At 41.9% G+C, this 141552-nt stretch overlaps 10 protein-coding genes across 30 annotated transcripts; 4 read left to right on the top strand and 6 right to left on the bottom strand.

Moving 5' to 3' along the window:
• The first annotated feature begins 25341 nt into the window (after window positions 1-25341).
• Window positions 25342-32346, top strand: foxo4 (forkhead box O4). The gene is made up of 3 exons (XM_028960023.1): window positions 25342-27027; window positions 27174-28577; window positions 29802-32346. Exons 1-2 carry the CDS (start codon window positions 26596-26598, stop codon window positions 28554-28556), a joined length of 1815 nt encoding a protein of 604 aa, XP_028815856.1. The 5' UTR covers window positions 25342-26595; the 3' UTR covers window positions 28557-28577; window positions 29802-32346.
• A 1724-nt stretch (window positions 32347-34070) lies between these two features.
• Window positions 34071-47159, bottom strand: sesn4 (sestrin 4). 5 transcript variants are annotated; one of them, XR_003743052.1, is made up of 10 exons: window positions 46929-47159; window positions 41864-42061; window positions 41509-41691; window positions 41173-41418; window positions 40982-41093; window positions 40729-40856; window positions 38398-38564; window positions 35822-35966; window positions 35557-35749; window positions 34071-35188 (listed from the first exon to the last, which is right to left on the bottom strand). XR_003743052.1 is itself a non-coding variant. In XM_028960680.1 (9 exons), exons 1-9 carry the CDS (start codon window positions 46992-46994, stop codon window positions 35660-35662), a joined length of 1335 nt encoding a protein of 444 aa, XP_028816513.1. In that variant the 5' UTR covers window positions 46995-47159; the 3' UTR covers window positions 34071-35659. The 5 variants fall into 5 exon arrangements, 4 of the variants coding, with proteins under 4 accessions (XP_028816513.1, XP_028816514.1, XP_028816517.1 ...); XM_028960680.1 differs by having other exon boundaries at window positions 34071-35749; XM_028960681.1 differs by having other exon boundaries at window positions 34071-35749; window positions 41864-42055.
• A 7026-nt stretch (window positions 47160-54185) lies between these two features.
• On the bottom strand, window positions 54186-56632 carry LOC114768306 (UDP-N-acetylglucosamine transferase subunit ALG13 homolog). 2 transcript variants are annotated; one of them, XM_028960512.1, is made up of 4 exons: window positions 56409-56632; window positions 55948-56110; window positions 55719-55857; window positions 54186-55634 (listed from the first exon to the last, which is right to left on the bottom strand). In XM_028960512.1, exons 1-4 carry the CDS (start codon window positions 56490-56492, stop codon window positions 55523-55525), a joined length of 498 nt encoding a protein of 165 aa, XP_028816345.1. In that variant the 5' UTR covers window positions 56493-56632; the 3' UTR covers window positions 54186-55522. The 2 variants fall into 2 exon arrangements, with proteins under 2 accessions (XP_028816345.1, XP_028816346.1); XM_028960513.1 differs by having other exon boundaries at window positions 55723-55857.
• A 3637-nt stretch (window positions 56633-60269) lies between these two features.
• rap2c (RAP2C, member of RAS oncogene family) lies at window positions 60270-63163 on the bottom strand. The gene is made up of 3 exons (XM_028959909.1): window positions 62479-63163; window positions 61502-61811; window positions 60270-60994 (listed from the first exon to the last, which is right to left on the bottom strand). Exons 1-2 carry the CDS (start codon window positions 62749-62751, stop codon window positions 61533-61535), a joined length of 552 nt encoding a protein of 183 aa, XP_028815742.1. The 5' UTR covers window positions 62752-63163; the 3' UTR covers window positions 60270-60994; window positions 61502-61532.
• Window positions 63164-66975: 3812 nt separating this feature from the next.
• Window positions 66976-90599, top strand: map7d3 (MAP7 domain containing 3). 14 transcript variants are annotated; one of them, XM_028959688.1, is made up of 21 exons: window positions 66976-67057; window positions 75482-75595; window positions 76111-76191; window positions 76507-76670; window positions 77115-77223; window positions 77760-77846; window positions 78533-78631; window positions 79052-79147; window positions 79812-79913; window positions 81998-82123; window positions 83063-83211; window positions 84137-84261; window positions 84415-84647; window positions 84768-84897; window positions 85642-85822; window positions 86075-86179; window positions 86291-86344; window positions 86451-86523; window positions 87393-87528; window positions 87627-87904; window positions 88505-90599. In XM_028959688.1, exons 1-21 carry the CDS (start codon window positions 67012-67014, stop codon window positions 88510-88512), a joined length of 2496 nt encoding a protein of 831 aa, XP_028815521.1. In that variant the 5' UTR covers window positions 66976-67011; the 3' UTR covers window positions 88513-90599. The 14 variants fall into 14 exon arrangements, 13 of the variants coding, with proteins under 13 accessions (XP_028815521.1, XP_028815522.1, XP_028815520.1 ...); XM_028959689.1 differs by having other exon boundaries at window positions 78530-78631; window positions 83087-83211; XM_028959687.1 differs by having other exon boundaries at window positions 78530-78631.
• Window positions 90600-90662: 63 nt separating this feature from the next.
• Window positions 90663-98231, bottom strand: fhl1a (four and a half LIM domains 1a). Of its 3 annotated transcripts, XM_028959703.1 has the most exons (7): window positions 98128-98178; window positions 95372-95440; window positions 92732-92913; window positions 92246-92423; window positions 91834-92003; window positions 91303-91489; window positions 90663-91166 (listed from the first exon to the last, which is right to left on the bottom strand). In XM_028959703.1, the coding sequence occupies exons 3-7, from the start codon at window positions 92885-92887 to the stop codon at window positions 91003-91005; spliced, it is 855 nt and encodes a 284-aa protein (XP_028815536.1). In that variant the 5' UTR covers window positions 92888-92913; window positions 95372-95440; window positions 98128-98178; the 3' UTR covers window positions 90663-91002. The 3 variants fall into 3 exon arrangements, with proteins under 3 accessions (XP_028815536.1, XP_028815535.1, XP_028815534.1); XM_028959702.1 differs by lacking the exon at window positions 95372-95440 and having other exon boundaries at window positions 98128-98231; XM_028959701.1 differs by lacking the exons at window positions 95372-95440; window positions 98128-98178 and adding an exon at window positions 94949-95291.
• A 1720-nt stretch (window positions 98232-99951) lies between these two features.
• On the bottom strand, window positions 99952-111769 carry slc9a6a (solute carrier family 9 member A6a). Its single transcript, XM_028960341.1, has 16 exons — window positions 111369-111769; window positions 110705-110904; window positions 110146-110223; window positions 109051-109127; window positions 108863-108975; window positions 108522-108627; window positions 106686-106827; window positions 105900-106005; window positions 105529-105617; window positions 105244-105357; window positions 105021-105132; window positions 104453-104606; window positions 103281-103317; window positions 103106-103188; window positions 102581-102686; window positions 99952-102409 (listed from the first exon to the last, which is right to left on the bottom strand). The coding sequence occupies exons 1-16, from the start codon at window positions 111622-111624 to the stop codon at window positions 102137-102139; spliced, it is 2046 nt and encodes a 681-aa protein (XP_028816174.1). The 5' UTR covers window positions 111625-111769; the 3' UTR covers window positions 99952-102136.
• A 380-nt stretch (window positions 111770-112149) lies between these two features.
• On the top strand, window positions 112150-114636 carry mmgt1 (membrane magnesium transporter 1). Its single transcript, XM_028960511.1, has 4 exons — window positions 112150-112277; window positions 112895-112947; window positions 113027-113130; window positions 113263-114636. The coding sequence occupies exons 1-4, from the start codon at window positions 112199-112201 to the stop codon at window positions 113420-113422; spliced, it is 396 nt and encodes a 131-aa protein (XP_028816344.1). The 5' UTR covers window positions 112150-112198; the 3' UTR covers window positions 113423-114636.
• A 4491-nt stretch (window positions 114637-119127) lies between these two features.
• rufy1 (RUN and FYVE domain containing 1) lies at window positions 119128-127461 on the bottom strand. The gene is made up of 16 exons (XM_028960735.1): window positions 127107-127461; window positions 126819-126992; window positions 126618-126735; window positions 126095-126196; window positions 125832-125955; window positions 125233-125294; window positions 124978-125113; window positions 124771-124872; window positions 124287-124403; window positions 124026-124193; window positions 122945-123042; window positions 122746-122865; window positions 122289-122418; window positions 121103-121197; window positions 120892-121018; window positions 119128-120551 (listed from the first exon to the last, which is right to left on the bottom strand). The coding sequence occupies exons 1-16, from the start codon at window positions 127414-127416 to the stop codon at window positions 120408-120410; spliced, it is 2127 nt and encodes a 708-aa protein (XP_028816568.1). The 5' UTR covers window positions 127417-127461; the 3' UTR covers window positions 119128-120407.
• A 1002-nt stretch (window positions 127462-128463) lies between these two features.
• Window positions 128464-130999, top strand: hbegfa (heparin-binding EGF-like growth factor a). The gene is made up of 6 exons (XM_028960558.1): window positions 128464-128713; window positions 129053-129268; window positions 129374-129560; window positions 129862-130023; window positions 130111-130195; window positions 130279-130999. Exons 1-5 carry the CDS (start codon window positions 128671-128673, stop codon window positions 130181-130183), a joined length of 681 nt encoding a protein of 226 aa, XP_028816391.1. The 5' UTR covers window positions 128464-128670; the 3' UTR covers window positions 130184-130195; window positions 130279-130999.
• Window positions 131000-141552: the final 10553 nt, after the last annotated feature.

The raw sequence follows: 141552 nt of genomic DNA, 5'->3' as shown, positions 1-141552 counted from the left end.
AAGGCTCGTGGTCAGGGACAGGCAAAGGTTGTGGTCGTGGATTCTAGTCAGCTGGGCGTGGGAAAATAAGGCTAGCGTCTCTGGGAATAAATTCAACTCAAAGAGCGGGCAGCGTCTCCTCGGGGTTACCTGATTTTTATACTCTGTGCTGCCCGCTCTCATCTCTTGTGGGCTGGAGGTGTATTGGCTGTGACAGAGCCCCCCCTCCTAGGCCCAGCTCCTGAAGGGCCCGGCAAATCAGGGTGGTGGTCATGGAAATCCAGGAGAAGGGCCGGATCCAGGATATCCCGCCGGAGAACCCAGGACCGAGCCAACGTCTGCTGAATGTTGGCCAGGGTGCGCTGATGTCCAGGGTGTCCGGCCAATGGAGTGTCATGCCCCCATTGTAGGACGCGTGGTCAGACAGGGGGTGACACGTACGGGAGGTTGGGAGGCGTGGTCCGAGGTGGGGGGTGGTGTGTGTGATCTGCAATCACCTCTTGCATGAGGGTCCAGCGTACGGGGGCCAGTAGGAATGGCTGGGAGAGGATAGGGGAGGACGGATTGTCCTCAGCCTCTGGGGTGTACCGGCAGGACAGGGCATCAGCCTTCGCATTTTTGGTGTAGGATACGGTGAATTCGAACCGTGTGAAGAACAAAGCCCACCGTGCTTGCCGTGGGTTAAGGCGTTGGGCATTTTGGAGGTACGCCCCCTCCAGCCAATGGCGTCACTCCTCCAGGGCCAATTTGATGGCCAGGAGTTCCCTGTTCCTGACATCATAGTTCCGCTCAGGCGGGTTTAGTCTTCGGGAGAAGAAGGCACATGGGTGCAATTTGTGGTCCAGGAGGTTGCGTTGTGATAGTACCGCCCCCACGCCTAGACTAGATGCGTCGACTTCAACGACGAATGGGAGTTGGGGATCTGGGTGGAATAAGATGGGGGCCGTGATGAATAGCTGTTTGAGTTTGCTGAATGCCTGTTGAACTTGGGGGTTCCAGTGGAGTCGGGTTGGTTGGTCTTTAAGGAGGGAGGTCATGGGTTGTGCCACCTTGCTGAAGTTGTGGATGAAGCGACGGTAAAAGTTGGTGAATCCGAGGAAATGCTGTAGCGGACGAATGGTGGTGGGTACAGGCCAGTCCGTGACTGTGGTTGTCTTGATGGGATCCATGGCAATTCCTTGGGGGCTGATCTGGAACCCCAGGAAGGAGATTTCAGCAGTGTGAAAAGTACTCTTTTCCAATTTAACAAAGAGACGGTTTTGTAGAAGGGGCTGGAGGACCTTTCTGACGTGGGAGATGTGGGTCGAGAGGTTGGGTGAGTAGATTAGAATGTCATCTAGGTAGACAAACACAAATTGGTCCAACATGTCTCTAAGGACATCATTGACGAGCGCCTGGAAGGCGGCTGGGCTGTTCGAGAGACCAAAGGGCATTACCAAATACTCGTAGTGTCCGGATGGCGTGATAAAACCCGTCTTCCACTCGTCCCCTTCCCGGATCCGAACGAGGTGGTATGCGTTTTGGAGGTCCAGCTTGGTAAAGACTGTGGCCCCTGCCAGGAGTTCAAAGGCGGTGTTCAGAAGTGGGAGGGGGTACCGGTTCTTTTTGGTTATCGCGTTCAGCTTCCAATAATCAATGCACGACTGCAGTCCCCCGTCCTTCTTACCCACAAAAAAGAATGGGGCAGCAGCTGGAGAGGTGGAAGGACAGATTATGCCGCTAGCCAGGGATGCCGTGATGTACTCGTCCATCGCCTTTCGCTCCGGAAGCGAGAGCGAGTACAGCCGGCCTCGTGGTGGTAAGGCGCCGGGGTGCAGGTCAATCGGCAGATCATAAGGCCTATGGGGAGGCAGCTCTGCTGCCTTGTCCTTGTCAAAGACCGCGGCAAGGTCATGGTAACAGTCAGGGACCCCCAGTAAGGAGGAGGTGGCGTCATGTGGAGATTGAGGTGTGGTCTCGGGCAGCTTCTGGGTCACATCGTCTCTAAGGGGTGGGGTTTCAGCTAATGGGCGTGGTTTGCAGTCTTGGACCGGGGTTTTGGTCCTAGCATGGCTTGGGTTGAGGGGCATGGCCGAGTCTCACCGTTGCTACGTGTGTGGGTCCAGAGCGGTTCGGGGTCGTGGCCTGTCGGGGTTGGGGGTGGATGCATTGGCGTCCCCATTATTTGATGGTGCCTGTGGTCCAGTCAATGTGGGGCTCGTGGGTGGTCAGCCATGGGTATCCTAACACAATTGGGTCATGGGGGGTCGTGGTTAAGTAGAAGGTCATGGTTTCCACATGATTGGGCTCAAGGCTGATTAGTATGGGTTTGGTTTGGAAAAGGACTCTCCCTGAGCCCAACGGGCTGCCATCCAGTCCCATAACCGCACGGGGAGGATCACACCGGGAGACGGGGAGCTGGAGTCGGGTGGCCAGATCGACGTTGATCAAGTTCATGGCCGCTCCAGAGTCCACCAGTGCTCGCCCCTGATGTTGGCCGGGTCTGGATTTCTTCCAGCAGACGATGATGGGAAGTGAGCAGCGGGTGGTGGCTCTGGAAAGTGCCTTGGTCCTCGCCAGGGGGCTCCGGAACTCAGGGAAGCGTGGGTTTTTTCCAGATGGGTGCGGTTTGATTCGGCGGTTGGGACAGATGGCTCTGAGGTGGTTCGGTTCTCCACAGTAATAGCAGCGTCTCTGCTCTTCTCGTCGCTTTCGTTCCTGGGGAGTGCGTGGGGGTCGGGCTCGGCTCATTTGCATGGGTTCGTCGGATCCACAGGGGGGCACAGTGGAAAGGGGCGTGGCTACGCCGTCCTTGGTGGCGCTCAGTGTGACATCTGTCTATGGACGTGGCCAGCATGATTATACTGTCCAGCGTGGTTTTCCAATCGTGATTTACCATGTCGTCTTTCACCGCCTCCCGGAGGCCTTGGTAGAACCCACTGTCGCTCGCCAGGGTTCGGAATTCAATTGCGTAATCGCTCAGGCTCAGATTTTTTCTGGTGTAGCGAAATGAGCTGCAAAGACGACTCGCACCGCCCAGTCTCTCCCTGAAACACCGGCACTGCGTGATAAATCCGTGACACCTCTTGGAATCAACGTCATAAAGTGGCGAGGGGGGCCAATCCCGCCAGGGTGGACATACGTGACTCTGGAGTGGAGACTGCAGGACCGGGATAGCTGGGCTGGGACTGTAGCGAGTGGACATGTGCCGAAAGGTCAGCGAGAGCAGAGCTGATCTGGAGAAGTGCGCGTTGTTGCTGGAGCTGCGTGTCTTGGTGATCCTGGATTGCAATGTGCTGCAGCTGTAGGAACGCGGTCAGCTGACCAAGCGTCTCTTGCATGGTGGCCATGCCTGCTGCGTCAGGAGATGGGCCACTCTTACTGTCACTGCTGGAGTTCGGGGATGCATTTGCAGGCATGCTTGGAGTTGGGACAGGAGTGTAGCCGTGGACGCGCCGCAGCACGGCGTGGAGGGAACTAGGGCTTCGTGGGGGGTAGTGGGGAGATCGTCTTGTCAAAAGGGGCAGGCAAACTCAGTGTCAATGGCAGGCGAAGGTCATGGTGTCGATGTAGAATCCGTCAGGAGATCATTGTAACAAAGGGGGCAGGCAAGGCTCGTGGTCAGGGACAGGCAAAGGTCGTGAATTCTAGTCAGCTGGGCGTGGGAAAATAAGGCTAGCGTCTCTGGGAATAAATTCAACTCGAAGAGTGGCCAGCGTCTCCTCGGGGTTACCTGAATTTTAGATTCTGCACTGCCCGCTCTCGTTTCCGCTTCCGGGTCGGGTGCGCTCTGGTGGGCTGGAGGTGTATTGGCTGTGACAGGAAACCTTTTGGCTGAACTGGATCAGAAGATGTCGAGCCTCCCAAACCATAGAGTCAACCTGGATGTGTGAACTAACTGAACTCTAGAGAAATACGGTTGGATGTTTATTTTCCTTATTCACGTATTGAAGATTTTGAGTTTTGAACTGACTGTTTTCATTTGGCTGACTGACTGAACATTGTGGAGAACACACACATCTTTATTGACCCATTTACCCTGTGTTGTTGAACTTGTGAAATATAAATTTGGTTTTGAATGTGTATTGGTTACATACTGGGAATCATTTGGACTGAATTAGAGCTAAACTACAGTGGAGGAAATCATTATTTGACCCCTCACTGATTTTGTAAGTTTGTCCAATGACAAAGAAATGAAAAGTCTGAGAACAGTATCATTTTAATGGTAGGTTTATTTTAACAGTGACAGATAGCACATCAAAAGGAAAATTGAAAAAATAACTTTAAATAAAAGATAGAGACTGATTTGCATTTCATTGAGTGAAATAAGTATTTGAACCCTCTAACAAAAAAGACTTAACACTTAGTGGCAAAACCCTTGTTTGCAGGCACAGAGGTCAAACGTTTGTTGTAGTTGATGACAAAGTTTGCGCACATTTTAGGAGGAATTTTGGTCCACTCCTCTTTGCAGATCATCTCTAAATCACTAAGGTTTCGAGGCTGCCTCTGTGCAACTTTGAGATTCAGCTCCCTCCATAGGTTTTCTATTGGATTAAGGTCAGGAGACTGACTACGCCACTCCATGACCTTAATGTGCTTCTTCTTGAGCCACTCCTTTGTTGCCTTTGTTGTATGTTTTGGGTCATTGTCGTGCTGGAACACCCATCCACGACCCATTTTCAATTTCCTGGCAGAGGGGAAAAGGTTGTTGCTCAGGATTTTACGATACATGGCTCCGTCCATTTTCCCGTTGATGCGGTGAAGTTGTCCTGTGCCCTCAGCAGAAAAACACCCCCAAAGCAAAATGTTTCCACCTCCATGCTTGACAGTGTTTTGGGGGTCATAGGCAGCATTTTTCTTCCTCCAAACACGGCGAGTTGAGTTAATGCCAAAGAGCTCAATTTTGGTCTCATCTGACCACAGCACCTTCTCCCAGTCACTCTCTGAATCATTCAGGTGTTCATTGGCAAACTTCAGACGGGCCTGCACATGTGCCTTCTTGAGCAGGGGGACCTTGTGAGGATTGCAGGATTTTAATCCATTGCGGTGTAATGTGTATCCAATGGTTTTCTTGGTGACTGTGGTCCCAGCTATTTTGAGGTCATTAACTAACTCCCATGTAGTTCTAGGATGATTTCTCACCTTTCTCAGAATCATTGAGACCCCACGAGGTGAGATTTTGCGTGGAGCCCCAGACTGAGGTCGATTGATGGTCATTTTGTGCTCCTTCCATTTTGGAACAATTGCAGCAACAGTTGTCACCTTCTCTTCCAGCTTCTTGCTAATGGTTTTGTATCCCATTCCAGCCTTGTGCAGGTCTACAATTTTGTCTCTGACATCCTTGGACAGCTCTTTGGTCTTTCCCATGTTGGAGAGTTTGGAGTCTGCCTGATTGAGACGACCTGTGGACAGGTGTCTTTTATACAGGTGACTAGTTAAGACAGGCGTCATTAATGAGGGTGACTAATTGAGTAGGAGTGTCTAACCACTCTGTGAGAGCCAGAACTCTTAATGGTTGGTAGCAGTTCAAATACTTATTTCACTCAATGAAATACAAATCAGTCTCTATCTTTTATTTAAAGTTATTTTTTCAATTTTCCTTTTGATGTGCTATCTGTCACTGTTAAAATAAATCTACCATTAAAATAATACTGTTCTGAGACTTTTAATTTCTTCGTCATTGGACAAACTTACAAAATCAGCGAGGGGTCAAATAATTATTTCCTCCACTGTATATAAATAGAGCAAATAATTAAAGAGGTGATTAGCACGTAAAATCAGCAATCAATATTAGTGACAATTAAGGGAACTGAATTTCAATTTTTTTGTTTCTTAATTGTGTTATTTTTTTGCTCTCTGATTAATCAAATCATTAAATTTCTTAGAAGCTTTGTTTGTACTGCTGTTTCATACTGCTCTTCCTCCTGAACCTAGATATTGCTACATGTGCGCCTGCCGTGGATGAAAGTGAGAGTTAGGGCCACCCAGGTGTTACATCTGCATTGCCATGAGACCATCCTAAAAAAAGTCCCTAACATGGGGTCTCTTATTAGAGTGGCAGGTCCACAGGGTACCAGAGTCCACAGCCTAAGGGTGGAAAAAGATTTGTACCAACTTATGCCATTCCTTTGGCACAGTTGTCTTTAGTTTTGCAGTTGTGTTGCTTCACCATCTGTCTGCCCTTGCACTCCTCAGGGATGTGTCTTCTTCCCACTGTTTTCCAGGTCTGGCTATAGAAATGGCTAAACAGTTGGGCCAGAGGGACTTGGTGCGCAATACAAAAAACAGTGATCAACATTATTACCATTGACTGCTTGTTTTATAAATCATCCACCTGCTGATTGTGTGTAGTGTGTAGTTCAATAGCACTATAAAAGAATTACACGGATACAGGAGACAATATGAATCTTTGTTGAAGATGAGGTAAATCACGCTAGATGCCGCATGTAATGCATATAAGCAGGAGGTGATACAAGCTTTTTTTATTGCAACATTTAGACACAACATAAGCAACCATTCCAAAATCAAAGACCCCAGGGAGTTGAACCCATCTTGATTCTGAAGGTCAGGCATGCCACAAATGTAGCCTTTTGGAGAAAAAGAAAACATTGGAAGGAGTACTAATTACATATTACTTCTCCTAGAAAGTAATCAATTTACTTTAATTATTACATAGTACTTAGCTACTTTATTACTTAGTTTGCATTAAAAAGTGAATACATTATAAAGCTATAGACTTTTCATTCTAATAATGCATATTTACAATATATAAAAAAAAAAAATGAAACTGTCTTTATGTCTGAGCCAGGAATAGCAATAGCAGATGCATTATAATGCTACTGGTCCATTTGAAGCTCCATGAAGCTTTAATCGTTACATGCTGGGTCGTCTTGTCAGAAGCTTATTGCCAGGAATCAGGATCCCTCTGGTGGTCTCATCATTGGACTCTGGAGGTGGTCTGGGCACTTGATTCAGTGCCTCGGAGAGAACAAACAGAAACAGCATCTGAGAGTGGCATTGTACAACTGGTCCTAAAATATGTGCCTAACTAAGGTGAATTCAACACTGTCCAGGCTAGACTAGGTGACAGTGTATTAAAGTGGACTAATAATTGATAGGGCTGCAACAACGAATCGATTGAATTGATTAAAATCCATTACTAAAAGAGTTGGCAATGAATTTCCTAATCGATTCGTTATGTCGCGCGACGTGGAGACTATCATTAAAAAAAAAAATACTTTATTTGAGCGTGGAGCGGAGTGAACACACTCGGTCTCTCTCGCGCACAGATGCTAGCAGAGTTTCTCATAGACAGCGCGGAGCAAAAAAAAACAAAAAAAAAACAAGCGGAGGTAGAGGACAGATACATGGCGGAGGCAGAGAAATCTGCGCGAAAATATGCAAAAGTGACATGGCACGGCACGGGAGCACCACGGCAATGATCCTGCACCTGAAACCTGTGTTTGATTAGGAGGAAGAAGGGAGTTCAGCAGCAGGGGAGGTCTCTACAGAATCCTACTTAAGTTCCGTTTTGAAGTGAGGAACATAATGTCCCTGGTGCTGGTGTTTAACTCGCCGCAGAGGAGAACTAGACGGGGACTTACAGCGCCACCTACAGGTGTGGAGGGGGGATGAAACAGCGTTCGGACTGTTCTCTGAGTCTCCGCGTGGACGGAGACGCAGTGGGTAACACACTCGCCTTTTGTGTCCCTGAGCAAGACACTTAACCCTAAGTTGCTCCAGGGGGACTGACCCTGTAAGTACTGATTGTTGCTCTGGATAAGGGCGTCTGGTAAATGCTGTAAATGGAAATGTCGGAAGGGACGACATTTTAGTGGACCTGAGTGCACGTATGTGAATGTGTGTTTTGAGTTCTGGCAATCGCCACAAGCCTGCGGGTTTGTTTACGTTCTTCATTTAAGTTAAATCGTTTTCGGCCACCGCGCCATTCTTTATTTGTGTTTAGTGTTTGTTTAATAATAAAAACCCTGTTCCCAGCATGTCAGACCTCTGCGCTTCCTTCCCCCGTAAGTCCGTAGTCGTGACAGAATGTCGTCCCTCCACCCAAAAGCGCAGAGCTAAAAAGAAGCAGAGAAGAAGAAGCGCCGCCCATCTGGTGGAGCGTTTTTTCCCTGATAAGCCATGGTATGCGCCGACCACAGCGGCGTTCCTCCAGCGAGGAGGTGGGCAGGCTCCAGCCAGGGTGGACAACCCTCGTAGTCACCGGTGGGAGGACACGGATGACGAAAGCGGCAATGACGTTGATTTTCTTTGGGCGGTCAGTGCCGGGATGGCTCCGCCCATTGCGAGCATCCGAGATCGTCGAGACATCCGTGATGACCCACGTGACTTCCGGGGGTATGCCTGGAAGTCACGTGGGTCATCACGGATGTCTCGACGATCCGATCCCCCACCCTCCATGCCTGGAGCGCAGCCCTCTGGCAGCAGGGAGAGACCGACAGGAGTTTTCGGAACTTCCAGCAGAGACTGAGGGCGAAGTTTGATCGGCCAGAGCCTGAGCCAGGGATCGAACTCTGCCCCTCCACCACATCCAGCGCCAGTCAGGATCCGGGGAAGAAGACCCAGCACTGGTGGGCGACGAGAAGGTCGCGTCTCCTAAGATCCTGGCTGTGCCCCCTGAGGAGGTCCCGGAGAGCCCAGAGAGGGAGCCAGATGAACCTCTATTCTGTTTTGTCTCTGTCTGTGTGTGTGTGTGTGTGTGTGTGTGCGTGGCATTAGTGTCCGTATGTCACCCCCACTTCCCCTCTTTGTGTCCACCAGATGGCGACCCAGCAGCGGAGCTGAACCCCAGGGAGGGAGTTCCCAACCTGACTGCACCGGACCAAGGCGAGGTGGACGAGTCCCATGGTAAAACCTAAGTCCAGCCAGGGGAGGTGCTCCCCCAAAGAATTTTTTGGGGGGGATTCAGTTTGGGTTGGGGGCTCCTCCTGAGGAGAGGGTAGGTGGGGAAGCGACAGAGCTGGATCCTCCGGTACGCCTCCAGAGGGGTGGAGCGCCATAGAGCCCCCTGGTAGGCATGAGGACCCAGCTGGGACAGGCAGGAAGAGGGCCACCTCCCCAGAGGCTCTGGGGCCACCTCCCTGCACGGTGCAGGGAAATACACAAGAGATGTCAAGACACATACCCGGATGGATCGGCCCTGATTTTTCTGTGCAGGTCCGAAGGTCCGGGGCAGCCATGCGAGACCACGCCGGGGAGCCAGGCCGAGGCTCCGGAGCCGCCATGCGGGACCACGCCGGGGAGCCAGAAGTGCAGTTGACGGGGATGGCAGTGGTCATGCTGGGTGGCTGAACTTCGATTGGCCGTGATTATGGCCGACTGCGCTTTGGGCCAGGCAGATCGTCAGTCACGGATCAGTTGACGCACCAACGGAACCCCACCTGTGGGCACCTGGCTGGTGAAGATGGCTGGTTGGTAGCAGGCCGTAGCAGGCCTTAAAAGGGCTGCTGATGGCAATCAATACCTGGAGATTGTTGGCCAGTTTCGGCCACAGGAGGTAACATGGCCATGTGCGCTGGTGGTTGGCTGTGAAGCACTACCGGTATTGCTCCAGCTGTTGGTTGGCTCTCTCCACCTGGCCATTGGTTTGGGGGTGGTAGCTAGACTGCAGGTAGAACCGCCTTCCGAGACAAATTGGGTCCTCGTCAACAACAATGTCCTGGGGAACCCATGAAGATGGACAACGTGTTGGAGGACCAGGTCAGCAGTTGTGGTAGAGGATGGGAGGCCAGGCCGGGAGACCGCCTTTGAGAATCAATCCACTATGGTCAGGATGGCCCTCTGCTTCAGGAAGACTGGCGACTAAATCTAGGGCAAGGTGGGAACAGGGGTGTCTGGGAACCGGGAGAGAACAGAGTGGACTGACAGCAGTGTAGTAGAGTTTTTGGCCTGGGCTCCAACAAAAGTCATATGATATGGTGGCAGGATGGGTGTGGGTTCAGGTGGTTGGAGGTCAGGGGTGTGTTTGCATGAAAGGCCATTGTTGTTTTGGCTGTCTTTGGTGTTTTGGCTGCTGGGTTGGTAAGAGAGGATGAAATGTAACTGTTAAAAGAAGATGGCTCACCTCACCAGTCCTACCCTGTATCACTTCTGCATCCGAGTAAAGAAGCAGCACAGATGCAGTTTCTGGTACGGACCACATTGGGACAGGACTGAACCAGCACCCAAATCTGATGTGCCCACTTCCACTACATTTTTTAGTTCCTCTGCCACAAACTGCTCCATGGCAATCTGCTCTGCTTTGGACAGGGAATAAAGGTGTCCTCTGGGTGGTGTCGTTCCAGGAAGCAGATTGATGGCCATTTCACCTGGTTGATGTGGGGGTAATTGTGCAGCCTTGAATGGACTGAAGACCATGGCCAGGTTGTAGTATCAGGTGGGTATGGTGTTGAGGGCTGGGAGTGTTATGGCGGGCATGGATGTCGAAGCCTGGTAGGCTCTAGCTGGAGGCACCAATGATGGCAATCAGCTCCCCATTCCAGTTCCAAGTCTGACGACCAGGATAGATGGGGCTCGTGGATGGCCTGGCACACACCACCCCTCTGCTACGTTCCCTCCACTGGCTCCCAGGAGCTGCATGCATTAGATTCAAAATACTGATGCTGGCCTACAAAGCCAAACATAGTGTAGCACCACCCTACCTCACAGCCCATATTATACCTCGGACTGCACCTCGTATACTCCAAACCTCCAGTACTGCTCACCTGGTCCCTCCATCTCTGAAGGTAAAAGGAAGACACTCATCTAGACTCTTCTCTGTCTTGGCCCCTTGGTGGTGGAAAGAACTTCCCCTTGAGGTCAGAACAGCACAGTCACTGAGCACTTTCAAAAGGCAACTCAAAACCTTCCTCTTTAGAGAATATTTAGATTAACTTGTGACATTCTTGTTGTCTTACTTATGCATAGAAATGACAACAGAGCGAATAAAAAGATTGTATTCATAGTTGGGGGTCCTAGTGAACCTGTCACATGATTCCATGACTGGCATGACTGGGAGCAACACGGAAACGAGGTAATGTGACTCCTATAAATTGGCAAGATGGCCACTGCCATCCTCTCAGTCATTGATTGGCACATGTCAACGAGACTCTGCTCCACTCCTTCATCTCAAAGTAAAACCATTCCTGACCTTATCCTATCCTCTCTTCTGAACTCCTTCCTCTTGTCCTGCCCCGTACTAAATTGTACTTTAACGCAAACGACAACATCCATGTGGTGTTGCGGCTAAAGCCGGTTCGCGTTCGCATAGTAAGTCGGAGGCAACTTACCTGCCTCCTTGCATCACACCGCACCGGGGTTCCTTGTCTCCTCCTACACACGATCTGGTTCCGTGGACCGTGACAGAACCAGAATTGATCCCTTCTTTGATGCACGTTGCACGTTGTGAAGCACGTTGTTAGTCGCTCTGGAAATGTAAATGTAGTTGAGGGGTAGTGGCTGGGTTGCAACTTGAAGATGAGAGAGTGATTAATATCACTAGCTGCTCCCCTCTGTGCAACTCCAACGCTCCAGGAGAGCCAAGCTGGGATCTAGAACTATCATGTAAATGCTGCTGCAAGTGAGTAGCCTCCTGCGACAGACAATCAATGATTACTGTGGCTTACTGTGAAACCTGATCACACAAAGCCATGAGCTCCACAAGCTTAATGTGTGGCTCAGTCATTCTGTCAATAACACAAGGCAAGACAGTACAGTGACCACCTGTACGTTGTAATTCAATGACTGAGCAAACTGGAAGCAGCCATCTTGTTTTTTTAAAAGACCTTGCACTGTCATTTCCACATAATCCCTGCTGTCTTCCAAACCTTCTAGTCCCTGTGTCACCACTTCACAACTGCACCCATTCTTCAACACCCAGACACTGCACTCCATTCATCATAGAAGTGGATGCATCAAACGTTGGCACTGGTGCCGTCCTGTCTCAATGTGGTCCTGACCAGAAGCTGCACCTGTGCTGCTGCTTCTAAGCTCACTCTGACGTAGCAGCGATACTGTGTGGGGGACCGTGAGCTGTTAGCAGTCAAGTGGGCACTGGTTTGAAAGCTGCGATACCCCCTTTTTGGTGTGGACTGACCACCAAAATCTCATCTCGGGGAAGTCAAGGGGAGGCGGTGTGTGCTTGATTGGTAATAACAGCTGGTGCAACAGCGCAAGCGTTGTTCCTCTCACGCACTCCTGCACACACAACCTGGAACAATTGACCATCAAATGTCATCCTTTTTGCATTAGTAGTTTTCTTGAAATGGATTCTACAGATTGGGAAGAAAGCCTTGTTGCCGGATTTTTTCCCTTTAACCACCTGAAAACACTTGTCACACCCTGAATATACATTATAGTCTGTTTAATGAAAGCGCTAGCTGGAATCGCAAATAAAGGAAGAGACCATGTGCTTAAATTTCCTGCCATTAAAAACACCCTTTTGCCTGCTTAAACCACAAAAGATGCCAACAACAAATGGAGACTTGGTTTAATCACATTTAAGGCATGCAAGAATAGGCCAAAATTCAAGTTTGGAACTCTTAAAATAATCCCATCTATATTAAACTGCAAAGTAAGAGTAGTCAGAGACACTGGTAAAGACAAACATGCCAGTCGTGAATGTATTCCTATGTATGATATGTATGAATGTATGATAGTTCTCGGTCCCTTCAGTTTAATGGTAGACACAAGTTCTTGTGTTCCAAGTCCTTCCATCTTTTTGGAAATGTCTTCAAGATAGACAACAATTCATGTAGCATTCAGTCAACATTGAGAAGGCCAGAATTGTTGGTCAAATGATGATTTATTGAAGCCGTCCGTGTCATCAACCAACGTAAGAGGTAATCAAGAGCAGTTACCAATAATTACATTAGTATATTTCCCTTAGCATAACTAATCACGCCTTTTCTCATAAACATTTCAAGTTGCTCAAATATACTTTAGTCATAGTTACAAACCTTGTTCCCTTATCAACTGATGCTAGACTTGTTGCTTTTAACTCTTTCGGCTGTCCTTTTCTCTGTGTTGCCATTAAGTTTTTCCTGCTTTACTTCGCACCTTCTGTCTTACGTCAAGCTCAGTTCTGTTACTGTAGTTCAGCTCACAAAAGGGTTATCAAAATAAGAGCAGGTAACATTATATTAATGTAAATCTTACTTTGTTGGTCTTTACAATGCAGACAGTGAAACAAGAGACACAGAATACAATGTTTCCCAATATTCACCATTAAACCCGGCTTTCGTGATTTCAGGTGATTGCGTCCTTCATTCCTCGTCCTCCTCTCCGTACACCCGCCTCGTCATGCCCGCATGGTCGTGACACTTTTATTATTTCAAGTCATCATTCATCCGTTTAAATATGCTCAGCTTCTTATCTTTTAACTTTACTAATGGTTTTGCCAAGCCAACATAAAGTTCGTACATTAAACACCCCTTTCTAGTTCCAAGTTTCCTTGAACTTATATTTATGCAAGAAAATTGTTATTTTTTATTGAAATTCTGAAGTGTCAAACGTGTTTTGCATGTGGTTTTCCAACGCAGAGGCTGTCATTCTGTAGGTATAAAAACTGGTATTGTCAGTAAGTCATTCCAAGTTCCTCATTCAAACAGCCATAAACACACGGCGTCACTTAATGGACGAGCAGGATCACCTGGCCATGGTACGCCTTCGGGTTGGTGGCAGGTAGTGAGATGTTGCTCATGAACTTGGTGTGTCTCAAAGTGTCATCAGCAGACTTGCATCAAGATGCAGATATACTGACAGAGTTCATGACAGACCCAGGAGTGGAGCCCCATGAGTGACATACTGCAATGATAACCTATGTACTCAGACATTGTTATACAACTGTGACACAGCTGTAGGCCAGTTTATGAGATGCAAAGGGTACTAGAGTTTCCAGACAAACCATTCGCAACTGACTCCACCGCTTGAGGCTTGGCTTGAGTGCCAAGCATCAAGAGGCTAGTAAGGCGCATGAAAGGGCTACTACCACCCCCACGTCGCTGTCAAGCTGTCATTTGGGGCTATCCCTGTTATTGTCTAACTTTTTGTGGAAATAAATATTAAACTAATGAAAATGGTGTTTCTTCTCATACATTATTAGTAATATCAGAGGGAACTTTTACTTATTTCAGAGCAAATAGGAAAACCACTCTTGTAAATAACAATATCTTATTGTGAGAAGTGTATTTCACCATAAGCAACATTGATTTCACTTGCATTTCCAAATATTGTCACTGGGTGGGAGTAGACGATATGGTTTGTTCAGTTGTATTGCTTTAAAAAAGCTTGTTTCTTTGGTAGATTTTGAAGCACAAATATTCAAATGGAAATTCATTTGGCAAATGGCAATATAATATTCAATCAGACCATGCAATCGGCAATTCAATATTCAATCTGAGCATGTAATTTGATTACATTTTGCAACTGGCAACTAAATGTGCTGATGCAATCCTTAGTTCATTTCAAAGTATTTTGAATAAAAAATATAATAACGGAATTTCATTCCGTTTTTCCATGGGTTTTGTGTACATTCATTCAAATGGCAAATCATTTTGCAATTGGCAATTCAATGTGCAATGTGTTGATGCAATCCTTTATTAATTACACATTTTTAAATAATAAATACAATAACAAATCACTGAATTGCAATTCGTTTTGCAACTCGTTTTGCAAACTGTCAGACGGCTCATCAAGGCGGGACTTCACAACATCACAACATTTCATTAGAGCAGTGACACAGTGACACCTTTCTGAAAGTTGACTTCAACAGCTCTCTTCAAGTGATTGTAAATATCTGTTAAGTTTAATATCTGTCAAGTGGATCCCAATTCAGAATTGTCACAATTGCATCTGTGTTGAGGTTACTAAAATTGGGCTACTAAAATTGGGCTACTAAACTGGGCGACCGTGGGAGAAGAGCCTTAGTCAGAGAGGTGACCAAGAACCCGATGGTCAATCTGTCAGAGCTTCAGAGTGGACAAAGGAGAAACTTCTAGAAGGATAACCTTGTCTGCAGAAATCCACCAATTAGGCCTATATGGTAGAGTGGCCAGACGGAAGCCACTACCTAGTAAAAGGCACATGGCAGCCGTCTATGAACCTAAATCAGGTTCAAATCCCACCTACTACCAAGAGCAAGACACTTAACCCTAAGTTGCTCCAGGGGGACTGTCCCTTTAAATACTGATTGTAAGTCGCTCTGGATAAGAGCGTCTGATAAATTCAGCTGCAGGTACTGGGAGACTAGCCAGGATAGAGGGAAAGATGACTACAGCAATGCACAGAGACATCATTGATGAAAACATGCTGCAGTTCATCTTTCAGCTGGACAACGACCCTAAGCACACAGCAAAGATATAAAAGGAGTGACTTTAGGACAATTCCGAATGTCCTTGAGTGACCAGCCAGAGCTCACACTTGAATCTGATTTAACATCTCTGGAGATCTTAAAATGGCTGTGCACCGATGCTCCCATCCTTCAAATGTGCTGCAAATAAGGCCAAACTGGCCAAAGATAGGTGTGCCAGGCTTGTAGCATCATATTTAAAAAGACTTGAGGCTGTAATTGCTGGCAAAGGTACATCAAAAAAGTATTGAGCAAAGACTAATGTGCTTTCTCAGTTTTTTTTATTATTTTAATAAATTTGCCAAAACCTGAAGTAAACTTTTTTTCACATTGTCATTATAGGGTGTTGTTTGTAGGATCTGAGGAATTCCATAAGAATTCTGAGGAAAAATGCATTTCATCAATTATGGAATAAGGCTGTAACAAATATGAAAAAACTGATGCACTAGGAATACTTTCCAGATGCACTGTATAGGCTATTCAGAAAATGATCGTCAGAACGTTTCCCAACCAGAAGCCGTGGGTGGATAAATCCATCCACGACGCTCTGAAATCTCGCACCGCGACCTATAACGCAGGGCTCACTTCCGGGGACATGGAACCATACAAGGCTGCGTCATACAGCGTCAGGAAAGCGGTGAAGGAGGCGAAGCAGTCGAACAGAGTGACTCTAGGAGCCTGTGGCGGGGACTACGGACAATAACGGACTATAAAGCACCAACATCCGGTACGACGAACGCGGACGTGTCTCTGGCAGACGAGCTAAATACGTTTTATGCTCGCTTCGAGGCTGCAGCTAAAGGCGCTAGCGATGCTACGGCTAGCGGCTCCAACAGCTGCAGACGGGAGGACACTTCCAGCACCGAGAACGCGTTCGTCATCACCGAGCATGATGTGAGGAGAGCCTTCAAGAGAGTGAACACCAGGAAGGCAGCAGGACCAGACGGCATCTCGGGGAGAATCCTCAGAGCCTGCGCGGACCAGCTAGCACCTGTGTTTACAGAGATATTCAACCTCTCTCTATCTCAGTCGGTGATCCCCACATGCTTCAAGGAGTCCATCATTGTTCCGGTCCCCAAGAAAACCCATCCTGCCTCCCTCAACGACTACCGCCCTGTAGCCCTCACCTCAGTAGTGATGAAGATCTTTGAACGGCTGGTCAGAGACTTCATCATTTCTTCACTACCAGATACACTCGACCCACTACAGTTTGCATACCGTCCCAACCGGTCCACGGATGATGCCATATCACATCTCCATACTGCACTCACCCACCTGGACACTCGGAAGGGAAATTATGTTAAAATGCTCTTCATTGACTACAGTTCAGCATTTAACACAATAATCCCTTCCACATTCACCACCAAGCTGGAGCACCTGGGACTCAGCTCATCTCATAAAAGAGAAAAGAAGCAGACCGCGTGTCGAGAGTCCGCGTGGTTATTCGCAAATAGCATAACATTACATTAACATAACATTTGGCGACGAGGATGGAGTTTTTTCTACCTCCTCCACCTCCTTTTCTTGCTTTGCCCGGCGAGCCGCCGGTGCCCTGGGACCGCAGGTTTGAATCCTTTTCGACATATCTCATGGCCGTCGGCCTCGCGGATTCTCCAGACCAGCGTATGCGAGCCTTGCTGCTCCATAACCTGGGCACGGAAGGGCAGCGGATCTTCAGGACCCTGGGAGCCGACACAACGTACGCGGACGGCGTCGCAAAATTGGCCGCGCATTTCGCCGCCCCACAGAGCGTTATCCTGCGCCGCATAGTTTTTCGCCAGAGGAGGCAGCAACCGGGCGAGTCGGTTCATCATTACGTGACGGACCTGCGGGGGCTGGCGAGTTTCTGTAAGTTCGGAACAATGGAAGACGAGTTCATTCGGGATCAATTGGCAGAGCATACAAACAATCCCAGAATCCGCGAAAAGTTAATTATGTCCTCGGACGACCTCACGCTCGCCAAAGCTGTGGAACTGGCTTTTCAGATGGAGTCAGCAGCCGAATTAGCATCTCGCCTGGCGCCGGTACCCTCTCTTCAGCCCGCAGTGCCCACACTTACTGTCCAGCCGCCTGCGCTCCGGGACCACGGCCTCCCCGTAAACTATGCTGCTCGCCGCGGCGCGTCCACCCGCCGCCCGTGTGGAAACTGTGGATCCTCCACGCATAACACCAGGGCGCCTAACTGCCCGGCTAATGGCCAAACCTGCTCACAATGCAGGAAACGTAACCATTTCGCTCGTGTTTGCCGTTCAGCCGCATCCGGCCGCCCTCAGAGGCCATCTTCTCCAGCGCCACCTACTACTATTCACTCTGTTACTGCAGCATCTCCCCCATTTAACACGTGTGTGGTGCGGCTGGACGGTGTTCCACTGCCACTGCTGCTGGATACAGGGGCTTCACGCTCCTTGCTGAACCTGTCCACTGTCAAGCAGTTTTTTTCCCATCATACCCTCCTCCCTGACTGTGAGCTCCTGAGTGGGTATGGGAATTCCAAAATAGACATAGTAGGCACAGTTTCCCTACCACTTCAGTATCAGAGTGTAACTTTACCATCTTTTACTTTTCACGTCTCGCGCCACGGGGCTAACCTAATGGGTCTGGACTTCAGCAGTCTGGGCTTTTCACTGCTGGATGTGGATGGTGCCACCATTCTCACGGTGGGCTCACCCTGGCAGCAACGCTGGCCCTCTCTGTTCACTGGCCTGGGCTGCCTCACCGCATTTAACCACCAGCCCTTGCTCAAACCAGACGTGCGACCGGTCATTCAGCCATTGCGCCGCCTTCCTCTGGCTCTTCGTGATGAAGTCACTGCGGAACTCAACAACCTGCTCGAGCTGGGCATAATTGAGCGGATTGATGCTTCACCCTGGGTCTCCAACCTGGTGCTGGCACGGAAGAAGTCCGGGACTCTCCGGCCGTGCGTGGATCTAAGGTCGGTCAACACAGCTGTTGTCCCTGACAAGTACCCGCTGCCTACCGTGGAGGAGCTGGCGGCTAAATTCCATGGTTCTACTGTCTTCTCCAAACTAGACCTTCGACAGGGTTATCTCCAAGTTCCGCTGCATCCCGAGAGCCGCAACCTGACCGCTTTTGTCACACACATGGGCATCTTCCGCTATACTAGGATGCCTTTCGGTCTCAGCTCTGCCCCTAGCTGCTTCCAGAAAATCATGTCCACCATCTTTGCTGCAGTTTCGGGGGTAGTGATTTATCTGGATGACATTGTGGTGCATGGTCCAACCCTCGCATCACATGATGAGCACCTGGACCGCGTCTTCAAGATCCTGGCAGGTCACAATCTTACGCTGAATGGGGACAAATGTGTCTTCACTGTGCCAGCGGTCGATTTTGTGGGCTTTCGCCTGTCTGGAGAGGGCATCACACCCTTAAATTCTAACGTGGAGGCTGTTCTACGTCTCCCTGAGCCCTCCAGCCCAGCCCAGCTCGCATCCTTTCTTGGAATGACCGCATACTACTTGCGTTTTCTCCCTCAATACTCTGCCACTACAGCCCCTTTGCGTGCGCTTCTGAAAACCGGAGCCCCATGGGCCTGGTCCTCAGCCTGTTCCTCAGCCATCCGTCAGCTAAAGGCCCAGCTTACCTCACCACCGGTGCTTGCTCACTTTGACCTGTCATGCCCTACTTTTCTGACCTGTGATGCGTCTGGTGTAGTGCTAGGTGCCGTCCTTTCTCAGTGCCAACATGGTTCTGAGCGCCCCATTGCATTTGCCTCCCGGTCTCTGACTCCGGCCGAGCAGAAGTATTCAGTTGGGGAGCGGGAGGCACTGGCCTGTGTCTGGGCGTGTGAGCGGTGGCATATATACTTGTATGGCCAACATTTCACCCTCCGCACGGACCATCAGGCCCTAACGACCCTACTCTCATCTTCAGGCACGGGGCACAGACTGCTCCGGCTCCACCGCTGGTCGGAGAGGCTCCTCCAATATAATTTCACTCCGCTGTTTACCCCCAGCCGGGACAATGTTGTGGCAGACCTCCTTTCCAGGGCCACTCCAGACACTCCCCCAGGCCCAGCCACGGATACACTGGAGCCAGAGCTTATCCACATGCTTCATGGGCCACTCCGGGAGGTTGTGTCTCTACAGGACCTCCAACTGGCTTCAGCGCAAGACTCAGTGCTATCGCAGCTTTGCACTTGCATTCGAGAGGGGTGGCCACGCACAGTGCCCAAGGATCTGGTGCCATTTCATCGGGTTAAAGATGAGCTGTCCTGTTGGAATGAGGTCTGTGTGGCGCGGGGACTCAGGGCCGTCATCCCTGGCAGCCTACAACCTCGCATCCTGGCCATGGCTCATGACGGACACCTAGGCATTGTAAAAGTCAAGCAGCGCTGCCATGACAGGGTGTGGTGGCCTGGGATCGACAGGGATATTGAATTTGCGGTGAAGGACTGCTCAGCCTGTCTCGTCAGAGGAAAAACGGGCCCTCCCACACCTCCGCCACTGCAACCTGTGCAGTGGCCAGCCGGGCCATGGCAGCACGTTCAGCTGGATATCTGTGGGCCATTTCAGGGGGTCCCATATCATCAGCGTTTTCTAGTGGTTGCCTATGACCTGTACTCAAAATGGCCCGAGATCTCCTCCACAGGCTCGGTCACGTCCCAGGCGGCCATGGAGTTCCTCGACTGTCTGTTCTCAAGGTGGGGCCTTCCCAACACCATTACAACAGACAATGGGCCTCAGTTCACCTCCATGGATTTTCAGACATTCCTCCAGGACAGGGGAATTCGACACACACGCACCGCTTTCTACCACCCAGAGGCTAACGGTGGCGTGGAAAGGTTTAACCAGACCTTGAAGAACGGTGTTCGGGCTCACCTGGCCGATGGCTTGGCCTTTTCCTCAGCCCTGCAGCGCACCCTGCTTCATTACAGATCATCTCTCCATTCCACCACTGGCGTCTCCCCAGCCCTCCTCATGCTGGGTAGGGAGCTGCAGCTTCCATTTGACCGGCTGCGGCCACAGCCTCCTCCGCTTACTGCAGCAGCCCTGCGTCACAGGGTTTCGGCTTCTCAGCGCCGGATGAAGCAGTCCTTTGATCGCCGACGGAAGGTGACACCTTCCTGTCTGGCAGTCCATGATTGGGTCAGGGTTCGTCGGCCTCACCGGGACAACAAGCTCCTTTCCTTTTGGTCTGAACCAGTGCAGATTACGGGGCGGCTGGGCTTGGCCACTTTCCGCCTGGCTGATGGTACGAAGTGGCATGCGAGCCGGCTAAAGAAGGTGTCACCGCCCACCCCCGTAGACCCTTACTCCATGGCTAGTGACTTGGACCTAGTGGAGGACCTACCCAATGATACACGGAACTGTCCAGTGGAGGCTGGAGGCCGGGCGAGCGCAGCTTCACCACGCCCTGTTCGTGTCCGCTGTAGACCGGCTTACCTCAAGGACTATGTGACTGAATAGCACACCACGTAGTTAGGGCATAGCCTGTCACGTGGCAGAATAACCCACATGGCTATGCTGGCGTTCCGGGTAGTCGACCCCGGTCGCCTAGTTATATTGTGTTATTGCCATTCCTCCTGGGGAAGGGGGAATGTTACATATGCACATGGGCAGTGTGCGTTTTGTGTGTGTTCCAGGTTTTGGGTGTTGCTGTAAGGGATTCTGGGTATACGGAAATAAAAGAGAAAAGAAGCAGACCGCGTGTCGAGAGTCCGCGTGGTTATTCGCAAATAGCATAACATTACATTAACATAACAGACATGTCTCAGCCTCCATCACTCTCAGCACTGGAGCCCCCCAGGGCTGTGTTTTGAGCCCCCTGCTGTACTCCCTGTACACCCATGACTGTACAGCCACTACTAGCTCAACCACCATCATCAAGTTTGCTGACGACACTGTCGTGGTGGGCCTGATCTCTGACAACAATGAGACGGCCTACCTGGAGGAGGTTGGAAATCTGGCGAACTGGTGCCAGAGGAACAATCTCCACCTGAACGTCAGCAAGACAAAGGAGTTAATAGTGGACTTCAGTACAAAGCAGGAGAGGACCTACCAGACCCCTGTCATCAACAGGAGCCCAGTGGAGAGAGTGGACAGCTTCCGTTACCTCTGTGTTAACATCACGCAGGACCTGTCATGGTCCTGTCACATCAAGACCGTGGTGAAAAAGGCCCACAGGGTGGTAGTAGCCTAGTGGGTAACACACTCGCCTATGAACTAGAAGACCCAGGTTCAAGTCCTGCTTACTACCATTGTGTCCCTGAGCAAGACACCTAACCCTAAGTTGCTCCAGGGGGACTGTCCCAGTAACTACTGATTGTAAGTCGCTCTGGATAAGGGCGTCTAATAAATACTGTAAATGTAAATGTAAATGTAAATGCCCGGCAGCGTCTCTACCACCTCAGACGCCTGAGAGACTTCAGACTGCCCTCCAAGGTGCTCAGGAACTTCTACTCCTGCACCATAGAGAGCATCCTGACGGGAAATATCTCAACCTGGTTCGGGAACAGCACCATGAAGGACAGGCGAGCCCTACAGAGGGTGGTTCGATCAGCCGAACGAATCATCCGTACCAAGCTCCCTGACCTTCAATCTATCTACAGCAAACGGTGCTGCACCAGGGCCAGGAAGATAGTGAAGGACCTCACCCACCCCAACAATGGACTCTTCTCTCTGCTGCGATCAGGGAAGCGCTTTCACTCCCTGAAGTCCAACACAGAGAGAATGAGGAGGAGCTTCTTCCCGCAGGCTGTCCAAGCTCTCAACAACAGTACATAGAACTCATGCACTTTCACCTCCAATGACTCCGGACTCTTTTGCACAAAACCACTTTGCACAAAATGACACTGCGCTTTTTAGGTCCTTACTGCTCTTTCTTTATGGCTCTTTCTTCTTTCTTTAAACATTGTAAAAACTGTAACTCATTTGCACACCTTCACCCTACCAGTTACACATATTTTATGTTAAAGACATAAAAGTGTAATACTTGGTTATGTTTGCAATATTTGCATATTGGTTCACTGTTTACTTGCAACATTTGCAATACTGTGGTCTGTAGCAGTTGCAGAAAGCATTTCACTGCACATCATACCGTGTATGACTGTGTATGTGACAAATAAAATTTGAATTTGAATTCCATCTTTTCATGCTGCAGTCTGTAGGGGGCAGTGGTGGCCTATTAGGGGGCAGTGGTGGCCTAGCGGTTAAGGAAGCGGCCCCGTAATCAGAAGGTCGTCGGTTTGAATCCTGATCCGCCAAGGTGCCACTGAGCAAAGCACTGTCCCCAAACACTGCTCCCCGGGCACCTGTCATGGCTGCCCACTGCTCACTAAGGGTGATAGGTTAAATGCAGAGGACACATTTCACTGTGTACACCGTGCTGCGCTGCTGTGTATCACACTGACAATCACTTCACTTTAAAAGTTTAGGCTACGGACACTCAGCATTGAAAAACTGATGCAAATTATCTGGGCAACATTCTCCAACAGCAGTGAAGTGATGCCCTGAGCATCAACAACCTTTTCGAAAGATTTCATTCTAAGTAGCAGAATAACTCGAAGAATGTCAGGATACCTTTTCATTGATTGCTTTGCTATGTTGCATTTTGCCCAGATACAATACTGCTATTTTCTTTTTTTTTTTATTGTCATGGTGAGGCGCTACCGTCCACAATCTGAGAAATATGCTGCAAAACACACATTTTTGTGTATTTTGTATGAAAAGTAGTAAAATTACATATTTAAAAAAATTACAAATTACTCACAAAAACAACTTTACATTAATAAAAAAACTAAATTACAGTAACATGAGAAAATGTAATTTGTTACTTTCCAACTCTGGAATTGTTATTCTATTTTTTATTCAAAATACTTTGAAGTGAACTTAGTATAACATTAGCACTTTGCACATTGAATTGCCAATTGCAAAATGTGATATCAAATTACATTCTCAGATTGACTAAAGAGTTGACAATTGCATGCTCTGATTGAATATTGCATTGTCAATTGCCAAATGAAATCACAGGCGCAGTATCTGTATCTGTGCTGAGGTTACCAAAATTATATTTGTAAACATTAAATGTATAAAATCCCAATAACACACCCAACAGGATAATCAAAACTCTTTATAATCCTGTGTTCTATATAGACTAGAGCTTTAAATCTTGGCCCAAGCCAGATCAGTTCATACTCAATTTCTATCATTTTAATCAGGCTCAAGCCTGGTCAGTCAACAAACATAAACATCCAGTCTATAGCACTTGTAGGAGGAGACGCAGACATGGGGTGTGGGGGAGAAGGATCAAGCCCACTCCAGCTGAGGTGAAGATCACCGCATGGTCTTAATATGGTGGCAGTTCTATGGCACAGTGGCAAGCATGTAGGCAGTGCCACCGCAGGGGGAAAACAATGGCGAGGCATAGTCAAGTAGTGAGAGTTCGGCAGTGAGAGTCAAGTTTGTAAAAGGGAACTCGTACCTAGTTTTTTTAGCAATAGAAGTAGAAAGTAGCACTGTCATGTATACATCGGCAGGTGCCACCAGGATGGCCAATATTTTTATGCTGGTCCTCCTCTGTGGCTGTGAGGGATTTGAAAATGGATGCTGAGATTTACATTTTTTTAAATGTGCACCTTTTACTCTTAATCCATTACTTCCAAAAAAAAAACAGGCTTTTAAAAAGGTGTACATTAAAAGGGCTTGTTGGGTCATGGCCTTATGGAAATTGTGCACTAAAACACTGACTGTGTGACTGTCATTTATTTAAATGTGCCGCACAGTATAACAGTCAAGTCAGGCTGGGCCATGCCTAACCTTTTAGGGACAATTACAGCTCTAATATAGACTCTATATAGCATGCAATGTAAAACAATGAGAAAATACCTTGACATACATGTAAACTAGTGTATTGTAAACAGATGACGCAATGCAGTGCTGACATTGAATTGTCTCAACTTTACTTAGAATTATATTAAAAATGCACCTCCACAGATGTTGGATGTTAATATTTAATAGTGCCGTAGTTCTCTAGACTGTTATTTTTTGTGGTTTCTGTCTTGTCTAGCTGTCAATAGTATTAGGTATTTTATTCTATGTGAGTGTAATAAGAATATTAAACTTGATATAAGCAGTTGTATATGACACCCTACTTCTAGATTTTAATTTATTTTAATGTTAACACATTTGTTTCAGAAATTTACATTGTTTTACAGTTTTCTGAAGGACCTTACCGCATAAAGGTTCTGCCTAGAAATGCTACCTACCCCATTTGCTTCGAAATACAGAACAAAGTGAGTCAATCCAAACCATTTAATCTACGTTCCAATACACTGCTACCGAATTCTGGACTTCCATTGGTTTGTGAACGTTGCCTGTGTGTAAAGACAATGATCCTGTCTTTCTTGTATGACGATTGCATCATGCCACGAGTTGCCCCCGCCTCCCACCGTTCACCATTTTCAGGAGTTGTGTGCGTTCATGATGCATTTTGGGAATTGTAGTTTACAGACATAACGTACTGTACTGCATTGGGACTATTATATGCATTATCTAATTGTGAACTAAAGTTGATTTTTAAAAATATAATAAACACGTTATACGCATAATAAACGTTTTGTGACATTTAAAAAATGCTAATCCACGAGATGACCCGTGGATTTAGCCGTAAATCCTTAGCAAGACTGGCGTCTCCTGAAACATACCAGTCAAATGTTAAATTGAGGCTAACAGGAACACCGAAATAGCCGACCGTATCTAATTTAGCCATTTAGACAATTATTTGTTGTGCAAACAGTCCCATAATTATCCGTATACAGTACGTGGTACATTCATCACCGTCTCTATTGTCCGACAAATAAAGCTGTTCCTGGTGTATGTGAACTGAAATGCGTGAGCTGTGGCGTTAGGAAGATTTTATTCGTAGTTCTCTCGCACTGTACGATGTGTGCTGCGGAGCATTTAACTGAACACTTCTTGAAAAACATGACTGAACTTCATCTTTCAGGTGGCCAACACGTCCTCCTTCTCAGCGTGGTTGAGGAGACTGCTCGCGACTTCATTTCCCAGCAGCCCCCTGTGCGCATGCGCGCAGCATGTTGTCTGGCGGTGGTAAACAGACGTCAGAAGGGAGTCTTCGCCTCGAGTCAAAACAAAAACAAAAAGATCTATGCTGAATGATTGTTTGAGCGCTCGCAACTTCGAAAAATGTAACTACAATATCAAGTGGAATCTAATATTTTTGGTTTGTTTTGATGTGGATTTCAACTCTTAGGATCCAGCTAGTCGGCTACAGTTTTCAGATGATAAAACTACGTTTTGAGTTTTGAACAAACGATCCGGGAAGAAGAGGAGGCTTACGTTCACCATACACACCCGGCCCGCGGATTGTTTTGAGGAGAAGCGGCCCCGCTTGGATTCTGGAGGAGTGATTAAACCCCGAAATCCCGGAGTGGCGGCGCCCAGAAGCACAGGCAGCGTGCGCTTCAGCGTCTCGAGGAACATGGCAGACGGCGTGGAGGAACGCTCACACCTGGTCTCTCTCGTATTCGGACTTAGTGTATTTTACTCACGAAATCAGCCTTTCTGTTTAACTTTTGTTTAACACTATCCGTCAATCCGTATTAAACGGTACACGCGCAATCAACTTTCCCACGTGAAAATAATTTGAGACACGTGTTATGTGGTGACTGAGTTTTTCATCGACACATGTGACCGCATACTTTTTTATTCAATAAATTGACAGGCAGCCTTGAACTGGAGAATATAATCGGTATTTCAAGTGGACATCGTTGTTTACAACGTGAATCTCTAAATTGTTCTAGAAAAACGAATGCAAATTAGGAAGACTCACTAGATTTATTACCCTGAAAGCACACACTTACTGTTCATAATATTTAGTTCTCATGTGATTGCAGCTGTAGACTCCGCCAGAGCTTTACCTGTAGTGGCTACTCCACTTGTTGTGATGCTTTAGGTCGTGTGATTTTCCTTTGTTCTTTTTATTGTAAACAAAGGGTTTTTTTTTACCCTCTATGCAAATTGGAAGGTTTATGATAGTTACTATTAAGGAGATTATTTTGTCCCTCTAGTCCCCAATCTGAGGATTATCTGACGCTATATTGGTGTATCCAGATTATTTCAGATCCTGTCCATCACACGCTGCTGCCTGCTGCCCTAATAGCGGCTGGGTGTGATCCGGCAATTTTTCCCCCAAACCTAGTGAATCGTATTCAAGTACTATTTTTCCATAAACAGAAATTCCACATAGTATTAATTTAATGAGTACTTGATTGACCTTCTTTCAATCGTAACCTGTCGGAACCTATTGCGATCATGGAGGAAGACAACGTACCCCCCATTGACCCAGATTTCCAGCCGCAGACCAGACCCAGGTCGTGTACTTGGCCACTGCCGAGACCAGACATTTCAGCTGTCAAACCGGAGGGGGCAGACGGAGCCGAGTCAACCGCTGGGACCCCGCCTGCTGAGGAAGATAAGCAGGACCGCCATCCAATCACGCCTGAGCCAGAGAAAGCGCTCATTGCTGAGGGCGGGGTCGCAGCAGGAGTGGGCGGGGCCACGCCCAGAAAAGGGTCGTCTCGACGCAACGCCTGGGGCAACCAGTCCTACGCCGATCTAATCAGTCAAGCCATAGAAAATTCTCCAGAAAAGCGTTTGACTTTAGCACAGATCTATGACTGGATGGTGAAGACTGTTCCATACTTTAAGGATAAAGGAGATAGTAACAGTTCCGCTGGGTGGAAGGTACATTCTTCATAATTCTTTGCCGTAGTACCGAATACTTTATTATTTTAGAAATTGAAAATTGGAGATTATATCTAATCTAATACTTTTTTAAATGTTCAGTTTTATAATACATTTTAATCAAATGCTTTTTAATACAATTTCAGAATTCAATTCGCCACAACTTGTCATTGCACAATAAATTCCTTCGAGTTCACAATGAATCAACAGGCAAGAGCTCCTGGTGGATGCTGAATCCTGAAGGAGGCAAAACCGGAAAGGCCCCCCGGAGGCGTGCGGCATCTATGGACAACAGCAGCAAGTTGCTGAAGAGCAGAATGCGGGCAAAGCAGACCAAAAAGCAGGCAGGAGCCACTGGACTGGGTGGAACTGGCTCTGCTCTGCAGGGTGAGGGTGGCACTGTGTCGGGCGAGGCTGACAGCCCAGGTTCTTCACAGCAGTTCTCCAAGTGGGGAGTGAATAACAGCAGCCCATCATCACGTGGCAGCCTAGATGACCCTGACATGTGGACCAGCTTTCGTCCACGAACAAGCTCCAATGCCAGCACAGTGAGCAGCCGTCTCTCACCTATTGCTCCAGGACAGGAGGAGGATGACATCCTCCCTGAAGATGGGCTCTTGGGGGGCTACTCAACTGGCAGCCTCCCCCACACCCTCACAGAGACTCTCATGGAGGAGCTGGACCTGATTGATGGCTTAACGCTGATAACGGGGCCACCGGGAGCAGCAAGTCCCAGCACAGCGCCTCAGGGTCCCCCAACACCTCTGCCTTCAGCTTCAACATTGCTGCCCCGTGGTACAGGGTTTTCTTACAGGCAGCTGCAGCCAGTGAAACCCCCTTCGAGCACCTCTCAACCCCTGCAAGCTTCAGCTCAACCCAGCACCAGTCCCCCCAGCTTTGGAAACTCGCTCTTTAACCCACTCCCTGCTTCACACGCTGGGACTCACTTCAGTACACACGTGCCTTCGAGTTTGGAGGCTCTGCTAACTTCTGACTCTCCTCCTCCCAATGATGTCATGATGACCCAGGTGGATCCTCTCATGCCCAGCCAGGGAGGGACAGGAATTTTGGGACTCAGCCATGCCAAGCCTAGTCAGCTGATGCTTATGCAGCCACAGCCTCTACCCCAGCCACAGCCCCACCATCACACACAGATGGGCTTAGGCATGCTCCTGTCAGCGGTGAGTCTTGATCCACCTCAGCTCACTAGCGTGAAGAACCCACATCAGGTTACAGGTGGGGGTCTTGTCCAAGGAGCAGGTGCTATTCCATTAGCAGGTCTTCAGACAATGGGCCAGTTTGGATCCCCTGCCTGCATCATGCCCTCCCAGGACCGCCTGCCCACAGACATCGACCTTGACATGTTCACAGAGAACCTGGATTGTGACGTTGACTACATTATCAACAGCGACCTGATGGACGGAGATGGTATTGATTTCAACTTTGACCCCATACTGCCAGGTGGACAGGGCTACCCTGGTCCAGCCACCACTCAGAGTACGAGTTCTCACAGCTGGGTTCCAAGCTAACGGTCCAGCCCCTGCAGCCAGGTACAGATTTATTCCAGAATTTTTTTCCACTCTTTACTCCAACCCCTACTTACTATCAGGTGATCATTAGCTCCCTCTTGATGGCTGTAATGAAAAATTCAAGGCTCAAATTTAGTGTTATTATAACACAAATTATATAACACTAGTACACAGTAACACTGAGCACTAGTACAACTGTGCCATGCAGAAGTAACACCTTTTATGTATTGAATGGGTTTATTTAATTTGTGTGTTTGTAAATTGCCTGTATATATATTTTTATTTCAGACAATTCCATTCTATTCTTTGGGCTACATTTGCCAAATGGTACAAGTTGTTTCCAGCCCAGGGTCCTGGGGAGTTATGATATTTTAAACCTTTTAATCATCAGTGTTAAGTTTCCATAAGTTATATGAGTATTCATCTTTACACTAATCCTGAAATGGTAGTTACAATGTACAGTTATAATCAAAGGGGCAGTGGTGGCCTAGCGGTTATGGAAGCGGCCCCGTAATCAGAAGGTTGCCGGTTCGAATCCCGATCTGCCAAGGTGCCACTGAGGTGCCACTGAGCAAAGCACTGTCCCTACACACTTCTCCCCGGGCACCTGTCATGGCTGCCCATTGCACACTCAGGGTGATGGGTTAAATGCAGAGGACAAATTTCACTGTGTGCTGTGCTGCTGTGTATCACATGTGACATTCACTTCACTTCAAAGTTTTACATGTACCCATCATGGCCATGAATGTCATCTTGGGCTTTCTGTGATTATTTATTATTATTATTATTGTTTTTTGTTTTTTTTTTTCCTTTGGCAATCGTAATTTTTTATTTGTTGCTTTGGTAATTGTACAACCAACGTACAACCAAGTGGTCAAACCCAGAATTATTACAAAAGCATACCGTTGAGTAAAATGTTTTAGAGAGAAACATGGCCAAGTTCAACAAGTTTTTGTTTTTAACATCATTAAAGTGTTGTGCAATCATTCCACACCAGAAAAGGTGCAGTTTAAAGAAAATCACTGAAAGTCACAAATTCATGCCCATGATGAGTGGCTGTAAACATACTGTTTTTAATTTCTAGTTATATGAAAAAATATGCATTTCGATGTCTGTGGTAAATTTTGAGTATTATTCTTATTCTGCACTAATGTCTTAGTGCAACATTGGAGGCCATAAGGCATTTTTGTTCAGACTGGATGAAGTCATATTTTCTGATGTCTTACTCTGATTCTTCACTTGCAGGATAGGATGCTCCACCACACTACCAGGAAAACACTTTTTTTTCGCGTCACCTCCACATCACTGAACCTTTAAATCTTTTTTTTTAAATATCCAGACTGAAACATTTTATAGCTAATTTCATAGTTTTGCTGATCGAATATATTTTTTGAAAAAACGAAAGTAAATACATAAACAAATATCTTTCCTCACTGATATCAAGTGCCAATGTAACCTACGAAGGCCAGTGGGACAAAGTCAAAATAATTTTAAACTCAAATGTTTTTTGAATAGCTTTTAGTGAAAATAGGCTGTGTTTTGTGATTTCTTAGGAGGAAAAATTAAGCACTAATTAATGAACTATTAATCAAGTTTATTATGAACATAGTTTCTTATAAACTTTACTATACTAATACCAAAGTAGAATTGAGACATACTACTTCTCCTAATCCTGATGCATGGAATTCTGGGCCAGCGCTGTGAGTGGACTGACCTGGACTTTTTGGACCGGGCCCAGTTTTTCCAAGCATCTCAGTCAGAGTGTGCAGCGACTGAAACATTATTCAGTTATGCAGTTCTTGTGATTGTTCATGACCTCAATGGACCTCAGTGGACCTCTGACCAAAGTGGACTTTGGACAGAGGGCATTCCAAGGCATTTCCCGCTTCTTTCCCAACTAGTGGTTGGTTGGTGTAGTGTTAATTCTGAAGCCCCACCCCCACACACAGTTCTTCCTGAGCTCATTACTGGGGTGCTGCTCACAGCAGATGGAAAGATCATTAATATTATTTTGATAATATTTTATCCTAAGTACTTAAAGGCTGAAAAAGCAGTGAAATCATTTCAGCTAAAGAAAAAGGTTTGAAAATATCCTTTTTTGGCTTGAAGATGGAAAAATCTTGAAGGAAAATGATCTAATTTAATACAAATATCTAAAATATGCTTGGTGTGTCCCTCTAACGTCTGTTTCTTTTTTGTTTTGTGGCATAACTGCAAAGTGTAATCATTTTTTTATTGAATAGTACTAGGGTTCTTTTATCAGCTTGAAGAGAAAAAAGCATATTGTTTTAATACCCAATTTAGAAAATTGCAAAAGACTACCATTTTAAATATATCCATACTAATAAGTATACAGTTAATAAAACGGATAAATTAACTAATTTCTCATTTGTAACGGTCATTTTCTATATACTCTTATTTTGTAAAATAAATGCAGGTAGATTTTATACATAACCAAAGGAACACTATAAACTGCATGTCATATTGGGAGGTGCTTTGGAGGTCTTTCACCGCATGACTATGCAGAAGTCCCTGCTCTTTACATTTGAAAAAGGTTGTGAATGAAGGGCTCAGTGAAAACACACTGTGACAATGGAACTCATCTCAAGTCAAAATCAGATGATTAACACTCAGGGTTATTAAAATATTAGTAATGAAAAGAGACTTCCAGAAGGAAGTAAAATGATCAGATAATCATGTAGCAGCCATGATTAATTTTGTGTTGCTTGGATGTATTTGTAGTTTAAGTTAGTCAGCCCACCTAGTGAAATCCTAATAATATATGGACATTGTTTTTGTGTGAGATACCTATCCCAAGTTGCTTTAATATTTTGGAGTATTTGAATCATGTCATGCTATACAACTGCCAATGAACACAATTACACTACAAAGCAAGCTGTACTCAACATTGTCTTTTTTTATAACTCTTGTTTTGTTTTAGGATGTATTGATTATGAATATATTTTAAACATTGTTTCTTATACAGAAATAGATTTCACCAAGAATATAAAATTAATTTAGACTGTCAATTGTGAACATTTACAGTAAAAAAAAAAAAAAAAAAAACTTTATGCTTGTTGTATTTTGAACCCTCCTCCCTCGTTGGTGCTAGACAATGAAAGAAGGCGATCAGTGGATGAGTTTTAAATGCCTTCAGTCGTACATATGCATCCTTAGAGTTTTGGTAAACTTTTATTTTTGATGCCCATACTGTTAAATGGATTATAAACAAAACAGTGATTGCAGAGGGGTTTTGGGATATTTGTGCAGAACAGCATTTTTCTGTCTCTGTACTATGTGCTGCATGATCAGGTTACATTTCATGGGCAGTCTTCTGCTCGTTTCACATGTGCATGTGTTTGTGTTTGTGTGTGTGTGTGAGGCTCCAGACTTTCTGTGTGACAGAGGCCTATGCCTTCCACCCACTGCAGGAGTTTTCACCTCTACCACTCCTTATGCTTTAACATGATGGCCCTTGTTATCATCAAGATCCTTTCATTTCTTGTTTTCATGGTTTCAAACTGTAGTAGTGACTGTTGTTTTTTTTTGCTTTGGAATGTGGACTAGATTGACTTGTTTTGTTGTGCTTTTTTGGAAATGAGGGGAGGGATGTTGAAGTGTGCATAGCCAATATCTCTACTTGATTACATTAATTTACGTTTGATAGTTTTTTCCCTCTTGTATCATGTTTCTTTTGCTTCTCATTCTCACTTTACACCATTTACAGTTAGCCAGATATAACTGTGACAGCAGTCCCATGAGGACAGAAATAAACTTCATCTAAAACTCAGCACTTCTGCATTGTGTGCCATTTATTTAGTTTTCTAAAGTAGAGCAGATTTGTATACTGCACAATTTTAATATAATATATAAAGATATTTAATATAATGGTATAAAGACGGAAGAATAAAGAACTCGTACACTGAGTAGTCTTGAGTATTAATAAATTAACAAATGCATCATTGTAGTACTAGGCCAGGGGTTACCTTGCGGAAAGGTAATTGGCCTCATCAGAAGGTTGCAGTTCAAATCCCAAATCACCAAGGTTTCATCCTGACACACTGCATACTAAGGGTGCGGGGTTAAAAGTAGAAAATACATGTTGTTGTGTGAGCCATGTGCTGTGCTGCACTGTATCACAATGACAATCACTTAAATTAAATCATATAGTTGTATCGATCAGTTAGCTGGGTGAATTTAAGGTACCAGTAATAATACTCCTAAACTCTTACTGGACAGTAATAGCTGATGTTATTCCTGCTACGTCCGGGGAAAAAACATCGCTTTTATAATTTTTATGACAAAAACATACCAAGTAAGTCTGCATCAGTGTCAGCCTTTTAAATATCTTAACCTGTTCAAGGGGGGAAGAGACAAATCTGTTGAAAACTGGGTTAGTGTCGTGTGATAGTGCTCCTCCAAAACTACTCACCAATACCAATACCAGGAGAATTGTGATGTATCAGCCCATAAAACATTTACACAGCTCCACAGTCCAGTGAGTGTGCTTTTCATCTGACAATGGCATTGGACTTGGTGACATAAAGCTTTTGTGCAGCTGCTTGGACAGAGATACCCACTCCATAAAGATCCAATGGAATTTTAGAACTCTTCAGCTATGGAATCAGCAGAGGATTGTTGATTTTTTTTTATGCACCATGGACTATGGCTGCACAATTATGGCCAAAATGATAATCCTGATAATTTTTTTTTCAATATTGTGTTCATGATTATTAATCAGATTTTTTATTATTTTAGGTAAAAATAATTTTGTTTGTTTACTTTCTATTTTAAACAAACAGTAAGTAAATAAGAGTTTCAGATTTTTTTTATGTAAAAACAGCATGTCAACATTGTCTGAGATGACCGAAGAAATGACTGAAGGCAGGTACTAACTGATTTATATTTAATTAATATTTATATTTAATTTTGAAAATATGCTTATTTGGAAATATCCAGCAGGGCTGAATTTTCTTATGATGAACTTTGAGCTCTTCGGAACGGCTCGTTTTGTTTCACAAATCTTATTAAGTGCTGTGTCCCAGTAATTTTATCTGTGTATTGGGAAAGTACAGGTAACAAATTCAGCATAGAGTAGCTGTTGCATCGTTTGTTTCTAAGCCTGTTTTATAACAGGATCAGTAGGCAGACAGACTGCACTCATGCAGGTTTACACAACATGGACCAAAAGTGGATTCAAGAGCACCTTACCTGGCTAAATATGGAGACTTAGACTTAAAATCATGCTTATATAACACATATATAAATTCCCATTCACTACTGATTCTTTTACATGATCTGCAATAATGTATATCATGAATGTACAATGAATGTGTAAAACCGAATTACTCACTTTAGCACTGTCATGACAGGAGGGGTTGATGTCTGAAAATGTGGGGTGTTGATGTGGGGTGTGCACATTTTATTCACTCTGCTCAGTTCATAAATCTACGATACCAATTCCAACATGTAGGCACATACAAAGCTAGGGGTGGGGTGGACAGACAGTCACTATAAGATGAGAACATAATCTTTATAGAAAAAATAAGCTTCACATTTTCTCCTTTTTCCAACAAAAGTTTGACTTTTTTTAACAGACCATTTATTTACATGGTAAATAACATTAAACAACTTGGCTCAGTCCATGATCCAACGATTCTTCAGTTCCTGTATTAGGGGCAATGTCCTGCCTTTCTCTCGTGAGAAAGCAGGAGGACAATGTAGATGAGAAAAAGAGGAGGAAAAAAAAAAAAAAACATTACCCAGTTCATAGTTGTGACCTTTGTGATCATTAGGGCACATAAGCAAAGCTTCTCCACAAGCAGTACACCCTCTTTAACCCTCCAAGTTGCTGCTGCATGATGTTTGCAGCCCTTGGGACAGGTCAGACATTCAGTAACTGACCCCTGGCCTTGTGTATGGGCACATCAGCATACACTGTGGTGGTGTCACCATTCATCTATGTGATGGAGATGGACAATATGTGGTCACATCAAAATAGATGTAGCAGCAGAAACCCCTAAACACAACGCATAAGGACAATAAGAAACAAACCAAACAAAGTGTACCATTCCTTTAAACATGCAGTACCACTACCAATAGAATTGTACTGTTGATTCTATGGCTCGTTTTCACATTACCATTGCTGCATACATGTAAACAGATGAGTTCCAGTTGAGCTCACCCACTAAACCATTATTTACCCCTAAACACAGATAGATAAACTCCTTCATTTCCCAATTTAGAAAGGGGAAGAATCAGGCAGTCTAGAGCATTTCAAACATGTAACAGATTCCTTAACATAAAACCCATTAAAAATGTTCAGAGCAGTAACAGATTCATCCTGTATTATTCAGAGTGCTCATCTTTGCTGTGTACATTTTGGGCCAGGCCTGGGAAACAGAAAAGTGCGTGTTTTGTCCCAGACTCCACTCCTCTATAGGTACACTGTTATGGCTTTGTTTTTGGCTTGTTCTACACGCATGATTATCACATTTACCAGGCCTCACCCTTTACGTTGTTCTTCATTTCCTCAGTCACTGTGCTGACATCAGCAGCTCCAACATCAGTAGGCACGTTAAAATTGGAACGTGTGCCCAGGTCAATAAAGTGAAATGAAGTTCAGAATGATTCTGAAAATGTATCAGAATAAGTTGTCAGAGAGAACCTTTATAAAGTCCTCCATATTTAAAAAGTGCTACTGAAAAGGAACTGTGTCTCTAACAGTCCTTATAAAACAAAAAAAAAAAAAAACAAGAAAGCTATGTTGGACACACATTTGTGATTTTCAAAAAGGAAACAAAAGGGAAAGGGGGTGTGCTTACAGTGTCCAAAACCAGCAGTCAGCACTTAACACTCTCAATCAAACAAACAATGTTGCCATACTGGCAAAAACACAAAACCTTAAAAACAATAATAAATTGCACAAAACCACAAGGGCAAGACATAGGAAAAAGATGTGGAAAAAAACAGATTTCTTCATACAAGTCTGCGAACCCACCCAGTGATGTGCAATGAGAAAGAAGTCTGTCACCTCTCTCTCCTCCCCAACTATGAATGCATGTCATGTGTGCCACCTCTTCTGAGCAGGGTGTGCTGGTGTCCTAGGCTATCATGTACTGGGTTATGGCCCTCAGGGCATAGAGAAGCTCTGCTTGCAGACGAGCCTCCATCACCAACAAATTCACATGGACCTGCAACAGGGACAGAATGATCAACATTGTAACAAACACTTCCCTGCTGATCCTACATATTGAAGCGCTCACCTTCTCTGTAGGCTTCAGGGACACCCAGGACAGGGGGCACTGAGGGGTCTTTGTGGCATCAGGAAAGCAGGCAACAGTCTTTATGTAGAGTTTTAGGCCTTTCTCCAGGAGCTGGTTCACCTCGCCGTAGTCATAGTCATCATATCTGCAAGGGCACACGCACTCTTCCATTATAATAACTGCTATTGTGAGATGTATAGTGTGTGTGTCTCTCTCTGTGTGTGTGTGTGTGTGTGTGTGTGTCTCTCTCTGTGTGTGTGTGTGTGTGTGTGTGTGTCTCTCTGTGTGTGTGTGTCTCTCTCTGTGTGTGTGTGTGTCTCTCTCTGTGTGTGTGTGTGTGTGTCTCTCTCTCTGTGTGTGTGTGTGTGTGTGTCTCTCTCTCTGTGTGTGTGTGTGTGTGTGTCTCTCTCTCTGTGTGTGTGTGTGTGTGTGTCTCTCTCTCTGTGTGTGTGTGTGTGTGTCTCTCTCTCTGTGTGTGTGTGTGTGTGTCTCTCTCTCTGTGTGTGTGTGTGTGTGTCTCTCTCTCTGTGTGTGTGTGTGTGTCTCTCTCTCTGTGTGTGTGTGTCTCTCTCTCTGTGTGTGTGTGTGTGTCTCTCTCTCTGTGTGTGTGTGTCTCTCTCTGTGTGTGTGTGTGTAAACCAGGGCTGTCAAAATTAATAGTCAATAAAGTGCAACTTTTTTTGGATGCACACATGCATTCTTTCATTGTGTCCCTTTGCACGGCCTGTAGTTATCCTAGTTTGGTGTATCAGAAAGCTACCCCAGAGTCTTTTAATTGGAAACTTCAGATTCAAAGCAATGGTGGGCTACATGATTACATGAGCTTGTGAAGACAATCTATGCGTTGATGATTTGGCAAAGCAGAGAGATCGTAGTATCGTCTATACAGTCCCTGACAAATGTCTAGTCACTTATCTATTTTGTAGAAACACCTGCTATTAACCTGACTTTTAATTAATCAATTGGAATTAGAAATAACTCATATGAAAAGCCTACCAAATTATGTTTAATGCATTGAAATGAATTAGTTTCACTGAAACTCCACATGTGTTCATTCATAGTTTTGATGCCTTCAGTGAGAATCTACCAATGTAAATGGTCATGAAAATAAAGAAAACACATTGAATTAGGAGGTGTGTCCAAACTTTTGGCCTGTATTGTATGTCTTTGCAAAAATTGACTTTGAATATTAGGCCCTTATCCAGAACGACTTACAATCAGTAGATACAGGGACAGTCCCCCCCTGGAGCAACTTAGGGTTAAGTGTCTTGCTCAGGGACACAATGGTAGTAAGTGGGGTTTGAACCCGGGTCTTGTGGTTCATAGGAGAGTGTGTTACCCACTAGGCTAATACCACCCTGTATCAGAATACTTTTTGAGAGTTTCATTTTGCACTGAAACATTATTACAAAAGCTTTTGGGGGAAAAAAAAAATAAAAATCTTGATTAGAAATATTTCAGTGGCACTTCAGTAGCTGTTGTACACAAGCGACAAGACTTTTGTCAGGGACTGTATAGACTACACTATCTATCTATTGCGGTTCTATGCACTTTCTAAGTTTTCTTTTCTGAAGCCAAATCGCACTATTTCTTAGTCCACTTAATGCCCACCTTATAGAAACAACCAACCAACCAACCAACCAAAGTGAACTACGCCACGCCAAAGTCATGCGTACAGGTACAGGGTCACAGCGCGTAAAGTCTGACCTCGCATGGACCCCCGGAAACAATCTGGATGCTTGGATGAATCATAAGAGTTGCTATTTTTATTATTTACCAAGTCCAAAGTATTGCTTGAAACTAGCTTGTTCTAGTCAGTATTTTGTTCTGAAGTAACATTCTTAGCTTTAAATATTGTAAATTGATTAAAATATGTTAAGAAAATGTTCTTTAGGATTATATTTTTCAAAGGAAAATAGATTGATTGTACTGTTCAGTAATTCGCAAAATATTTTTAAAATCTATAGTTCCAAATCAATGTAAAAATCAGGAAAAAAATCAGGAGTAGGATAAAAAAATTGTGATAGGATTTTTTTTCCATATCGCCCACCCCTAATTCAAAGCACTGGCTGGTTCAGTCAAGAAAACTAAAGTAATTTGTACGTCCTGTTAACATGAACTAAGCAATCACCGGACTACATTGAGTTAAATATATCACTTTCTAGCCAAGTACACATCTGATGCAGACAGCACTCCTCCACCTCTCCAAACACAGACCACACTGGATTTTCCATGGGGAAAATGGATAACTCTACAATCAGAAGCAACAGATAAATGCGTAGCTACAGCTTGCAGACCACTTTACATTTATCATTTTAATTCTGGATTCCAATGTTTCATTCATATTTTATTACAAATTTTGTTTACGTTTTTTTTTTCATTAAAATTTTAAAACTGACATTATTGAGTGTCATAATTTTCACATGTTAAAAATATTTGTCTACTCCTATGTTGATAAGAGTATTAAAAGCAGTATGTTTAGGACAGGCGCTATTACACAGGTTAACTGTGTCAAACATTAGATTAACCATGATTAAATATTTTAACCCACTGACAGCCCTAGTAGAAACACATACCTAATACCATAAATGCAGTGTATGTAGTTCCATATGGCCCTCTTGAGGTCAGGTCCGTGGGGGGAGGGTAGTGCTGCAACACTCCGAAAGCGTTCATCCAGCAGGTGGCCGATGTCAGAGTAGAGCCGGTTGACCAGTGAGAAGCCATGGTCCTCCCATGAGTAGTCCTATTTAAAATAAAAGACCATGATACCCATTAACATGCTATGGAATTTTATGCCAATAACATGAAGGTCTGAATGAAAACTGAAACCTCTTCTACTTGCTTGATCACCAGGTTCTAGTAGACCACAATAAGAATCTAGTGTACTTGGATTTTGTCTCTTACAGTGGGTATGGAAAGCATTCAAATTTTCACTCTTTGTTATATTGCAGCCATTTGCTAAAATCATTTAAGCTAATTGTTTATGTACATACAGTAAATGTACTCACAGCACCCCAAAATGACAGGAAAACACAGTTTTGTAGACTGAACTGAAATATCACAGTATATGCCCAGTATTTAGTAGAAGCGCCCTTTTGATCTAATATAGACAAGAGTCCTTTTGGGAAAGATGCAACAGAGACGCTCAATTGGGTTTAAGACAGGGCTTTGGCTGGGCCATTCAAGAACAGTCACAGAGTTGTTGTGAAGCCACTCCTTTATTTTAGGCAAACCTTCGGCCCAGTCTGAGGTCCAGAGCACTCTGGAGAAGGTTTTCGTTCATGATATCCCTGTACAATCATCTTTCCCTTCATTGTAACTAGTCACCCTGTCCCTGCAATAACAAAACACATCCCATAGCATGATGCTGCCACCATGCTTCACTGTTGGGACTGTACTGGACAGATAATGAGCAGTGCCTGATTCGTTCCACACATACCACTTAGAATTAAGACCAAAAAGTCCTATCCTGGTCTCATTAGACCAGAGAATCTTATTTCTCTTATTTGGGAGTCCTTCAAGTGTTTTTAGCAAACTCCATGCAAACTTTCTTGCACTAAGGAGAGGCTTCCGTCTGACACCTCTGCCATAAGGCCCAGACTGGTGGTCTGCAGTGATGTTGAATTTCTACAACTTTCTCCCATCTCCTGACTGCATCTCTGGAGTTCAGCCACATTGATCTTCTCTCACAAAGGCTCTTCTCCCCAGATTTGGCTGGATGGCCAGCTCCAGGAAGGGTTCTGGTCATCCCAAACGTCTTCCATTTAACAATTATGGAGGCCATAACTGAACTGAAATGTTTTTGTAACATTGGCCAGATCTGTGCCTTGCCACAAATCGGTCTTTGAGCTCCTAGTTCCTTTTACCTCATGATTCTCATTTGCTCTGACATGCATTGTGAGCTGTAAGATCTTATATAGACAGGTGTGTGGCTTTCCTAATCAAGTCCAATCAGTATAATATAAAGCTGGACTCAAATACATTCCATACCCACTGTACATATTCAGTGAAGTTCTGCTTAAAAGTCATCCCTCTAGGGCCAGGGATCATTCTTATTGCCCTGAACTCCTTCTGTCCTTATTGACATTTCAGATCTTTGCAACATTTCATCTGCTACCTTTAATTTAGTTTAATATATGTAGCATATTTGTTGAAACCGGCTTTAACACTACAATTCGAGGTATGCTGTTTCTTATATTAATGAATAAAATAAACTCATTAACAGTGTAATCATCATTTTCAGTTATAACACCTACCAGTATTGTTCAGTTTAGCACTTTTGAAATTAAAATACCATAAGAAGGCTAACACAGACCCTGATCTGGAGTCCAACTTTCCTTTCTACATTTCTGTTAGCATATCTAACATTCCTTTCCAATACTAAAATTAATTGCTTTAAATCACTCCTAAATTAAGTTTACGATCACTTGACATTCTTAATATTCTACATTTTTTCCCCTAAAATTTCACATCAAACTGAACAATTTTACAGGTGGAACCCCTCACGTTCACAGACTATGTAAGCCATGGTTACTAGAAAACAGTCACCTGTTACAACCACATAATTTTAGTATTTAGTCCTGATTTCATTAGATCCTGTTCTATATTACATAATATTCTACTATTACATTGTTAAATGTATTAGGTTAATATTCAACATTGTAGACCTGCTGTTGTGCATAATATTATTTACTCTTAAGACAGGCATACACCCAGACCAGTCCCGCATAGAATGGTCCAACCCTAGTGAGTACAATTTTGTGGAACACTGTCCTTTGTGACCTGTGAGTGTTTGTTGAGGTCTGCACCAAGAGATCAGGTATATTATTATTACATTTTATCTCTAGAATCCTGTGGGAGTGCAATATTAGTTGGAGAAAAAGATCATGCCTCTGACACACACTCACTTGAACCCTGAATACTTGGAAATGGTCTTCCTCCCATCTAGCAAATTCCTGGTAACCAAAGTCTGGGTCTGTGAGAAAGCGGGAGGGGTCTGCAAAACAGGGCAACTGCTCCTCTTCCTCCTCTAAATCTGGATGGGGTAAAAGATATGAAACTATAACTACAGACTGGCGTGGAATTTTAAGATATGATTACTGACTACTCCACTGCAGTCGCTGTGCATACGAAGCAGCCCAAAAGCACAGGGTGTGTTACCGGTGTGCAGTGATGTCTGTGAGTGTAGGAGCCTGTCTCTGTTCCCCCTGTCTTCTTGTGGTCTTGGGACTCGCTCTCTAAGGAAGGACAGGTCACTGCTGGAGTCCAGTGACTGTGGAGAAGAAGAGGATGAGTGCAGGACATGGCTAAAAGGTAAACTCATTTCACACTAATCTTCACTACCCACTTACCCGTCGCCGTGGCCTCCTCTCTGAAGGCGTGTTTGGTGTTATGGGCACTGTGGTGTTGCCGTTGGCAGCGTCACACAGGCAGTAGCCAGGAGGTGTGCCATGGGGGATTCGGGAATAGGGGGGAGGATCAGAATCAGCACCTGATCCAAATACAAAACTGCAAAGTGAGTGGCAGTGAGCCAACAGTACCACAGCCTGTACCAGCTCAGCTAGAGACCAGCACTGCTCCCCAGTCTTCAGCAGGGCCTGCAAACACACACACACACACACACAAACACAAAGGTTGGTATCCAGCAAAGGAAGGATCTGATGTCAGGACAAGATGAAGAGCCAAACCTGTATGTGAGAGCATGCAGTGAGCCAGGGCTGGTGGGCCAGCACTTTGTTGATATGGTCGAGGTGACGCAGTCTCTGGGGTGCTGCCTCTAATCCCTGCAGCCATTGTGGGTCCCCTCCCACCCTCACATACTGCGCAGAGTGCAACGACACCAAATACCCACAGTGGTGACGAGCAGCAGCCTGAGAAGATGAAGAAGATAATAAACATTTTATGCAGTGTGATTGATCTTTTGCTGTTAAATGTTGCCTTTTTACATTTTCTTCTCTCTGTGTAAATTCCATTTATATATGTGTGTGTGTGTGTGTGTGTGTGTGTGTGTGTGTGTGTGTGTGTGTGTGCTCATGCACTCACCATAATAGCAATGTAGTGGCGGTAGTGCAAGGGTAGGGGCCCGTCCATATACAGGATATAGTGCTGTGTGCGGAGGAAGCTCTCCAGGTACTGCGGGTGGGAGGCCATCTGCTGGGACACGGAGTCCAGGCGCCCCCTGCTGACCAGAGCCTTCATGCAAAGTAGCGAAGCTCGGTCCTTCTCCAAGTTCATCTTTACCTGCAGACAGAGAAGTTGTTCAGTCAAAAACTCATTCTCCACATATTAAAGGTTGTTTGAACATATTTGGTTCAGTTTAGCCAGCTGTTTTGTACATCTTAACTTAAAATATTTGTTTAGTGATCTAAAACATTAGTAATCCCCGTTAATCCATTTAACAAATATTTTAAAGCCAAGACAACTGACATGGATGCATGCTTTTATGGTCGAGAACAGACTTCTGTAACATACTGCTGATTGGAGGCCTTGCACCACCACATTAGTCCCAGACTTGGCCTGATTTGTGGCATCTGAACGCTATTGTGATTCTCACCGACTGTGGTGTATTGCAGACATCCAAAGTCTTGGTATTGACAATGCAGACAAATCATTTGACCCCAATTGAAGAAGCAATGTTAAAGCAGCACATCAGATCTGGGTTGTTGAATGTATGTGGATCCTGAGTGAAATAAAAGGAACTGTGTACAGTGGACAAGGCTTTCTGGTATGTGAAACGAGAGATGACAGCAGAGTTGCTGAAATGCTGCTCACAGACACTGCAGTCAACTCAAAACTCAACCATTTTTTAATCTAAAAAAATGGCCAAAACCAATACAAGTGTGATTGTTTCAAGTGTGAAAATAGCTAAAGCCACTCTTGTCTGTCTACACTACAGGAGGAGGAAGAGAAGCAGCAGCAGCAGGTTTAAAAATAAGTGTGGAGCAGCTGGGACAGCAGTTTGGTAGATCTGAGGTAAACAGAGCTGCTGGTACAGCCAGTCAGGTGTAAACCAACAGATCAAGATTCATTTACAAAACATTTTACAAAAACATTTGCAAAAATAATGAATCCTAAAATCTGCAATTATTTCATGCATAAGCAGCCCTTGATTATTGACTGAAGATTCACATGAAATTTTTAAAAGAAGTTCCTGCAAGTGTGGCAAAAACAGTCGATACTGGCAGTTGCTTCTAGTAGAAAATCTAAATAACTATGAATCTACACAGAGACAGTATTTTTTATCCACACTGGAAACAGTGTTCATGTGGACTGATCTGCTCATTCAATCCTGAGAGGAATCCTCAGAAAACAAAAAATGACATAACTCTATTAACATCTCACTCCTGGAGCCACACTGCGCCATGGGTTTTCCAGTGCAATGACAGCAGAATGGCCAAAATTTAAAGCAATTTAAACACAGCCACATATGGAATCTATATTAAGAAGGGTGGGGAGGTACGAACTACTGTGCTCACAATCCATTCTCCTCCATGTGTTGCTGGTAAATATATCAGATATCACTTGCCCTCCAGTTCCCCTCCCACACACACACACACACACACACACACACACACACACAGTGAATAAACAAACTAACTAGAAAAGCACAGCTCACCACTTAACACTGAAAGTCTCTGACTTTCCTTCCATCCCCCCCCCTTGTCTATAAGGTTTGTAAATACATACTGTTTGTGATTTCCTCTTGTTGTTACAGTTTCCAGTTGAAGGTTACTAACCAGTCATGCTCTCATTACGCACTGGACAGATCCGCCAAGGTGCCACTGAGCAAAGCACCGTCCCCGCACACCTCCCCAGGCACCTTTCATGGCTGCCCACTGAGTGATGGGTTAAAAGCAGAAGACATATTTTGTAGTGTGCACATGTGTTGTGCTGCAGTGTATCACAATGACAATCACTTCACTTTCACTGGGTCACGTACATTTATCACACTGCAGGATTCATGAAGGCTTTCATTGTCCAGATGTGACCACTGTCGCTTAAACTATTAATTTGAAAATTCAAATACATTTACGGCATTTATCAGACGCCCTTATCCAGAGCGACTTACAATCAGTAGTTACAGGGACAGTCTCCCTGGAGCAACTTAGGGTTAAGTGTCTTATTCAGGGACACAATGGTAGTAAGTGGGATTTGAACCTGGGTCTTCTGGTTCATAGGTGAGTGTGTTACCCACTAGGCTACTACCACCCACAAATAATATCCATGTCATCTGATAGTCTCGTTGATGCAGGTCTCTCATTCATTTCACATGTAGATAATGTCACTAGGATAGCATTTTCACCTTAGAAATATTGCAAAAATAAGAAACATCATCTCAATGCACAAAAGTTATTCCAAGCCTTTATTTAATCAAAGTTCTATTACTGCAAAGCACTACTGTCTGGATGCTCTATTAGGTGCATGAGTAAACTCCAGCTTTTCAGAATGCTGCAGCCAGAGTTCTAACTAAAACTAAGAAAATTTGACCATATCACCCCAGTCTTAAAAAAAAAATCACTGCACTGGCTACACATCAAATTTAGGGTTGACAAAATCCTACTTTTGACCTATAAAGCTCTAAATGGTCTCCCTCCACAGAACCTGAGTGAACTTTTAGTTAAGTACATAACAGTGTTTAAATCTAAACTGAAATCACATCTGTTTTCTCTGGCCTTCTGTTAAAAGTTCCAGACACAGTGTCAGTTATTAAGTCCACTATCTCACAGTCCCCCTGTTAAGCACAGGCAGGGTTAAATTCACCTTAGTTAGGCTGTTCTAGTTAGGGTACCGGGCCACAGTTGCACAAATATACCACTATAAACACATATTTCAGTATCAGTCGTACAATGCAATGGTCTGCCGCTGCTTCTGTTTGTTTTCTCAGAGAAAGTGAATCAAGTGCACAGACTACTGGCAGACTCCATCTAAGAGACAAGTAGATAAATCCTGGTTCCTGACAACTGCTAAACGAGGACTTGGCATGAAACGAACCAGAGGGTCACCACAGCCACCACCACCATAACAACTAAAGCTTCAGGGATTTTCAAATGGAATAGAAGCATCATAATGGATTTTTCTCTTATTGGACAATCATAAACCCTGCACTGACACCACTTGCAGGCTCACTCTATACTGGAAGGGGCTCCCTCTCTGTATCACTCCTTCCCAAGGTTTCTTCCTTTTTTGTCTCTCCTAGAGTTGTTTTGTGTGGAGTTTTTCATTTGTGCGCAGAAGGGTCAAGTGTGGGGTGTGTTAACTGTAGGGCCTGTCAAAGCCCATTGAGACATATTGTATGTGATTTTGGGCTATATAAGGAATACATGTTGTTGTCTGTGAAGTGAATCAGAAGAAACCCACTGCCATGAACTTGTAGACATTGTGTTAAGACTGAAACAGAAACTAATGCAAACAAGGACATTTAACATTTGAATATTCCACCTCAACTGGATACCAGAACATGCTCTTGAGATTTGAATGCATTTGGTTGCCACTTGGCTGGTGCTTTGAATAAAATCACCTTTAGTCAGCAGATGCAGCCTGGAGGCCTTTTCTGATTCACAGTGTTTCACTTCACATGCCAAACAACTATTTTTAATATGATCTTAAGCATTTGTTGCAATCAAACATTATTTTTTTGCTTCGTAAGCCTTTTATTACTATACTAATTGTATATGCTGTGGGTGATTGTTATATACATAAAGCATATGCTGAAGCAACCATCCAAGCACCAGACCAAGGATGAAAAGGAAAATATGATTACATCAGGACACTTTCCTCCACATTTCTGCGGTTTGTTCTGGTGCTCCTTGTGCTTTAGTTGGTGGACATGGGTCAGCATGAACACCCTGAACGGTTTGCGACGTACTTGACAACCAGGCAGCACTGGCCACTCATATACCATGTCATGAACATCAGTGCATTATCAATACAGGTCTGGAGCACTGCAAACCATAAACTACCAAGCTGTCTGACAAAACCTCTCAGATCCTAAAGATTTTATGCTTCAAACACATCAACTTCAAGGACAAAATGGTTAATTGCAGCCTAATATATTCTACCCATTGCCACATCAATGATAATCAATGGCATTCGCCTCACCTCATAATGTTATGGATGATCAGTGGATAAGTTATGCATTTATACACACACATCCACAATGTTATTTAAAGTGTAAGAGGACCCAGAAAGCAAACATGAAAACAGCTCCGCATTCCTCTATTGTTCTTCCTCAGACGCAGCGCAGTAAACAAGTTCCTCCAGACACAGCGACCCCAGGCGGTGCGAGAAGGAGACGCAGCCGAGACGCGAGAAAAACAACTTTGATTGGCAGAGTAGCCTACATCACATTCACAAAGACACAAATCCCCCACGGAGAGAGAGACGCACAGACGTAATGCGCTCCAGATACATGCACATACATTGTCGACAGGTCCGATCGGCCGAGAAAAGTGACAACGATGAGTGTCAAGACACCGGAAATTTCCACTTGAAACTACTGCCTGTGTCCCGAGTAGCAACACGGACTCACAATGAGCCAACTGTTCTCTCTTTTACAGGTAATCCGTAAAATCCCACACGTAAACACGCAAAATCACGCAGCAAACGAGCAGATGCACAACGAATTGCGCATTACGATTCAGTTCTGCAAGACCATATCCCTGGTACGCTTCACCCAATCCACCATATATTTTATCTCCCATGAGTTGGGATGAGCTGAAATGTGTGCGTTTCTGTGTAACCTAGCGAGTCAATGCCCAGTGTGTGAAAAGGGAAATGGAGTCTGAAAAGCTTGGAGTCTCGATAAAACTGATTCAGTACAATATACCACAAAACGAGTGGAACTAAAGACAACAACTCGGCCATGCAGAGAGCATCTGTTCACCGCCTCAACTCTCGTGCAAGGCCGGTTTTATGTCGCGGGAGCCGTTATTTCAGCGCGCATCAACTCCAGCTGCTTTGAGTACTGCTGTAGGAACAAAAGGAACTCTCCTCGGAGCAATCATCGGACCACTGCACGAGGTTGTTGCGTTTTCTCCGTGTCCGGACCGAGCACAACAGCCTTGGGTATTGGCTGCTTATCTTTTAAGCCATGTAATGCTCATTTTACCTGGGTCTGAACTCGCTGGCTATGTGTTCCGAGGTGATAATCCATGTTTGTCGCGCAGATGATCATCTTCTTCCTCGTTGGTGCTTGTATGTGGCCACTCGCGGTGAACTTTGCAGTTAAACTCCCATCATGAAACGGACAAAGCGGCGCCAGCACCTATTGCTCCTGCAACGGTGGTGGTGATGATGATGCCTCCGCCGTGAACTCACGTCCGGACATTCAGCTGTTGAGGGGAGTGTCCACACATATAGACTGACAGCGCCGCTGACGTCATGGCCAATCAGCGTGAGGCATTGTGGAGAAGGCGGGGCGTGAGTAGACCAATCGAATGAGAAGTAGTTTTTTTTTTGTTTTTTTTGCTGCATCTACGCTTTTTTTGGTGGAAAAGTACCTGTCAGTTATCCAGCACACCCTCCCCTGCAACCAATAGCAACGCCGCTAATTCCCAGCTGTTCAGAGTGTCTGTTGGCTTCCTGTTCCCTGTTCACAATTGAAAAATGTAAAACATATATAACATAACAATTTTTACTGTATTTCTCAAGGTGTAATATATATATATGTATACATACACACACACACACAGTACAGGCCAAAGGTTTGGACACACCTTGTCATTCAATGTGTTTTCTTTGTTTTAATGACCATTTACATTGGTAGATTCTCACTGAAGGAATCAAAACTATGAATGAACGCGTGTGGAGTTATGTACTTAACAAAAAAAAAAAAAAAAAAAAAAAGGTGAAATAAGAGAAAACATGTTTTATATTCTAGTTTCCTCAAAATAGCCACACTTTGCACACTCTGGGCATTCTCAATCAGCTTCAAGAGGTAGTCACCTGAAATGGTTTTCCAACAGTCTTGAAGGAGTTCCCAGAGGTGTTTAGCACTTGTTGGCCTCTTTGCCTTCACTCTGCAGTCCAGCTCACCCCAAACCATCTCGATTCGGTTCAGGTCTGGTGACCAGGTCATCTGCAGCAGCACTCCATCACTTTCCTTCTAGGTCAAATAGCCCTTACACAGCCTGGAGGTGTGTTTGGGGTCATTGTCCTGTTGGGAAATAAAATGACCATCCAACTAAATGCAAACAGGATGGGATGGCATGTCGCTTCAGGATGCTGTGGTAGTCATGCTGGTTCAGTGTGTCTTCAATTTTGACTAAATCCCCAACAGTGTCACCAGCACCCCCACACCATCACACCTCCTCCTCGATGCTTCACAGTGGGAACCAGGCATGTGGAATCAATCCGTTCACCTTTTCTGCATCTCACAAAGACACGGCAGTTGGAACCAAAGATCTTGGCCCAAACAAATCTCTTCTGCTTGTTGCCTCTCTTTAGCAGTGGTTTCCTGGCAGCTATTTGACCAGGAAGGCCTGATTCCCGCAGTCTGGTCTCTGATCTTAGCTGCTGATAACTTGCAATCTCTGAGGTTGATGACACAGATGAACTTGTCTTCAGAAGCAGAGATTACTCTTTGTCTTCCTTTCCTGGGTCGGTCCTCATGAGTGCCAGTTTCGTTGTAGCGCTTGATTTACAACTCCACTTGAGGACACAAGTGGAGTTCTTTAGTTAGCTTATTGGTTCTTGCCATAATATGAATTTTAACAGTTGTCCAATAGGGCTATCGACTGTGTAGTAAGCTGACCTCTGCACAACACAAGTGATGATCCCAACCCCATTGATAAAGCAAGAAATTCCACTAATTAACCCTGATAAGGCACACCTGTGAAGTGAAAACAATTTCAGGTGACTACCTCTTTAAGCTCATCGAGAGAATGCCAAGAGTGTGCACAGCAGTAATCAGAGCAAAGCTTGGCTATTGTGAAGAAACTAGAATATAAAACATGTTTTCAGTTATTTCACCTTTTTGTGTTAAGTACATAACTCCACATGTGTTCATCCATAGTTTTGATGCCTTCAGTGAGAATCTACCAATGTAAATGGTCATTAAAATAAAGAAAAAGAAAATTGAATGAGAAGGTGTGTCCAAACTTTTGGCCTGTACTGTACATTGGTACAAAGTGCTTCAAATTTTTTAGTGGGAAAGTGGTGGTCTAGCATTAAAGAAGCGGCCCGTAATCAGAAGGTTGCAGGTTCGAATCCTGGTTCGTCAAGGTGCCACTGAGGTGCCACTCACTGAGTGGGCGCCTGTCATGGTTGCCCACTGCTCAGCAAGGGTGATTAAAAGCAGAGGATATATTTGTTTGTGTGCACCGTGTGCTGTGCTTCAGTGTTACACAATGACAATCACTTCACTTCAAGCTCCAAACTTATGGATGTAGGTACTCACACAAGCTCAGAAGAATCGCGAGTAAAGAGGTGAAGAATGAGGGACCAGATTGGCCAAGCCAGACAACAAGCCGCTCCTGACGCTCATTACACTTGTACAGGATCCGACCACACCAACTTCAGCAACAAGGATAGGGTTTGATCCATCAGATGTTTCTGGCGTCTCCTGATCCACCAGGTTGAGTAGTTCCTGTTTAATTCTACTGCTCAACTATTTCCTCTGGGATAGTCAGTACCTTCCCATTATTCCCTCAGAACATTCTGGTTAACACAATCACATTCTGAGGCACCAAACAGTTTGGCAACACAAAATTTGTTATGCAAATAACAAATAATTTTAATGGTCACAACTCAGTCAAGCCCTAAAATATGTAAATACACTGCTCAAAAATATAAATAAAGGGGATATTTAAACAACCCAATGTAACTCAAAGTCAATCACACTTTTGTGAAATCAAACTGTCCACATAGAAAGCAATAGATATTGGCAATCAATTTCACATGATGTTGGACAACAGTTGGACATTAGCAAGACTTCCCCAATTTGCAAGACATCCCCAATAAAGGAGTGGTTTTGCAGGTGGTGACCACAGACCACTTCTAGGTTCCTATGCTTTCTGGCTGATGTTTTAAATTCTAGCGGTGCTTTCACTGTGGTAGTAGCATAAGATGGAGTCTACAACCCACCCAAGTAGCTAAGGTATTGCACATCAATTGCAAGCTGTGGCAAGAAGGTTTGCTTTGTCTGTCAACATAGTGTCCAGAGCATGGCAGTGCTAACAGGAGACGTGAAGCGGGCCATAGGAGGGCAACAAACCAGCAGCAGGACCATTACCTCCGTCTTTTTGTAAGGAAAACAGGAGGGGCACTACCAGAGCCATGGAAAATGTGCATGTGGCTGCTCTGACAGAAACAATCTCCATGAGGTTGTATGAGTGCCTGACATCAACAGGTGGGGTTTGTGCTTATAGCCCAACAGTGTGCAGAATATTTGGCATTTGCCAGAGAACATCAAGATTGGCAGATCTACCACTGGTGCCCTGTGCTCTTCACAGATGAAAGCAGGTTCATATTGAGCACCTGTGACAGATGTGACAGAGCCTGGAGTGTGGAGAATGTTCTGCTGCCTGCAACATCCTCCAGCATGACTAGTTTGACAGTGGGTCAGTAATGGGTGGGGTGGCATTTCTTTAAGGGGCTCCACAGAAAAGTGAATGTGAAGTGATTGTCATTGTGAAACAAAGCACAGCACACGATGCACACAACGAAATGTGTAATCTGATTTGAACCCATCACCTTTGGTGAGCAGTGGGCAGCCATGACAGGCACCCAAAGTGCTGTGTGCTTTGTGACACCTGAGTGGCACCTTGGGGACTCGGGTTTCAAACCAGCAACCATCTATTTAACAGTTCATTTCCTTACCCGCTAGGGCACCACCCTCTCCCCAAAGCCCTCCATGTGCTTATCAGAGGTAGCCGGACTGCCATTAGGTACTGAGGTTGCAATTGCAATGCGATTCAGTTTAGACATTCAAATTACATTTGTTACTGTGCAGTTCCCTATGAATATAGAATGACCTACCAGTACAGATCACAGTTCAGAATAAGACCTAAAAGTCGCACCCAGTGTTGTTTGTGAATACTGAATTCATTTGGCTGTTCGAACACATACTAATCCACACAAGCATAGCAGTGAGTCAGGCAATAAAGAATTAGAGCAGCTGGAGATTGGTCTGAAATGAAATGCTTGTGCTGCTCCTGTTCTTAAATATTGCACACAAATAAATAGTTAGCCCACAAAAAAGTCTGTGAAATAGTACTCAGATATACTTTACCACTCTTTACCATGGGTAATTTGTTTTCTGGGTCCTGTACCATATAACAATTATTTATTTATTAAGCACTTTAACACAACAAATGAGCTGACCAAAGTACATTAACAAAATGGACAAAAAGGTCATTAAAAATAAAGAATAAAAAGAAAACCAAATAAAATAAAATATGAGAAACATGCAGCAATTTGAATTAAACAAGGGGTTGAAGAAAACATTTAAAATATTTAAAACAACATACTAAAAGATTTAAGAAAGGACTGCCTAAGAAACCACATAAAACACTGCATAAGAACACCATATAATTGGTGTAGTCATTCTATAGACGTGGGGTGACCACTGCAAAGGCCCTGTCGCCTCTGTACCTAGAATGTGATCTAGAAACAGACAATAGTCTCTAGTCAGAAGACCTGAGAGATCGAGGTGGAGTGTAAGAATGGAGTAGGTCTGACAAATAGACTGGAGCTAAGCTATTCAGTGATTTAAATTTTTTTTAAAGAATTTTAAAATGGACAGGGAGCCAGTGTAGTGAGACTAAGATCAGGGTTATGTACCAGTGAGAAATCGTGCAGATGCATTTTGTACTAATTGTAGGCCAGCTAGAGATATCTGGCTGATCCCAAAAAGCAATGAATTACAGAAGTGAAGGCGGGATGTAATGAAAGCATGAATTATGTGTTTCCAGATTTTGTTTGGAAAGGACTGACTTGAGTTTGGTCAGGTGGTCAAATTTTACAGTCTTGTTAACCTGTGCATCCATTTTCAGAGTTGAATCCAATGATTTTTCACAAGAAGCTAGCCCTGTGATACCCCAACCATGGAAGCGCAGTTGAAGATGAAAGTGAAAGTTAAGTGAAAGTTTCCCGATGGAAAAGGAAATGGAAGTCCAGAGATCACAAGTGAACATTCTTTTGTACTGCCAGGAAGTTGTCACAGACCAATCAGAATTTGTTGTTTCTGCCCTGTCACGCCCTTGTCGTCTCCTGCTTGGGGGTGTCACCGCAGTCCAAACAAGACACAAGTGGAGGACTAAATGGTTGGTCTTTCACACTTCTTGTTCAGGGGGAGGCCGTTTGACAAGGTATGGAGAACAAAGAGGTGATGAGCATCTCCGCAGGACAAAAGCTGCAGAAGTATCATGGTCCTGCAGAATGTCCCATCTTACAATACACAGCACACAGTGCACCTCTGCTTTTAACAAATATTGGCATTTAACCATGGTTCAGATTTTGGCCTTGACTGTTGAGGTTTAAGTGTTGCTACCTGTCCAGAGCAGGAAGATTTGTTTGCACTTGCCAAGCCTCCTCCACGACCCAAAAAACATGGGGAATATGAAGAGTCATGTGGCAGTAGTTCGGCAAGAGTGCTGGACTCATCAGGAGACATCCAGTTTTCTGTTAAGCAGAGAAAGTCCAGTTCATGTGAAGTAAAGAAGTCCTTGAGGATGTAGGTTTTATATGATAGTGATCTGGCATTCACCAAGCCCAGCCTTATAGGTGCCGGGACCGGATCTAGCGGTGCTTTCACTGTGGTAGTAGCATAAGACGGAGTCTACAACCCACCCATGTGTACCAACCTTGCTTAACTGGAATGCATGCAGACCACCTGCAGACTCCAGTAAAAAGACCACCAGATAAATCCTGGTTCCTGGCAACTGATAACGAGATGACTAAGCATGAAACAAACCAGAGGGCCACCACAGCCACATAACGTCTAAAGCTTTAGGGGTCTTCAAATGGACCAGTATCATTAAAATGGACACGTAATGTACACCATGACACTGGACAAAATCCTACTCTGCACTGTCCAGTACCTCCAAACACGGACACATGCTCTTTACTTTGCACTCCACCAATATACCACTACACCTACCCTTTTTTCTTTTCTTGGACAAATCATCACCAACATTGATGGTAAAACCACCCTCAAACAGAGGTTCATCACAGCCCCCTTCCTTGTTTACCATGATCTGCAGCGACACTTCATAGTAGAAGTAAATGCATCAAACCACAGAGGGGGGCCGTCTTGTCGCAGTGTACCCAGTAGTTACATTCATGCGCATTCTTCTCCCTGCGCCTCGACCCGCCCAAGAAATTTACAACATGGGTAACTGTGAGCTGCTGGTTGTCACACTGGTGCTGGAGGAGTGGCATCACTGGCTGGAAGGGGTAGTACACTGTTCATGGTCCTCACGGATCACAAGAACCTCGCACATATCCATGAGGCCCATTGACTCAACCCTTGTCAGGCACGATGGGCCTTGATTCTCACCAGGTTCGATTTCACCCTGTCCTACTGACCAGGCACCAGGAACACAAAGGCAGATGCCCTTTGCCATCGACACAGCCCTGACAGGAACACCAAGAACACTGACCCCATCGTCCCAGAGGCCATCCAGTGGTCCCTCCTCCAGGAAGTCCTCGCCAGTCAAGCCCAGGAACCGCTGCCACCCAACGGGCAGTGAAAAAGTTAAAGTGAAGTGATTGTCATTGTGATACACAGCACAGCACACGGTGCACACAACAAAATGTGTCCTCTGCTTTTAGACCATCACCCTCAGTGAACAGTGGGCAGCCATGACAGGTGCCTGGGTAGCAGTGTGTTGGGATGGTGGGGGTGGCACCTCAGTGGTGCCTTGGCGGATCGGGATTCAAACTGGCAGCCTTCTGATTCCTTAACTGCTAGACCACCTAGAGGGGCAGTGGTGGCCTCGTGGGTCACCCATAATCAGAAGGTTGCTGGTTCAAATCCCGAACCACCAAGGTGCCGCTGACGTGCCACTGAGCAAAGCACCGTCCCCACACACTGCTATCTGGGCGCCTTTCACCAATGCCCACTGCTCACCAATGGTGATGGGTTGAAAGCATGGGTGACACATTTATTTGTGTGCACCGTGTGCTGTGCTGTGTTTCAAAATAACAATCATTTCACTTTCAGTGTATCATACATAAGAGGTGGAAGAAGTACTGAAAAAATCTAATTAAGTAAAAGTATCTTTACTTTGCTTAAATTCTACTGAAGTAAAACTAAAAATACCAATCTAAAAATGTACTTGAGTGAAAGTAAAAAATTACTTTATTTACATATTATTTTGAGTAAAAGTCACTTAGTTACTTTTAATTACTTGATGTCAAAAATTACTATATGTTTTTATTAAACTTTTTATCATGTTCAGACCACTGCATAAAATATTTTAAGCATATAAAAAATTTTAAGACCTAAATCCCACAGAAAATCTATGGAGAGAACTGAAGATCAAAGTTCATAAAAGAGGCCCAAGGAACCTTCAAGATTTAAAAACATTTGTGTGGAAGAATGGGCCAGAATCACTCCTGAGCAATGCAGACGACTGGTTTCTCCATATAAGAGGTGTCTAGAAGCTGTAATCACCAACAAAGGCTTTTCTACAAAGAATTAAATAAAGTGTGTTTAATACTTATTCCCTGTGTAATTTCACTTTATTTATTATGACTCAACTTGTATACTTAAAGGGCTCCAAATTTCATCCTCATCAACAGTTGGCCTCGGATGAGGAACAAAGTAATTTGACTAGTCATGGCAACGGAATCGTCTGCACCCCTTTCTTCTGTCCCTATGGTCCTGCTACTGAAAAAAGGGTTTTTATTTATTTTTTAATGTGTAAATGACAAACTCATTGTTAGTTTCCAGTGGGCTGCTCTGTCTGTATGTCTAATGTCTATGTCTGATAACCATTATTATTACTACTATATATTATATATATATTACTATATTATTATACTATATTCATCAGGATACACTATAAACTTTAATAGAAAGCTATAAAATCCTAAACAGCTCAGGCTCTATTCGACTCACACTCTCGCAAGAGTGGGCATTGGCAATCTGAATATTGTTCAGAATATTGTGCCTGTGCCTTCTGCTCATTTACATAAATGAACATTGTGAGTTATGACTCACAAGTCACAATTATGTACAGATTACACCATTGCATGTGCTTAGCATGTGCACCTAATGTGAATAACTCTAACACTGTATATTAAATGTATCATATGTAGCAGTGGAATATTCTGCGGCACCATGACAACACATCAATGCTAAACTGAGCACTGAATTTGTTTTGTATGAATTATAGAAACACAACCTGAACTATTATATACTTCCTGAAAGTGTCTGAATTTGCTGTGTTAAATATGGTTCTCTCTTGAGCTTGCTTGCTCTGTACAGTTCTTATCTTCATATTCTCATTTCTAAAGGATTCTATGCTTTATAGCGACACTGTGACATTTGGAAAAACAACTTGCTTTTACGTATGTTTTACATATATTACTTATATGGTGCTATTATGTGATATTAATAAATCAAATGGGAGCTTTTCAATTAAGCCCTTATGTAAGTTGCTAAATGCTATAAGAATAAAAAAATTGAGGAAAAAGATCCTCCACATCAGTCCCTCTCCACACAATTCATCAAGACTATGATGAAGACGAAATCAGTCAGTCAAGACCAAGCACAGTGTCCATAAACTTGGCAAAGTTTTGAGGCTGGCCAGGCAGGAATGGGATCAAGACAGAAAAATCCATGGTGGCCAAAGTCATGGCCAGAGTACTGAGGATGAGAAAAACAGATTTAAAGAATGTACCACCACAATCCCTCAAATTGCACTGTAAGTGTAAGATCTATTACACTGACCTACATGAGCAGTATAGCAGATGGTTCTCTGTATTCAGCTTCCAGGCCAATTCAAGCTGATGGTTGTCCATCAGTCTGTCATTGATCACCACCAGCAGAGACTTCTGCACCCCAAGAGCCTCGAGACAACTTCCTGCCCCTACAAGTACACAGTTTTTATTCTGCATTCTGCTGATTCATCCATGCCAGGAATCACTCTCAGTCACTGTAAAGATGAACTGATACAAACCAGCGTGGCTTATAACAAGGTCGGCTTGTCTCAGCTCATCCAGGATGGAGTTTTTGAAGCGGAAAGTCTTGACAGTGAGTCCGGGGCAGCTGTCCGGACATGGCAGCAGCAAGCCATGGCCAACCTGCAGCACCAGGCGGGAATAACCCCTCTTGACCAGAGCCTGGGGGCAAAGGGGATCATAATGTCAACATGTCCACAAATAAGCAGATCATCCACACCTACACAGACTGACAAACACAATTCCAATTCTCCGTATTAGTTTCTAAAGTGCAATATTTTTATTTATCTCTGGTTACATATCAAAACATACATACTTATATTTGCATTTTTTTCTTTCTGATTTTTAGTGGTGTATATTTATTTTCTTGTCTGCACTTAATACGGGATTGATTCCCATTTGTAGGACTAATAAAGCATTATAATCTTATTATTTTATTCATGGTGTAAACGCATCAAACCTCCACAGCTTCCTCTGAAGTGACGGATTCAATCAGTTCGTCGAACCGAGTAGAACCAACCGTGACGAAAACAGTCTTCATCATTAAAAACTAAATTACAAGAAATTACAAGAAAAATTATATTCCTCCCGACTCGTACTAAGTGGTATTAAAGTCTTTATTTACGGAAGCGCGTCTTGTTCTTCTGTGGTGGCTGTATTTGCAGGCTTAGGCTCTCAGACGCATTGCCGCCATCTTCTGGACATATTACGTCACATCCCTTAATTTAAGTTGGTTGTGGGTAGACCATCTTCTCAAACCACAATCCCCTCCACCCACAACAACCAATGAAGAACAATGCGATATTTTCATTGTGTTCTTTAAATAAAAATCACATCTATTCTCTCCAGCCCACAAACTCCACAATTTCAGAGTGTGGAAAAAAGTATTTTGTGGTTAACACTGATGAACACTGATTCAAGGAGAACGAGCTCTGATAACAATTTGACCAGTGTGTGATTTCCAAGTAACTACCAAAAGAGCAGAGTCTGTGGAATGTCACATGATGTACTTTGAAGCCAGATTGGTTAGGATCTTGACAATTGAGAGTGACAATTGATTGTAGGTTATGCATTCAGGGATTTTAAGAGTGGGCTTCTTCAGGATGGGAATAACCCTGGGTCTTTAGATGCTGCTGGGACAGAATATCTGTTCTTGGAGGATGGAATAGGGTGAGCTGGGTAATGTTGTTTATGGAATTTGCACAGCTTATCCTTGTACAATGCAATTTTGTCAGAGGACATATTAGATCCACAATTATACAGAAGTGTGATAACCGATCTGTGTCTTATGTACACTAGAAAAACATTCATTGCCAATCAATTTCACATGCTGTTGTGCAAATGACCACAGACCACTTCTCAGTTCCTATTATTTCTGGCTGATGTTTTGGTCATTTTTGAATGCTGGCGGTGCTTTCATTCTAGTGGTAGCATTCAGTCTACAACCCACACAAGTGTCTCAGGTAGTGCAGCTCATCTAGGATGGCACATCAATGCAAGCTGTGGCAAGAATGTTTGCTGTGTCTGTCAGCATAGTGTCCAGAGCATGGAGGTGCTACCAGGAGACAGGCCAGTACACCAGGCAATGTGGAGGAGGCCATAGGAGCTCCTCCTGCAGGCCTCAAATGTGCATGTATCTGCTCAAAGGGTCAGAAACTTCATGAGTGTGGTATGAGGGCCCGATGTCCAAAGGTGGGTGTTGTGCTTACAGCCCAAAACAGTGCAGCACGTTTGGCATTTGCCAGAGAATACCAAGATTAGCAAATTAGCCACTGGCACATTGTGCTCTTCACAGATGAAAACCGGATTACACTGAGCATATGTGACAGATGTGACAGTGTCTGGCGATGCTGTGGAAAACGTTCTGCTGCTTCTGCAAAATCCTCAAGCATGGGTCAGTAATGGTGTGGTGTCTCATTTCTTTGAAGGGCCGCACAGCCCCCCTTAGGTTCCTCGTAATGCAAGACCATGCATTATACCTGATGTGGGTGGAGTTCCTGCAAGACAAAGGCATTGATGCTATGGACTGGCCCGCCCGTTCCCCAGACCTGAATCCAATTGATCTGGGACATTATGTCTTGCTCCATCCACCAGTGCCACCAGTGACTGTCCAGGAGTTGGGGGATGCTATAGTTCAGGTCTGGGAAGAGATCACCATTGATCATTGATTATGTGATTTTCTTTTAGGCACATTCAACTATGTAAAGAATGTATATAATAGGAATATTTCATTCATTTAGATGAAGGATTTATTTTAGCAATGTATATTGTGTTGCCAGATTCTATGCCAACGTTGGCCAAGAGCCACTCTATTGTCACATCATTGCTCTTTCTTGCTATTTGCTGAACAAGTCACTACACCTTTTTACAGTTTTGCTACTGCACAACACCAATTTGTACATCACACATGCTCTGCTGGGCTCAGGATAGAAGACTTCTCCTGCAAGAAGATAAAGGTGGACTCGTTGCCCTCTGTGCGGGAGATCCAGGACAGAGCAGTTTGCCTCCCAACCTGTCTTTCCCAGGTAACCAACATGCATGCACCCAACCACATATTAAAGAAAATGGGATTCTTAAAGACAAGGACATTGCATTGTTCTGTGATTGTTTGCAGTAGCTGTTTGGAGGTGGATGTGGGCGAGTTGGGCCACCAAAACCAGTCTGTGCTTACAAACTGAACATTTTGTTAAGACGCTGTTATATAAGAAAGAATATTAATAATCTTCAGCAGGCCAGAAAATTCTAAATCTTCAATGGTGTAAACTGTTTTTTTTGTTTAAACCTGGGACTTTGTGGTCTTTGGGTTCATAGGAGACTGTGTAACCACTAGGCTACTACCTCCTAGATATGTAACTATTTATTTATGTAACTACTTATTTTCTTTTTACCATACCATATGTTCCCCTATTGAGTCTCTGTAGTCAAAAAGAATAAAAATCCTTTTATACTGCGTGGTGACAGTAAATGCAAGATCTTTTCATGACATACAAAAAAATGCAATATTTCACCACATAATATCTAACTAGATACCAAAATTCCAGAAGAAATTTTGATGGGCCTGGTCGCAGGAGCAGGTATTGGCCTCCAAAGCTGGTGTCAGCTGTAGAAGCAGGTGGTCGTAAGAAAGTCACGTTCAATTTGGTAATGCTATCATGCTAACATAAAAAAAAAGGGCATGACCACAATGAGTCACATAAAACTTGGTGATGTTTGAAAGTGAATAGATTGTGATTGTGAAACACTGCAGCACAGCACACATGCTCACAATAAAATGTGTCCTCTGCTTTAAACCCATCACCCTTGATGAGCAGTGGGCAGCCATGACAGGCACCCGTGGAGCAGTGTGTGGGGATGGTGCTTTGCTCAGTGGCACCTTAGAGGATCGGGATTCGAAGCAGCAACCTTCTGGTTATGGGGCCGCCCCCTTAACCAGAAGGTTGCTGCTTCGAATCCCATCCATTGGAACATCACAATGATAATTACTTCACTTTTACAGCTTGTTGAAGACCAGGCAGTCCTAATGAACTGGTTGAAGGAGCAGGCGGTCTTAATAATGTGTCTGATGGAGCATCCTAATGAATTGGCTGGTTTTAGACTGTGTTGAAGGACAGTGTTGGCAATAATTCTGTAGCAGACCCCTTTTTAAAAATGCTACCAACACTAAAATTAGCATTCAATACATTCCTATGAGGATTTGACCCTGTTTGAGTGTTAATAGCTTAGCTACATCCACTCCAATTGCTTATAAAAGTAATAGCACACAATAGAGTGCAATTTTTTAAAATATAGCTTGCCAGTGTGCATGCTTCAGTTTGACCCGCATTAATTGCCAAAAAAAAGGGACTGTAATAATAAATAAATAAATGAACCAGAAGACCCGGGTTCAAGTCCCGCTTACTACCATTGTGTCCCTGAGCAAGACACCTAACCCTAAGTTGCTCCAGGGGGACTGTCCCTGTAACTACTGATTGTAAGTCACTCTGGATAAGGGCGTCTGATAAATGCTGTAAATGTAAAAACAAATTTTGCCCCCCATTGACACTTTTTTTTTTTGTTTTTGCAAAATTGATTCGTAAATTGGACTCGCCTTGACTGGGTTGCTACCTTCAATGGCTGCCCGGAGGAGACCAAAAACCTGTTGCATCACAAGATTGGTCTGTCCTACTACAAATGAATCCATGTAATAACATTTAACTTGTATTTGAGCTCAACATTAATTAAAAATGAATTAAATTCAAAATTAAGTAGAGTTGAAGGTCCACAGTCTGGCTTAGGAACAAATGGAATAAATCAAATCAAAACATACATAAAAGGCCTCATATTATATAAAGAAAAATGTTTTTATGGACATTAAATTCCTCTTAGTGAGAGTTGTGACAAAAAAACGAAAAATGCAATTTGAAAAATTCACGTTGATATATCAACCAATTAGTTATATTTTTTAAATATAAGAAACAAAGAGACAACAGCACTGACTGAAGACTGATATCGTTTAAGGCGTTGTCAATGCTCCACTTGAAAACAATGCACACTGCAGTCACAAAAAGTGAAATAAAATAATGCTTAAAAATAAAACAAAGCATATTTAGCTACCACTACATAATGATTAATAATGGGGGTCATGATTTTAAAATGTTTGGGACTAAAACCCACATTATTGGCTGTTATGACTTCAATCATAGCAAAATTAAAATACAGGGTATATTCCTCTCTGCACCTATGCCGATGCCATAGCCTTAAGCTTTTCACTTGTTCTTTATAACACCAGCCTCCTTACAGGGCGAGTTCAACGCAAAATACTTGTCCGTGTTCCAGCCCCAATGGTTGGTCCTCATTAAAACAGACATATGGTTTCCCCCCTCACCACTGGGGATTGTGCTGAACGGACAGGTTGGAGAAGCTCAGGAGCCTCTCTTGGGTTGCCCTGACAGACAGACAAGACCAATGAACCTCCGACGTGGACCTGGCATCACTGGTATGGGTGACGTGAGACAAAAAGTCATTAAGCAGAGGCTGGGTCAAAGGGCGTCCTGTCAGGGAGTGCGTCTAAGACAAGGGAAGAAAAGGCAACAATTAAATATTTTAATGCAATTGCAACACAGAGGAACGGTGACACAAAGGACTGAATACACAAAACCAGAACTTTCCACTCCAACATCCTCACTGACTCTCCAGCACCTCCAGCGCTAGAAATCTATTTCAAAGATGAAAAACATGTGCAGTTTTGTTGCGTATTCTCCTGAGCACATCAAACAAAGGGACTATAATCCTGCGTTAGCTAAAGTCATATGAGCTGATCTCTTGAAAATGAGAGACTCATAACTTTCATGCCAGGTTCAGCAAATAACTGAGATCTGGTCCTAGACGGACAAGTTAAAAACCACTCTGGTCCAGGCACACACATTAAAAAATCAGCTGAAAAAATACAATGGCTTGTTAGTATCAGCACAGGGTTTAAGTCACTAAAAGATGAAAGATGCTATATCAAATCCTGGATTTGCAGAGACTGTTCTATGCCGCATCACTCATGCTATTAATCATTTTATGAGGTACCTTGGGTGAGGGAGTGTAGTCGGCAATCATCTCACTGAACTACACAGGCAGTGCAGCACTGATCTTGCTTCTCCGGCAGCGTGGCATAGTTCATCTGTCGCACGATCTCAGCAAACAGCTCATCCACCATGGTCTTGCTCTTGGCTGATGTCTCAATGAAGGGGCAGCCCCATTCTTGTGCCAGGGCACGGCCATCCGAACCAGCCACCTCCCGCTCCGCCTCAAGGTCCACTTTGTTCCCCACCAGGATGAGTGGTACCTTCTCAAAGCGCTTCACCCGGACTATCTGGTCCCTCATTGGTCGGATGTCCTAGGGGTCCAGACAAAAGGACAAGGGCAAACATGTGAAAAAAACATGGTCACTGACCACTAAGCAACTTATACTGATCCATACTAAAAATGAACTTATGAATTTTACAAACACCATGTGATTAATTCACTCGTTTCTTTTACAAATTCTGTATACAAAGATGACTATAATTATGATGTTCGTGATTTTAAAATGTCATGTCACGCTTAAAAGAAGGTGTGGATTCTCCACATTTTCGTTAACCCTGCTAAACATTTAAAGCAGAGGAAGATGCCTGAGGCTTGCCAGGCATGGTGCAGGAAACATGTGTACAAACTAACTATGATTATTTTGACAAATTTTATGTTTAAAATGACCTAACTAGGTGGTAGTAGCCTAGTGGGTAACACATAAAAGGGATTCTGATAAATGCCTTAAGCTTATGCATCATTTTTAGCTGCATGCTATTTACAGTTGTCAAAATGCTGCAGTTTAACAATGCATGGGAGTGTGTGTAGCAGTTCTAATGTGCCAGAAATATTGAAATAAAAAAATATTGTGTCTAGTTTTGACTGAACCCACAACAGAAGTGGTCACCTCCACTAGGGCTCTTCAGATGTGGCGCCAGGGTGCATATAAAATATACAGCAGGACAGTCATGCATTTCAAACATCTGTATGATATGTACCTGGAAAGACTGCTGGTTGACCAAGCTGTAGACCAGGATGAAGCCCTGTCCGTTCTTGATGTACAGGTCCCTCATGGAGGCGAACTGCTCGGTCCCTGCCGTGTCCAAGATCTCCAGCACCGAGGGCGACGAGTCCACCTCGATCTCCTTGCGATAGAAGTCCTCTATCGTGGGGTCGTATTTCTCGATGAATGTGCCGGTGACGAACTGGACAGTGAGTGCGGACTTGCCGACGCCTCCGCTGCCCAACACGACCACTTTGTACTCCTTCATCGGGGAGGAGGCGCTGGGCCCGAATCCTGGAGCTCGAATTACCGCCCGTGGGTCGGGGTGATGAGACACAGAAAATAAAGGACCGCCGACTGCTCCCCGCTAGCGACTACATCCACGACCTGTAGCCTCCATGCCGACCCTCCCGTCATCAATCCACCGATCTTCCGTGGGAACGTTCACAGACACGGTGGGACATTAGGCCACGGGAACTCATGCAACAAACCGCCTCCTCGGGCCGGGCCTCGCTCTCGATCCGCCGGCCGGCCGCTCCCAGCCGCAGTTAGCGCCGCTCCGCACTCATTCACCGGAATACTCGCAAAGTTATCATCGACGCATTCAAACGATTTAAGGCTGGCCCGGTATCTTTACGCTTCATGTGCAGGCCAGTAAATCATGCGCGCCCAGCGCGAGCGCCAGTTGGTCCGTCTGAACTGGCAGCGACGTTTTTCATTGGTTCACAGTTAGGATGGGCGGGGTCCCGTCCTCACCCCAAAACTACCCATAGAGATTCATACGCGCAAGTTTAATTTGATTACAACTTTACAGAAACTGGCAGGTCAACATCTTACGTCCCATCAGTTACTACAGTAATTAATTTTTTTCCTAACATGGCAATGGAGGAGTAGACAAATTACATGCTTATCGATTGCATCTATACTGATATACTGTATATACTATGTGAATATACTGTATTCGTGGCAAACAGGACTTTTATTAATCCTGCGTGAAAACATTTATGATGATTTATGATGACACTCAAACGTTTTATTGAAAGACTATATATTTAATATATATGTATAAATAGGAAAATGGATTGGCATATACTCCTGATGAGGTGGGGAACAGGCATCTCCAGACGCTATCACATCTGTCACATGTGCTCGGTGTTAATCTGCTTTTATCTGTGAAGAACACAGAGTGCCAGTGGCAACTTTGCCACTCTTGATGTTCTCCAACACGGCAGGGATGTTAGGCCATGGGAACTCATGCAATAAACCGCTTCCCCGGGCCGGGCCTTTCTCTTGCTCCAACTTACTGCCCAACACCTTGCAGTATGCATCCTCACACCACCCTCATGGAGTCTATTTCTAACCATTTGAGCAGTGCTCCTCCTGTTCCTTCTTGCACAATGGCGGAGGTAGCAGTCCTGCTGCTGGGATGTTGTCTTCTTGCCACAGCTTGCATTGAATGGGATGTTGTCTTCTTGCCACAGCTTGCATTGAAGTGAACATTTTCAGTATTGCACATTATTAAGATACAATTTTATACCTTATAAAAGGTAGCAAGGTTGTAGTTTTGTCTCCATTCTGTCATAAATGAGAGTAAAACTATAATTTATATATACATGTAAATGGCAATGCACTTCATACTTTCTTACGAAAGGTCTAAACAAAGATCAAATCAATGACACATTTCTGCCACAGAAAGAGACACATTATTATTTTTGTTTGTTAATCAAATATTCCAGCAGTTAAAGAAGGTATAATTCTCAATAAGAAAATGGGATAAACAGAGATATCAGAAAACATTAAACACTTGTGTTGTAGTTCATCACAGGGTGGCACCTGAATGGCACCTGATAACCAGGAGGTGAGAGAGGGAGGCAGCTGGGACCAGACATCTGGAGAGAAAGATGAAGTTGAGTTTTATTGTCATTTCAGCTCACATAGTGAAAGGAAACAACGTTCCTCTGAAACCTGGAGCTACATGTAATATTTAAGGAATTAAACAAAATTACGTACTCACATAAAGTGCACGTGTGCGACACAGACTAACTGGGCTGCATAAAGTGCAAACAGGGGACACAGGCAGTTCAAGAGTAACATAACAAAAAACATAACATAACAATGACATGTCAGCACTGAGCTAGTGAAATTAATAATAAATGTGCAAGGTTAAATAATTATAATAATTAATATATAATATTACTAAATAAAGCAGAGGTAGTGTGTGTGTCAGTCCAGAGTGTATGCATGCTTAGTACAATTGTTTGTTCAGGGGGAGATACAGTGGGTTGCAAAAGTATTCGGCCCCCTTGAACACATTTTGTTGCATTACAGCCACAAACATGAATCTATTTTATTGGAATTCCATGTGAAAGACCAATACAAAGTGGTATACATTTGAGAAGTGGAACAAAAATCATACATGATTCCAAATATTTTTTACAAATAAATAACTGAAGTGTGGGGTGTGTGTAACAATTCAGCCCCCTGAGTCATTACCATGTTTTGCTGCAATTACAGCTGCCAGTCTTTTAGGGTATATCTCTACCAGCTTTGCACATCTAGAGACTGAAATTCTTGCCCATTCTTCTTTGCAAAACAGCTCCAGCTCAGTTAGTTTAGATGGACAGTGTTTGTGAACAGCAGTTTTCAGATCCTGCCACAGATTCTCGATTGGATTTAGATCTGGACTTTGACTGGGCCATTCTAACACATGGATATGTTTTGTTTTAAACCATTTCATTGTTGCCCTGGCTTTATGTTTAGGGTCAATGTCCTGCTGGAAGGTGAATCTCTGCCCCAGTCTCTTGCAGACTCCAAGAGGTTTTCTTCCAAGATTGTGCTGTATTGGGCTCAATCCATCTTCCCATCAACTCTGTCCCTGCTGAAGAGATGCACCCCAGAGCATGATGCTGCCACCATCACCATTCAACAGTGTTCAGAGTGATGTACAGTGTTTTGCATTTTGGCCAAAAAGTTCAATTTTGGTCTCATCTGACCAGAGCACCTTCTTCCACATGTTTGCTGTGTCCCCAACATGGCTTGTGGCAAACTGAACTTCTTATGGTTTTCTTATTGCCACTCTTCCATAAAGGCCAACTTTGTGCAGTGCACGACTAATAGTTTTCCTATGGACAGATTCTCCCACCTGAGCTGTAGATCTCTGCAGCTCGTTCAGTCACCATGGACCTCTTGGCTGCATTTCTGATCAGCGCTATCCTTGTTCAGCCTGTGAGTTTAGGTGGATGGCCTTGTCTTGGTAAGTTGCCATACTCCTTCCATTTCTGAATGCTTGCTTGAACAGTGCTCCGTGGGATGTTCAAGGCTTGGGAAATATTTTTGCAGCCTAAGCCTGCTTTAAATTTCTCAATAACTTTATCCCTGACCTGTCTGGTGGCGTTGTTGCTCCCAATATTCTCATAAACAAACTCTGAGGCCATTACAGAGCAGCTGTATTTGTACTGACGTTCGATTACACACAGGTGCACTCTATTTAGTCATTAGCACTACGAGGCAATGTCTATGGGCAACTGACTGCACTCAGACCAAAGGGGGCTGAATAACACACACCCAACTTTTCAGTTATTTATTTGTAAAAAATATTTGGAATCATGTATGATTTTCGTTCCACTTCTCAAGTGTACACCACTTTGTATTGGTCTTTCACGTGGAATTCTAATAAAATAGATTCATGTTTGACAAAAGTCTCTTGTTCTTGATACCCTTTGGTCTCGGCTTTAATAGTGAATAATTAAGTAAAATATATATTTTTAATTAAATCTAATATATGGTGCTAGAACACCATTAATCATTTCTGAACATCTGTGCATTTTGAAGTGAGTAGCATTCTCAGAAGTTCCCTGACATTTTTGCTTTTATATAGGTCTTAGTGGTCCCTAGTTGACATCCCCAAACTTAGAGTAGAGTGTCAGTGCAGGGTTGGTGATGATTTGTCCAGGAAAAAAAAGTCCAACAGGTGTAGTGGTGGAAAGTCCAAAATGCTGTATAGATCTGTCCATGTTTGGAGGTACTGGACAGTGTAGAGTAGGTCTAAGTCCAGTGTCATGGTCTACACTGCATGTCCATTATAATGTTACGATCCATTTGACATTCCCTGAAGCTTTAGTCATTATGGTGTTAGTGCCTGTGGTGACACTCTATGCAGGTGACCCTGCAACAACTATTTTAAAATCCTAAAAATATTGCTAACAAAAACACTAAAAGAAATCCACGCGAAAAGAATGTGAGTGTGTGTTCTTGTGAGGCACATTTACGGTTCATAATTAATGACGTAGAATGGTGCAGCAATTTACATGAATACATTCATTCTTAATTAAATCTAGTATACCGGCTGTTCATCCACAGTTGAATGAATTAAATAAATTAGTATATAAAATAATAATTTTTACAAATACTCATTGACCAGGATCCCTCAGATTTGTTTCATCAGCCGCCAGATGTCGCTGTCTATGCAACCTCTTCATCCGTCCACGTCCCCGCTTCCGCGCGCTTGCTTCGGAAAACTTCGGCAAAGATGGCGGAAGGAGCGACATCTCTCAAAGCGCTTCGAGCTCAAATGGGTAAGACATTTGCTCTTCGGCTTCGTTTTCGACATACGATCCCTTGTATCGTACTTTCACCGTGCTGAGTTAAGTGGGTCTCGGAATATGCGGACGAGTTGCTCTTGTTTGAAGTTGAAACGGAGAGGAAGTTAGCGCCTCTTCTGTGTGCGACCTGTCCGCCGGCCGGCCGACTCCTGTAGGGACAGGCGAAAAAGTTGTTTTGGGGAAATGTACAGTTACAACGACCAGTCAGTTTATTGTTTTATCCGATTGAAAACGACGCTTGTGCAGCGTTGTTAACTGGTGGTGGCTTTATGGTTTGTCTAGGAGACGTCAGCGCGGGTGACAGTCCGGAGACCTACAGTGGCGGGGCGGGGTGGTGCTTCGTTCCTAGGTTTTCTGGGTGGTGGTGGGGTTCATTGATGATTGTGAGTTTAGTGTACATCTATTATTTATAATGTTATTCACGTTTTTTACGAGTGTTTCTGAAGTTTATGGTGCTGTCGACACACTCCTGTAGATTTTGTGACTTTGGGTGGCTATGAGTTTAGCATTGTTTTTTTTGTTTTTTTTTGCAGGGTCTATGGGCTTTTCATTGTATTGGTCAAAGTGAGAGTTAAAAGTGTCAGCAGCCTCGTTGTCATCACAGAATGACAGATTTGCTTTTGACTGGGTAGATGACATTAAACTGAGTGGCTGGCCGCAGTCTGGTGGCATAGCCAGTAATCACCAGTAGAGTTTATCAATGGAGGTTTCTAAACATTGCGCCCTGTTTGCCAGTTCCTGCTGTGCCTGAATTAATGGCAATTTTACACATAAAATACACATGTTTAGTTTTGTGTATATTTTATTTTTAAATTTTACTACCATCAAAATGTGCTGTATTTTACAGAACGAATGTATTCAAGGAATGCAAGTTCAACCCCACAAAAAGAGACTTATTGAACATCCATCACAGATTGGATACTGACAGCATTTATTGTAACTTTGAATTAAATGTTATCAAGTATTTCTTTTGGTTCTTGACTGTAAAGAATATTCAAAGTTGCACCTCTAACATGCTCTCAACTGAACTCTATTCATAAAATGTTGATTTCATTCTTTTCAATCTTTTATTATGATAAGGCATAGTTATTTTGTGTGATTCATAGTTAGAGGCGGTTTGTTTCTGTAGTGTAAATTAATTTTTTCTACTTGTATTTGTTTTTTTATATATATATAACATGGCTGCATGTGTGTGGAGCTTAGGCTTATGATTTGATTTTGTTTTAATTTTAATCAGTGTAAGGATTAGCAGTTTTCTTTAAAGCTATCTCACAAAAATACTGAGACTTATTTGTAACTGCTGCAGGACCAGAACATTTTTTGCTTTTGCAATTTGATATTTTTGTAATGATGAAGAAACTGTGATCCCTAGTTTGCATGCCAGATAATATGTGCTGAAGACTGGCTGTGTTAGTTTAGGTCACTGTGGTTTGACAGCTTCCTATTAGTGTAACCTCCAAAGCACATTCCCAGTGTTCAGTGGCTTTTGGACACAGACTTGAAGGCTGCTGTAATAATAGGCAGTAAGAGCATGTACATTTTTGGCCAAGATCATGGAAATTGATGCACTATAATTTAGAGGTGCAAATGGATGTTTGGGACATTTTGGCAAGACTACCTGAATCCTTGCTGCCACTTTGATCAATTTTTTTTAAATAAATGAATTCTATTACCTAATGCATTTGTCATGGTCTGGCCTCCCTATGTTCTTGAAATAAAGTTCCTCTTCTCTAAAGAGTGAATGTAATGCCAGCTCATAATTATGCATTTTGATTTTTAGGTCCTCACTGTAGGCCACCCTCAGGAATTGAGAATATTTGAGAAACAAATTGACCTTAAATTTAAATTGCTTGTATTTACTTTACTTCACATTACTTGGCAGACGCTTGTATCCAAAGCAACTTACAAGGAGAAGACAACAGCAATTCTCATTCGATTTCCATAGATTGTGAGCCAAAAAACTAAGAGCCCTGATAAGGCCTAACTTGAATAGAACATGCTAGGGAATTGTGCTAGACAAAATTATTATTAGAATTTTTTTTGTGAGTGTGTTGCGTGTGTTAGTGTTAGACTCGTTTGAAATACTTTTTAAACACGTGAGTTTTCAAATGTTTCTTAAAAGTGGTAGTAGTCTCGGCTAGTCGAATGGAGCTAGGCAAGTTGTTCCACCAGCCAGGGACAACAAAGGAGCCAATTTGAATTGAAAAGTTTTGCTGTGGGGAGTTGTTGCCTGTAAAGATCAGAATCTCAGTTTTGGATAAGTTCAATTGGAGGTGTCACTCAGACATCCATTCCGATATGTCCAAGAGACATTTGTTTCCTTCTTGTCATCAGGTAGATGAAGGTAAATGTACCTTATATTAAATTATATAGTTCTGAAAATATAGTTTTTGTACAATTTTGTACTGTGTGTGTTTTAGGGGTGACTGATTAGAGATCTCTTGTGTCTTGTGAAATGCTCACTTTCTGTGTAGTCTGAGCAGCTTTCTGAAGCAATTCAATGCTGCTGCTGTTTTAGATGTGGAATGCGGAATAGGGCCAGGCTTTAATATGGAGTGTGTTCTGGTGAACATCCTCATGACTGCATTAACTGAAATCAGCTGAGATGTTAACGGTGACTCTTTCTGCGATTTCAGCCTTTTTTTTTTGTTTTTTGTTACTGTCAGACATAGTGATGACTGCTCATTACAGAACCCATTACAACCCAAAAAGGCCTGGTTCAGACGTCCATGGTGTCGGCACTCTTGCCAGTACTCTTGCGGCCCTACTCATCAGGCTCCAGGCATTAATAAGATTGCAGGGAAATATGGCCTGAAAGTAAAATTTAAAACTCTAGATTCTAGATTTTTTTAAAGATTTTTTTTCTCCTGTTTTATTTATTTAAAGGTCTGATGTAGCACATTCTCCAGCGGATGGTGGATTGACTATTTCAGAAAAAGTATTTTCATAGCTCATACTTTTCGTACTCTCATTTTATGCAAAATGGTCTGACACCCGCTATCATTTCTGGGGTGTCTATGGCGGCGTTTTATGGTCCACTCATAATTTTTCTACATTACTACAGATGATTTTCAAATTCAAGAGTTAAGCTCTTGTTCTCCCATGTGGATGCTTTGATTTGCTACAATGAGCACAAAAACTGTCAGCATTCAGTCGGCACTGACCTGATTCCACAAACATCAGAAAAATGCCTGTTCAGATGTCTGTGGCGTCAGGTGAGCATGGACTGAACGCTGACTTTTTTTCTGCTCGTTGGATCAAATATAAAGATGCTTTCAGAACGTCTGCATTGCAATGCATCAACTATAAGATTAATTACAACACTTGTCATCAAACATAAATTTCTCTCTCTCAATAGTCAATTGCAATTAGAGGGCAAGATTCTGTCTCCTCCCCTTCTTTTGTCTTTTGTAATACTACTTGTATGAACCAGGTGTTTTTATGGTGTTTGTGGCGTCAGGTGAGCACGGACTGACCATTTTTCTACTTATTGGAGCAAATCAAAGCACCCACACGTGCATTCAGCCCCAGTGTTTGGTTAGCTCTGCATGTGAATGACATAATAAATGACAAATAAATGTTTCATGCATTGTTTTCTTGGTGTCATTTAGAGCTTTTAAGAAAAATCGTCATGCATGGCAGGCTACAGACGTTTTCAGACCAAATGCAACATGCACTGCACCTATTATTTTCTATGGCTTGTGCGGCGCGAGAACGGTTGTCTGTGTTTAATCCATACCACTTGCCTGAATGGTTCTGCACATGCACAATGGTTAGGGTGCAGCACAGCACTCTGCAGATTTGTGTGCGCACCGCGGTCAAAATTAAGTGAAACATACAAACTACTTATAACAACCTGAAATGCCCAGTGCTTTCAAAATACAATATTCTACAAAATTAAATAAATCACAAAAAACTCTTTTACATTACTGTCGAACGACAAACCCTGGTAAGGCTAAACAACTGTTTTGATCATATTTGGCCATTATAAAATCCCATATTATAGTTCTTACATTTAACCAAAACGTTGTTTGGAGGCGGACACAGGGATGCATAGCTTTGCTAGCTTAGCTAAGGTTAAGATTTGTAAACTGAGGTGAATTTCTTTAGGAAACCTTCAAAGTTTGAGAAAAGTTAACTAAACAGCTAAGAACAGTCTAAATAGTTAATGCCTACGTTTAGCCAAAACGTTGTTTGGAGGCTGACTTGAACACAGGAATGCATAGCTTCGTTAGCTTAGCCTATTTTAGCTAAGGTTAAGACTTATAAAATGGGATTTTATAATGGCCAAATATATTCAAAACAATTGTCCAGCCTTACCTATGAAATATAATCCCCCGGGATCTGGTTTGGAGCATACAGCAGTTTGTACAGCCCCAAGCAGCACAAGAGTGAGGCATTTTTATGCACGCAATATGGCGGCGGCGTTGACGTACGATGCAGCGTGTCATGCGGTGTCTACCCATATGTCTCCGAATCGAAAGTCATGTGACCAAACACGTCACATCCGACTGAAGTGAGACTTCAGTCAGCTCGCAAACTTTGAGAGAATGGATCGGATATGTTGCTGATCCAATCCATGTACTAATCATTTAAATCACAGCTTTTTGCATTCATGTAATCGACTGACATCGCGATTACTATTGTGATTAGATTAATCGTGCAGCACTAGGTCGGACCATTCCAAACATATGCGCAAAGCAGGAATTAAGGGAAAGCTGATCTTATCAGTCACTGAGTGTCCGGAGATTACACAACATTTATCATCTTATTGGGAGTTTAGAAACCACGCCACTCCCCTGTGGCAAGTGCGGTGCTTTAAGCACCACTCGCTGTTCTTTGAGAGAAAACACATAAACCCACGGCGAGCGTAGTACATGACACATGTCCAGTCTTGATATATCGTTTAGCCTTAGTCTCAATTTCAATTATGAGATTAATTTAAATGTACAGTTACTAGAGATCCATTCCATGGTACATTTAATCTCCTCATCTCATCTTCAGAGTGTGTCCTGTCTGGCCCACTTGTTTAACACTGCATCTCACTTATTGATGTGGAACCAAGTTTATTCTGGAAACATGGGCAATCTCTGTGGTGTCAATCAGTCCTCATACATTTGTTTGGCATCTGCATCTGAGTTGTGGGGCTGTGGACCCAGATGAATGCAGCCTTTGTGAAGGGCTATAGTTGGTCATATGCATTTGCATGCTGTCTGCTTTTGGATATCAGTGAGTGACTCAGCCTGTTGCATATTCAACCAACATAGTGGGCTTTTGTACAGATCCTGTCTTCAAACACAAGGGACTCTGAGCTTCTGGACTGTTCCTTTGCTTGAACATAAATCATATTATGTTCACTTTCATCAAGGTAATTGTGTTATATCCTATCTTTCTAGAGGGTGTGGGAGATGAATTTTCATTCATGTTTAATGTTTTCCCCACATTTAACTTCTGTATACAGTACAGTCCAAAAGTTTGGACACCCTTTCTCATTGAATGTGTTTTCTTTATTTTCATGACCATTTACATGTGTTAATTCATAGTTTTGATGCATTCAGTGAGAATCTACCAATGTAAATGGTCATGAAAATAAAGAAAACACATTCAATGAGAAGGTGTGTCCAAACCTTTGGCCGGTACTGTATTTGTCTCCAGTTTCATATTGAATATAATACACATAACATTCCTTAAATTAATCTTATCAGGTCATACCATATCACCTTCCCTATAGAGCAAGGGTTTTTAGCCTTTTCCAATCAATCAGTATTGATCACTGTCCATAAGAACATTATGATCAGTTTGGTGGATCTGCTATAATTTTGAATGTAAAATGAATGTGTTAATTTATAGATATTTCACGTTTAAAAAATGAACACTATTAAGGCAGTCTAACTAGTGGCACATATGCTAAAGAGGATACTCTAACAGTCAATCAATACCTCAAAGATGGAGATGTACAGTGAATTTTTTAGGGTCAATTCAAATATTATTTTCAAATGTCACAAGGTGCTCACAATGGAACAGGTCATTTGAGGTAGTAAGTAGGTGGCACCAGATTACAACATTGATTTAATTGATTGACAGCCATATTAAAAAAAAATCTTAGTCATGTTGGAAAAATCACAAATGAAACATCAAAAGGCAGAAACCAAAATGTGTAAATGTGTAGTGTATTCTGAATTTCATTCATTCACATGAGTAACTCAGAGTTGCACAGAAATGTTCATTGTTTTAAATGTATTGTACAATTCTATAATCATTCATATTAAATATAACAAACTAATAACAAACTAAATGGATCTTTTTGTTTTTTCTTCAGAAACAAGTTCATAAAGTTTTTCAGCTGTCGCTGATATATCTTGACTTAAAGCTAGCATTTCATATTACTAATGGGCCTTTTTAATTGCAGCCAGCAAACTGACATAAAATATTATACCCAGCACATGTTACAAATATGCTACAATTGCGAGGTAACTACGTTAACTGGTGGTTAGCATGCAGTGTTCTCATATAACTGCTGTTTCACCAAACTAATAGAACACAACTGATATACTTACTCTTCTTGTTTTGGGTGCATACTTTAATTTGTCGTGTTTATATTGATTTAGGGCTGCAGCTAACGATTTTTAAATAGTCAATTAATCTGTCGATTTTTTTTTTTTTTATTAATCGTAGAATCGGATAAACAAAAACAAAAACAAACAAACAAACAAGAAAAGCATTCATTTCCAACCCTTTATTCAAAAACAGAACCAAAATCTTTAGAAAGTGCACAAACATGTTACTCCTTGAGCTTTTAAAATAATAATAAAATAAAAATGGACTAACACAAAAAACATACACATGTATGCTTTACAATAAAGTGCCACCTGAGCTGCCAGAACGATAAATAATTTATAAAAAAAAATAAAGAACAATACAAATCAGAAAATTTTACAGGATTTGTTTGAATGTCAGGTCTTGTTCTCTACACTACACTGCAGATGCACACACTCACAAACTCTCACACTGACACACACACACACACACACACTGCAAAAAATGATTTTCTAACTTAGTAGTTTTGTCCTGATTTCAGTCCAAATCTCTAAAAAATCTTAAATCAAGATACATTTACTAGACACATGAAATAGCAAAAAAAATGATGTCTTGTTTTCTGATAAAACATCTCAAAATTAAGTGATTGTTTGTTTAAAACAAGCAAAATTATCTGCCAATGGGGTAAGAAAACTAATCTTAATGAGATATAATCTCAAACAGAAGTTTTAAGCATCACTTAATTTTCTCATGCCATTTTTATTGTCTAGTAATCTTGATTTAAGATTTTTTAGATATTTGGACTGGAAACGTGACAAAATTACTAGGTAATTTTTTTGCAGTGTAGCTGGACGTGACAACAGATTGAAAAATGAATGGTCCAAAAAAGGCTAGTGAGTAAAAACATGTCTTTTGTCTTTTAATGCAAAGTAATTATAGCACCCCTGCTTTACCACTGTTATTAACGTGCTAACTCTAACTTGTCATGCCTGTCAAGCTGGATAACAGGTAAACATTTACATTTACAGCATTTATCAGACGCCATTATCCAGAGCGACTTACAATCAATAGTTACAGGGACAGTCCCCCTGGAGCAACTTAGGGTTAAGTGTCACGATAGGCAAGTCGTCCACGCGGAGACACAGAGAACAGTCCGAACGCTGTTTCATCCCCCCTCCACACCTGTAGGTGGCGCTGTAAGTCCCCGTCTAGTTCTCCTCCGCGGCGAGTTAAACACCAGCACCAGGGACATTACGTTCCTCACTTCAAAACGGAACAAAAGTAGGATTCTGTTGCGACTTACCCTGCTGCTGAACTCCCTTCTTCCTCATGTTTGCGTTTCAGGTGCAGGATCATTGCCGTGGTGCTCCCGTGCCGTGCCATGTCGCTTTTGCATATTTTCGCGCAGATTTCTCTGCCTCCGCCATGTATCTTTCCTCTGCTCGTTTTTTTTTTTTTTTTATTATTTTTGCTCCGCGCTATCTATGAGGCGCCAAACTCTGCTAGCATCTGTGCGCGAGAGACCGAGTGTGTTCACTCCGCGCTCAAATAAAGTTTTTTTTTTTTTTTTTATAATCAAACGTCTCCGCGTCGCGCGACATAACGAATCGATTAGGAAATTCGTTGCCAACTCTTTTAGTAATCAATTTTTATCGATTCGTTGTTGCAGCCCTATATTGATTTGCTGTATTTCTAATTGTCTGATTTGCATTTAAATGTGCATGCATTTCTTCTTGTTGGACTCTTTATATACTTATCCTGCATCATCAGCTTGATAGCTTTATTAATTGTGGTTGTTTTGCTATTTGAGATCTTTGATGCTGGGTTGAACATATAAACATGTAGTTTTTGTACCTTCAGCTGCAGCAGCTCAAGCACAGGCAGAGGAGCGCCGAGGTCTGGCAGGAAATAGCCCAGTGCCTGCAGCCACAGCCAGCAACCAGACAACAGTCAGAGGTCAAGGAACACGGCCAGGTAACATTGACGCAATGTTACTGTGTGTAACAGGATTGAGATTTATTTTTTTACAGTAGAGGTTTTCTTTACCCCAGCTTTCTGGGGATAATACTGTATGATGTAGTATAAACTTGCCAGGTAGGCTGGCCTTTGCACCATTCTAAATTAATGCAAACAGTATTGTAGCCAAATATAGTGAATGTTAATGTAAGGCTAAAATGACTGCACTTTGTTTCGGTTGATATGCTTTGCTGGCACCTTTAGTGCTGATCCCATCCCTCCTATGTGTGCTGCATAAGCAGCGATGACTAAGCAGTGGGTTCATTAAAAATAGCTTTAGTGGCGAAGCGATTTGCTTCTATGGCATCTGCTGCTCAAGATAATGCCACCTGTGTCCCATGGTTGGAGAGGAGCTAGTCTGTTAAGTGAATGAAGAAAATGAATGTGAAATATGTCTGTGTGTCTTTGGTTGTTCTGTGTGGCTTCTCAACTCTGATCCTTTTATTTATTAATTTTTTTTTGCACAATTTTAGTCATTGATGGTGCTGTGTTACGGATAGATGACAAACTCAGGGTTGCAAAGGAAAGAAGAGAAGAACAGGAGAAGCAACAAGGTGAGGTCTGCTCTCCCAGGTTCTGTTTTTTTTTTTTTTTTTATCTTTGCCTGTTTGATTAGTCCTTTGATTATTTTACTGGCTTTGTCATTATGCTGACAACAATCAATAGAAATGTGTTGCAGATGTTGTTTTTGTATACTGAGCGAATTATTATTGTGTTACCATGGCTTGGTGTCACTTTGATATGTGTAGATTCCATTAGGCTGGTCATGTGCTGTACCCTATAGGCATTTTTTCCTCTGGGTCTAACTAGTTGGTATAGATGAACACTTTAGTGAAATGTTCTTGTACTACCACTCCCATCCTGTCCAGCAACAAGGGAGCTGCAGTTTCTTGAGCGTGAACGCAAGGCGAAGCAGCAGCTGGAGAAGCAGATGGAGGAGCGTCAACGGAAGCTGGAGGAGCAGCGCAGAAAGGAGGAGCAAAGGAGAGCTGCTGTGGAAGAGAAGAGGAAGCAGAAACAGGAGGAAGAGAAAGTGTGCTACCTTCCTCTCATGACTGAATCTTTTCCTTTTCAGTGCTGGACCTCTCTTTGTGCTGCTTGTCAAAGTTTTAAACAAATCAGCTAGAAATATGTAGTATTTATACATAAGCTATTAAGAAAAGTCTGCTTATCTGAAGTATCTTTGTAGGGTTTGTATCAAAACTCTTTAAGTTGTTTAAAATTCCTCCAGGTTGTGATATCACAGAAAGCATGAGTCATGTGACCTGGCTAATACCCAAAGCTCCTAATGCTCATTTGTGAGATTTACAGCATGAATTACAGAATGCTATTGCATGTTCCTTTAAAAATGTTGTAGACGGATTGTTTTACATTTTACACCTGCCATTGCATTCTGCTGGGTAGAGTAATTTCTTGTATGTTGTAATCATCTCCATGCCTACTTTCCACGTTTTTGCTCATAATCTCTTTTCCTCAGGAACACTACGAAGAAGTGATGAGGCGCACCATAGAGCGCAGTCAGCGACTGGAGCAGAGACAGAAGCGCTGGTCCTGGGGTGGCCTATCAGATGGTGACAGCAAAGCAGGTACAGCACATCCAGATAACCCAGACTGCCTCAGGGTCCGCTCAGTTTCTGCTGTGCTACTCACTTTACAGAAAAATTACCTGAAATACTTTGGGGAAAAATCCCTCTGTTATAGTACAAATTCCCCTTACCGATCCTGAATGTTGTAAGGATTTTCAGGTTTGTTAAAGCTTCTTTGCAATTTTCTTTCCTGGATTTATTATAGGAAGGTAATAGCCTAGTGGGTAACACACTCGCCTATGAACCAGAAGACCCAGGTTCAAATCCCACTTACTACCATTGTGTCCCTGAGCAAGACACTTAGTCCCCCCCAGGGGACTGTCCCTGTAACTACTGATTGTAAGTCGCTCTGGATAAGGCTGTCTGATAAATGCTGTAAATGTAAATTCTGGTTTATAATGCGGAAGATCATTCTTATCACCGTGTGTCTGTCCTTTGGTTGTACGTTGAAAAAAATTAATACAGGTGAGTCCGGTTGTCATTCTATCCAGTCTGTTGGAAAGGCTTCCCTTCTCACTTCCTTTGCGTTCCTACAGGCAAGAATGATGTTGGCACCACCTCATCACCAGTTTCCATAGCAATCTCCCCGGCATCCCCAGCCAAACCTCTGCGGACACAGCCAGGTGGTTCACATGATCTCCCCTTGCTCTGAACCTGGCACCATCTGGCACATATTGGCGAATGTTGACACATACAGTGTCTGCCTCTCTCTTTCAGTCTAACACCCGTTATCACTAACTGCTTGTGGTTGCATGTGCCTTATTAACCAACCTTGTTTGAGAAAGATCTTTCTTCTCTGAATATCTGTCTTTCTTTCAGGTCTGAGGGAGGATCACATGTGGAAATGAGCACAGTGGAAACCTTTTTTGGTGTTATGGTTGCAGTTGTTTTCTGACCTTGATTTAAGTCTTTGCACTGACTGTTATCACGGTGTTTTTCTCCGTTTTCAATAGGAGTTATCAGCAACAGACTAATGGTTTGATGCCTGTGTTTCTTGAATTCTGCAGATATTTAAAGTAACAAACGTGTCTTAATATTCTGCCTGTTTTTCCTCTTTCTTTCATCACTTTTTACTAAATGTGTGGACAGTCAAAACATTTCAAATTTGTTAACAACGAAGAAACTATCATTTTTTGTGTCTATTCAGTCACTTGCCTGAAGTTTTACTGTTTTACTTTTTTGTGCAGCTAATTAAAGATGTTATTGCCCTGTTGCATTCTTAGATCCCCTGTTTACAACCGTATCACCAATCCATCAGTCCCTAAACCCCTTCTTCCCTCCTCTGTTTGTGTTTGTTCTTGTGTAGTAGACAAGCGTTCCATATCCACCACCAACCTCAAACAGGTGGACCTGGTCATCAGCAAACACTTGTCCTCCTCTGCTTCCCTCCTCAACACCCATGACAAGAGTAAGTGTGCCCCTGTTCATCTTAAACACTCATTGTTTTTTAACACTTTGTCATACATTTCCCAAAATATTTTCCTTCTCAAAGGAAAATCTGCAGTGAGCATTTAGCTCACCTTGTTGACAATTTACTGTTTCCTCCCATGTTTAGCAAACTCCAAAGTTAAGCTTGTGTGGGATTGATCTGCTTTTTGTACCTTTCCAGGCCTTCAGAAGTTTCCTAACTGTGCAGCTACATGTAACATGCTGTAAAACATCTGTTTCTTTTAAGAATTTGTGTAATTGTATAATTATATTTGTTTTCAGTTTAAAGGTCCAGTTTACAAAATGTTTTACTATCCGATTGGTGCCTGCCCGTTCCCAAGGTCAATGTTTTTTTAATTGTACATTGTTCCAGGATGTGAACTCATGTCTTGTTTCTCAGGTTTAAAGTGGAGGAGTTCGTCTCTGAATCGGTTGCCTAGCAGCTTCGTGCAGGTCACTAGGGATGTTACTAACAAGCCTCAGATGGAGCATCCAGGTGCAGCGCTTTACTGCCTTATGTCAGGTTCTACAGCAACAGCACAGATCCTGACTTGGTCCATTTAAATGTACTGTAAAGTAGATGTAGGTCTACTGGTTCCATAGTTAATAGCAGTAGTTAACATCTTATGCAATCAAGTTGCTTTGGATAAAAACATCTGCCAAATGATTATAATATAGTGATTCACTGCAATGTAAGCTCCAAAAAGAGGGCTTTATGATGTCTGTATTTCCAAAAGCAGTGCGATATGGGTAGAAATACAAATGTTGTGATATTGCAAAGCTATGAAGCTTTGTCAGCCCACATCTTCACATCAGAGCCCACTGAACACAAACTGCCCTTATTCAGAGATTCTTTCTTATATTTAGCTAGTCTTTGCTGTTTTCTGTCTCCATAGACAATAAACTCTCAACTGTTGGACACAAGGCATAGTACCTAAGGTGGTCTGTGACATACACTGGCTCTTTTAATGTAAAATGCTTCATAGTTGCAGTTGATAATTATAGAGATTAAAATGGTCAAGGCTGCAATTTTAAGTGATTCGTTGAAAGAAAAAGGAGTAAAACCTAATATCCAAAATAGGAACAAAAAAAATCATGGGCAAAAGGAGAAAAGGAATAAAAGAACAGTTAGAAATTGCATTGTACTTCTCCTGCTGTAGGATCTGCACTGAAGAGACGAAGTTCTTCCCTTTCTCGGGTGGGGGCCAAAACTCAGTCTCCCACCCTCACAGCCAAGAAAGATGCTACTGAAGAGCCAGATGGTTAGCAAAGTCTTTTTACTTTATGCGCTGTCTACAGCATCCTGTGTACATGCACCTTTAGCATGGCCCGCCTGCTAGCATTCCTGTTAACGTCCAGCACATTCTCTGTGGTCTGATTTGGTATCGCTGGTTTGTGTCTGTGGTGTATTGCTGAGCTAACCTGACCTCTGATTGTTCTTTTGTCTGGTTTATTTCCACTCGACCCTCGTGCCATACATTGCCTGATAGTTTCCTGCATACAAACAAATGTCACATGTTCTTATTGTTGATGTGGTTTCTGCATCTTACTCACACTCTGATCTTCTCTTTACTTTTATTTTCATTTTCCCCTATATAAACAGACTGTGACCCATCTGTGGAAATGTCTTTGCTGCCTTGAGCGTAAACCCTGCAAATCTCTTTTTCTTTCATAGGTTTTGAATGCATGCAGTGTTACCATCACAGTTAATTTAATGTTAACTTTTTTTTTTTATACCCCTCTGGCCCTCTTCTGGTCTCCAATGAGCAGTTAATGTTGCATGTGTGGATCTGTCTTTGTCTGTATGTTTGTTTTAAACCTCACACATTCCCATAGGAAATGTGATCATCTCACTTCACCACGATTCAAGTTACATATAGGACACAGTACCTGCTTGCAGTAGTAATACAGTCTTCAGTGTTCCAGAAAAAGTCAGTCATCCCTGACTGTCTTATGACACTTACAGACTGACCCTCCCTGCCATGACAACAAGCCTCTGGTGTTTTTCTTTAATTAACAGACCCTTTTAACAGCATGACCCATCCTTGACTACTGCAGGGCTTTTAGTGGTGCCAAGACGTCAGCAGCAAATGTATACAAATCAGTTTAGCCTCTTCATTCCAGTGACTTTTCTTACCTTCACAAAATGAACGTATGTTTTACCTAAATAATCCTTGTACCTTTTGTCATTTGTTTCTGAACCTTTGATATTATGAGAAAAAAATCACTCCATCGTTTCAAAAGCTGTTTCTGCTGTCTGCAGCAGCTCCACCTCAGCCTTAATCCTCATCATGGTTTGTCCTGTAGCGACCACTTGGCATGGAAAAACATGCATGAATTTGTTTTGTAAATATTGGTTTGTAAATATTAAGTAACATCTTGGAATCCAAAGATTTCTTTCTGTCCAAGAGCTGTAATGCCAATCAAGTCTCCCTGCCCTTGCCCCTCATGTCCCTGAGGCCTTGTTAACTACGCATATTTATAGCCCTTCTTTTCCTGCCTCACTTCCTGATAGCACAGATCATAAGGGACACTTGGCTTGAAGTGAAAACATTAGCGGCAAATACTACTCAATAATGAAGCAGGAATAAAATGGGCGTTTAGTGTGGGGAATTAATGTAATAACTTGACCATTTGGCCAAGTGTTTTAAATGATTGATTATCTCTCCAATGCCACTGATTGCTTTCATGTTAATTTCATGCGTGTGTTATTTAGACTATAAAGACTTAAAGCAAAAAAATTAACAATCTTCATCTATTTACCTTCATGTCAGGTTTGCATATCATTACCTGCTTCATGAGATGCTGAGTGAAGGAAAAACCACCAACAGTTTGTTCAGCAAATGAGGACTAAACCCTTTCTTGACCACTTAACATGGTTGAGAGTGACCAAGAGTATTAAATGCTGCCATCAGTTTTCCACTTTGAAGAGTCTAAAATATGAAATGTTTTGTTTACTATTTCACATTATGTGTGTGTTAACTGTGCATGCATAATAAGATAGTATGTTGCTGTTTTATGGGTAGCCTGACTCGGAAAAAAAATATTATAATGATTTTCACCATTATTCACAGTTCACAGAAATCTTTTCTCAAAAAATAAATATTATTTATTTATTTATTTTTACCCCAACCCATTTTGTTTAAGTACTGGTCAGTTCAAACTTTTAATAGAAAACTATTGTTCTGTATAGTTAATAATGCACTTTTACCACCTGTTCACTGATTGATCCTACTTTCTTGATGGGAAATGACATGGTTTTTTCCCATATTTCCTTCTTTTTCACACTTCACCCCCTGTTTGTGTCTGTTGTTTCTGCTATGACTGCCTGTTTGTGGCATTGTAGTCCGTCGTGCCATGGCTGGCCCTGTGGACAGTGCTGTACTCAGTCGCCTGCTGACCCCCACCCAGGCCTCACTTGCTAGGAGCAAGAGTGCCGCTGCGCTCTCAGCTGCTGGAGCAGATAGCTCAGGTAACCACAGAGAGTGCCAGTGGTCCAGGGAGATCAGGAGAGATCCCCCACTCTCAGCCTTGATTCCTTTTTCCTGGGTGCTGGTGGGGGTGCTGTAGGTGCTGTGCTGTGAACCATAACATTCACACTCACCTTCCAGATGCAATTGTGCATAGACGTAGTGCTGTAGCAGACACACTTAGTTACCATGGCATGTGTGCCTCATCTGTCTCAGGCACACACTGCTAGACCACCTCTAAGCTTATTACACACTGAGTGCCATTGTGTGTGCAAGTGTTTTGTGTATGTCTCTTTTTAAGTCCTGTGTGCCTTGGTGTCTGGACAAATCCATTGGTTGATTAACCTTTCAACGTGTATTTAAGTCATACCACTAGCTGTACTCCTAAAGTCTTAATATGGCTTAATACAGCATTTTAAAAACATGCTTGATTGTTAACCTGGACAGAAATATCCTCCAACATGATCATCACTGGCATACTGACTGGCACTAAGCATTAAAAATGTAATGTCTGCTTTATGATTATGATAGAAATTGGCCCTGGTCTAAAAGAAACCAAGCTTACTTATTTTACATCCATAACATGGGGAAGATAACTCCTGACAGTGCTATATTTGTGATGTGTGAGTGAATGAAGGATACCATGTCAGATTACAATTTTGCTTTGTTGGGTCTGTGCTTGTGTTTTGGGGACTGTTTCATTTATGCTGGAAGTAAGCATTATTCCCTAAGCCTCATGCTGCGCTCAGTCATTCAAACCCACCTATAGCTGCTTATACCCATATGCTTACGTAGAGACTTGCCACCAGAAGTGATCTCTAACCTGCCGCTATATGTTTTGTTCTCTTGTCATCCCTGTCTTTCCCTCTTTCTCCTGATGCTTTGCTCTCCCATACTGCCACACGTGTCTCCCCTGCTGTTATGAACATTCACTGACCCAGAGTCTCACCTGTGTCCTCGTTCAGCGACGTCCAGCCCATTGCAGACAACTGGACCTCTATCACATGGGTCCCCACGCAGTCGCAGCAGCGAACGCCACAAGGGTCTCCCAACTTCGACCTCTGCACATGGGGCATTTAGCAGTATGCAGGTGAGAAGGCTTCTTACAGTCTGCACTACTGTACAAAAGGAAGTCAAAAGAAACAGAAAAACTCTCTATGCATAATAGAAAGAAACTTTGAGCGTAAGCACTAAGACCCTTCCTCGGGGCAGTGGTTGGCCTAGCAGGTAAAGAAACAGACCTGTAATCAGAATGTTGTAGGTTTGAATCCCGAACCGCTAAGGTGCCACTGGCTGCCCACTGCTCAACAAGATTGATGAGTTCAAAGCAGAGGACATGTTTTGTTGTGTGTACTACGTGCTGTGCTATGCTTCATAATGACAATCACTTCACTTTCACTTTTTTAGATAGAATGTCTCATTCAGCCTCTCATCAATACTGTCATCATTTTTAGACTCATTCAACCAAACTCATTCAACCACGCTTCTCTGACTGCACAAGTGAAAATGCAGGATTTTTCTTTGGGCCACATACGGCTGTAATAATTATCTATTTTTATCTCTGAAGCCATGTTGACAGTCTGTTTTTTATTGCAAAAATTCTGCATGGCATATAGTTAAAAAAAACTCTTTAGGCCTGTAGTAAGTTTTGGTTCATTGTAGTGTGTGCCTTTTCTGCATAGACTTCTTTTTGTGAAAGTGAAGTGATTGACATTGTGATACTCTGCAGCACAGCACACGGTGCACACAACAAAATGTGTCCTTTGCATTTAACCCATCACCTTTAGTGAGCAGCCATGAAAGGTGCTCGTGAAGTAGTTTGTGGGGACTAAATTAACAAGAAATCATGATTAATAATTGTGATTAAAATATTGATAAAAATGATCGTGATTATCATTTTGGCCTTAATCATGCAGCCGTAAAATTTAGTTGAATGTAACTATGATGTCGGATAGGTCTGAGTGGCTTATTAGTCTGGCATGTGTCTTTGAAATCATATTTTAAATCTTTTGCAGAAATATGAGAAGCGCTTCACATCTCCAGTGCAAAAATGTCCAGTCTCTCCTGCTTCAGTGACTCGCCATCGGTCCCCTTCCCCCGCCCCACTTGGCAACAAGAGAGCAGAGTCACCATCATTCAAGTAAGCAAGCCATGCTCACATTACATTACATCAACTCGAGAGGATAAGGGGACCCATTTTCCAGATTTTGCACATGATTCAGTTACTGCCATGGTGCTGGGTTTCAGCCCACATTTGCTGAGGTGACTGACTCATATTGTCTTTCCTCCATAGGCAGAGTCCAAACAACCGGCCCCCATCCCCCATTATGAAACAGCATCCTCCTTCTCCACAGCCCATCTCTAAACCTCCACCAGCCCAGAAACCATCCCTGACGCCCACAGGGCCACAGTCCTTACGTAAGAGAGACTCAAAGATAAAGGACATGTCCCCCATGCAGCCTGTGGTGCCCCCGTCGCTAGAGCCCACTCAGACCAACCCAGCCCCCAGCAGCAAGCCCAAAGAAGGTGAGCCAAGGAAAGTGTTTAACAACACAGGTTGAGGAAGTTTTTAGAGACAACAGCTACTGATGTTGGTGGGTCTAGCTGTAGGGTTTGGTTAACATTTCTGAATCCTCTCTCTGCAAGATTCCAAAGCAGTTGCCGGAACCACATCAGCAGAAGAGGCGGCCAAAATCCTGGCAGAGAAGCGACGTCTGGCACGAGAGCAGAAAGAGAAAGAGGAGCATTTGCGAGTGCAGCAGGAGGAGGAGGAACAGTAAGAGAGACAGGGAGGGAACACGAGTTTTGATTTCTCCATCCAAGATGTTAAAAGGATGTGAATGTGACCTTACTTAGAATAAACCCTAATATGCTTCATGGTCATTTCATTCTCAAAGGTAATGTTGATTTAGTGAAACAGACATATTTTAAACACTGAGATTTTAAACAAAGACTATGGTCTTAGCAATTCCATACTAATATAATATACCTTTACAAATGTAATATAGTGCAGTAAAAATGTTAAAATACCCTTTTTCACAAATTCTCTTTCGCGAATCTGTCAGGGTCGGTAACTTGTATTAGAAATTTGTTCTGGGTGGCCAAGAAAGCCCAGTACAATTTACAATAAAAATGCGCTGCAAATTAAACCAAACACAATTCAAAATTAAAAAGTGCAGGACCATCAAGAATTTTAATCAAGTGCACTGCAAACCTGTAGAAGCTACATTTTCTTAAAAAATGACAATACACGCCTACTACACAGAAAATATATGCAGATTTGGAAATGCATGGCAAAAGCCATTGCAAAATGAAAGACAGTCATTACACAACAAAAGTGTTTCTGGAATTCTGCAGCATCTGCAACCTTATTGTGTATTGTGTTTGGCTTCAGTTGCATGGGGCTTATATTTTGAATTATGTTGGGCTGTCTCAGCCGCTGAAGGAACCCTGTCCAGGTGCAAAAACCTTAGCAGGTTGTACAGCGTCTTTACCTGTACCTGTTATTGTTCATTTGCAGGCAGAGAAAGGAAGAGGAGAAGCTCTTGCAAGAGGAACAGCGAGTGAGACGCCTAGAGGTGGAGAAGAGTCTAGCAGAAGAGAGGAAGAAACAGGAGGAGGAGGAGGCTCTTCGAACAGAGGAGGAGCGAAAGAGGCTGGAGCAGAAGGAAAAGCAGAAGCAGGCCGAGCTACGGAAAGAGGTGAACCGCTGTACCCTTCTACTGTATTGGGGGGGGGGGTATTATGCTCTGAATCAGATGATACTGCATGGTACTGTGGCATGCACCTTTTGCTAAAATGTCTCGTACTGTAAATATTTAAATATTTAACTGATCACCAGAAGACTTTAACTTTCCAATATTTGGCACGCCTGCATATTTTAAGTCACTGAGCTGGGAAGTCACTGCAGGGAAAATGCATGATTTAACTGAAAAGCTCTGTTTGAAATGCAGCGTGAAGAGGCTGAGACCCGGGCACTGGAGGAGGCAGAGAAGCAGCGCCAAGAGCGAGCACGCATCCTACAACAAAACCAGCAGGAACGCATGGAGAGGAAGAAGGTGAGGGTATTCACTTTCTTTCTAATGCGTAATGTGAGCAATACCAGATGCGATTATAAATGTTTTGTCCATCCATCCTGTCTTTAATTTTTTTCAATAAATTATTTTAAGAGAATTGAAGAGATAATGAAGAGAACAAGAAAAACAGATCAGAATGACTTTAAGGTACTTTACAGGTCTGACATATTTCATTAAATTTGAATGGATTAAACAAACCAAAAAAAGTTTTGACCTTGCATGCACTGACTACATATCTGTGTGTCATTGACAGAGAGAGGATGAAAAAGATGAATGTGATGAAACTTTAGAGGAAGCAAATGACCAGACGACCTGTGAAATTTCTGGTAATAATTGCTTTGCAGACAACAAAGAACTGAAGAAAATCACACTGTCCTTGGAATAGCAAAATATCTCTGACAGGAGGCTTCTGCTTCCTTAATATAGAAGTAACTCTGGTTAAAGCAGAGGAATAGTTTCATTATTAAGACTTGGACCAACTGAAATTCCCTGAATTGCAAGGCTCTAGACTGCAACCAAAATGTGCAGTTACTCAGCAGGGTGTCCAATATGGCCATCTTTTGTTAAACATTACATTTTATATGAACTCCCTATGAGCAATTTCATCTGTAAGTTTGTAAACAACATGGGGTTGTGCCCATGTTGTTCAATGTTGTGCAATATGATTCTTCTGCTGCTGTTCTTCTGTGCAACTGTCTCCTGTTGCTGTTCTACTGTGCAATAAATAATTGATTCTTAACTTTTAACTCTTACATAATGTGCAATGCTGCTTTAGCCATTACTACATTCTTATTTTTATTTATACTCAAATGAATGTCTGTCTCTCGGTCTCTCTGTGCACTTGTTGTATGTCTTTTACATACATTGTATATACAGTACAGGCCAAAAGTTTGGACACACCTTCTCATTCAATGTGTTTTCTGTATTTTCATGACCATTTACATTGGTAGATTCTCACTGAATGCATCAAACTATGAATGAACACATGTAATGAACACTGATAGTTATGTACTTGGCCTGTACTGTACATTGTACGTCTTTCCCTCTGTGCAGTTGTAGCATAAGCAATTTTTTTCGGGATTAATAAAGTTTTCTGATTCTGATTCTAATGGTCATTTGCCATGATTAATTTGTTGCCTCGAAAACAAAATTAGAAACCTAAATAGCAAGATATTTTCTGTAATTCTGTGTTCAGAGGATGTGCCTGACCTATCAGGAAAAGTGGATCTCTTCCATTCAGAGTCTATGGGGGAAGCAGTGAGTGAACATCCTGAGGCAGACAACAAGGAGAACAATAACAGTTCCTGTGAAGAAGATTTTCTACCCGTCAGGTGAGATTTCTGTCTTAACTGTATCTCTTATTTATGTTGTTTACCAAAGTCTGAGTAGATTTATCTTTTGCCACAAACAATAAACCTCCCCTCACTAGGGATCCTATTTCTAAGATGCGACTGGTGGAAGGATATGAATTTGTGAATGAGGACGCCAAGGTGGGGATAATTCCTGGGGTTAATGGCAAAGCAGCACCCTGGAATTTTGAGGAACTCATGGACCTGAACATACACTCTAAGGGCAGGCCACTGAAGGAGACAGAGGGCCACAACCAGGCCCTTATTGAGGGTGACCCGGTTGGACCTGAGGGGCCACGGGTTGCCTTTGAGGACAAAGGACATGTCAGCTCCATACAGCCCATTGAAGCACTGTCTGGTAAGGGTTAGTAGATGCTAGTAGACTGAAACTATTATCATGATTACGTCTAGGATTACTATATGATGTTAAATGACAAACTAGTTTGCTCTGCAAATGTAAAAGGTTTTAATGTTAAAACCTGGATTAATTGTTTGGACCAGGTCACCAGATAATGATTGGCCCTGTCTGCTGATAAACTTTTCAACACACAAGTGCACAGCAGCGGTTCCGTCACTTGCTGACAATTTAAATAAGTAACACTGCAGCCAGACTGAACACTTTAAGAAATGCAGAAATTATTTTAAATCACACTTTAAAATAAATAGTGTATTGCTCTTCTATATCTGTGCAACACAATACTGCTGCCAATTATACAGAAGTCTGATAGTCATTGCAGTCCAGCATTTAAGTTTAGATTCCTTTAAATCTCAATTAGACCAGATTTTGTCCACGAGTTAATTGCCAAATTCTCTCTAAGCAAGCTTGATTGGCTTGTGACTTAAGATTAATTAATACATTGATCTTTCTTTGTCCCGTAAGGCACAACCATTTCTAAATCACATCACATCTTACATGATGTGACTGTCTCTAATGCCTTATTGGTGCCTCTTGTTTCAGAAAATTGAGGAGCCATGCCCAGATGAAACTGGTCTCTCTCTCTCTCTTTCTCTCTTTCATTTTTGCTGCTTTGAGCTGCTGCCAGGTGCAAAGTCCTGTTCATGCTGCTGCATTTGGAAGGCCAGAAAGCATCAGAGGAGAGACAGATGATAGAATGCATGCTTGAACTCCATCACAAAGGCTACAGAATGAAAGAAAAAACAGGGAACAGTCTCTTTGTGTCTAAATATTTTATTCATTTACTATTTGTGGTTATTTGTTTTTAATTTTGTGGGTTTAATTTATTCACCCTGATCTTCACATTACATTACTGTTCTAGTTTTGGTTTCTTTCCTCTCACCAAAAAAAATTCACATTCACATTAAACAATTATTGTTGTGACTTGATCAAAGAAAAGTCACACAATGCAGGCAGCCAGTCAGAAAGACTGTCCGTTTGAAAGTGGGCCATAAAATGTCCCATTTTGTTCAACTGAATTTCCCACAGGCTGCTTTATGCTCACTCAGGTGGCTCACTCTTGGTCATGTCATCTAAATTGTAGACCTAGAGGATATCACATAGTCCTGACCAAATGTAGATGTCTGCTTTCTTTTTCATTTTAGCGTTATGTGATTGGTCCAGCAGAGGGCACTCTTAGTTCAATAATAAGCCATGAGAGATAGAGAATCCCTGCTCAACTTGTATTTCATGAAGTTCCCTTATATGTATTTGGATTCCGTTGTATTTATTAATATTTTTGTTTTACTCTGTGCTTCTGTTCACTTGCACAGTATCTTGCCTGCATGATGTTTGCAATATTAAGGAGTTACTGTAGTTTTTGATTGCACATTCTGACCAGGTCTGTTGATTGCTCTGCTTAGAGCCTGTTGAGGATGCGGTCTTGACACATGTATCTTAACCCTTCGTTTTATATATTTTTTCAGGTCATTTTGTGCCCATTTAAAATATTTTTCTTGACTGTTTCTGTCTCTGTCCATCCATAGTCTCTGTAGCACACCGTTTCACCTTCACCTTACAATTTAAAGAGCCAAATCAGTAAAGTGAAATGGTATTTATGTGAGTATTATTCATATTAATCAGTATTAGGCCAGTAAGCCGTGTCTGTCAGGGATTTGGGGGGGCAGGGGTTGCATGTAGAAGAATTTCTGTCTCTTGTTATTTCATATTGACCACACAGTCATCTGCATGTAGTGATGCACAACAAGGAAAAGGAAAAGACATCACTCCTGCATATATGTGGATTGAAGTGTGAGAGTGTGAAGAACGCGGCTTGAAGGCTCTGACCCCTTTTAGCAGCTTTGCAGGTAGTGGTAAACAGGGAACTGGAGACTAGTGATCTGTGTGGAGGATGCTTCCTAGGCTTGTTTTTACAACTTTGTCATATGGCACTGAGAAAGTGGTTGTGGCCATCACTTATATTTATTGTATTCATGGTTAGGTAGCAGAGCTTTGTGGGTTTTGTGGGTAATAACTTGAAATGTCCTTTATGTGTTGCTCCTTATATATGAAATGTTGTGTATTTTTCATGTGTAATATCTGTCTCTGCTCTAAAATGTACAAAACTACAGGTAAACACCTCAAGCAGTCATCCTCTCTCTGTGCAAAACATAATCTTACCAACTTCAAAATGATGTGGGATATTCAGGTCTCTAGATTTGTCTGTGAAATCACAAAATTTATGGGACTTGTCCTGGAAGATGAGAATAATTAGGTTATTTTTTCTACATGTTGACCTTTCTCTGTGTGTCTGCTGGTCTTGAGCATTCCTCTTCTGTGCAGTGGATGGAGGTTGGTTTTGAAAAGACCTGTAAACTTGAATATGGATTTTTTTTTTCTCAAGTAAAATGCTACAGGAGAAGTATAGAATGGTGCCTTAGGTAAAAGTAGGACATTTTTCTTTATTTTTCCAGTAATACTACAAAGAAAAGTGCGGCATGTACTTTCATCGGCCATGACAATAATTTTGTCTGAACTGAGATGCAAGTCCAATTTGTTTTTTGTAAGTTGTTCAGCCCTGTGCACAGACTTACTGTAAATATGTTTAAGGTGTCCTGGAAAACATTAAATTGTTTAAATAAAAGGGTTCATAAATCAATTGTTTGACCAGTTTTTATGTGTATTTATCCCTAAGTAAGACAAGTAAGAGGGAGAGAAAAAAAACATTGGTTTCTTGCTTTATTGTTTAGTACATTTTGTGACTATCAATACTGTGCTTCATTTGTAAAATGTATGAGGTGAATAAAATGTATGCTTTCCAAACTGTCCCAACCAAAAACGAATAGCTTTCCTCAGGTGCTGTCCTGTACAAAAAAATCTAAATATATCTAATGTGAGTTAAAGACTTTATTAACTACAAGCATAGAGAAATATTGGTCTGGAGACTAAGGCTGGGAAAGGTGCTCTCTTGTCCGAGTTATGATCTCTCGGTCCATTTTTATGTATGTTTGACCTCCCAAACTTTTATAGCGATGCAACAATATATTCTGGGATATATCTGGCTACTTCACGTCCATCTTCTTGGCACAATCAGGGCAGTAGATGGCCTTCCCATGGAGCACAAAGCGCTTGTTGGCAAGTGACAGAGAGCACTTCTTACAGTTGAAGCAGTACTCATGCCAAGAATGTCCCTCGTAATTCACCACATTGGTGCCCTTGCCGAAACCTAAGGAAGAGATGAAAGAGATGAAGAGTTTACTAGGCCAATCTGACCCACTGTGTAAAATCATGCTGGTTTGGTTGATTGGTTTTACTGTTTTGATCCTAGCTCCTGCTTTGGCCAGTATTTATTTTTTTCAAACCTGTGATGGGATTTTGGCAGCCATCACACTTCTTGGCAACTGACGTCTTGTAGCAATCCACACAATACAACTTGTCCTCATGGGAAGTGAATCGGGTCCCGGCCAGAGGCTTCTTGCAAGTGTAACACACAAAACACTCAGAGTGCCATGGCTGGTCCTGGTAGTTAATCCCACCAGAGATGATTGGCTAGAACAGTAGAAACAACAATATGACTACAGTTAAATAACGCAATGAGTAGTTAGTAATATTGTTTATCCTATTTCATCTTTTCAGTTGCACCTCTAAAATTTGGCTCCAATAAATGATCACAATAAAATTCAAACATAGACCTATTGAATTATTCTTTTCTGGAGACTGCAGTGCGACATGGCAAGTGAGGATATTAACTTTACTACAATAAGAACTTCTAAAGACAGCAGGTGATTCACTAAAGGCATATGCCACTAGAGGGAACACTTTCTAATGGTGAAGGACGTTTTTGTGGATTTCTTTACTAGTGTTACTATGCATTGACCTCACTGATTGGTCACCTGTTTGCAGCTGACACAGTTCTTGGCAAACTTTTTCTCATGACATGGGGCGCAATAGATGTCTTCACCCTTGCTCAGGAAGCTTTGGGAGCGGATTGGCTGCTTGCAGTCAAAGCAGGCGAAGCATTCCTCATGCCACACATTGTTCTTGTACTCCACATTCTTGGAGCCTTAACAAAAAAAAAAAAAAAACAGTACTTTCTCCTTTCCTGCCTCTGGCGCACATGTTTCCAACCAGATCTCAGCATGTCTAACTCAGCATATCTCTTGGTGGGTGTTAATTAGTTGAAACAAGCAAAACCAAACTATAGATCTGTCCAGCAAATTAATGGCAACTTTTTGTGATCTATTTGGACATCTGATCTGACCTTCACTGACTGTACACAACCTTGGGAAATTTAAAATAACACACCTGGTGTAATAAGCTTGTAGCACGATTGGCATCTGGCTCCATCTTCACGGGAGCTGCATTTCCCACACATGATCTTGCCATCATCTCTCGCACTGAATGGCTCGTTGGCCAGGGGCTTGTAACACTTAACACAGTGGAAGCAGTCTTCATGCCAGTGGCGATTCTTATGATTCAGTTCCTGTAGCCAGAGATAGACATTATTTCATTTCTACATATTCAGTGAAGAAGTACCCTAAATCAAAAACCGCAAGGTTTTCACTGAAACTATTTTTTATGATGTGAGGAATGTTCCTATCCATGCAATACTTTAATACCAATCAATGGGCAAAAATAGGGTTTTTCTCATATGTGTGTAGACCGAGGATCTACATTCTGACCGATCTTTAAAATGATTAGTTAAGTCATGTGCTCACTGGGCTGCAGGAAGGCATCAAATCTCAGCAGGGGCATACAACTGTTTTATAGCAGAAAAAAACAGGTTCCCACCTTGGCATCTGCACCAATGGGGCGCCGGCATTCAGCACAGGTATTGGCGCACAGCTTGTCAAAGCAACGCACACACACATGCTTGTCATCCTTAATGACATACTTCTTCCCCTGCAGGTTGTCACGGCAGTAGAAGCAGTCAAAGTTCTCAGTCATTGTTGTGCTCAGATAGCTGCGGGGTCCTACAGCAGTTCACAAACAAAAATCCATTTCATGGCATGGAAACACTGTTAGATTTGTACTTCTCTATACATACAATTGTGTGTGCCTCTGTACATGTATGCCATATGTTGCTGATGTGCTGATTCCTTGTGAAATTCATCAGCTATGATGGTAGTAGCCTAGTGAGCAACACACTAGCTTTTGAACCAGAAGCCCACTTAAATCCTGTCAGTAACACAGTTGACACATGTGTTGTGTATGTGCAGACAACTTGCTACAATCATGACAGACAAGACTGGGAACAGAGAAAAGGAGAGATTGATGGTCTCCCTGGGGTGGAGGCAAGAAGAACACCCGTTCCCCACAGCAGCAAGGAAGCCCACCAACCCAGACCCCGACCGGGCAGCCAGCTGGTCCTCTCAGCCCAAAGCCCCAAACAGCACATAGAGTGACCTATTGTGTCCCTGAGCAAGACACTTAACCCTGAGTGTCTCCAGGAGGACTGTCCATGTAACTACTGATTGTACAGACATCCTTGTCTGTAATTCACAAGGGGGCGCTACACTACTGATATGCTCAGAATGGCTCTTATAAACCTGCCCCTTTGTGGCCTAAGATATTTACAGGGTTATTTCTCATTTATTACAGCTACTGCTAATCAGAAGAATGTTTTAAAAGACATGACTCACATTTCTATTAATTTAGGAGAATGGGTATGTTTATGACCTGTACTGACCATATGCAACATTCACCCCTAACATACAGTTGGCAATAAAACATCAGCCTATGGCCTAAATAGAAACCATTCAAGTTGGTTGTGGTTTGCTTTTTATAGATATCCCCTGTAGATGAATCTGTTCCATCACAATCACCATAATCAGACACAGCCTAGCAACAGCAAGGTTAACAACTCAGTTGAGGAAACAGCTGTGAAAATGCAGTCAGTGTGGATGAAGGCACAATTAAAGCTGTTAAAGCAGTAGTCAATATTTTTAGATAGGTGGGTACTTTGTTCCTAGTTTTCTGTCTCATTTCAGCATACCAACAGAACTGAAATGTTGATCTTACAAGAACAGGCAACCTGATCATTTGTTTATAAATTTGTTTCTCTTTCACAGCTTATATCTGGCACCAACCCTCCCCAGAAAAGGTACATTCCATGTCTCTCTTACTGCAGTCATTTCAGCTAAAACCATCAAGAATATTTATTTAAAAAAATAAAATTCAGAATGTCTGACAACACAACTACAATATTTCTCCAGCACTGACTGTCTATCAGCTGCCTGAATACAGTAAAGGCTGCATCAATGGGTTATATATAGAACTAGTGTGGACTTTTTAAAAAAACCTTCTCTAAAGGCTATGTTATGCCTAATGATCACCACTTTAGAGATTTAAAAGTTGCTTCCTGCCCATCCACACAATCATTCACAATTTGCCAGAGCTCTGACCTTTGAAATATGCCCAAGACACTAAGCACTTGACAGTGGAATCTGTCAGACAGCTGCCCCTGCACTAATGCCCCATGCATGAACCAGCAGCTTGATCAGAACTTGTTGGAGCACAATGCCAATCCCAGAGGACAATAGGCCTGTTTAGGAAAGGCCAGCTGAAGAGGTGATAGAAATAGTGGCAAACCATGACCCACCTCACAGGATAGGAATGCTGTTAGTTAAAGAAGAACAGAGCCCTATAAGGGTGGAAAATGTGTAATGAGAACAGAAATAACATTCCCTTATTATTCCCTGTTGTTATGTGGGAGGTGCAAATGTGTTATGAAACATTGGTGGTGATGAGACAAAATGTAAAATTATTTTATGGAATATGCCCATGCTGTAACTTAGGTGCGTAGCAAATGCAAACACAATAAAAAAGGACCCATTCATATAAAAACAATGACTAATACTGTGATCAGTCTATTTATAAAATGCAAGGAAGTCAGATAATAACAATATAATTGTTTCACATGACAAATGGGTCATACAATCTGAACGTTTGTGAGAATTTGTTTTTGTCCAATCACGTGCTGACCATATTTAAAGGAAGAACCCTTACCTGAATGCTTGTAGAAAGTCATTATGTCCAACCAAGAGAGTTATGGCCAAAAAACAAAAAAATACAACAATGTAATAGAGAGAAATTACCGCATCCCCTAGGTTAACAGAGAATGGTAGCCACACACACCGCTGGGTGAATGTTGGGGTTATATACCCTTCCACCTCCCGCCCTAGCCTTATTGCCCCTTATTACTACAGGCTAATGACCAACTACCCATGCCATTTTAGGGTATGCTAATAAGGAATAGGCTGCAGGCAAAAGAAAGAGATATGGGTGGACAAAGGGAAAAGATGCCACCGATATTTGGTTTTGAAAATTCATGATCGAGATGAAAGGATGAGTGGAATATAGATGGAGGAGAGGAAGGAGGTTATATTAAGTTGATACGTGTTTAATTTTTGTTACTTTTTAATAAAATACCTGCTTAATTTATTGCTTATTGATTTGTCACTGGCTGCACCATTGCCTGAAGCAGAACGGAAAAAAGCACTGGAAAATACATAACATCCATGTATTAATACAAATTAAACTGAAATTGTTACAACATAATACACTTTAAACATCATGGAGCTACTGGACAAACAGAAGCAACCAACAAACTGAAACATATAAAATGTAAAGCTTACTTTACTTGACAAAACATTATTCAGTATAAATATGAGGTCACAGAGATGCCACTAGCTTGCAACAGAGGGAATGTATTTTGATTTGTCTGCTTGTCAGTTCTGATTTATTTCAGGGTAGGTGAAAGTGAATCTCCTACTGTCCTGATTTTACATTATAAGGAGAGTAAGCATTACTACAAAAATCAAAACGGTCTGTAACAATCTGAATTTCTCTGGGGATGAGAACCTTTTGCACATTGTTTGCATATTTTTGTTTCCAGTATGTAAGTATACATATCTGTTGTCTGACTCCACTTTTTCTGTGCTGGTTTAAGACAATAAACTACAGTAGGAATTAAGTCTTTGCTTTTTCTGCTCTCTCAGCCTAAATAAATTTTTATTCTAGACATAACCTTATCTAGCCGTTACCACTGTGCCTGAGCTTAACTACATATGGCCATGATTAAGGGGAATTCCTGTAAGAAGCACAGGTCAGTTAGAGCAGAGAATGGACAATGACATCATGGTAAAAATATGTAATGCATGTGTACTGCATGGACTATTAAACGAAGGACATTTTCAGTTACTTACACCTTGTCTAGCCTCTGTATGACTTAAAGGAAGCATCCCCGTCGTTGAAATTCTTGTTTAGTTAGTCAGCCTCTTTGTCTCTATCAAAGCTTCTCAGAAATTGTCTGTATGCGTGAACAGCTCTATCTCTATCCATCAGGCCCATCTACAGAGTTATACACGTTTGATCACAGACCCACAGAACTAAGGCACAAGTGACAAAAGTGTAAACCATCTCCTTTTAATATAGTAATACTTTCAAAATTGGCTTCTCAGGAGTCTCCTGAATTTTCAAGATGTTTATAAAGATTTGTTTATACACATTTGGAACAACTTCATTTTGTTAGCAATGCCTCATCCATCACAAACTTGGAATGCTCACAAATGGAAAGTCACTGGCTTTGGTCATTGTCCAATGGACAACTATGTCCAGCCTGTAATTAGCCTATTCGTCTGTGTTGAGTGCTGAAGGGCAAGTGTAGTCTAGCCAAAGGGGGATTATGCGCCTTTTTTCCACCATGCCATTTAGAAACACACAGACACACTTTACCAGCTAATCCATTGGGCCAAGTACCTTAATAGCACATGCATGAGTCACAGTTCTCTGAAACCCTAAACTGGACACTTATGAAAACAGATAAAGCCCCATGTCTGGTGTCTGCAATATTTATCTGGCCTAACATGGCTCTGTTTTAAAATTAATTTCATTTGCCTCCAGTGACCTAGCTGACTAAATTCCCACATCATTACATATGATGATGGGAGCAGAGCTTGGATTTTAATAGCCCAGGTCATTATGTCCGTGTGTGTGTGTGTGGTCTTTAAACTTACACCCTCTCTAGCTAATGTCTTTATCACTGGGAACAGCATTTAACAAATTCTTTACAGAACACTAATTGAGTGGAAGAAAAAAAAAGTTTAACAAAAGTAACTTAAAACCTTCCAAAGGTAGGCAGCTAATAGAGAAACAACTCGATTTGTTTAAGGTGAGACATAATGGGGTTTATCTGTGCACTCCATCACTTGCCCCCCTAGTGGAAAGAATGATGAGCCTCCTACCCCCACACATACACATGACCTAATTAGGTTCTAAAAGCTGTGTGAGTTTGCAGTGATGATCAGAGGAACACCCGATTGCTCCCTCTATGGGCCAACTGTGTAATTATTATCCCAAACTTGACATGTTTTCAAACATAAACCTGGAGGAAAAGGAGGGAATGAGATAGGTTAAATAATATTAATGCCTATAAGCATTAAGTTCACACTGCAGATCCACTGGTGTTTTTGGTGGTTGAGGAGGACATAAATACACCTCAGTGAACCTGTCTGAGTCACACCTCATTTAGTAATTTGCTGAGCCGTTGATGGCTGAACAAATTTGTGTAGAGTACATTTCGTGCGTTATGTAAACAGGGACTGAACATGAAGCTTCCACATTAATAATGAGTTCATTTTACATGCAAATATTGAATTTCCTCAGCTGAAAGTAGTCTAAAAATGATCTGTAAATGTAGCTTACCATTGTCTTTATAATTGAATATGTTTGATTATGGACCTCATTAAAAAAATGGCATAAATGCCAGATTTGCCATATGTAAGGAGGATGCACGCACATGCGTACACATTGCACATTGCACATACACATTGCACAAACAATACAAAAATGAATAAATACATTATAATTTTTCTTCGTCTAGCACCTAACAATCTCTGAACATGCTCTTCAATGACAAGTTTGAGCCTTATCAGTGCTCTTAGTTTGTAAACTCAATATTCTATAGAAATCGAACGAGAATTGCTGGTGTCTTCCTCTTGTAAGTCGCTTTGGATAAAAGCGTCTGCTAAATAAAGTAAAGTAAAGGATGCCTCTGTGAAAATACGTTCTATACGTTTCTACTGTTTTTAAGTAAAGGTCCCTTATTTAATCTTATTAAATAAAAACATTTAGGTAAATTGCTAGAACCATTTTTGTTTGTATGCAGTGATAATGAATTAACTCACCAGTCTAGTGGTGTTGCCTCTGTTCTCAGTCTTGTGCGCTGTGCTGAGAGGTTGTCTGTGTGCTGTCTGCACTTTTTAAAAGCACAAGAGAGAGGCGGGAGCAGCTCCAGGATGTGATAAAAATCTATGACGAATTACTTCAACCAGGAATTTATAAACTTAAAGATACACTAGATTACAGTGACCAGAGCTGAAATGCACGACAGATTAAATTTTAAAAGAGACTGAGGGAAAAAAACTAAAATAATAATAAATATGGGTGGTAGTAGCCTAGTGGGTAACACATTCGCCTATGAAACAGAAGACCCAGGTTCAAATCCCACTAACTACCTGAGCAAGACACTTAACCCTAAGTTGCTCCAGGGGGGACTGTCCCTGTAACTACTGACTGTAAGTCGCTCTGGATAAGGGCGTCGTCTAATAAATAATGTAAATGTAAATATATTTTCATAAATCCCAGAAGCAGCTGATTAAGATGGCATGCACACCATCAAATGGGTCACCATTTCCTTTCAGTAAGCAAGTATTAGGTTTTGAGTGCCTTACTGTAAACACCTGGAAAACAACAACTCACTCTGCATATAATACAAAGAACAACACAATACGATGGTTGCATAAGTGAGCACACCCTTTAGATATACTTTACTTAATTTAATTTAAATGTGCTTCAACATCTTCTTGGTTAGGAGTCTTGGTTAGAATGATCTGGGACATTCTAAAACTTTCATGATCTTTTGGTGAAACCATTATTGGTTCACTTGGATTGATGCTGTGTTGTGTTCTGTAGATAGAATTCCTCTTAATTCCTCTTTCCAGCAGATGCCTGAAGGTTTGGGACCAAAACTGAGTGATTTTTGGCCCATAATTCCCTCCACCTGAAGAGCCACCTAAACAAAGCAATTCTTAATCATGATACCGCCACCCCCATGCTTCACTGATGGTATGGTGATCTTTTGGTGATGCAAAGTGTTATTTTTGTCTCATTGACTACTTTTCTTCTTATTTTTCATCAGTTTTGGATAGGTGGCCTAGCAGTTAAGGAAGCGCCCCCCTAATCAGAAGGTTGCCGGTTTGAATCCTGATCCTCCAAGGTGCCACTGAACAAAAGCACCATCCCCACACACTGCTCCCTGGGCGCCATAACCCTCTGTGAACAATCAAAAGACAAGCTAAGGATCCTTCTGGCAATACGTGCAGACAACAAAGATAGTCATTGTACTCAGTCACCGATCAATGGACCTTGTCTCCAAGGTGAGACAAAATTGTACGACAACCCATACGAGGATATGTGTTCCCCTTTCTACTATGGTGGTTGCGATGGGAACGAAAACCAGTTTAATGCAGAGAACGAGTGCAAGGACACATGCAGTGGGGTAACAGAGAAAGATGTGTATGAATTTGAATTTCAAGCCGCTATCACTAATAAAATCCCCCTGGTCATCGCAATTCTGCAAACCCATCACTAAGGGTGATAGGTTAATAGCAGAGGACACATTTCGTTGTGTGCACCGTGTGCTGTGCTGCAGTGTATCACAGGGACAATCACTTCACTTTCTTTGTAACACCACTGTTCCTTATTTTCTCCACTTTATTGATGTTCCATGATATACAATGCTATGGAATTTCTCTGCTTCGTTTAACAATGAGATCCCTTTGATGCTTTGGTAGTTCTCTTTTGCTGTAAGAGCAACTGTGGAAGTATTAGAATAAGGGTGTGCATGTCACCTTATTATATATTTTTTTATAGTTACATAACATTTGCATCAAAGTTTGTGACAGTTCTAAAGTTGGACATAAAAAATGGAGCAAACAGAAACAAGCAAATGCTTGTAATCGAGAGCACAGGCTGTTTATTGACCACTGCACACGTCAACAGAGTATTTACACACATGTAAACAGTGAGTACCTGCAATGGCAAGGAATGGAGGACACACATGCGACTATAGACCCGTTAACACAGCACTTCTGAACTTTGCTTATAAATCTCCAGCTACCCTGGACTTTCTAATTCATTACACAAGGGAGAAGGGGAAAGAATCTCTCTAGGCTTTTCCATTCATCTTAATTCAGTTACCATTTATATATTTACCATGTAATAAAGTGTATGTCCTGCATGTCTTCATTCCAGAGCATTCCAACTCCCACTTGCCTTCATTATTAGGTTATTAAAGAATTAGTGAAGTTGACAGGTTGGGCATGAAAACATAAAAGGAGCAGATGATGAACCACATAACAACCATTTCTGCTCCTCTTTGGCAGTCTTCATATGTTGAATTAATGCTTCCCTCAGAAATGAAAACAAGGTTTTAAAGAAGAATTACAAAATGCATGTAATTTATATCTAATATACATACAAGTTTTAAATTATACATTAAAACATAAATTAGCGTACATACAGATGACAAATATAACCAAGAGAAAAATAAAATAATGTTTAAATAGACAGGAGTTCTCTCATAGCTTGGAAGATTTACACCACAGGTCTACCACTTTATAATTCAAAAGGCAAATCATGAACTTCAGAAATAAAAAGTGCAAAAGAAACCCCCAAAACCTTCAATGCTGTAGTGCCAGGCTTCTTTTTAATTTCAAAACTAAAACAAATGATCGAGAGAAAGCTAAACACCATCAGAGCAATGAGTAATCAAAAGGCATGCATGTGAAACTGAAACATGATCCATCTTACAGTCCTGCACAGCAGGAGATATCGGCATGTGGAAGGCAGCGGCCGCCCAGGTCTGTTCCAGCATTCCCAAATCCCACCTCTACCTACCACAACATCTGACCTACTGCCAACCTTGTTCAAACCACTCAAGGTACCACGTGTCATTAGCTGATAATGTGCACAAATAGAAAGTGTATCTTCAGTCACAGTATCAAACAATTACAATAATAATAATAATAATAATAGTCAAAAAACAGTCACCTCTTTTGCTGACTTTCCTGGTAGGAGCCATGAGGTCATTCATCAGGCGTACTTTGAACTCATTAAAAATCCTACAAAGAATTTTGTCGAAAGTGACACAGTTCTACTCTTTTTGTTCTGGACAGGTGTGGCAAACATATCACTGGGGGTGCTCACAATTTCATTTCAAAGAACCACACACACACACACACACACACACACACACACATGTTTATAAATGTAACATAACTTCCAGGCTCAGGTATAGATCACTCTCTGACTAGTTGCCATCTTTCAAAATACTAGTGCTGAATAACTATAAAACCACAAGAAGCACAGTTTTTTTTTTCATATACAAAAACCTAATTCCACCTGAATGGATTCTGCAACACTTTGCTTCCCCTATACATTAATTTACTTCATATCAAGTTCTGAAAGCAATGTGTCAAAAATGGCAGAATGTAGAATTAAAACTCAGTCCCTCTCTTAATATAACAAGGTGTAAAGGTGAATGCCTTCACTTAAATAAAACAAATACACCAGGCTGCCCCTTAGTGGTAGCAAGAGGGAATTTTATAAACTACATGCATCAGGCACTTGATAGTAACCATACAGCTAAATACACCCCCTGTGTTAGCATGCGCCTGTTCAGACTCTCGCAGTGAAAAGGGCAGTCGAGAAGCAGATGGAACATTAAACTCTCACAAAAACAAATTGCATGTAAAAATAAAACAATACACATAAGCATGCAGTGCCATCCCTTCGTATTTTACACCTTGCTATGCAACAAAGAGAATATAGCTACAGCATTTATTTTTCTAGAAATCAGCACATGCTTCTGGACACAGCCCTGTTAGGACAAGCTTCAGGAGTTGCTACATGGACCGAACTAAGCGAAGCTGGCAATTTTTCTTTTTTTTTATAATTTTTTCTGGGAGTAACAAATTACTTATGGCAAGACCAGAAGTAACAAGCATCATACCAGTCACTCAATATCAAAGTAAGAAAGATATATTCCAGATAAACGCAGAGCGGTCAGACATAAATAAGGGGAGGAGTACGAATGCCCCAAGACTTGTTTTTGCCACATTCTTCCATTTCTGTTCAACTGGTAACTTTTGAGCGGTTGAGGGCCAGCGGCAGCTCAGAATCACGTGTCGGTAGGACAAGTCTTGTGCCCCGTATCACCAACTCGTGGTCGCCCACCGTCAGCTCCCGGTCCAGTTCATCAGAGCTGGTGGCAGTGTTGGCAGCTGGCTGCGAGCCCATGCGTGCTCCACTGGCATCAGTGCTTACCGTGATGTCGCCATATGTCAGACTGATGTCGCAGTCATTCAGAATCAGGTCTGAGTCGTCATCTTTCAACTGCCCTTCATTCTGCAAAACAATACATTAAAACACGTCATACTGAGGAGGCAGTTCTATGGGATGAAACATCACACCAGTGTAATTTGTATATATTATGTTTACTCAGCAGGTGGCCCACAGCGCAGAACTCAACATTTATTCTTGAACAAAAAATCCAGAACTGAGCACCAGACACCTCACCTCATAAGCCTGAGGGCTGGTGAGGCAGCGAGCAATGGGGGCACAGCAAGTAGGCAGGGTGGCCGTCAGAGGGGGGCCACTGTGGGTCAAAATGGGCTTCAGGTAACTGGAGAAATGGTCAAGGCCTAACACTCAAGCAAATTGATATGACTGCACCAAAGGTACTTAATGCTGAAATACAAGTCTGGTGTCTTGTATTTCATGTCCATTCTGTCATCTCATGACTATCTCACTAGTCTCCTCATAACAATGCAAGATCTTAGCTGTTTTGCACTCAAAAGTTATTGTGTGAACAGTTAATGGTCACACACTAATGGGGCAGTGGTTGCCTAGGAATCGGCCCTGTAATCAGAAGGTTGCCGGTTCGAATCCTGATCTGCCAAGGTGCCACTGAACAAAAGCACCATTCCCACATACTGCTCCCCGGACGCCTGTCATGGCTGCCCACTGCTCACTAAGGGTGATGGGTTAAAAGCATCACAATGACAATTACTTTCATTTCACACCGCTCACAAATAAGGATACTTGTGGTCAAAGTTGTACCAGATCCTGAACAACCAGGCACTCTCCTGTTTGGTGTTCCTTCTGTCCATGCCATCAGGTACAATCTAGACCATGATATAACATGACCATAGCATGACTGTCATTTGCTTAATTTGAATCCTGATAAAAATTGCTGTTCTAATTTACTGTGACTTACCGGGCCGCAGTTGTCTTGGTCCGAGTCAACACCAACTCTATTAAACAAAGAACAAATCAACTGTCAGAATACAAAAATCATCTAGTCCAACATAATTTATGCATTACCTTAATCCTTTATTTTAGGCCATCCTACTAAAAACAGAGGAGAATTCACTTTTCCTGAGCTCAGTTTAACTTTTAACCCTAAAAATTTGGCAAGTGGGCAACTATTGGCCAAAAAAGCAAAAACATTTTCAAAGATTCAGCTGGGAGAACATCCAGCAACTAACTGATATCAGGTCTGTAACATGATTAGCTATAAAAGTGATCTCAGGCAGAGTCTCTGGGCAATCTTTGAAGCTGGGCAATCTGTGAAAGCATGTAAAAAAGGCTTTACAAGTCTCATCATCTATAGAGCATGACATCATCAGAATATTCACTGAAACTGGAGATATCTCTGTGTGCCTGTCTTTGGGCCAGGAGATGACACTGCATCACTCATTAGCATGATTGTGCAATTACTAAATGACCTTACTAAATAGAACCAGGTATACTTCCAAAACCACTGCTGGTTTTATGTAGAGGCCAAGCATCTAAAGCTGTATCATGCAAAAAGAAAGCCATATTTGAAAATGGTCCAAAAGTGCTGTTGCATCCTGTAGGCCAAGACTTATAGACTGTTAGATTGATGTCATTCAAAATACTTCTCCCTCAAAAATGAGCTGTTGATAAACTCTCAAATAAGATTAATTTAAACAATCTCTCACACATTTAATGATTCACTCATTCTGATGTGTCTAAATAAATGTGTTGGTGGGATTCAAACCACAAAAAGGCGACAACAGATTTTGCAAAGTTATTCTATTTTAAGTTATTGAAAGTTGACAATATCTAACAAAATCATGTGGAGGAAATTATAAATAATCTCACAAAGCCCCATTACATTGTACAAAATAGTTCCGTTTACATTTATGGCATTTATCAGATGCCTTTATCCATAGCGCCTAGTGACAGGGACAGTCCCCCTGGAGACACTCAGGGTTACGTGTCTTGCACAGGAACAAAATGGTAGTAATTAAGCTTTGAACCTGGGACTGTAGTCATCTCACCCACTAAGTTCCTACCACCTACAACTACTGCTGTGTAGTTGTACTCCAGGCTGCTGCACATGTTCAAATGTGCACCACTGACCGTATGCGCTGCCAGGACAGCATCTGGGTGGTGCCACCACCGCAGATCCACACTGTGAAGAACACCACCAGCAGAGTGGTGGAAAACATCATCTGCCGGGCATATGTGGCTGTGTCACGTATTGACAAGGCAAAGGTCATGGCCCCCCGCAATCCTGTAAGCACATAGAGTGGTGGTCAAAATTCTGCACAGACACACATAAATAAACTTAATAAAACAATTAAGTCAAGTTTTGCATGTTACCACTGGATCTTGCTAGTATTGACGTGAAAGAACCTTGGGGAAGTGGTGGCCTAGCAAGTGAGGAAGCGGATTTGTAACTGAAAGGTCGTGGGACAAAATCCTGAACTGCCAAGGTGCCACTAAAGTCCCATTAAACAAAGTAACATCCCCACACACTGCTCTCCGGATGCCTTTCATAGCAGTCACTAAGGGTGATTGGTTAAACATGTGTGTGCTGTGCTATGCTGTGTGTCACAATGAAAAAGAAATTATTTTCACAACTCCAGAACAGGTTTGTTGTTTGTGGTATGTAACCAGATATTCAGGAATTAGATCACCTACATACCAGCGAACATCATCATGTGCTGGAAGTTGGAGTTGATCTTGTGTCTTCGGCCCAGATTTAGCAGAAAGGACAGGGGGTAGATGTTTGCTGCCCTGCCTAAGAAAATAGCCAGCTGGGGTGGGTTGGTAAAGGAAAAAATTCAACATTTCTTATCCTCAACATTAACTTCTCTTCCAGCTCAAACTATACTGCTTCAGAATGACACAGGTAACATTGAGGATACAAAAGCCCCGATGATGAAGGTGGGGTTGAAGACGTGATTCTGGAATGTGAACAGGGTGAGCCCCATGTAGGAGAAGATGAAATTCTCTGCAAGGAAATTCAGGAGCTCAAACAGCTGGAAAGGAAGAAAAGGTAAGAGACAAATGAATGGAATGAAGGAGAGGAAGCAAAAGAAACATGGTTCTTTAATAATTTTACTGCATGACTGTACTGTCCAAGGACAAAATAAGGTGCGTTGCACCTTATAGGACCATGTACAAAAGACGCAGGGGGGTTGAGTTCCTACCTGCTTGGTTCTATCTTGAGACTCAGGTGAAAGGTTGTTGTAGGTGTAGTGTGCCTGAGTGATGCCACAAAAAAGCACAGCAACCACACCTGTGTGCACAGCCAAGAATGAACAATATCTCAGACACATCTCTTATCATTCAGTCTGTAATGTCACCCGCTGCCTCAGAATAATGTTGTCTAGGAAAAGCTGAATAAAAATTAAAATGTCATAATGGAAGATGATTCTACAGTAAACATCAGCAAGAATTTACATAGTTATGCACCCAGTTAAACAGTGTGTGTGGGACATGTGATCACCCACATATGTTTGTTGGTCATCAGTGGTTCCAATGAAGGAACATTTGAAGACCAATCACCTATGAAGGTTACCTGTGAATCCACAAGCTTCTGCCAGCAGGAAGGTGCTCCAGGACATGAGGAAGAAGAGTGCAGTCTCCAGCAGCTGAAAGTCTCTTAACTTGGTAAACTTGGTAACGTGAACAGGGTCAAGGTTCAAACTAATTTGATTAAACAGACAACTTTCTCTTGGAGATTATTAAGGGACAATAACCTGTATCAGTAGGCTAAAATATTACAGCAAAACAATATTTAATTAGTCACACTTGACACTGTAAGTATTTGGCAGCCACTGATTGTCCCAGGTAAAAAGACGAGCGAGGTCTGTAATTTTCATCTTAATGTTTCCATAATGTTTATTCGGATACTATTTGGAGCTGCTTTTCTGCAAAGGGGACAGGACGACTGATCCATATTAAGGAAATGATGAATGGGGCCATGAATCATGAGATTTTGGGCAAAAACTTCCTTCCATTAGTGAGAGCACTGAAGATGAACCGTGGCTGGATCTTCATGGCAGATCGAGACAAAAAAAACAGCTACAGTGTATGCAAACCTGGGGAAGACCTACAGGAAACGTTTAAGCACTGTCATTGCCAACCAAAGTTGGATTACAAAGTATTGAGACAAACTTTTGTTATTGACCAAATATTTATTTTCTTATTTAAAAACCTTGCTCATCTTTTTAAGTGGGACAATTTATACAATTGGTTGCTGCCAAATACCTTTTTTGCCTGACTGTATCTTACAAAATTGTATTACTACGCTGAATTAATGTAGTCTGCAGCCATATTGTAAAACAAACAGTGTAATGGATATCAGTGCTGTCATAATACCCGTTGCCACACCAAGAGCGAAGGATCCACTAAAGACGCCCAAGAACACACCAAAAGACTTGAGCATTGCCATGGCTTCAAACGTGTGACTGTTGTCCCCAGTTGGCTGATAGGCCACAATGGACCTGAGCAAATGGAACCAGACCAATGTGTGAAGATCATCTCTCTCACACACACACACACACACACACACACACACAAAAGATACAATGCAAGAGCAAGAAAAGTAATCTCCATGAGTCCAAGGCTACATTGCTTACAGCAGGTGCAAGGTAGGTTATGCATATGTACAACCAATAAAGACACTCCTGATTGGTTTCACTTAAATTCTTTGACCAGCCACATGTTTCAAAGTTGGTTGTGCGCATGCAGAAATACTTTGCTCCATGTAATGGTTAATCATTTTTGGATCTATAGTTGTTCATTTCTAAACAAATCCATCTAGATTTACATTGAGCATAATGCACTCAATTTTATCATAAACAGGATGTGAAGAATATTTTAAGCAATTAAAAGTTCAACTGAAAATAATATTTTTGGAAAGATAGAAAGGTCATTTCCATGCCCTGGCAGTCCAGCTAAGGTTAAAAAATGCAAACGTAAATGTACCTATTCAAATATGTGTACAAAAACCATGTACCTACTGAAATATGCACTACTAAGGGGTAGAAGGGGTTTCTAAAAGGTGAGTTAATTTACTTATCTATTCCTCTACACATACCAAGCTTTGTTTACTAGAGTAATGCTAAAGTATTTGTTGTTGTTTTTACCAGGAAATATGTTATGATATGTCACTAGCCAATTCAAGCTTTTGTTCTGCAAAACTGAAAGCCAGTTCTTATGACATGGTCTGCTTCTTCAACTTAACTGAAACTGTCCGTGTGGGTGGACAAGGCCTAAGAAACAGAGAGCAATCCAGTCTGCAGAAACTCAATAGGAGCACAACAATCACACAATCAACAAATCGCCACAGTTCAGGCCTCATGACAAATCTTCAACAAAATGGCTAATTTGAACCTGAACCCCAATGGGAAGAAACATGAAATCAGCCAATTAACTTCAGGATCTAAGGCAAGACTGAGAGCGATTTGCCCTGCATGGCAACACAGTCACATGCAGTCTTCAGGGAGATGGAGGCCTAGAAAAACTACTAGTGCAGCACCCGTTGAGGGGTGTGTCCTGTTGCTCAGAAACGCCCTCTACCCAATGGCCAATTGCTCCAAAGTTGTGGTGCTCCGCCCCACTGTGTCTGCCGTAGTAAATGAAAATTCTGGAGATGTATCAGTAGGGTTAGAGAAGCACACAAATCTTGGGTTATTTCATTAGATGAAAACTGTGTCACAAATATACAATGTGCTTGTGAACCATATAGATTTCCAAATAAATATGACCAGAAACATCATCATACTTTTATCAGTTTGCAGCGGTTTCTGCATTACAGTGCAGAATTAGGCTCATTTATAAATGTGTTAGTTATATCAGTATGTGCAATATATGTATTGCTCAAAGGTGGATAGGTTTAACATAAACAGTTCACGTCACCTGATTTTTACATGGTCCCTGCTATCCAGACTTTAAGGGTTAACTTTAACTGTATTATAATAATAATATTGATTATTATAAATAATTGCTTATTTCTATTCTGGTTACAATAATAATTATTGTCATTTTCCGTATAGCAATCTTTTTTACAAAATAACTTTTGCAATTAAGATACTGGTCTCTAACATTATTACCCACATTAATGAATTCTGGCACCAGTATGAGGAAATTCTTAAAAGAATCTACCACATAACTTGGGAAAAGAAAAAAAACTCACGAGGACAGGACAACAGCAACTGCATCGTTCAGGACACTCTCTCCAAAAAGCAGTGCATAGAGGTCAGCATCCACCTGCAGTTCATTGAAGATGGCCAAAACTGTCACTATAATGAGAGAAAGGTCTCATAAGAAAGGTCCCCAGAAAAAGCATAAGAAATGGGTGGTAACCTTTCCCCTTATGACATAAAAAATGTAAATAAAAAATTGTGAAAAATATTTCTTATTTGCATATGAATACTAAAAAAAACCCTTTTTTTTTTTTTTGAGCAGGAGATATTTTATCCAAATTCTCACAAATGTTTATATATTTGTATATCACGCAAAGAGGCAAAGGATTACCTGGATCTGTAGCAGAGACAATGGCTCCAAAGAAAAGGCAGTCAGTGAAGAAGAAGTCTCCAGCCAGCTGGCCGATCTGCTTCATTAGCATCACGCAGCCATACATCAGCAGTCTACAGGAGATGCCGCAGTGAGCTCATATCACACTGAACACACAGAGATTACAGGTAGTTATGCTACTCACTCACCCAATTATGAAGCAGGAAATCACAGTTCCTAAAAAAGCATAAGCCAGGATGGACCCCATATTCCTGAAAAAGTGTCTCTGGAAAATACAATACAAGAAAAGACAATCTGATATAATCACAAATGTTATTTTTCAGTTATTACACAGATTAAACCACATTTTATACAAGCCTAATCGATTAGGGACACATGTGACAGTGTAATTCTTGATGCCGGTCCCATGCCTGGGTAAATGGGGAGGGTTGTCTCAGGAAGGGTAACCAACATAAAACTTTTGCAAACTCAATTATGCGGACAATCAGGCGGCTGATCTGCTGTGTCGACCCTAAATGGGTGGTAGAAGCCGAGTCGGATATTCACGGTCCCATAATCAGGGGGTTTTGGGTTCGAATCCCAAAGGTTCAACTGAGCAAAGTACCATCTCCTGCCCAGGCGCCTTTCATGGCTGCCTACTGCTCATCAAAGGTTAAAAGCAGAGGGCACATTTCGTTGTCTGCAGCATGTGCTGTGCTGTGTTTCACAATGACAATCACTTCACTTTCAGATATCAAGATTGCTTTGTGCCATTGTGTTCCTGAGCAAGGGGTCCCTGTAACTACTGATAAGATTGTCTCTGGATATGGGTGTTTACTAAATGCTGTAAATGTAAAATGTACAAATATTATTGGGTGACCTGGAACAAAAATTTTTTTTCACATACAATAAACATGCAGTACATGTTGAATGCATAAATGTAGCTCTGAATTACTTTAAGACATTTTAAAAACAGACTTTAAAAAGTCAGGTACTTGTTGACTGTAATTGACATTTTATTCAGAATATACCTTTCAAATGCTTATTTAGGGAGATACATATGTGAGAAACAAAGAGAGGTATCTACACTACACCTAGGTGTGTAATGTTTTGATTTTGGTAAATCTAGAAGACAAACTTGATGTTATATTAGCTAACATTCCAAAGGTATGATACTGATCATAGTATCACAAAAACACTGGCTTCATATGCAAACCCTTTGTATATGTTTAAGCAGAAAGTCATAATTACTCCCATAATAAAACCTCTGCACATTCCAAAATAACTGAAACCAGCAACCTTACCCTCTTTAAACTGTACCCAGCATGAAATATTATGGGGGGCAGGAGAATGTTAAAGAACACCTCAGGGTCAAAGGTCACCTGTGGGGCAAAGAGGAGTCATACACATACAAACAATATGAATCAACATTATGATTATCACACATCACATGTTGTAAGAGGCTTGTGACCTGCAACCTAAGCAGTTGAACAGTAACTTACATGATGCAACCATTGTAATCACACCAAACTCCATTACCTTTTAAAAAACAAATGTACAATATAATCTATTAAATGCACTAATTTAAACTAACTTTACCCTCTAAAATGTTGTTTACTCCCGTTATTTATAACTTGTCTTGCAAAATATTCCTGCCATGAAATATGGTCTTTGCTGTATGTTGGAACAGTATGATCTGCAGGATGGGGTTTTAATTATTACAGTGCATGTGACAACTATGACAAACAATTATATCAACTCAAAGAATTGAAGTAAAAAATTGGCAAATAAAGCATTTATGACAATATTGAATTAAATTGAATAGAATTAAAAATATTTTAGCAAGACATCGCAGATTTGTACCTTACGCAGCATCTCGTTGTCCTGCACATCATCCACCTCTTTGGCACTTATCTCACCCTTCAGGGTGTACTCATAAAACTTGCCACTGACATTGACCAGGAGGGTGGCCGGGCTGGCATTCACATGGCAGCTCAGTGTGACATTGTTGATGTCCCGGGGCACGTGTATGCCATATCTTAAAACTACACCAACCAGCAAGCCTGTGGACAGAAGTGCTTGTACCAATTTGTCATGGCATCAGGTTCACTTGTGAGCAAATGTGTTACTTTGAATTAGTGCAAAAAGGCCACGAAAGTCATAAACTACAGAAATAATTATGAAGATTACGCCCCTTTCTCCCTTTAGCTAAACAGGTTACTGAAAGCTCTTAATATTAACCATCAGCTGACTTCAATTTGTAAAACATTACCCACCTAGGTATTCCAGACATTTGGAACTTAACGTTCAAAGTTCTAAAGCTGCACCTCAACTGCATCGAGCTAAAAAAATATAGGACGTTCAAAAACACAGGACGTTTTAATAAAATATTTTTAGAAAAATGAATGATAGTAATGCCAGCACTGTTTATAGATGTCTAAATAATAGCAAATAAAATTTATATTGTCAGGCGTGTTGCGTCGGAGTTCTAATTCATTTACCTCACGACGGCCTGATATCAACTTACCATAGATCATAGCAAGTCCTGTTTCATGTAAGAACCGGAAACGTCGGTGTTTGAATAACCAAATGGTCAATATTGTGAGGGTGAGGAGCATGATGAAGATCAGCAGGTCGGCACTGTCTTGCCTGTGGCTCTCCTCAGCCTTCTTCTCAGTTACGATGTTCTCCATGGCGCTATCTTCCGCGCCGCTCAAGGAGAGAGACAAGAAAATGAGAACGCTGAGGGACGTCGTTAATCCTGGTGGCGCACCACGGCCCATGTTGACATTTCTGTCGAATCGAGCTCTGCGATCCCAGTGGTACTGTTATTGTGTACGTGTGTGCATGTGCGTGTTTTTCGCTCGAGATACGGGACTAAGGATTGTTCCGGATTCAGAGCCGAGCTCCGCCCATCAAACTGCTACGTCACCAGGGCAAGCTGGTCAGGCTAGAGAATTGTTTAGTGAAAAATAGCTAAATGATCACACATGTGCAAAATAGTGTTACGTTGTAAAATATTATTCAATTATAGATCAATGTCCCATACCTGGATTTCATCATATTATCTATCTCCACTACGTTTTAGAGGCAGGAAAAAGCAGGAAAGATTATCGAGTTTAAAATAGTTGATAAACCCCTGTAGTAAGAAGATAAACGACGTATGCCTCCCAAAATGAAATATTGTCACTTAAATTAACATATAACCGTTAAATACTAATAATTCGATTATGCGTTTTACTTAATGGTTCCTTCGTGCAGCGACGCGCAGAAGGACTTTTACTTTGAAATCCGACGTTACACTTTAACCGGAAGCAGAAGCCCCTTTCGAGTCCAGCGGCACGCTACTCGTGGAAGATGGCCTCGTCCTTTTGGAAAGGTGTTGTCGGTGTAGGCCTCCTTGCTTTGGCCCATGCAGCGTTTTCCGCCGCACAGCGTGAGTAAATACTAGTGAAACGACAGGGGAGTCTTTATGAGTGTCATTTTATTATTCATTACTGACCACGATTTATTTGCCCAACCTCCGAGTTCTCGATTGCTCCTCTCTAATATCGGCTTAGCTATGACTAGGCTAAGGTGGCGTCTGAAATAAATACGATTTATGAGGTCTTAGTCGTGTTTTTTAAGGATAACTTTTTAATAAAGGACAAATCCGAGAGAAAGTAAAGAGAAATCCTGATTCTATACTGTGATAGGCCTGTGACGGATGTTGCTTTATTGTCCATCTGCGATGGAGTTGGTTGGAGATTGAAGCAAACAATAAATGCGGCTGCGTAGTGGGGGCGTCTGAAGAGTTTTGGTAGTTTTGTCATTCTGTCGCTGTAGCCACTCTGTAAACGTACATATAATCTATGTGTACATATATGCGATTATTTATTAGTATTTTGTACTTTTTAATATTATAGTGTTTGCATAGTCTTTATGCTATTTATTTTATTTTTTGCTGCTCTTATCTTGTACTCTCCCCTTTTATGCCGTGACATTGAATGCACACTTTTTTTTCCAATTTAAAGTTCATGTCTGTCTTTTTAATGATTCCCTTTATCTTTACAGATCGATCTTATATGCGCCTTACTGAAAAAGAGAACGAAACACTACCAATAGATGTAAGTGGTTCCTTCTGTTTCAAAAATGTGTAATTTGTGTAATATTGATCAAATAATGTCACTTTTATTTCACCCCCAGATTGTCCTGCAGACTTTGTTAGCATTTGTAGTTACATGTTATGGCATAGTACACATTGCAGGTGAATTTAGAGACATGGATGCATCATCAGAGCTCAAATTGAAGTAAGCACTTTTACTCCTCACCCCATGGTTGTGGTTTTGCACAATTTATAGCCCAGGATGACACATGGTATATCTCTGTGAGCTTCAACAGATTCCTTTAACCTGGCTCTTGTGTTCCATGCTTGTTTTTAGAACGTTTGACACTTTAAGAAATCACCCTTCATTCTACCTTTTCAACCATCGAGGGCGGTTGCTGTTCCGTCCTGCAGAACAGGAGGCCTCAACAGTCCCCAGCGCACAGGCGCTTCCATCCAATCCTCTTCGGCTACGCAAGTTAGAGAACTTCCACTGAGATTGGCCTTTGCTGGGTTCCTCGGCCCACATTCATATATATTTTTTGTGCTCGGTCTTTTGAATACGTCAGAGGGAAGTAATGTGGAAATAAACACCTTCCCTGCCTGTAATCCTCTTGTGCATATTAGTATGCTGTACAAATTAGCATCTGGTTAACACATTACATTTTTTTTTGTTTGTTTTTTTTTGACCGTGCCAACTTTGACTTTGTGAATAACTGTAATTGCTTGAGTTTTTTTTTTTTTTAAAAAAAAAGGCTTCCTTCCCAGTCCCCTTTGCTTTGAGTCACAGTATGAAGTCAGACTTTCATTTTAATAAGATGTCCTGTTTAACCAAACTTTTTATATATATATATATATATATATATATAAGCTTTGTCACCATTCTCGACTACACCCTGTTCTGTACTTTAGTGAGTAAGGAATTACTGTTTTATTTATTTATCAAAATCTGCATTTCAGTGTGGTATTTATGTAAGAAACATTTAGGTCAAACAACTCTTGTTAAAATACAGTCTGCAAATGGGGGGATGGACAACGGCACTAAATAGATGGCAGTTTAGCCAACAATGCTAACAATACTGTGAATACATAGAAACTAATGGTACATTTTGTTTTATGTAATTTTTTTTTTTTTTTTTTTTCATCTTCAGCATAATTTTTAACATAATAAATAGATTTTTACAAATGAATTTCTAATTGCGCTAATGGACTCTTACTGGGTTTTGGTGTCTGGTCAATGTTCTATGTCCTTGCGTTTCTAATACATTAAAGTAAAACTTTTTTTTTTTTTTTGTCACTTTTAGCTCCTCTGATGTCTGGCCTCTTCTGTATTACAGTGTATTTGCAGTGCTGTGTTTCACAATCACTTCAAAATGCCATTGGTGACTGGAAAATTATGTGCAGAGGCTGTTTGAATGTAAATGCTACATATTCATCTCCTTGATTTAGAATGGATAATTTTTTTTAATTTGCACAACACTTGGTAGAAGCAAGGGTAGTTGTAAATGAGCAAATGCGCTTGTGTCTGTAAATTTTCATCTATTTCACCCTGCCCCCCTCCAAAAAATGGAAGAGTTAGGACTTCAGTCAGTAGATGTAATCAGATTTGGGAGTAATAAACAATTAGCATTGTATATATGATGTTCTAGCTACATCTACTTTAGTGTTCTACTGGTTTTCTTTGTTTTATTTATAAAGGCATTTCCGTGCATATGTGTTGTCACTTGAACATGCTCACCTACAATCGCAAACATGCCCTTTTGCACAATGGGTGTTGCTGACCACAAGTTATAGTCGGGGCCAAACGTTTTGAGAACACAAATACTGGTTTTCACAGTCTGCTGCTTCTGTTTTAATTGTGGCAATTAGCATATACTTGAGAATGTTATGAAGAGTGATCAGATGAATTGCAAAGTCATAATTTCATTTTTGCCATAAAAATGAAATTAATCCTAAAAAACAATTTCCACTGCATTTTGGCCCTGCCACAAAAGGACCTGCTGATGTAATTTCAGTGATACTCTCATTAACACAGGTGAGAGTGTTGAAGAGCACAAGTTTGTCATGCTGATTGAGTTACAATAGCAGACTGGATACTTTAAAAGGAGAGTAATTCTGGAAATCAATGTTCTTCCTCTGTTAACCATTGTGTTGCATAAAAGGGGCTTCACAGGCAAGTATATTGCTGCTACTAAGATTGCACCTAAATCAACCATTTATCAGATCAAAAACTTCAAGGAGAGAGGTTCAAGTTTTGTGAAAAGGGTTCAGGGTGCCAAAGAATTCCGACAACAACTCCCAACCACCCAAGAACTGTTTGGTGAACAACAATGCCTTTACCACTTTGGCCATATGGCCAAAGTGATAACTAAATGGCTTGGGGAACAAGGTGGACACAAAATCCCACAAATTCTGAAAAACTCCAAGCACTGATTATGAAGGAATGGGTTGCCATCAGTCAGGATTTGGCCCAGAAGTTGATTGACAGCATTCCAGGGCGAATTGCAGAAGTCTTGATAAGAAAGAGCCAACGCTGCAAATATTGACTCTTTGCATAAACTTGCATGTAACAGTCAATAAAAGACTTTGAAATGTATAAAACGCTGGCAATTTCATTTCAATATACCACAGAAACAACAGACAAAAAAAACTGAAGCAACAAACTGTGAAAACCAGTATTTTTGTCATTCTCAAAACATTTGGCCATGACTACAAACTTGAAACGCTACACACTTAATCAGGGTTAGTAGGGTCGCAACATTTTATGCAGAAAAATAAAGGACGCCTACCATGGCAGGGCCACAAGCATCAAGTGATGTACCATTCTTACATAAACCATGGACTCAAGAAATTATTACTATTCATACTTAATATTTGAAAAAGTATTTTAGTAGAATAAACTCCTAGTTGAAAATAGGTACAGTTATTCCTGTACCTACAGTTATTCTAAATGATTTAAGATCCATCCTTCCTTAACTCTCGGAGACTTTAACATCCACTGTGATAAATTAGAAGAGCATTCATGTCTATACTAGATTCAGTTTGAGTTAAACAAAATATAAAAGGACCTACTCCTGAAGGTGGTCACATGCTCAATCTTGTACTGACCTTAAATATAGAAGACATACTCACTCTTCCGCAATCTGAAATAATCTCAGATAATTTAAAATATGTTCTAGACACAATAAAATCAACTCCCCCCATTATAGAGACAAACGGACAATTACATCAAATACAGCGCAGAGGTTTATTAATACCCTACCAGATTTATCAACGCTGATCAACTCACCGTCAAACCCAGCTGTACTCGACCAAGCGACCAAATGTCTAGTATTAACACTGCGTAGTATGTTAGATAATATTGCTCCCCACAAAAGGAGGATAGTAACAGTTAAAAATGTAATACCTTGGTATAGTGATCACACACACACACTCGCTTATGAAGACCACTCAGAAATTAGAATGTAAATGGTGTCGAAGTAAAGTGAATGTATTCTGAATAGTGTGGAAGGAAAGCCTCCTTAACTATAATCAACATATGTCTCTTCGAGAAGAGATAAGAACAAAAATAATCCTAGATTCCTGTTTAACACTATAACTAACCAGGAATAAGACAGAAATGGATACAATCACTCAGTATCATCATAGTAGCAACAATTTTATGAATTTCTTTAATACTAAAATTGTTACAAATAGAGATAAGAGAAAAGCATAACAAACCTTCTTAAAGAGCACGAATTAATTAAACTAATCTCATCGTCAAATCAATGTAATTGTGCATTGGATCCGCTTCCTACAAGTTTCCTTAAACAAGTAGCAGCCGATGTTATAAATCCTATCCTTAAAATTATTAACTCGTCGCTTAGCACCGGCCACGAACCAAGTTTGTTCGTTCAAGGCATTGATCCCTCATTAAAAACCTGATCTTGATCGCAGTCAGCTTTCGAATTATAGACCGATATCCAGCCTTACGTTTATATAGAAAATTTGAGAAAAAGTCGTGGCCCAGCAGCTGTTTGCAAACCTAGACAGCAACAACATTCAAAATATCAACATTCATTATATCAATCAGGATATAGACCTCATCACAGCACTGATACAGTGCAGTGCAGGTTAAAGTGATTAATGACCTGCTGTTGGCCTCTGATCAGGGACGCATCTCGCTGCTTGACTTGTTTGATGTGAGTGCAGCTTTTGACACTATTGATCATGATATTCTCCTAGACAGGTTAGAGAATGTTGTTGGGATTGAGGGAATAGCCCTCGTATGGTTCAGATCATATCAGACTGATATCAGTTTGTGGACATGGTGATTCATCTTCACATAGTAAAGTAGTGAAGTAGTAGTAAAGTAGTTCTGTCCAAGGTTACCTTTAGGTCACGTCATTCGCAAACACAGTATTAGCTTTCATTGCTACACTGACGACACACAGCTGTATCTGTCAGCAATGCCAGATGAGAGGCAGCAGCAAGGTCGAGGAAGTTGACTAGCATCCACTGTCTAATGTCCTTCAGACAATTCTCTGTTCTGTTCAGCTGCTGCCTCTCATCTGGCATTGCTGATAGATGTAGATGGAGAAGAGTCTAGATGAATGTCTTCCTTTTACCTTTAGCGATGGAGGGAGCAGGCGAGCAGTACTGGGGGCTTGGAGTATATGAGGTGCAGTGCGAGGTATAATAAGGGCTGTGAGGTAGGATGGTGCTACTCCATGTTTGGCTTTGTAGGCCAGCATCAGTATTTTAAATCAGATGCATGCAGCTACTGGGAGCCAGTGGAGACACGGTGTCAATACAGTACACGCAGAGTGGCGGCTCTACGCAAATGGCAGATGGTCGGTTTAGCCATTCTGTCTGCTGCCTGGTCTCGGGCGAGTCAGGTTCGTTTTTTGGTTCTTAGACTATGAGCCAGATTTCACCCCGGTAGCTCGCTTGTGTGATTTACCGTCACCCAACTTCCCTGCTGTCCGGAGGGAGCTACTGGCGCGGGGTAGACACACTTATCGGCTGACTGGGCTGGTGCGCGTCCGGGACTAGGAATGAGTCGATTAAAACTTCTGATTCCCTAATTAAATATACATTTTGGATGCGTTATTCTAGCTCGGCTATTTTCTCCGTCATTTCAGCTATTCTTCGACTTTCCACAGGTGAAATCCTTACTACTGACGGAGTTCGACAAACATTTCTTAATTAATGGGTAATTCAGGAAGTCCTAACACCAGCTCATGCCAAACACACCAAACAGTGCCAATCAACTTCATAACAGAGTAATTATTTATTGTTGGATAACCTTCCCAGTGGGGCTACAAGAAGAAGCTAAAAGAAACCTCTAAAGAACATATTGTGTAAACATGAAGACTACAAATTAACATACTATTGAGAAACTATTAATACACCATGTTTCTGGAACAAGCTGATTAAACATTATTACATTATATTACATCCAAATATCTGAATGCTAATCAACACTGCTATTGTACTATTTAAATTTTTTTTAATGCTTTAGCTGTGTGAACAACTTTAATGTAGTGCACAACCACCCAGTGCATTGTGGAGTAAATCTGCGTGGTGAAAGAATGCACTGATCACCAATCTGAAGATAATGTCTATGAGCACAGTAACTTGCTGAAAGCACATTTATTTTTATCAACATTAAATGAAAATGAAAGTCTGTTTTTTTTTTATCCACATCCAGGGTGTCCTTTGTGTATTGGCTAGTTCTTTGCTTCTATGTTGGTTGTTATAATCTTTTAACATGCAGCTTTTTGTAGATTATCCCTTCTTACATATGGCACTGTACCCAATTCTGTACCCAATAATTAGTCATCCAGCTAAGGAGTTGTCATTTAGCAATGTCATAACCAATTATACAAATGGATTTGCTTCTGTTTCAACCACAAAGTGAAAATGGTCTGGAACATTTTGTGTTGGTTTCCCACATTTCAAAAGTGTGGAGTGTTGAGTCAAATGTCAGATTTATTTCTGTTATAATAATTGATATTCATGGTTTATAATGGTTAAATTATATGTTGCTTATCACGAAAACAAATCCACATAAATTGTAAGTGATTAATATTATGGGGATTATTATGGGATTTCTTTCTCACAAATTTTTATGTGCCTTTTATGTGACACATAAATGTCAGGTATTATGTTTGTATTCACAAAATGCAAAAAATGCTATCTGGCCCGGCCTAACCGAAGATTAAAAAAAAAACAGTTTTAATGAAACTCATTTTAATAACCTTACCATTTACCTAACTGCATTACCTAGCCCCATGGAAGATACATACTCCAGTCATAAATTAATTCTTACAGAAAAGCTTTTCAATTCTTCATTAAGACATTCATGGCAAACCTCAACACTGTATTACAGTACAATTTACATCCATCCAGTAAGAAACATGTATCAATGGTCCCTTACTCATTACACACATTTTACAAACTCGTAAAAAACCTGTAATCTCTTATAAAGGATATACAGATGAAAATATGACCACAATCTTCAATCATCCAGAATCATGCCATTAAAAGGCACAAAAGCAACTTAAAGGAGTGACATGATTCCAAAAACAACCTTTTATTCTCTAGCAGTCACAAGACTTTGCTTATACTTTCTTTTCAAATCCACCTGGTATAATGGGACAAGTGGTTAGTCTGTGTGAGCGCAATTTTAATCTGGGGATGACATGTACTGGAACTGTCAAATCAGATAGTCAATTTTAAGAATACAAGTTCATAACGCATGCAAACAAGTTCAAACAGTACTGTCCTGGCAGTAGTTTTAAAAAGTCATTTAACTTTTTATGACAGGGATGTTTTAATAAACCAAACTCATTTAATTTTTTGTGAATTCCTATTGAATTAGAATTCCACCAAATTCTAAAAATCACTGCACAGAAAAGTGGAGCAAGTTTTTATACCTGCATTATGCTTCAAATTATTATTGCTCTTTTGTGCCCATTAACTACTTCACTCAATCTGCACATAACCAGGTGGCAACACTCTTTTCAGACATAGTGGAAATTAATTGATAAAACAAAACCTGTGTCTAAATAGATGCAATATTAAAATGTAATGAAAATGAATAATATAAAAAAATGACTATTATACAGTCAGAAAGCAAGGTAGTAGTAAAAAAAAAAAAAAACAAAACCAAAAAAACAATCCACTTATCCTGGAGTTACTTATTGGTCATTACTAACAAATAATTTACACAGCCAGATCCCTGATTACTGATCCAATTTTTATATATATATATATATTTCATTGCATGACAAAACACCATGCAATCTCCTGTAAGAAGAAGTTGTATTGTACAAAATCTATGCATCTATTAGTATCATATATTATGATACACCATATTCCTGCATTTCAGGCATGTAACTGGCAGAGAAACATTTATAATGGAGTGAATTAAATAATTAAAAAGAGTCTATTAACAGTCAAACGTTAGTATAATGCTAAAGTGCATGTATGGCGTAGTCAGGATGCTGTAGAGGAGCTCCTTTGCAGGAGAAGTGAGTGACAGACATCACAGACACGCACAGGTTTAGGGTAGGAGGGGAGGGCCAGCTCATTGCTGGAGCAAGTGCTGCAGTAGATATCACCACAGTTCCTGCAGTGGTGCTACAGGGAAGGGCAAGGCAGAGAGAGAGAGTTAGAAATAGATAGCCAACATTATTCATTATGAAAATTTACATACATATACACAAATGGATTCATAGACAATAATAATAATACCAAATATCTATACCTCATGGTGATTCACCATATAATGCAAATTGTGATTTTTTAAAATTTTTTATCCCAAGTTTTTTTTAACCTAACATTTAAATTCGAAGTGCTGACAAATGAACCTAGTCTTCTACATACCCCACTAGTTTATGCTGTTGTTTATGAGCATCAATACAAAGAGCTGGACTGAGCTTGGTTTAAAAATCACACCGGCAGAAAAATAAGACACTACCTTCCTTCGTGATATGGAGAACTCTTTCTGACACTGTTTACAGTGAGTTGCCTCATCATCCTTCAACCATGCATGTCCCTTTAAGGCTTTATTCACCTCCTTGAAGTCTTCCACTTTCAGCTTTGACCTGTGAGATGAATAAAATATAACTGAATTCACAAAAGTGGAAGAACAGTTAATGATTCTAACTGGGAGTGGGCTGTAGACATACTGGCTGAGGTGGAGCCCCATTTCCTGGAGAGCCTGTTCCTGCTCTTCACACATCTGCTGCAGCTGCTTCTTCTCCAGCTGCAAGCGAAGCCTCTCCTGTGGAAACCAGAAATGTTCACTACAGTATACATGATACCTTAGATGCTCCCAGCTGTGACCTTCTGTACTTTGGGTACCAGTAGTGACCCCGCACCCGTTGATCAAAGGGGGCATGGCGGGTCGTACACTCAAAAGTTCACTCAGGTACTGCAGGGCGAGACCCTAATTCTTCTTTTTGTTTCAAGGTCTATCTGCTGTAGGCCACATGTTATGGCACTGTCCATTGCTGAACAGCTTTTGTGAAAATATTTGAGGTCCCCCTCAACTTTGGGGCAAGTTGAGCCAAGCCCATGTGGTTAATGAGTGGTCAGCAAACATAAATTTCCAGTCAATAGTACCTATCCTTTCCACATGATTTGCTGCTTGTAAATATGTTTTGGTGATTATTAAAAAGTGCTTGTAAATTTGTTTTATTAAATGAAAATTCTTTTAATTAAATGCAATTATCGGCCACCATCGTCAAGTGATGAGTTTTAGAACAGAGAGGCAAGAGGCAAGCACGTGCAACAAATTTCCTTTCCCTCTTAGTCTTGCATTTGTGGCGCGCGCAAAGAAAAGCAGAGCCTTTAAAAAGCTATACACTGCAAGAGCTCACGGGGTCATGGTTGTATAGAAATGGCACAGTAAAACTGACTGTGGGACTGCATAACAATCAAGCAGGGTCGGGCTTGGGACAACATCAGATCAACCCGATTTATAAATTAAGCATTTACATTTACAGCATTTATCAGATGCCCTTATCCAGAGCGATTACAATAAGTAGTTATAGGGACAGTCCCCCTGGAGCAACTCAGGGTTAAGTGTCTTGCTCAGGGACACAACAGTATTAAGTGGGGTTTGAACCTGGGTCTTCTGGTTCATAGGCAAGTGTGCCTACTAGGCTACTATCACCCTATTTAGTAGTTCTGCATTTGGTAGTTCTTCTTATTATTAGGTTTTAACTAATCATTTTTGACAATCGTATCACAGACATAACATTTGGTGACTGGGATATATAATTATTATTAAGAAATATTATGGCAGAATTGGGGACATGCTGGTCAATCCTGCTAATCTCCATCTCTGGATCCTTCATGGCAGTGGCTCACCGTCTGCAGACCCTGCAGCTGCTGCAGCTGTGTGCGCAGCTCAGCAGTGTTGTCCTTTTCTCTCCGCAGCTCTGTTTGCAGACTCTGACGCTTTTCCTTCTCACTGTGCAACTCCTCCTCCAGCCCTGACCTACCACAAGATAACACAAAGCAATTCCGGTTGCAATGGGTCGCCACTGTATTCATGCAGTGTTATGTCAGGAATCATTCACCCTCTGGTTTTTGTATCCTCGCTAGCTAGAAATCATAATGATCCAATCAAAGGCTCCTTAACTCACCAGCTATTAATTAACTATGCAACTAAATATTTCAGAGATCTAATACAGATTTTGATTGAATCTTGAAAAAGTTTGCAGTCAAATCCCTAAAATGGACTATTGACTTTCTGTAATGATGCATACTGTAGTCTTAACAGGTAAAACATACTGACACAAAACACAAGTTTTCCCTTCTGTACCTTATAAAGTCTAAGTCAGTGAGTCGTTTTTGGAGGGCCTCCACCTTCCCCTGAAACTTAGTCTGAATTTCCCTTTCCCTCTGGTCCGTGTCTTTCCGAGTGCCTTCCGCTCTCTGCACCCTGGGGAACCAGAATGGAAATGCTTCTGTTTGTGACCCCTCACACATAACTGAATACTGTGCTTCATACACGTCATTACCTCTGTTCCAGTTCCTTCATGGCCACCTCCATGCTGTTAATCTTTTTTTCCAGCTGCTTGGCCTCCACCTCCTTTTTGTGCACTAGACTGTTTGTGTCCTGTAGGTCAGCGTTGAAGCACCAAAGAGTTTAAATGCTGTTTATTTCACTATGATATAGTTAGTTGAATTTTCTTTTATGTTTAATTCTTCTGTGCAAGAATTGTGTAATATACAAGGGGGGAACAAATGTACACACCCATTTAAACAGGTTAATTAATCATATCAAACCTTTAACGTGACCTGTACAAATCAAGCCAACATGATCTACAATAATAAAAATGTACAGTAAGCTGGTTGCATGTGCACACCCGTAAGCTAATATTTTGCTGAATCATCTTTAGATTTAATTACAGCATCAAGCCTTCTTGATTTCACACCTGCCATTAATTAAATAGACTGATTAAACCTCAAATAAAAGTTTGACTGTCCTGTTCAGATTTTCCTAAAATCCACAGCAAGACTAATAAAAAAGTGGAGAATATGGGAAATTAATGATGTTGCAAAGGACTGGACATCCCTCCAAACCAAAATTGATGACAAAAACTGATCAAGAGACCCACGAAATGAGTACCAAGAGACCTACAGATGGAGCTGCAGAAATTTGACACCATAATTGTTATTAATCCACCATAGTTTAAGAATTTCTCTCTGACATGTAATTAAGACTGCCTTCCCTCTGAGAGTGAGATGTACAACCTGTCTACATTAGCAGTTCTAAACTCCTGATCCGCCAAAGGTGCCACTGAGCAAAGCACCACCCCCACACACTGCTCCCCGGGCACCTTTCATGGCTGCCCACTGCTCACTAAGAGTGATGGCTTAAAAGCAGAGGACACATTTTGTTGTGTGAACCATATGCTGTGCTGTGTATCACAATGACAAATCACTTCATTTTCACATAACGTCATCAGTTTGCCTTATTGCACTGATCACAAGTAAACACCATTATCCACATCAACAAATTTTTAAGAAAACTATAGAAGGTTCTGTGTAGAGGACGTGTTGTACTGTGATATCTCTGCAATAATGATGACAACAAACCTGTGACTTATTGAACATCTGCAGGTTGAGGATCTTCACTTGGTCAAGCTGCTGCCGAAGGGCAGCCAGTGTGTCTTGCTTTTCATGAGTGTCTTTCTCCAGCAGCTTCATTGCGACCTCCATCTCCTGCTTAAGCCCCACTTGTACCTCCAACTCCTTTTCAAGCTCCTGTAACCAACCACAAACGATCCCATAAGAAAGGGCCCCAGAAGGCACAGGAAGACTGTAGGTCCGAAAATACATAGTGTCATTCAGCCCAACCTGTCGAATCCGTTTCTCCTCATTGTACTGCTTCCACACAACATTATACAGTTCATCCAGGCCCTGGCGTGTCTGCCGATATGTCTCTAGCTCAACTTGGCTGTCCTGAAAAGTTGACTGGCATAACAAATAAAGGATAAATATCTTTATTCCATAAGTATGTGTTGAAAACTGCAGATAAATAAAATAATAAAAAAAAAAACATTTTAATAATAAATATTTACAACAGTGTATTTACATTTATCAGACGTTACAGATCACTAGTTACAAGGAAAGTCCCCCCTGGTTTAAGTGCCTTGCTCAGGGACACAATTGCATTAAGTGTATAACCCACTAGGGATCCTAGTTTTATATGAAGAACAGTAAAGTTTGCCAGCAAGAGTCATGTTCATGAGTGCTGGAAGCTGGGCTCAATATACAAAAGGAGGGCCCTTGACAAAAAGTATTGGATTCACTGGGCTCAATGGTATGTGGTACTAGCCACCTCTTCTTTCTTTTGGCTGGTTTGCAGGATGTTGGCATTCTCCAGTCTAAGCTTCTCCTGTTCCTCCCGGAGGGAGTTGATCCTGTCGATTGCAGCAGAAAGCTGACAAGGCAAGTGACAAAAAAAAAAAAAAAAAAAAAAAAAAATACAGGGTCACAAATTTTGCCAGAAACTATATATATATATATTGTTTTAAATATATTTGACCTCTTCGATTAGCTTGCTGTTGGTCTTTTCCAGCGAATCAGTCTTAGCTTGCAGGTCTGTGACCGTGCAGCTCAGGTGTCGGTTTAGCTCCTCTATGTAGTGCTTCTGGTCCAAAATGGCAGTCATCTTTGACTCACTGAAAGAAACAGTATGTATGCCACATATTTTAAAAAAGCAGAACTGATAAGAAAATGAAGAACAAAGTCAGTCTGTGATGACAGGCAGGACCAGTGAAAGAATAAGAGAATGTCTCACTCTTTTGGTGCTTCGGTGCTCTGCGGGTCTTTCAAATACAGTGAGAAGTCAATAACTGCAACCTACAGTAAAATAGGGTGTTTATAAACTCTTACAGTAAAAGTGACATTAATAAAGTGACAAATTTTCTATAATAAACAAGACCTGATATTAACAACATTCTCTTTTCAAATTAATCATAGGCCTTCGATTATTGTTTGATTTTTAGAATAGTTTTATATATCTGCGAAGGTTCAGTCATCCAGGTCATGGTTAACAAAAAAAAAAAAAAAAAGTGTATTCCAATGGCAACTGGACTTGTTTTGGTTCGTAGTCATTGTTTCACTCTTCCATTCCAGAGGGCTTTGTCACGTCTGAATAGGAGTATCAAATTTGTAAACCCAGTGGAATCCTCAAGCTGGTAATTGTCTGTCGCCTGTGGGTTGTCCTTCTCCCTGGCTTTCATGCATGTTAATGAGACCACCTGAGCCAGAGTGTGAATGACTGTGAAACTGAATTTAGTTAATTTACTGGAAAATGTCCACTGATTAGCAAAGTCAATAACATAAAACAATACAATGGGAGACACATTGTGTGGACAGTCTGTGCAGATCTCTTACCTGTGAGTCCAAGTCCTCCCCTTTTACACAAAGATTGGCGTCAAGGATGTTGAGACCTACCAGCATCCCCACAATCACCGATCCTTCCTCCTCCAGCATGAGAGCCCCAGGCTCATAAAATTCTCTAAGAAACAAAAAATAAAATGTATTAGTACAAATTTCTTTAACATCCCAGTACCTAACTGTGTAAACACACACAGTGTATGTACATCACAAATTCACAAAGCTCCAAGATAAACATAAGGAATTTCATTTCTACACACCCCAGGAGGTTCCGTTTGTCTATTAGGACTTTCATGTAATCGGCCAGTTTCTTCTGCATGAGGGCTAAATTCATCCAGGCCCGTGCACGGCCAAGGCCCGTCCTGAAAGAAAAATATATGTGGGTGACCTCCGCTCAGTACACCAAGAAATTATTTCAATGGTACAAAATAAGTAATGCAAACATTTCATTGTGACTATATGTAGCATGAACACTCATTATGAACATTAAGATTGTGGACTGCTGTTTTACTACAAAAAATTAGTTCTTACTCACAGTATGATTCTGTTGTGGTCGAATTCTTTAATTAGTATAACACACCTCTATCTTTTGTGAAACAATTTTATCAAGATAGACATAGTAAAGAAAATATATTTTAGTTCAAAGTTCACATTGCAAAATCTGTGCATAGATGACAAATTATGCAATGCAGTGGAACACATCATTAAACTAATGATAGATTTATCAAAAAATATTAATAAATCTTATTTCTGATTATTTTAGGAAAAGGAAATAGTACTTACTTAAGACCAGGTAAGTCTCGTGCACTGGTGGCGATATCACTTGACTCAGGACACAGTTTCTCCACAAGTTCCAGAGGACCCCAGATGGACTTGTTCTGACCAATTAATGACTTCCTCACTATCAAACAAAACGCACCCACAAGTTGATCATCACACTAATCAGCACTGAGGACAGCAAGAAATAAAATCTCCCAAACTAACCCTTCAGCCCGTGTTTCAGGCAGTGCTCAAGAACCACAAAAAACTGCTGCAAGGGTGGGTGGTTCGAGTCCAGGGTCCGACCCAGACTGAGCGAGGACTGAATAAGAACTTTTATGCTCAGCTTCATCATGCTGAGCAGATTGGATCTCTCCACGGCCACGGGGCTCTTCACAGCTGCTCAAGAAAAAAAAAAACACATGAAAAAAGTTGCATCTGACCCAACTTCCATTGACTGCATATGGAACACAGTCGATGCAACAGAGAGGGATTTTAAAAAATCATTAGTACCGGGTGTGTTTGTCTCGGAGGAAGGAGTGCTTTGGGTCGGGGAGGTCGGATCGAACCCCCCATGCCTGGAGCTCCTCAGCGCCGCGCCGTAGTTTGTGACCCCGCTGCTGATTGTCTCGCTGGCTTTCCGAGCCAGTGAGAAGATCGGCGCCGACCAGGTGCCCTCACCGGACAAGGAGTTGTTTTTCTGGCCGTTTTCGTCGGAGCCGTGGGCGCTCCTCTCGGCGTCGTCCGGGACTTCAGCAGATTCGTCTGGTTTCGCATCGCGCTCTTGCCCCGTGAAGTTTGATTCTTTCTCCTCTTCAGCCATTTTAACTCCGGACGAAAACAACCCATGTGACGCCAGGCTATAATAATCGAGCAGGCATTACCCACAGCAAGTCACGAGCAATCGAACAACGATTATCACCGATTATTCATCGTTTATTTCCGTTTGCCTATCCTTTCTAGATTTAGGTTAACAGCCTTATATGCTCTTTTAAAACTCTTTCGATAAGCAAAGTTAAAGCATTAGCTATAACTATATTGTCACAAGAGGTGACCAGATCCCTGATTGAAACGTTTGTCGCAAGCATGCTCTTGAGGACCAGGAACAATTCTTCTTTTTGTCAAGGATGTCAGCCTTTTAATGTGGTTCTTTATAAAAATGTCACGTGATAAAAGCTGAGAGTTTCAGGCTAAATTCAGGTAGCCCTGTCTTAATTTATTGAGGTAACACTTACACTGGACTTTTTTTTTTTTTTTTTTTTACAAATAATTAATATTTCAGAGTACAATGAATTCAAATTCAAATGTTATTTGTCACATACATAGTCATACACGGTATGATATGCAGTGAAATTAAATACGCTTCAACAAATATCTTAACTAGATTAAAATAATGTTTATGCTATTGTAGCGTTGACTGCCCTCGCTACACTATTTATCATGAAGTGAAGGGACGAGGGGGGCTTTTATATTTAAGATGGCTGATCCGCTATATACTGGATACTATGTGTTTCTTCTGGAAATCAATTTACCTTATACTTTCGGGTGTGAAAATTACTATTTAATAAATATGAAGGTGTCTCTCAAGTACGTATTGTTATTAGTACTCTACTTGAGTCTTTATAATTCTAAAATAATGGTACAAATGGTGACAAATCTCAGTTTAGCTCAGGAAGCATCATAAATAGCATTATTTATCGTTGTTAACATTTAACATTATTTTGCTATCTATCTCTCTTTGGCATGTATTGCATTGTAAAAGTAATATTTTACTTACTTTTCCGCAGCACCATAATGAGTTATAAAATAAATAAATAAATCTCGGAAAGGGCGTGGTTACATCAGCGCTACATAAGGTCCTGGTACCCGCCCACTGCCGTTCTTTTTCCTACAGTCTACATGGAGAGCGCGCTTGGGGACCCGGCCCGGCTCGTCCCGTCCGCTAACACTGAGAGAAACCAGAGGATTTAAATACGTTCGGTGGACGGTTAAAATCAAAGGAATTAGGACGTTTGAGTACACTTTAATTCCTTATACTTTTACGGGAACTGAAAAAAACTTGAGTACAAGCGAAAGCATGAAGTTTGTGCGACTTGCGGTCTTGTTCATGCACGCTCTGGGTAAGTTTTCCCGTGATCAAGTTCATTCTCATAATTTCGATAATTTGCTTTGAGCTTCTAATATAACTAATCATACATATATATGTATGTATGTATGTATGTATGTGTGTGTATATATATATAAAAAACATTTGGTGAAAAGGTTGGCTGCGTTTGTGTTGGAGCGTGTCACATTCTATTTAAAACATGTTTTATGTAACCAGATATACTTATTTTTAACGCTTATGTTGTATTAGCTAACTGTCTAAACGCGCAGCGTTTTTCTATTTTTGCTGTATTCAATGTCTTGTCTGTAGATGTAAAAATAGTGAAAGAAAGTGTGATATTGTCATCTTGCAGTGATCTCTATGTTGGCCAACGGGGCCTCACTTGACCGGTATGAGAGTAAGAAACCATTGCAGACATCCGTGGTTAACCTAATGGGTCCTGGGAGCGAGATGGAACCTGCAGGTCAGAGGGATTATGTGAAGCTAGCGGACGATGGAGAACATGATGAGGACTACTACGAGGATTACGAGGACGATTATGGCATGTCAGGGGACTTTGTGCCACAAGGTATGTGTGTGTGTGTGTGTCTGAGAGCTTGAACTTATTTGATTCCTTTTGGATTGTTTAGTCATTTAAGTTTGGCTGATTTTGCTTCCACTTTCTTTCCACTAGTTGCATTTTCAAGCAAACCCAAAGACTCAACTATGCCTTTCAACACAGAGAAAACTGAGGGGGGTCAAAGGAGAGGTAAAGGGAAAGGAAAGGGAAAGAAGAGGAACCCCTGCTTGAAGAAATACAAAGACTTCTGCATCCATGGCACCTGCCAGTACCTCACAAAACTCAGAAAAGCGTATTGTAAGTAAGTATCATGAAATTAATTAAAAACAAAAACACAAACCCTGACTCTAAAGCCTACTTGCTCTTGGTAAAAGTATAACACAGTGATTATGATGAGGATTATGACTGAACAGACCATCCAGAACCCATCATATAAAATGGCTGGAATTAAACCAGATCTGTGCTTGGATCAGTTAATGTGTGATAATTCACATTTAAATAAGTGTCTTTTATTAAATTATGATAATCACTGTATCATGCCTGCATCATTCTCTATTAATCCATGATAAACGGTGATTGAGTGTTTTTTCTTTTTCTTACAGATGCCATGAGGGGTATTCAGGAGAAAGATGTCATGATATCACATTATCTATGCCAGTTGGGAAAGGCAAAGGCAACTATGACCGAACAACAGCTCTAGCTGTGGTGGCCATTGTGCTGTCCTCACTGTGCCTAGTCATTATTGGCCTTCTTTTGGCACTAAGGTCTGTCACTCATCCGTCTGTCACTGTCTGTCAATATTATGTGCCTGCATGTCCAGGTCGTAAAACATTGCTTTGACTTCTCCACAGGTTTCACAAGCGAGGAGCCTACGATGTGGAGAACGAAGAGAAGATCAAACTGGGAGCAGCACCACACCACTGAAGTGGAGGAAAGGTAAATAATGCAGACACTGTGCTGTCTTTTATTCCCAGTGGGATTATTCATCACTGTGTTTTTGTGTGTGTGTTTAATATTAGGACAGAGATGTAGAATATCTACCTCAAAATAAAAGTGAGACACACGCATACAGAGAAGAGCTCAGGAGTGGAGAGGGCACAACCTGCCTTCCCTTCAGGGAATAAATGGACAGACACGGATTGTGTGGTCTACAGATGGCACAGAGTATCCCTGAAAGTTGGTGTAGAGCCCCCACCTTGAAACTGACCAGCCTGGCGGCTATGAGAAGGTTGATTACTTAACAGGACTATTTTAAAGGAGCAAAGCCTGAAATTAGTTGATTCCATAGAACAACTTGGGCTTTTGACTGAATCTCCTGCTTTTATTTTCTTTTTGTGTTGTGTACTGTACAGATCTATATTTATCTTGTATAACTTTTAAATTATTTATTTAAGACATATTTATTTTTTAATTCTCCCAGCATAAAAAACAGACACACAATTGCTGTATTAAAAACAATATTTTTGGACAATGCAGCAATTTCAGACACACGTATATTAAATATGTAATAACTGGAGTGAGTAACAGCAGTTTTGATCAGCAAGATTCGAAAAAGCATTAAAGTATATATGGACTGCCCCATAAACATACTGCAAATGTGTTTGTGTCATAATTACCCTGTGTCATAACCAGTCAGAACAATGGGGAGTTCCTCTCATGAAATGTGAATTAAATGTTTCTTAAAACTGAAAAATATTTGTAATTATTAAAAAGACACGTTGCTAATTCCAGTGCATTATATTCCTAGACTTGTGTAATGGACTGTGTTTCTTAATAGGGCAGATTTGCTTTGTGTATCTGGATGACTTATTTGTGGAAAAAATGGAAAGAATGATAATACTCTGTCATCTTGGGCTAGGTGTGGCTTTCATCGTTGAAAGAATATTACGATGCAACTGCTTTCATGTACACTGCACCTGTGTCCTTTCAGTCTTTTTCACTACATGAATATCCTCTCTCTCTTGCATTGGCTTATGCAAGGTTTACCAGAAGAATTCCTTTTTCAAACAGAAAGCAGAATGTTAACCACCCAGCCGCTGCATGGCAGGAGGGTCACTCAGTCTCAGACTTTCCATATGGGACAGTTAGGTCAGCTCAGCCAGCTGAGTCTCTGAGGTGGAGTGGGACACGTGAAGTGAAGTCAGCTCCTCTCAGCCTGCTGGCTGCACCAGGGTCACACATTCGTCTAAGAACCTGGAGACCCAGGTTCAAACCTCAATTATTACCATTATTTCCCTAAGCCATAAATGTAAGTGGTGTTGCCATGAATTCACCAAGCTAGCTTCTTTTTTTTTTTTTTTACACTAGACTTATTGTGACAATATTTTGTAACATTTTATCAGCATGGCTTTTTTCAGTGATGAAGAAAAAATAACTGCACAATTTAATAGAAATTAAAACAACAGCAATAGAAAGAGACACTACTATGTTGGGAAAAGTCATCATAATTAGACTAACTTTGGCTGCATTGATCCAGTTAAAGATCAACATTATTTACAGCATTATGTGGCTGTGAAAGGTGTTTCCTGCCCCACCAACAATGGACCATATCCATGAAAATATGGAAGTGCGCTTGATGCAATTTGAAAATGTAATCATGTTAGAGAATGTCATCCAGTACAAATAGCTTATAGTGATGTTTGTGTTTAAAACCTAATCAATTTAAAACCAATGTTTCCAGTTACATTCAGATATAATGGTGAAGTAATTGTAGACTACAGACATGAAATTGTTTGAAAGATGTTGAAAAATTATATTTACAAATCAATACAATACATTATCAATACATACATTCACAGATTTTCAGGATAAGCTCTTTGTAAGAGCTTTTGCAGCATATCGTGCAGTAAATTAAAAGCAATGCTGGAATATATTGGAAAGAAGAAAACAAAAGTCCAAATGTTACACAGTCACTTGAATAAAGTAAATACAATAAATGCAAAAAAGATTGTTCTTCAAACCACATTCTCAATTCCAAATCCAGGGGTAATTTATTAATTATTAATGTTGATTGCATATTAAGCATCAGAATTAACTACAGGACAGTGGACTAATAAAAAAACAACACTGACTAGTCATATTAAGCTTCTGTACTAAGGACACTTGTAGAGCAGTGAACTTTGCCTTCTTATGCAGAAGCTCTTAAGTATGAGAACTCCACTTTCTTATTAACCCTAAGCAAATAATGGAATTTGCATATGTTTATGTTTATAAACATATGCTTTGGGTGAAGAGAGTAGTGTCTTTCAAAATCACATTGAACATATATTGTGCTTTCTTTGCCACTCTTCCTGCAAGTGTTTTATTTCAGCCTGTGCTCAGTGCATGTTGACTAGATGCCAGTCTTGTAAAATAAATAGCAGTGCCACCCAGCTGCCCCCTTGCACCCAGAGAGGCCCTGCCAGGAGATTCCATAACACTGACTTCATTCCTCTGGGCAGACACTTGATCTCAATCTCTTTTAAATATATTTTCAGTCAGATAAATCATGCTTGGTTTTAAAAGTCTCATAAATGTTAAAAGCTCTCTCTCTCTCTCTCTCTCTCTCTCTCTCTCTCTCTCTCTATCTCACACACACACACACACACACACACACACACACACACCCTGCCCTATTATTTAACTGCTCAGATGACACACACACTACATCCCATGCTTGCATGCCTGGGTCCAGGACACATTAGACCCAGTGCATAATGACTTGCATTTGACTCATTTGTTTTTTGGCTGACTCTGCCCCAATCAAGGCTCCCAGATCCACCATAGGACTGCCAGTGTCATTCAGAGTAAAGTGTAGTTGAAAGGTAGTTGATCATGCCAGGCTTGTTAAAATAGTGGTAGAGTAGCAGGATATTGGGTTTCAGATGCAAACACTCCTGAAAGCTCTAATAACTACATTACTCAGCACTGGCAGTTCTTTTTACAATTACAGTAACCCTATCAATGTTTGTGGGTGGCCCCTCCTTTGCAAGCTGCTTGTTAAGAAAGATCAATTTAGCTCAAGGGAGCTGGAAGTGACCTCTCCTCTTCATTAAGTAACAACAATGCCAGTATGACAATATCTCCGGTGTGACGGTGTCTCCCTTCACCATCTGAGCTCAACACTCGGCCATGCTTCCTGTTATGCCTCTTAATGATGATTGGACAAAGGATGAAGAAAAAAAGTCTCCACTTCATAGTATTCTTCAATGTAGACACTGTATTCAAGCAAGACTAATGTATGTGTCTCTGTATGTGTGTCTTAGATTTAAATGCAAAATGCAGATGACTGTGCATGCATTTGTGGTTATTTGTTTATTCCAATATAGACATTAAAACAAGTTAACCTAATATATTTTAAGGCCTAATATTCAGATCATTAGATTTTAAATAAGTGCACAGTAAAAAGTGCACTTATTGATGGAGTGTCAATATTTCAGAGTAAACCTATTTTAACCTAGACCCAATCCAGTTTATTTATAAACTACATAGAGTACTTACAAAGTACTCAAAGTACTCTACACATTGTGGATTAGTACCAGCATGCATTGCGGGCCCAATTTTTGTTGGGGTGCTATCAGGCATTCACCTACCGTTAGGCAGAAGATGGGGTGGCAGTGTATGTGAGTGTGTACTGGGCTACCCGTATCTTGTAAGTGCCTGTGAGGTTCAAATGATAATGAACTTGCTCTAGCCCAGTGTCCTGAAATTTCTTTCTGACACTGAACACTAAAAGTGTATTATAGTTTCGCTGATGTAAAGTGAGGAGATTTTGGGCAGCATTTGCCCCTCAGTGTAATGATATTGTTGAGTAGCTTTATGCTACATAATTTAGGTTTGATCACCGGCATTTAGTAATATAGCATTATATGAGGAATATTTAAAAAAAAAATAACACTACAGAGAAATAAAAATGATTATAGAAATACAAATTAGAGTGTTATTATTAAACTGCATTTGGAAACTAAAAACAATTCTATAATGTGTAATCATAGAACAGTCTGAATAAACATCAGTATTAAATAGTTTTACATATTTCACAAAATTGAGTAGAATTAACTCAATTCAACTCTCTAAGTGTAAATTGACACTCATTTTTTTTACTGCGTTTGTTAAAGGACTTGGTGTGTTGGAAGTTCTTACATAAGATAAATGCCTCCTGAATAAAAAAAAGGAAAAATATGGATAAACAAGATTCTTTCTTTCTTTATTGTGTGGGAGAGTTGTTAGGAGGGCAGGAATGCAGCCAGCTATCCTCAGGGGTTTTTCCTAGTGGCTGAGGTCATTGGTTACTCCACCATGAGTCCAGTGCAGACAACACCAACACTTGAGTCGTTTTGTCTACCTTCAGAAAAATTTAAACATTTTAAGAAATTGCATTTTTTTCTTATAACTAAATGACAGTAATATAGTGCTATATTCAGCAAGTCAGTCATATGGGACAGTAGCTCACTGTCTGTCTCTAGTACTGATGTTGTAATACCCACTTGTAGTCAGCCAAACCCAAAACTCTGTCTGAGATATTCAAGTGATTAGTAATAAAATCCTGTCTGTCTGCAAATTGAAACAGCAGTCTCTCTCTCTCTGAATCCCATTCCAGGACCCCTTAGCTGCCTGTGAATGGGGGCAGGAGATGACAATAACTAAACCCACCCTTTTCTCTTGTGGCAGTGACTCAGCAGGGTGTCTTTGTATGCATGAAAAAAAATCACTGACTTTTGTGGCTTGCTGAATGTGTGATAGCATCTAATGTAACAATGAAAGTGTCCACACATGAAAGGCAATACTTATACAACAATGTTATTACAACAATAAATACATTTAAATGCTGAAATAAACATTAACATCTTGCACTTCCATCAAGACCAGCAACTGACTCTATGGTGTATTAAAGTATAATTATAAGAATTTTCCCATGACCATGCAATTCGTCCTGTTCTCAGTTGGGTTAAGATCTGTGGAGTTTCCTGACCATGGACCCAAAATTTCAATGTTTTGCTCTTCAAGCCACTTTTGAGATTGGCCTTATGGCATTGTGCTCCATCATGCATTGTTTTTCACTAAACTGTTCAAGCCCACTCCCTTGGATGAGAAGCAGCCCCACACATGAATGGTCTTAGGACGCTTTGCAGTTAGCATGAGGACTGATTGTAGTGCTCACAATTTTTTCTCTGGACAATCATATATCTAAACAATCGGAAAGGGGCTTTGTCAGAGAAAATTATTTTACCTCAGTCCTCAGCAGTCCAATCCCTGTACTTTTTGCAGTATATTAGTGTATCTGATGTTTTTAGGAGTGAAGTGGCTTCTTTAATGCCCTTCTTTACACCAGAACATCCTCCAAAAGTCTTCGCATCACTGTGTATGCAGATGCACTCACACCTGCCTGCTGCCATTCCTGAGCAAACCCTTCACTGGTGGCACTTTTTATTTAGATTTTTTATTTATATGGCACTTTTTACAATGTACATCGTCACATATCGCCTATCAAACCAGTGAGCAAACCAGTGACAACAGTGGTATGAAAAACCCTCCCTCAAACAGGAAAAAACTCTTGAGAGGAACCTAGAATTAACAACGGCAACCCATTCTCCTCTGGTCCACCCTGGATTACAATGAAAAACATAAAAAAAATTGTGTGTTAGAGTCCCAGCTGGTGACGATCAGATGGGGTGAGCAGATGGCCAAGTAGAACAGTCCATGGAGGTCGGCCATGTCACATGATCACTCAGGACCAGGAAACTCTCCAAGCAGGATATACAATCCACAGTGGAATGGATGGTGAAGGATAGAGAAAAGAGAAGATTGAGTTACTGATGAGTTAGCAACAAATGACGGTAACTGAACAGAAAACTGGTGGCACTGACAAATGAATATCAATAGTCACAACCAAATTCTTTACAGATGTACTAGGACCAGCTCAAAAACCATCACACTACAATCTATATTCTGCCGATCCACATCTAGCCCCTTTGGGACCGATCACAAACACAAAAAATTGCAGGTCATCCAGTCTGTGATGTTGTCACGACCGCGAGCAGACGTGGCTGAGAATCGCAGAGACAGGACATACTGGGGACAAGAATTTATTATTAAACACAAATAAACAAGGCGCGATGGCCTAAAACAGTGAGACAAAATGGGGAAAACACAAACTTGCCCGCAGGCATGTGGCAATTGCCAGAACTCAAAATACATACACATACATAAGCTAACAGGTTCGCACCAGAGTTCACCAAAATGTCGCTGCAGAGTTGCAGACTTTTATTGGCCGTCCGGATTGGGCACAGGTGATGTGTCCAGGTGCCGTCAATCCTGACAAGAGCCCCCCCCTCCAAGGGCTACGTCCTCGGAGCCCCAGCAGTACCATCAGTGGAGGTGGCGGGGCAGATGGCGGCAACGACAGGGCTTCCTCCCTCAGGCTGGACCCTCCAACCTGCACACATAAATCAGGGCCGACCCTTCCGGGTACGTGCGGGCCCTGTCTCCGCACATCCCCTCTGATGTATCTTGCGTCGTTCCCTACACTGCGCAGGGAGGTGGTCCCAGAATTCCGGCGACCGTTCCCGGCACCCCTGTCTGGTGCCTTCAGGGATCATGCAGCTCCTCTCTCTGCACGTCCCTGCTGGCAGAGCGGCCAGCTTCCCAGCTGGTCCCGGAGCCTCCGGCGGCCATTAATGGCACTCCAGGCTAAGACTTTTATTGGCTGTCCGGATTGGGCACAGGTGATGTGTGCAGGTGTGTCCAATCCTGACAGATGTCCTTCAGACAATTTTCCAGTTTAGGGAGGTGATGAGCTTGATCCAGCTTGACTGATACGTAGCATGTACAATGAAACTAACAAAGAGTCCAGTACTGAGCCCTGCGGAACCCCATATTTCACTCTGGGTTTTGCAGAGTAATCACTGCCCAAAAGTTATTGTCAAAAGATAAAAGGAGGTCATTTTAAATATGTTATTTATGGTAAATGTTGTCGTGCTACCACCTTTTCTAGGTTTTTGCACATGAATGGAAGGTTGAAAGCAAGTCTGTAATTCAATAAAACACCAGGACACTTCTAACCCAACATAGAGAAAGGGCCTAGCAGTTAAGGAAGCGGCCCCATAATCAGAAGGTTGTTGGTTCGAATCCCAGTCCGCCAAGGTGCCATTGAAGTGCCACTGAGCAAAGCACTGTCCCAACACACTGCTCCCCCGGCACCTGTCATGGCTGCCCACTGCTCGTATCCCGTCATTGTCAGGTCACTGTATGCAGTATGTCTTGTCTTTTGTTATCATTTGTGTTCTGGTCCATGTTTTGTAATCAACCTCCCTTTATGAACAAGTGGTGCACATGTGCCTTTTTCCATCTTCGCCAGAGCCGGTTTATAAAAGACAAATGTGCTACAATTAACAAAAATGTTTCGCATTTTGCCAGTGTTTCCAGCTGGCAAAAAAAAAGAAGACTTAAACTTAAAAAAATAAAATGGCAGTTTGACCACAATCCGCATAATCTTTTTATTAATACTTTTGTTAAAAACAATTGTTCTTTTCTTGACATTTATTCTCAGCACTATTCTGGGATATTTTCTTTAGAGGTGGAGACATTGTGATGGAGGATATTCTAAAAATAGGTTGAACAGGAAGAGTAGTGAGAAGTGGATGTTTTTATGTTTTTGTCATGGCTGTTTGGCGAGGCAGGTGATCGGAAATGATGACAAGACTTGACGAAGAAAGGATGCATTCACACAACGTCACAAAACAGGGGTTTAATTTGTGATGAACAAGACAGGGGAGACATCCAGGAACTGGTGAACAGGTAACATGTAACAAAGACCCGACGGTGAACAGACACAAACAGGGCAGCTTTATACATCAGACACAGGTGAACACGATTAGGAAACATTACACAGGTCAAACGGGAAACCCCTTCCAGACCGGATCATGAGGGTTTTCCCACTTCTCACAGTTTTGAATTATAATTAACGTGACCAGATTTGAGCTTGTGAAAACCAGAGTCCTCGAAAATGTCTAAATCAGGCTTTAGACAATACCATAGAACAGAAACTGCACCATTGAAAGTATTAAATGACCTTCTCCTATAGTTTAACCATGACCTTCGACGTGCTAGTTAGACTGATGTAGAGGATACAAATTGTTGTGTGCATCATGTGCTGTGCTGTGTATCAAAAACAAAGGCTAAAACAATCACATTAAATCTCACTGAACATCCCAGGGTAATCCAGTGCAGAGGACGATGAGTTCCCCTTACTGGGCCTGCTTTGTTGAAGGTTTTTTCCTTTTTCATTGAGTTTTTCCTTGCCACTGTAGCCTCTTTAGACACTTTGTAACAAGGAAAAAAAAAACATTGATTTATTGATTGATGAAATCAATGTTACAAAACTAGTTCTAATTTCACTTCCAGCAACAACATAGGCATAAAGCTGACTTTATAAGATTATCAATGAAGACATATTTATAATAAAAACATAACTGTGTGTATGTGTGCTGCACTTACATGTTCAGTACAGCAACCAGCAAACACACAGAGACTTCATCTTGTGAATGAAGCCCTGTGCTTAATATTTTAATTAACTTAAATTGTATCGGAGTTACAAATCATTTTTAAAACAAAAATTGCCTGTTATAGTGCATGTTCGTAGTCATATAATGAAAATTGTTTGATAACTCTAATTACATGCTATAACTCACGTATGTCACGACTACGGACTTACGGGGGAAGGAAGCGCAGAGGTCTGACATGTTGGGAAGGGGTTTTATTCATAAACAATAAACTCAAAGAAACAATGGCGCGGTGGCCGAAAACGATTTAACTTAAATAAAGAACATAAACTAACCCGTAGGTGTGTGGCGATTGCCAGAACTCAAAAACATAAAGACATTCACTCACTGAAGTCAAGTTTATGTCTGAGTTCACGAAAATGCCAGAGACCCAGAAGGGGCGGAAACTTCCGGCATTTATGGGGCGTCAGGATTGGAGTCAGGTGTGTAGCCCAGCTGCAGGCAATCCTGACAACGTACTTGGTTTGTGTAGTTTGTCTGCCACTGGGAGTAGGTGCCATTGGTGCTGATTCTTGCAGAGGTATATATCTTAAACAGATACAAAAATCCAAGAGGGATACAGGGTGGACTGCCTAAAATAAATGCACTTCTGAAGTTTTTGATTGGACAGGTTCATATGTTGAGTGGTAATGTATAAAACAAAGCCAATGCAGGACTGCTCCAGACAACATGCTGTACATCACCTCTCTTTGTACAGGCCCCAGCAGGAAGACAAAGGAATGTGAGCTGGGGAGGGAAATAAAAGAACGTTGCGTATTCCTCTGGCTCATCAAGAGAAATCTCTCCTGTATTTCCACTGTGTGTCACTGACTCACATTTGGCAGCTCAGCTTTCCAAAAGATATCTACTCCTTCACACAGCATTCGGCACATATAATAGGGGACCTAATTCTGATTCAGGGGTAGAAAGTGGAGACACCAGATCTGATCTTACTGAAAGCTATCAGAGTTTAAGTGTCCCTGTCTCAAGGGTTCACTTTTTGTGGTGAAGCCACTATGAATTTAAAGCTGTACTCACCACTCATTGCTTTTTTTGTTCCTTTGTTTGTTCAAAGGTTTCACAATGACAAAGGTCATGTGGCAGTGGTTTTGCATTGTGCACATAGCTTTACAGAGCATCTTATACAACCACATAACTTTATGGCAGTAGGTCTAAGGTACTCCAGAATAATGCAAATGAACTGAGGCAAAAATGTTTACATGGTCCATCTGGTGTCCAAGAGATTCACTTTGTTGAAATCATGTCAGTGCAGTCAGCACAGTGGTACAACAGTTACATCAGCTCCTGAGCCATTACTTGCTCAGTTTTCAGTTTTTTAGAATTTTTTAGATTCCATTGATAATGCACTATCTGTACACTCTCTCGCTTAAGATGCTCCCAAGATATGTGACATACATTTGATACAGTGATTTTTTACCAGGGTGGATCCAAAAAGAGCGGGAAGATGGAGGTGGTAAGCAGAGAGTTGATCTGGTGGAGGATGGAGGGGCCAATGAACCCGGTAGAGCACTTCCTGGACTTCGTATGGAGGTGGAGATGATGAGTGGACAGCCAGACCTGGTCCCTAGTATTGGAATAGGTCCCTCAGGAAGTGGAGTTGTTGGTGGTGGGTGGCGGAACGCTGATTTGTTGTTATAATGGCCAGTCCCCAGTGACAACATCAAACCAGCTGGCGGGCTGCTAGGACACCGAGCGTCAATTCTTGTTGTGAAAATTTGGGTGGTTGGTAAACGTAGCAAACTCTGAATGAACTGAGTCCTGTGACCTCAGAGGAATAAGGCCCATAATAAGCAATGCGGCCTGGAGCGTTGATGGTCCATGGTGCAGCACCTCAGGTATCGTCCCAGTTGTTGATTGGCACATTCTACCTGTCCGTTTGAATGTGGATGATAGTCGGAGGAGAGGCTGCACATCATGCCGAACAGACGGCAGAAGGGCTTCCAAAAGGTGCCAGTAAATGACATCCTGGGGGAACCTTAGCAAATGGAAGACCTGAAAAGGTGAACTGGCTTCGAGACCCAGTCTACAAAAGTGAGGATGGTATCAAGTCCCCTGACTTGATGCCAGACCTGTGATGAGGTCCATGGCAATGTGTGACCCGGAATATTGAGGTACAGGCAGGGGAAGAAGTGGTCCCAGGGAGCTTAAATCTGGGGCTTCATCTGCATTCAATGGGCCTTTTTTTTACTTTAACCAAAACTGCCTGATATAAAATATTGATCCTCCCAGTACCTGAACAGCCAACTGTTGTTTCTCTCATTGTTATTCAAGGGACTCTTGAAGTAAAAGTAAAGTGATTGTTATTCTGTCATTCATGTTTTATGTACAGCAGTCCTGACACCGAGATAAAGCCATCAGCTTGTTTATGTCTGACAGGGCGGGGCATGGAGAAGTCAGGCATAAGTGCGCTATCAGAGGTATATTCCTAAACCAGAAAATAAAAAGAGACAAGACCCGAAAACAGGAAAGTCAGAGTGCACAATGCACATCTGAGCATCAGTGTCACATGATTCCATCATGTGACCGGGAGTAACACGGAAACGAGGTAACGTGACTCCTATATATTAGGCTGGAGAGCAGCTGCCAATTGCTCAGTCATTGAATGACGCACGCCATTCGACTCGGCTCCGAAAACCCGCTCCCAGTAAGACCGTACCTGTCCTCTCTGTTCTCCCGATACCTGAACTCCTTCCTGTCAACCTGTCCTGCCCTGTCTTGTGTCTTAATACGCGAACGACAACATCAGTGTGGTGT

The sequence above is a fragment of the Denticeps clupeoides genome, chromosome 18, assembly GCF_900700375.1.
Source record: "Denticeps clupeoides chromosome 18, fDenClu1.1, whole genome shotgun sequence".
NCBI classification, from domain to species: Eukaryota; Metazoa; Chordata; class Actinopteri; order Clupeiformes; family Denticipitidae; genus Denticeps; species Denticeps clupeoides.
Note: the sequence above shows the minus strand (reverse complement) of the source record. Positions and strands in the feature narration are given on the sequence as shown.

Excerpts from the sequence above, each read along its gene's own strand:
- slc9a6a (XM_028960341.1), bottom strand. The coding sequence starts at position 111,624 with ATGGGCCGTGGTGCGCCACCAGGATTAACGACGTCCCTCAGCGTTCTC. Across the intron at positions 110,905-111,368 it reads AGGACTTGCTATGATCTATG|GCTTGCTGGTTGGTGTAGTT; the intron begins GTAAGTTGATAT and ends TTCTGTCCACAG. Across the intron at positions 102,410-102,580 it reads CCAGCCCTCAGGCTTATGAG|AATGAAGGGCAGTTGAAAGA; the intron begins GTGAGGTGTCTG and ends ATTGTTTTGCAG.
- mmgt1 (XM_028960511.1), top strand. The coding sequence starts at position 112,199 with ATGGCCTCGTCCTTTTGGAAAGGTGTTGTCGGTGTAGGCCTCCTTGCT. Across the intron at positions 112,948-113,026 it reads ACGAAACACTACCAATAGAT|ATTGTCCTGCAGACTTTGTT; the intron begins GTAAGTGGTTCC and ends TTTCACCCCCAG. Across the intron at positions 113,131-113,262 it reads TCATCAGAGCTCAAATTGAA|AACGTTTGACACTTTAAGAA; the intron begins GTAAGCACTTTT and ends GCTTGTTTTTAG.
- rap2c (XM_028959909.1), bottom strand. The coding sequence starts at position 62,751 with ATGAAGGAGTACAAAGTGGTCGTGTTGGGCAGCGGAGGCGTCGGCAAG. Across the intron at positions 61,812-62,478 it reads TCAACCAGCAGTCTTTCCAG|GACATCCGACCAATGAGGGA; the intron begins GTACATATCATA and ends CTGGACCCCTAG.
- hbegfa (XM_028960558.1), top strand. The coding sequence starts at position 128,671 with ATGAAGTTTGTGCGACTTGCGGTCTTGTTCATGCACGCTCTGG. Across the intron at positions 129,269-129,373 it reads AGGGGACTTTGTGCCACAAG|TTGCATTTTCAAGCAAACCC; the intron begins GTATGTGTGTGT and ends TCTTTCCACTAG. Across the intron at positions 129,561-129,861 it reads CTCAGAAAAGCGTATTGTAA|ATGCCATGAGGGGTATTCAG; the intron begins GTAAGTATCATG and ends TTTTTCTTACAG.
- LOC114768306 (XM_028960512.1), bottom strand. The coding sequence starts at position 56,492 with ATGATGAAGACTGTTTTCGTCACGGTTGGTTCTACTCGGTTCGACGAA. Across the intron at positions 56,111-56,408 it reads CTTCAGAGGAAGCTGTGGAG|GCTCTGGTCAAGAGGGGTTA; the intron begins GTTTGATGCGTT and ends CTTTGCCCCCAG. Across the intron at positions 55,858-55,947 it reads CCTTGTTATAAGCCACGCTG|GGGCAGGAAGTTGTCTCGAG; the intron begins GTTTGTATCAGT and ends GTGTACTTGTAG.
- map7d3 (XM_028959687.1), top strand. The coding sequence starts at position 67,012 with ATGGCGGAAGGAGCGACATCTCTCAAAGCGCTTCGAGCTCAAATGG. Across the intron at positions 76,671-77,114 it reads AGAAACAGGAGGAAGAGAAA|GAACACTACGAAGAAGTGAT; the intron begins GTGTGCTACCTT and ends TCTTTTCCTCAG. Across the intron at positions 86,345-86,450 it reads CAGATCAGAATGACTTTAAG|AGAGAGGATGAAAAAGATGA; the intron begins GTACTTTACAGG and ends TGTCATTGACAG.
- foxo4 (XM_028960023.1), top strand. The coding sequence starts at position 26,596 with ATGGAGGAAGACAACGTACCCCCCATTGACCCAGATTTCCAGCCGCAG. Across the intron at positions 27,028-27,173 it reads ACAGTTCCGCTGGGTGGAAG|AATTCAATTCGCCACAACTT; the intron begins GTACATTCTTCA and ends ATACAATTTCAG.
- sesn4 (XM_028960680.1), bottom strand. The coding sequence starts at position 46,994 with ATGATCATCTGCGCGACAAACATGGATTATCACCTCGGAACACATAGC. Across the intron at positions 42,062-46,928 it reads GCCAGCGAGTTCAGACCCAG|GTAAAGATGAACTTGGAGAA; the intron begins GTAAAATGAGCA and ends CTCTGTCTGCAG. Across the intron at positions 35,750-35,821 it reads CCCTGAAGCCTACAGAGAAG|GTCCATGTGAATTTGTTGGT; the intron begins GTGAGCGCTTCA and ends TCCCTGTTGCAG.
- rufy1 (XM_028960735.1), bottom strand. The coding sequence starts at position 127,416 with ATGGCTGAAGAGGAGAAAGAATCAAACTTCACGGGGCAAGAGCGCGAT. Across the intron at positions 125,295-125,831 it reads GGGAGGACTTGGACTCACAG|GTTGCAGTTATTGACTTCTC; the intron begins GTAAGAGATCTG and ends ATTTTACTGTAG. Across the intron at positions 121,019-121,102 it reads ATGGGGCTCCACCTCAGCCA|GTCAAAGCTGAAAGTGGAAG; the intron begins GTATGTCTACAG and ends TTCATCTCACAG.
- fhl1a (XM_028959701.1), bottom strand. The coding sequence starts at position 94,970 with ATGACTTTCTACAAGCATTCAG. Across the intron at positions 92,914-94,948 it reads GACTTTCTACAAGCATTCAG|GACCCCGCAGCTATCTGAGC; the intron begins GTAAGGGTTCTT and ends GAACTGCTGTAG. Across the intron at positions 91,167-91,302 it reads CTGCCAAAATCCCATCACAG|GTTTCGGCAAGGGCACCAAT; the intron begins GTTTGAAAAAAA and ends TCTCTTCCTTAG.